Consider the following 144,179-nt stretch of genomic DNA (forward strand, 5'->3'; position numbering starts at 1 on the left):
TGGTCTTATCCCTAAAATGGTAAGCTTATTGAGCAGTGTTGTTAGACTACTCTCACCGTTTGCAGATCAAAGGACAATCTCGAACAAAAAGAAGTTCATAGTTAGCTCAGGATTAAGATCGAGTTAACCTAGGTTATACAATAAATGAAATAGTCAGTTTTAACAGTAAACGATCGTTATAAAGAAAAGTGATTATTTTCGTGGTCTAGTTTATATGTAAACTCATTGCATAGGATGCCCCCACTCTCATGTCTCAACATGAACGATTTGTGGATCACATCATTTGTAGTACCTTACAACTTCTTGTAACAACTACAGAGTAGGTCGCATCCAATAGTGTTACCAGGATGAGATACCCAATTTCATCCATATACTTATTAGACCATTTAGGCTATGTACTGTCAAATTGATCCTGTTTATATAACTACGTAAAGTTATAGCATTCAGACTATAGCCAAGGATGCGTTTATTAGATTTTCATAATAGATGCAATATCAACAAGTCATTGTTATTGATAAAATAGAATGTTTAACACGAACTGCAAGTTCTAGGACATTCCCAACAGTTGATACTAGAGACTTACATCTCACCTAAACGACCATAAGTGACACGACCTCAATCTCGAGTGTTTTGAGAACTCCTGCCTTTGAGGGTGGTCTTTTGATTAGTATGGGTGAGAGTGGCCAAATTGCCAACTCAACATACCTACCCTTTTGGGGACTTGTCTGATCTGGGAGTTGGAAACTCAATCCACAAAATGGAATTCACTTCTTTCCTAAAGTAGGGATAAGTAGAGAGATTGCTCCATTAAGTGCTAATTTTGGGGCTTGAACATAGTGACCACAGCTTCTCATTGGAAGATAGGACTCAGTCATAGTAGGACTATGACTCATGTTCATTAGAGGGATCAGTGGTACTTAAGAAGTTAAATGTAACTATAGAGGCATAATGGTTATTGGCTTAGCTGTACTTACAAGCGATCTGTGAAGGGTTGTCGCACTTCTGGTTGGTTAAGATGGACACATAATATATCTGTGGTAAGAAGAGTTCAGCTATCAGTCTTTAGTGGAGTTCCTGGCAGTTAACGGATGGTGGATCTCATGACTAAAGAGTTTAATCAGTTATTCACGTACCGTTGGAGCTTCGAGCTACAGGTCCATAAGGTCCCCTTGATAGCTCAATGGATTCAGTTGAGGATCAGTTCTTGGTGTTGATTTGAAATGTTCAAATTGACAAGAGGTATTTTGATTATATATGATATAATCGATATGATGTATGAGATACATCTAGTGAAGGATTAATGTAAATGAGATTTACATTAAGTGCCATGGAATAGAAAAAGAACTATGGTTTATATGTTTCATGAGATGAAATATTAAAACTATAGGTTATAAATATAGTATGATAAGTTGGTTATCATTTATATTTATTATAATATTAATTATTGAATAATTAAATCTTTTTCTCTAATAACCAATTGAGTGGGAGGTTATTGGTGGTTCATGGTAACCGTGAGATAAAAGAAAAATGGTTTTCCTAATTTTAGAAAAGTCTTTGAAAAGTTTTGCAAAATTAATTTTGAGTTTTTCTCTCGGAAAAACATCTCACGGAAGCTTGTCAAGTAAATATCGATTTACTAAGCGACAACTTATTTTAGTAAACGATCGTATAATGTTTGTAGGTGATAGACACAGTACTAGGCGATGAGTTAAACAATCGCTTAGCTTTTGCTAGACGATCGCTTAGCTTTTGTTAAACGATTAGGCATCGACCTATATGATAGGTCTCTGTCTTCTCCCACTTGCCCAATCATGTACACGATTGTTCATTCCTCTTTCATCTGCCTCATACCAAGTCCAAGGATTCTCACACCGAGAATACGAAGGTACCCTTCTTGGTGGTGTCATACTCAACTCGATACCATCGAGGTTCTATGGAGGCCGTTCGTGTTGTTGGAGAGTTTGTGACCAAGGCGATCGCTGAGGACGACCGCGAAGTGTTCGTGTAGTGTTGCGGTCGTGTTGTTGGATTGTTCGAGGTTGCTATGTTTGAGCGCATGAGTAAGGATCATGGAGATGAGCCGACAAACGTTCGTAGCATTCTCTTTGTTTATTTTATTTTTCATGTTGTAATTTCTATATTTATTGCATAACTATATGTTTTGTTTACGAATGTAATTTGTAATGTTCGTTCATGATTGTAATTTGGAATGGTCTATTTTTTGCCGCTCATGGAAATCTCGAGTTCGATTTCCTTCACTAGTTACTCGATTACTCGGTATGTGATGCTTGTCACTTAATCCTTGATCGTTTAGACGATCATGCTTCATCGCATAGTTGTCGTCTACTCGATCGTTTAGCCATGCGTTACACTCGGTGCGCTGCACGATCGAGTGGCCTTTATGCTTCATCGCATAGTCAAAGGCACTCGATCCATGCTACACGATCGTGGTTACTCGCTCAACGTTACTCGACGATCATAAGGAGTTGCTACACGATGGGCTGAAGAGACTTCATTGGGGCGGTTCAAGACCTGATTCGCCTTTTTGAACCGATTGACTCCATGATCTTTGTAATAGTTAGCTTTATTTTTCTGTTTTGAGGCATATTATCCTGGTCCATCAATTTTTTCTTAATGCACATGAGATGTATATTAGTTTATATGCTATAATATATGACATATAGATTCAAAATCCACCTTAGGTTATGCGTTTATTTATGCATTATCTTTATATTATAAGTGTTATAATATAGTAGATTGCATGATTAAATTACATTAAAGCATGCTCGTGCATCATATAATATAAGAGTTATATTTATGCATGCATTAAGTATATTCATGCATCATCTTTATATTATAAGTGTTATAGTATAAGGGTGTATGAGAGCATGTATGCTTGGTTCATTACTTAGTTATATAAGAGTTATATAAAGTAGTAATGAATGAACATTGCATGAAGCATGACACTTAGGCTTATTTATAAGAGTTATAAATTCCTTGTGGATGTGTTGCTTCGCATTGTGGTTGATTTTAATTGTTTAATTTTTTATAAGAGTTATGATTAATGAAATTAGAATTAAAATCAATAACCAAGAGTTTCATGCAAACTTAAGTAAAATCATGTTTTAAAATTTGATTGAGATAGACCTAAGTTCATGGTTCTAATGAGATCAGAAACCTAAGTTTAATCTTTTAAATCGGTTTAATAGGATTAAATTGATTTTAATAAAATATTAAATTTCTAATAAATCTATCTATAAGGGAGTTTTTATCTAAGGCAGATTCTGGCTAGGATGGGTATTTAAGCTGACAGAAATGGAACACTCTTACCTGAGAACCTACCTGGAAAGGTGAATTAGATAGATTTGCTACAAGCATGCAATAGTTGATTAAAGTTTGTTAAAATGTTTAATGAATGATGATCATAAGTTCTTTATCTTTCCAAAGTAAGTGTTACTTTTGGGCAAACCTAAATAGTCACTTAGTAAAAATAATTAGTCGTGTTTTTTTAAGTAATCTAAGCCCTAGGTTTTAAAATACTTAATGGGAGGAAAATATATATATGATATGTCAATTCCACTCACGTTTCTCCCTTAATATTCACGCTGTGAGATTCATGCTTGGCCTTGTGGCGCCTTGGAAGTATCCCCTTTCAAATTGTGTTTGCATGGGTCAATATCAAGGTGAATGAAGAGAGTATTTATAGTAAATGGGAGAAGGATGTGTGCCAACATGTCCTGTGGTCTCCTTCATTGGTTTGCACCATAAGATCTTCTTGCACGACCTCGAGGCGCCCTGGGAGTGTCCCCCTTTGGATGGTTTTTGCGGTTGGTCAATATCAAGGTGAACTCCAGAAATGGATAGGGTCGTTTTAGTTTTTGCTCCAATCGATTTTTTCCCTTCACATTGGCTGCTTGGGGCGGAACTCTAGGATCTAAAATGAAGGGTCACACTTACGGAAAATTGTTAAGCAAGTTAATGATTTCTTGACCAAATCAATGATGGCTAGTTGTTATAGGAACAAGAGTTATTCTAGTGTAATGATTAGTTGAGAGTGTCTCCATTCAGAGGAGGGATAAATTGACTACCCTTCGGTGGATTTTGTTCTGAACCATTGAAGCATCATTGCAAAACTAGATGTGTTATAGGGTTCATTTAGATTTTGCTAAACTTGATTGGATTTGTTTTTAAAAGAATATTTGCTAAAATCTAACATAGATCAATATGTTTGTTTTTAAGCAACATGTCAATGCTTGATTTTCCATTAGTTTCCTTTTCTAATTTGACCGATTACATACGTTGGAAATAGTCTATTAAAACATATTTCGTGGTAAACGACCTCAATTTTGTCATATTTGAGGAGTGTCCTCAAGTCTCGACTCCTGATGCACCTCGAATTGTTCATAATGCATATGAGGTGTGGATGAAGGCTAATTTGATGGCTCGACTTCACATTTTGGCTAGCATACCTGATACATTGGCCAAAAAGGTTGAGAACATGGTCATTGCATAAGAGATCATGGACTCTTTGCAAGAATTGTTTGAACATAAGTCTTACTTTTTGAGCAAAATGGGATTGATGACAAAAAAACCAATAGTATCAGTTCCCAAGACTCCAGTTTTTCTTGAATGTCAAGGGACTAAAAGAGCAAGAAATTGTTGCTGATCAGATGAAGTTTATCGATGAGAATTGTTCTCTGAAATGGAACTTGGACCTTATATAAGTTCTAATACTAATCCCACTACTCTCCAGAAAAGGAAGAAGTCTGAAGACGATAAATGTGATTTGTTTGTCTTGAAGACGTGTTTGGTAAAGAATGGTGATTCTGCCTGGATACTTGATTCAGGTGCTACTAACCATGTAAGTTTTTCCCATCAAGGATTTAGTTCCTGGAAACAGTTGGAAGCTGGAGAGTTGACTCTTAGAGTCAGTACTGGTGAGGTCGTTTCAGCTGTTGCTGTAGGCAGGCTTAAGTTATTTTTGGACAAGAAATGTTATCTGTTATTGGATAATGTTTATGTAGTTCCTCATATCAAGAGGAACTTAATTTCAGTTTCTTGTCTGATTGGACAAAGTTATTTCATCTCTTTTCTAAGAATAAAGCATTTATTTTTAAGAATGGTATGGAGATTGGTTTTGGTTCAAAGGAAAATAACTTGTATGTACTAAGGTCATTAGTCATAAAAGCCTTACTTAATATTAAGATGTTCAAAACAGCAACAACTGTAAAAAGATCAAGGGTTTCTCCTAAGGAAAACGTCCATCTTTGGCATCTAAGGTTAGGTCAAATCAATCTCAATAGGATTGAGAAATTGGTGAAATGTGGACTTCTAAATGGTTTAGAAGAAAACTTTTTGCCTGTATGTGAATCTTGCCTTGAAAGCAAAATGACCAAACGATCTCTTACTGTAAAAGTTTATAGAGCCAAGGAAACCTTGGAGCTTATACATTTAGACCTCTGTGGTCCGATAAGTGTAAGAGCACAAGGTGAGTATGAATATTTAATCTCTTTCATAGATGATTATTCAAGATATGGATATCTATATCTAATGCAACATAAGTCTGATGCTCTTGAAAAGTTCAAAGAGTATAAGACTGAAGTTGAAAACTTGTTAGGTAAAAAGATAAAAACACTGCGATTTGATTGTGGTGGAGAGTATATGGATTTAAAGTTGCAGAACTATATGATAGAACATGGAATCACGTCCCAACTCTCAGCCTCAGGTACATCTCAGCAGAATGGTGTATCATAAAGGAGAAATAGAACCCTGTTGGATATGGTTAGGTCTATGATGAGTTATTCTCATCTTCTATACTCGTTTTAGGGATATGCAATAGAGACCGTAGTTTACATTTTGAACATTGTTCCCTCAAAGATTTTTTCTGAAACACCTTTTGAGTTATGAAGAGGCCGTAAAGGTAGTTTACGTCACTTCATGATTTGGAGATGTCAAGCCCACGTGCTTATGGCTAACCCTAAAAAGTTGGAACCTCGTTCAAAAGTTTACCTATTTATAGGTTACCTCAAAGAAACGAGGGGTGAATACTTTTATGATCCATGTGAGAACAAGGTGTTTGTATTGAAAAATGCTATCTTCTTGGAAGAAGACCACATAAGGGATCATAAGCCACGAAGTAAGATGGTTTTAAATGAGATTTCTAATGAGACTACTGAGACTTCAACAAGAGTTGTTGAACAGACTAATAGATCAACAAGAGTTATTGATGTGAGTTCATCTAGTCAACCATCTCAAGAGTTGAAACTACTTCAACGTAGTGAAAGGGTTGTGAACCCAACTAATTGCTACATGGGTTTAACAGAAGCCCAAAACATCATATCTAATGATGGAGTTGAGGATTCATTGTCTTATAAGCAAGCAATGGAGGGTATTGACAGAGATGAGTAGATAAAAGCCATGAATCAGGAAATAGAGTCTATGTATTTCCATTCCATCTGGGAACTTGTGGATTAACCTGATGGGGTAAAACCTATAGGTTGTAAGTGAATCTACAAGAGGAAAAGAGGTGTAGATGGAAAGGTACAAACTTTTAAGGCTAGACTTGTGGCAAAGGGTTATACCTAGGTCGAGGGAGTGGACTATGAAGAAACTTTCTCACCTGTTGTTATGTTAAAGTCTATCTAGATTCTCCTGTCTATAGTCACATTTTATGATTATGAGATATGGCAAATGGACATCAAGACTTCCTCTTTGAATGGTAATCTTGAGAAGACCATCTACATGACTCAACCAGAAAGGTTCATTGATCCAGATCAAGAGCAAAAGTTTTGCAAGCTTAATAGGTCCATTTATGGGCTGAAATAAGCATTTAGATCTTGGAACATTAGATTTGATAATGCGATCAAATCATTTGGCTTTGATCAGAATGTTGATGAGCCTTTTGTTGACAAGAACCATCAACAGCTCAGTAGCTTTCCTCGTGTTGTGTGTGGATGATATCCCACTCATTAGGAATGATGTAGGTTTTCTGATTGACATTAAGAAGTGGCTAGCCGCTCAATTCCAAATGAAAGATTTGGGAGATGCACAGTTTGTTTTGGGAGATGCACAGTTTGTTATAGGGATTCAAATCATAAGGGATCGTAAAAATAAAAGGTTGGCCTTGTCTCAGACATCGTAGATTGACAAGATATTGATCAAGTACTCGATACAGAATTCCAAGAGGGGTTTATTACCTTTCAGGCATGGAATTGTTTTGTCTAAGGAACAGTGTCCTATGACACCTTAGGAGGTTGAGGAAATGGGATGGATTCCCTATGCATCGATTTTTGGTAGGCTTATGTATGCAATGTTATGTACTAGACCTGATATTTACTATGCAGTAGGGATTGTCTATTTCATATCAGTCTAATCCAAGACTAGATCCCTGGATAGCGGTCAAAACGATCCTCAAGTATCTTCAAAGAATGAAGGAATATATGCTCGTGTATGGAGATAAGGATTTGATCCTTACAGGATACACAGACTCTGAATTTCAGACTGATAGAGATTATCAGAAATTGACATCAGGGTCAGTATTCACTGTGAATGGAGGAGCTATAGTTTGGCAAAGTATTAAGCAGGGATGCATCGCGGACTCCACTATAGAAGCCAAATATGTAGCCACTTATGAAGCTGCTAAAGAGGCTGTTTGGCTAAGAAAGTTCCTTACTGATTTGGAAGTTGTTCCAAATATGTCTTTGTCGATCAATCTTTATTGTGGTAACAACGGGGCTGTGGCAAATTCTAAGGAACCTCGGAGTTACCGAAGAGGCAATCATATAGAATGGAAATATCATTTGATCTGGGAGATTGTGCATCGCGGTGATGTGATTGTCACGAAGATCATGTCAGAGCACAACATTGTTGATTCGTTTACAAAGGCTCTCATGGCTAAAGTGTACGAGGGTCATCTGAAGAGTCTGGGTCTACGAGATTTGTGGCACCTTGTCTAAGGAAAGTGGGAGATGTTACTAGGGTCTACAGTATGCCCTAGTTTATTGTATTTTGTACTATTTTATATTGTACATTAGTCTCCTGAGGTTTTAGGACAAGTGGAAGATTGTTGGGATTGGTGTTCTAATTCTTTTGGTAGTCTCGTAATTTGTTAACACTTTGTAAACATATTGTTATTAATAAAATAATTGTTATTTTATAAGCATTTACTCAATCCAATAAACTAAGATCCGAGGTTATTTTATGTAACTTAAGCATATATGTGGAGACATACAAGTGGATCATGCCTTAAGTAATGACGTAAATGGTCAGTAGTATAAGGATAGATGAAGGATACCTTATCTTGGTGACACTACGGATATGACCCCTTTTGTAGATGTTACAAGTGTTGTAAAATGCTACAAATGGTATGATCCAGACCATTCATATGGAGACATGTGAACAAGGATATACTGTACAAAAAGTTTGTATAAGACCGGATCACGAAATGATTCATCTCTTTATATAACGATGTTCATCATTGAGACTTACATTTCACTTAGATGACCATAGGTGACATGACCTTAATCCTGAGTGAGTTGGGAACTCCTACTTATGAGGCCGGTCCTTTGATTTGTATGGGTGAAAGTGGCCAGATTGTCAACTCAACAAGCCTACCATTTTGGGGATTCATCTTATTGGGGAGCTGGGAACTCAGCTATACAAGACGAAATTCACTCCTTTCCTGAAGCAGGGGCTAGTAGATAAATTGCTCCCTTAAGGGCTGATTCCGAGTCTTAAATATAATGGTCACACCCTCTCTTGAGAAGAGAGGACTCAGTCATAGCAGGACTATGACTTATTGTTCATTAGAGGAATCAGTGGTACTTAAGGTGTTAGATGTAACTATAGGGGTAAAACGGTAAATTTGTCCAGCTATACTTACAGAAATTTGTGAAGGGTCATCGCACTATTGATTGGTTGTATGGACAAAAAAATATATATGTAGCGCGAAGAGTGCAACTATCGATCTTTAGTGGAGTGACCAACAGTTAATGGATGGTGCATCTTGCGATTAAAGAATTTAGTCTATTTTTCACTTACTGTTGGAGCTTCAAGTTACAGGTCCATAAAGTCCCCTTGGTAGCTCAATGGGTTCAAGTTGAGAATCAAATTTTGGGTTAGTTTGAAGTGTTCAAATTAACAAGAGGAAATTTGATTATATATGATATGATTAAATTGATTCAATTATATATGATATAATTGATATGATGTATTTGATACATTATTAATTTGAGGAATTAATATAAATATGATTTATATTAGATACCATAAAATAGAAAAAGAACTATGGTTTATATGTTTCATATGATGAAATATTAAAACTATAGGGTATAAATATGATATGATAAGTTGGTTATTATATTTATTTATAATATATTAATTATATGATAATTAATTATTCTTTTTCTTTAATAACCGACTTGAATGGGAGGTTTGTATAGTTTTGATAACTGTGAGATAAAAAGAAAAATGATTTTCCAAAATCAGAGGTTGATGATTCATTGAATCGGTCTTACAAAAAAAAAAAGACTATCAAGTAAAAGAGTTTTACTAAACGATGGCATCTCACAGACTAGACGATTGAGTACCGAGTTTACTATACGATAGTTACTCGTTACTACATGATCGAGTAGCAAATCTATACAATAGGCTTATTCCTCTACACGATCGAGTATCAAGTCTATGTGATAGACTTTCTTCCTCTGTCTCATACTCGATCGTTTACCTCCTTCATTCCTCTATCCAAAGTCATACAGAGCCCACAACTTCTGGATTCTCACACTAAGAATACCAAGATAACTCTTGTGGTGGTGTTCTTGTTCCACTCGAAGGTCGAGGATCAAGTTGCACTCGATAGTGATCAAGGATTCTTCGGTTCGTGCTCTTGGTTGTTCTGATCATTGCGTTCAATTTCATGCTGTTGAACAAGTTTCTGTAACTCTTGTGGTGGTGTTCTTGTTCCGTTCGAAGGTCGAGGATCGAGTTGCACTCGATAGTGATCAAGGATTCTTTGATTCGTGCTCTTGGTTGTTCTGATCATTGCGTTCAATTTCGTGCTGTTGAACGAGTTTCTGAACGATCGAGGGATACTTGAAGAAAGAGTTCTTCAAAAGTTTGCATACTCTATCACTTGTTTAATTAAAGAAGCATGCTTGTATTTTATTGTTTATGCATAATCTGTTCTTTGACTGTAATTGTTTGTGTTCTTTCTCAATGAAATTTGGAACGATCCGCTTCCGCTTACTGGTTGTTTATTTAGTGTTCCTTCACGAGGATCTAGTGTTACTCGATTGTGTTCGAGGTTCTACCAGTTCGTGCAGTTTCCTGGTTTGTTCGTGCTATTGAATGTGTTGCTAAGTTTGATCGAGGGATACGTGAAGAAAAGGTTCTTCAAAGGTATTGTCTACTCGATCTCTTGTATTTTCCTTTTGAAGCATGCTGTAATTTACTCTTTATTCATAATTGTTCTATTAGAATATAAATGTTCATGTTCTTTCACAATGGGATTTGGAATGATCTGTTTCCACTCATTTGTTTTCTATGTTAAGAGTTCCTTCCTACACCTGTTTCCTTCCACTCGTTGATTCAGATCTGTATATCCAGCCATCATTTCAAATATAATGCATTTGCATCGACTTCCCTCTGCAGATCCACGCACAGATCTAGGTGTCTTGAGGTTCTCTGTTCAGACATCGATCTCTAATCATTCTTTGTCTTCGGTACCAAATCTACTATTATAGGTCTCTGTTCATGTACCCAAATCTCCTCCGTTCTAGTTCGCTTTAGATCTGCTTCGTGGAGTTTGCCTTTCTACTCCAATTTTGTTGGAGATTTGTTTTATGGGATACATTCATGCGCTTTGATTTCATGGTTTTTATTTTCGTTTAGATTTGATTTCGTGGGTTTTGTGGGTTACATCCGTGAAGCTCTTTTCAGATTTTGATTTAATTAAACGCAAAATGATCGACCAAATGTGTATGAGTGATAAAAATAGAAACAAATATTGTCTAAGTGCAAACATACACTGTTAATGAAATAATAAATTTTGAAATATTCCAAGAGTTAAACATGCTCGTAATTTTCTACATTAAAATTTGAAAATTTGCAAACACTAATCTATTTCACATATGAAAGCTATTTTTTAAAAAAGTAAAGTTATCAGTTATAACAATCTTAAATGGGGTTTTAGTCTTTTTGTTATATTTTTTCGTTAATTTCTATTATTTTTTTAAAATAAAAAATTATTTTAATAGATTTTAAGACTTTTTCTCTCTCTTTCCCTTTTCCTCCATCTCCTTCTCTTTTTCATTGTTCTCTTCTATCGGCTCTCTTCATATCAATGCCCTTTGCCGATAAATTAGAGGAGAATTTGATCATTCGACAAATTTTAGAGTTTGGTTTTGAAAATTGGTAAAATCGATAAATAATAAGATTTATGGCAACTCACATGACATGTGACCACGAATTTTTAAATTCCTGTTTTACCCTTGGGTTTGTAGCTTTTATTATTGATGAAACTACAAATATATGGTAAATGTAGAATCTTAAATAATGTTTGGATTCTGTATACAAGGTAATTGTTGATGTATTTCAAAACAATTTTTAATTTAGATTCTATTTAATCACTTTTTGAATTAATCTTACTTGAATTAAATATCTAGATTTTTCTATCAAATTTATATTTTAAATATCTATATATTATCAAATTTCATTTATCTAATCAAAATTTTAATTTATTCAAATGTCTGAATTGTTTTTCATTATTTTATACATATCTTAATAAATTAAACGAATATTTTTCCATATTTTTGAAGGTTTAAATTGTTTTGTAGATATTATTAGATTCAATTATATATATTTCATATTTAGTCACTATTTTAGTTGACATTGATAACACGTGACTTACCCTTAGTTGGTTCGTATGTCCGAAATATTAAATACAATGTATTTGTAATTGTAGAGTTTTATTAATAACTAAGATATAAATACAGTATAAGTGGAGAGCTTGATTAATATCCGAGATATAAATTCAATGTAATTGGAGAGCTTGATTAATTACCAAAATAATCATATTATAATCTAACTGATCCAATCTCAAAACTGGAAATGAGCGTCATTCCGTAATTTTCGCACTTTTTTGGAATTTAAATTTATTTTTAATATTCAAATTAGATTTTGATAACTACTTCACGAATCGATTTAAAATAAACTATCTCTTCCTTATTTTTCTCCCCTAATTGATTGAAATTAGCTATCTGCTTGGTTTGATTTAACCACTTTTCGAAAATATTAAGAAATAATTAATCTTTAATTTTTTATCACCATTTTGATTTTAATATATAATATATCTTTAGATTTTACATTTTTTTATTCATTTTTTATTATTTTCAATTAGGATTAATTTTTTTTATCTTGATTAGAATTTTGCTTAATATTTTATACATATTATCATCTAACAAACGGTATATTTCATTTAAATTTTATCTTTTTTGTATTTTTATAATCACCTTTTATTCATTATCATTTTATTATATTATTATATTATTAATTTTTCTTTTTGACAAACAAATAAGTATCCAATTTCGTAATTTTGTTGATTTTCCTATGCCTCTCCTACGAGTTCGACTTTTTTCATAGGTTTTGTAATTGACAAAATTATAAATACAATGTAATTGTTGAAGCTTAAATGAAAATGGAATTATGAAGACAGTGTACTTGTAAATAAACCAACCCCCATCCTGATTTTTCTCCTATGAATTATTTGAATTTGTATCTTATTATCAAATTAGATTTTATTTAACTACTTATCGAATTAATCACAATAAACATTCCTAATTTCTTTCTCTATTTTACTTTTGAATTTATCTTTTATTATCAAATTCAATTTTATCCAACTAACTTTTGATTTATTTAAATGTATATCTAAATATTTTATTTCATTATTTTATACATATTGTTATCAAATTAATTTGATCTTTTTTTTTTTTATATATTTTCGATATTTTTGATTTTTCATATATAAATACGTAAAAATGGCTTGTTGTACTTGAAAGGATATATATATATATATAAATATATATTGTCCATTTTGTTATTAATATTAATATTAATATCACCATCATCATCATCATTATCATTATTATTTATTAGAATAAGATAACAAAAAAAAAATCCTAAATCTCATCTTCTTCATTTTCTTCACTTAGTTGCCTCCCAAAAATCTTTTTTTCTCCTCCGCAATCTCATATATGCAATCATTGGTTCAACAACCTTTTCTTGAATTCCATCGTCTTGGCTAGTTTTTGATGACCACCCTCGAGGTTGTCGAACTTTTTCGTTCGCGCACATATTTCCTGCTTTTGTTTCTACTTTAAACATCATTTTCAACAAATAATATTCTGAGATTGATGGTGTTTAAAGTTTTCTTTCAAGATCCTATGAGCAAAATGGTCACATGGAATGAAGACGATGAAACTCTCTACAACTTGCTTGATGTCAAACGCAATCATATTTTCAATAGTCACATCGTCCTAAAGTTGCAATTCCTTCCAATACTCACTTGCCAACAACTCCATGGGTACAATCCACGTTGCTCTTTCTCACCTTGGAGAAAATCCATCATTGTAGACATCCATAAGTTTCTAATGACCCTTACTGCTCGGTCATCATCTTCTCTCGCATACACGCGTTCTATAGAACCATATTGAGTGATTGTTAATTTTTGCTTCTAGAATGTTTAAATATTGTGCATTTGTGGTTCTAGAATGTTTAGATAGTGTATTTGTAGTATTCGAAGCAGTGTATCTTTGCATTCTTGTTTGTACTTATTTTGTTCTTTTAGGGTAGTTTTGTCATTTACTAATTAGTATTTTCTATTATATAAATTCGTTTTACTATTTTTATAATTTTGAAATGTTTTTACCATTTTTCCAAATAAAACTTTAAAATTTACTATTTCTCTTGTCAGCCCTAAATTAGAGGAAAGAGAAAGAAATTAGAGGGCAAGCCCAACCCATCAAAGCGGTCAACATCTATGAAGCACAGACACAGATACGATTACACGATACGGATATGATGATTCATCAATTTATGGATATGTCTAAGGATGTGTCATTTTTTTATATTTTTTTAAATATATATATATTTCTAAAAAACGAGGATACTGATATGTTAAATATACATTTTCTTTTTCTTGAAAAAAAATCTAGGATATAGATAAATTTAGCATATAAGTTAATAACAATAGCACAAAATAGAATACAAACACTGAAATACAATACAAAAAAAGCAACATCTAAGATGTTGAAGTACAATAGTTGATAAAATGCAATAGAAAAGTGACTCATATTAAAAAGAAGAAGAAGATTAGAGGGAGAAGTATGAAAATAAACAAAGAACTTCTTCATTGAATTGTTGAAGATATCTAAATGATTTATATTTTGATGGACTTTGTGGGGACTCAAATGTGAAGATGAACATTAGATGATTCTAGTCTAGGGCTTAGTCCGTTATTTTTTTTTCCTTTTAGCTTTGGACTCGAGTAGTGAGTTTTTAAAATAGGTTGCCTAGTTTTAGATTAGGAAAGATTATATGAGTTGCTTGTCTTTTTTCTTTAAAGAAAGTAAGCGTAGAAATAGATACGTCAAATCGCGTGTTAGATACGTATCTGGGAAATATCTGAAAATATTAGTATCTTATACGATACTGACCACGTGGCTATATTTTGGATGGCCATAAAATAAAAATAGGGTCTGTCAAATAGCCAAAACGAAATGACGTTTTTGAAAACTGGTCAAATGTATTTTTCTTTATGAAAATGACTAAAAGATGAGTTTTGATATTATTTAAATTTTAATATTGGACATAAATACCCTTATTGCCTAATTTCTATAATTATGCTGTATTTTAAAAAAGAAAATTAATAATCTAAAACAAGATCTAATAAACTTAATCAACCAAAATTTAACCTTAATTCGTGTGTGTGCACGTGCATGTGTGTAGAAAAATTAGACTTTGATATTCACCCAAAAATTATTAATCATCAAGAATATTTAATTATAATTAATAACTCAAAATTTATGCATGAAATAAGCAAATACCTTATATTCAAAGTAACTATTAAATACCCTCTACCCATCTACTCTAAAAATTTTACTCATACTAAGCTCCACAACTACCTTTACTTATATTGACTCACTCAAATAATGCAAATAATATGTATTAAAAAAAAAAAGGTCAACTGAACCACACAAATACCCTAAACTAAAAATCTAGAAAATGAAAGTCAAAATTAGTGTAAAGCTGTGCGAAAATTGTAATATTTACATTGTATTTGTGTTGCTTATAGAAACAAATATAGTGTAACTGAGAAGTGAAAAACAAAAACATAAATTAATCAAATATCTAGAGTTATCGATTAGAGTACATAATGAAATACTTAAAGTTAAAACAAAATAAAATCCACCAAGGTGATTTTTTTTTTTTTTTTTTTTGCTATTGTATTCTGTGGTGCTTGTTAATAATCCATACTACATTTTATTTTCAATTCTTGCTAAAAATTCACACCATATGCTGTTTTCAATTTTTTGCAGTTGAAAGGAAGAAGCCTTTTTTGTTGCCATGTTGATCGAAATCTTCGAACAGTAGGGTTGTTCATCGTTAATCCTAACCCGTTAGTCGACGTATAAATTATCGTGTTGATCGAAACCCTCAAGAAGTAAGGAAAAACCAACATTGTAATCTTAATTTAATTAAATTTAAAATCAAATCCCAATAAAATCTTAGTTTAAAACTGGTGTGGGTTTTCCTAAAATCATGGGAAGTTTTCTAAAATGACATTTTTTTTTCTTTTTATTTGTTATTGTGGATTTTTCTAAAATGATGGGTTTTCTTAAAATGAGGAAAAATATCCATCATCCATATATCAGAGACATGAGTTGAATTGGAAAATAAAATATGAGGTGGGACCGTGGGGCCTACAATTTTGACTATAAATCATATAATTAAAAAATAGTCATTCTTCCAATTGTATATCTGAATTTGATCATTCTACACTTATTCAATAAAATATAATATATTATTTAATGATACGTATAATAGATGAAATTCGACAATACATTTCTTCTTCCATTCAAGATTATACGGATTTTATGAGATTTTTTTCCTTATTCATAAATGTTTTTCAAAGTTTTTGTGGTTAATGGCCATTACTTTTAATTATGATCAGTTCATTCTAGAAATTCTTACATTTAATTTAGAGAATGTATATGTATCAATAAAACTTTATTAGTTTGTAATATCCACCTGAGTTAAGAGGTTTAATTTTCCAAATAAAGGTTTATGAATTAAAATCAAATAAAATTTAATAAATCACAGACTTCAAAATATGAGTTCAATAGAATAAAAGTGAATTTGGTTGAATTATAATTCACATACACTTTCTCTCAGTCTCTTAAAAATATATATATGAAATATTTAAGATCCATTTGAGTTGATTAGAAAAAAATGTTTTTTTTAAAAAATATTTTATTTAAACTTTTGAAAAAAGAGTTTAAAATATACTTTGAAAATGTTTGAAAATTTCTTTTGAAAGATGGCCAAATATTTTACTTTTTCGGATAATAATTTTAAATGATAAAATTATTGAAAATATTTTCAAATATAGTAAAATGTTATGATAGAATTCTATCGTAGTCTATTACTAATAGATATTGACATTTTGTTATATCTGTAAGTATCTCATTTTCTTAAATTTGTAAACAACCTTAATTTTTTTTAAAATGACTTATTTTTAAAATAAAACACTTCGATAAACCAAATACACTCTTATACATTTTTGCATCATTTTTTTTTATCTCAATATATTTTAATTTTTTTAACTCAATATATTTTATTACATAGTTAAAACGTAAGAAGAGATAACAACACATGAGATGACAATTGACAAATATATATACCTCATCAACTTAGCTATACTTAAATTCACCATTACAATGTTACTTTTCCTTTTTAATTCAAGTTTTAAATTTAGAAGCTTGGTTAATATTTTAAGCCCTTCCGCAAGGGACATTATTATTCTTTGGATCAAGATTATTTCTGATTTAATTTTTTCAATATAAAAATATTTAGTATAGGTTTGAGAGTAATTTTCAAATCGTCAAAATCACTTTTGTCATTTTTTAAAAATCACTATAAAATAAGTTTTTAATCACTCAAAATTAATTTAATATTAAAATTTATTCTTTTAAATGTAATTTTCATATTTTAAAGAATTGAAAATATGTAATATGGATTTTGAAAATAATAAAAATGATTTTAACCATTTTAGAATCACTCCCAACATATTTTCATAGTATCGAGTTTAATTTCCATTCTGGAAAACTATTTCTCAATTAGATCTCAAAAAATTGAAAAAAATGAATAATACAACAAGCAATTCCCTTTCATCACACACATATAGATTTCAATATTTGGTAGCTAGTTAATATCACCCCACTACCAACAGCTCCAGCATGTAACCAAAAAAAGGTTAAAGCCGGACGATCATACCAATTTTCTTGTCCAACATTACGGTTATATTAAAAAAAAAATACATAATAATATATGCTTTTAACAAAAACCACAACTTGTAAAATGCACACACAAACATTGAACAATCCAAATATTATATCTGTGAAATGTCACACTCATCTGATACCATCCTCAAAAAATCAGTCCAAAGAAAAATGCTTGTTTATTTGAGAACCTGGAAGTTACTAAAGCTTGTTGGTAACTCTTTTTTTTTTTTTTTTTCTCACTTTTTCTTGCCGTTGATGGCAAAATTTGGAGATAAGAGACTCACCTGAGGTTCACATGCCACACCGGCGATAATTTACATTTTAGGGAAAGAGTCATTTGCAAAACAATTGAAATAATACACCACTGTGGTATTTGCTATAGACAATCTAATACTTTAATTAGTTTTCAACACAAGGCTAGTCAGAGCAAACAATACTTTTGGGAAGAAGATGAACTTAATTTTTGTATGGAATTATCAATTGAACTATTATGTTCTATATATATATATAGTAGGGTTAAACCTAAGGTTTCTTTTATCTTTTTAGGAAAAAAATTTAATTTTCTTTATCATCTAAGGAATAGAACTCTTGAGGGCTTAATCAAGCCACATGGAAGTGCTGAATGAGGCTTTAAAAAATAAGCTCCACATATCTAGGCAAGTTGCCCTGGCAGAGGCCAAACGGCCCAATTACTTCATTGTCCTTGGCATCTGTCAAAATGAAAGGGGCGAGTTGCCCGACCGAGGTGAGCCAATTGGGTAGCAGCCCAATTGTTTCGACTCTTTAATTGGCATCTCTCCTGGACTTGTTTTCTGTCTGTCACGGGTCTGTATGGAATGAGGCAACCTTATCGATTTTATCCTCAGATTTGACTTCCTCTCCTAGGCTTTCTCTCAGGTCTAAAATTACCCATAACATCTTGTTTTTCATTTTCTTTCTTTTTTCTACAAAAATAGTTATCGAAAATAATAGAAATATATTTAATAATCATTTATTTTATTCCTCATTCTCTAAAGTTTCAAATAAAAAATATTTTTTTAAGTGAAAGTTAATTTTAAAACTAAACAGAAGGTTCATATTTATTTGGTTATATATATAAATTTTTAAAATATCTATTTGAGTCCATAAACGCTTAGAAAGAAATTATTTTGATCCTTTAATTATGACTTACTTATCTACCTAAAATTTGGTTTTTTCAATATGTTCACTAGCTTATCTAATTTAAAATATTTCTCATATTAACATACTAATACACATATTAGAAATTACGTCATTAATGTTCCTTAAAATCAAAATCAAAGTAAGATTTAAAATGATTATTTTTTAAAGCTCAAAGATTAAAATAGAGGTCTATAAAATAAAGTTCAAATTAAGAACCATACAAAACTTAAAACCTAAAAAATTTACGATTACGTATTTTATAATTTACGAAAAATATAATAATGCCATTTATTTATGAGGGAAAAAACAACCTTGATTTTGATATCTTCCAAGTATCTAGTCTACCATTTAATTTTTTTTAATAAATATTACAGAGAAATAGAAAATAATTATCAAACACTTATGTTTAAATGACCTGATAATCCGATAATTCGTACTACCCAATTTGATTAGTTTTGTTGTTGATTGGATTGAATTAAATTTTTACTATTTTTGTTGAATTAGATTGGGTCACGTACTCAACTCAATCTGAATTATATATACACACACAAAAGTATATATATTTCTTTTTATTTAAAGTTTGATTAATTTGTAATTTTTTAATATTTTTTTCCAAAACTTGTTATGATATTTATCTTTGTTTACATTTTATAATAAATGTCATAGATATTTGGTATTTAATATTTGAATTTTATGAGATTTTAGTTATTAGTTATGTGGTTGTAGATAAATTTATATATTTTTAATTAAGAATAAATAAATTATAATTCGACAACTCAACGAACTTAAATTTTTGGGTTAGTCAGAAAACACTCCCAACCCATTTTATATATACTTTTACCTAAAACTTTTTTTAATGAATTAGTGGTAAGATGAGAGATCAAACTTTCAACTTTGATTAAAGAAGTTCGTGTGAATTATAGCTAGTCTCATTTCTTATCGATTAACTTTATATCAAATAAATGAAAATCAAATTTATATATATAAAAATGGAAAACAACAACGTAAAAATTACCGAACGAAACCTTTTGGGAAGGAAAAACAAACTTTCGAAGCGGTGATGTTTTATTGCCTTAAACAATATATTTTGTCACATATCATCCATTTAATTCGACCCTTTATAACATGATTAAGTGGCATCTTGGCCGGCTACCACTTAACTTTATATATGTATAGGCCGTTAAAGCATACACGATCAGATCAACTATTCAACACTTGCAACACAATTTCCCTACCAACGCAGCAGCATATATGAGCATATAATTAAAATAATTATCATACAATAATGAACTTTAATCTGAGCCTTCTCTTCTCTTTCTTCTTTTTCATGATCTCTCTGTTTTCTGGTTGGTTTCTGTATACATTTGATTCGAAATTAATAAGGTCTTTTCTTGTTAAAAAATTTAAAATTTAATTTGTCGTGTACAGGACAAGGATCGGCATCGGCGGGTAGGTATTACGGTGACCACCACCACCACCACCACAGGCGCCACCGTTTGCGGCCAACGAAACTGTTTGTTTTTGGGGATTCATATGTTGATACTGGCAACATTCTGCTTCCCTTTTCAAGTGCTCAGCAATTTCCCTATGGAATTACTTTTCCCGGAAAACCCAGTGGTCGTTTTTCCGATGGTCGTGTTCTCACTGATTTTTTAGGTAATTAATTATAAACTGATTCTTAATTTAATTTCTCTCCATCTGTAATATACTATGAAATAATTAAGTAGGAATTATGATATGTAATTTGCAGCAAAACATTTAGGGGTGAAATCTCCGATACCATTCAGTATCCAAAGTGAAGTTGGGGTGGAAAGATTGAAAGAATCGGGTATAAATTTTGCATTTGGTGGAACAGGGGTTTTCGACACGTCGGTTCCTCTCCCAAATATGACCACACAAATTGATTTCTTTCAACATCTTCGACATGTCGAATCTGTGTTCAGTAATGGAGATGCCCAACACTCTGTTGCACTTGTCTCTGTTTCTGGCAATGACTACTCTTTTTATCTTGCCACTAACGGCTCTGCCCAGGTATCAATTTCCATAATTTTTAATTCAGCAATGTTCATAATTAATTATTAATCAGTTCCTCTTCTTTCACAATGCATTAGAGATCGTGTTCGTTTATCTTGATAGAATCTCTGTTTACACTAAAAATATAACAGGGAGTGGACACCATTTTTGTTATGGATCCAATTTGGAAATACGAGATAAAAATAGGCTAATTATTATCAGCCAAATAATGTTATATTTAAATTGAATATGTATATGAGACTGTGTTGTGTTTTGTAATATTTGAACTGAATGATTGTGCTGTAATGTTGAGAGTTTATAGTTGGACAATTTAATTAGAATTGTAATATCATTAAGATATTTGGAAATTATTTAAGCCCGATTGGTTTTTATTTATGATTTTTAGAAATTAAGTTTCTAAACTTTACGTTTATCACTAAATTTTGATGTTGCATTATCTACTTCCTATCCATTTTTTTAAAAGCTAAACCAAGTTTTTGAAAACTAACAAAATAGTTTTTGATTTAGAATAGAATTTTTCTTTTAGAAAGTAAAAACCATGATAAGGAATTCAAGAGAAAAGAAATATAAATTTTTAAAAATAAAATTATTAGAAAACGATATCTTATTTAAACATATAGTTTTTGAAAATATTTGTTATATTGGTTTGAAATATTTTTTTAATTTTTTTAAGTGTATTAGGCCGGAAAAATCCAACCACAAACTTCTTAATCTTCAACACATACTTTAGTTTAATTGAATTAAGCTTACCTTGACTGAATAAAATTATTATTTTTCTAAAATGGACAACGGACAAATTGATTTGTGCAAAATTAAATGGAAAGTTTCATTGTAACAATATATTAAATAACATGAGGTTTCATTTCAAAACTGGTAACGAGAGGAGTAACTCATATATTAAGCATCGTAAGATCCTTTTCTCTTCTTCAAGGTGGGATCGTCGATATGTTTATTAAAGATGATGTCTCTTAATTCTTGGATCGATTTTTAACTTCATGAGTTTTAATACGATATTAGATAACATGGAGTTTCGTTATTTAAAAATAAATGACAATAAAAAAGATAAAACACTGTGATCTCTTATAATCTTTGATATTTACTTATTTCACAGGGATTGAAACCGTTCATAAACTCTGTAGTAAATCAAATTGTGATAGATTTGAAGCGCATTAGGAGATTAGGAGTGAAGAAAATAGTAGTGACGGGGCTAGGCCCATTGGGATGTCTTCCTATATTTACAGCTCCATTCTCATTCAAGCAATGCAATCAAACCATAAACTCCTTCGTCCGTTTTCACAACTTTCTATTGAATCAAGCTGTGGCCAAGCTCAACAAAGAAACAAAACATTCTTCGTCGTCTTCTAAAATCTTCGTTCTTGATGTGTATGACGCGTTCTTGTCCATAATTCAGAGCCGCAGCAAGAAGCCTGGAGTTGTGTTAGAGTTTAAAACGCCATTGAAGCCATGTTGTTTTGGAGTGAGCAGTGGATTTGAGTGTGGGAGTGTGGATGAACAAGGTAATAAAAAGTTTGTGTTATGTAATAATCCCAAATCAGCTTTCTTTTGGGATTCTGTTCATCCTACTCAAACTGGATGGGCTGTTGCGTTTTCCTCTTTCAAATCCTTTTTCTGATTGCATTTTGATTTACTAAATATTCGTGTGTGCCCGTGTATTCATACTTTATCGTATGACAAACACTCTAAATATTTTTAAATTTTTTTTACTGTACATGCAGTTAAAATTGGGATGAAAAAGAAAAAGAGTTTATCTTAAGATGTACTCAAGTATTATTCTGAGAATAAACTTACCATATGTGCCACCAAAACGTATTATATAATTTGAAAAAGATTCCATTCGTGTCAATTTAGTACTTCACTTTCAAATTTTCATCTAATATATTCATGATAAATTTGAAATTTTGAAAAATTAGGGTTTGTTTGGTAGAGAATCTGAAAACATAAATTTGAAAATAATTGTTCAATTGAAGTAGAGTTGTATTTTATGTTTTCAGATATGTGCTTGGTAGCAAATTTAGAATCTAGATTCGAATTTAAATAATTGTTTAAAAGTGCGATTGATATTATATTTATAAATCATAACACTTGTTGTAATTACCCACTAAATATTAGTTGACAATAAACTATTATTAATTTATTTATGGGCATGTTTTATGTTAAATTTTTTTAATAATTATTATTTTGTAATATTTTATAATTTATAATATATTACACAATATATATTTAACTTTTCAAAAAATGATTGTACCTCTAAGCGTTTTTATCTTTATCTACTATAATTCAGTACTTTAAAATTCAAAATTCATACTCTGAATATAATGCAAATATAAATATATTGTTTTCAGAATTTGTACTATTTGAATCACAGAATTCGAAAACAGTTTTCAAAAATAAAATTCAAATTCTACCAAACATATATTTGATGAATTATTTGAAAACATAAAACAGAATGTGATCCTCTAAACCAAACCCTAATTGATCTATTGTATATAAATTTAAATATTGTATCTAATAAAACTTCAGACTTTTAGTTGTATTTACTGAATCTATTAACTTTAAGAAATACCAAAATGTATGGACTAAATTTATAATTTCGGAAAATTCTTAAACTAAATAAATACAAATTACCTCTAAATTTGTAATCTTACCAATGTAATTATTTTTATTATTATAACAGTGAAGATTTTTAATTATGTGAGACATCCTGGTTTTTTTTTTCCCAGTATAATGTTACTTTCTAGAGAGGAAGAAGAGCTATCACCAAAAAAAAAAAAAAGATGTGTTGGCTTCTTGCTAGGACGTCCTAATTGATTGGGTTCGTCTTACCCAATATTTTTTTTTTCTTTCTCATGGGTACATTTTTTATGGAGAAAAGTCTGGATAATATGTAGCAGAGGCAGATAGAAGATTTCTGCCATTACCGTCAATTGGTTTTATTGACGTCCTAATTGTTGGGACTTGAGACTTGGACCCCCCTCTCCCTCATCTGTCTATTTTTCTTGTCACTTCTTTTCAATTGGTTTTATTGAAAATGTATTGTTATTTATTGATTTTCTTTTTCTTCTCTCTTTTTAAATATATATCAAGTTTGAAACTATATATATTATATATATTAATTTAATTCTATAAGTTAAGGGTCGTCCAAGATAAGCTCAAACCTAAAAAATACCACCGTATCGAAAAAAGAGCATAGAGGAATGTGTGCATCTCAATAGAAAAATGTTAGTGCCTCGAGGTTTAGGATTGACTAGTCGAGTCAATAACCATATACCAATTAAAAAATAAATGAGTCAACGTCAGATTGACACCTTGCAACCTCAATCATCAGAAACGTCCTCAACACCACCTATACCGTCACATGCAACTGTAAACTAGTATATGATAGATTTATAAATAGCTTCATTTAGCCAACCCTACTGGAGAAGGTAAGTACTCTCAAAAGAAGAGTGTCGATCTTAAATCTTTTAATGTTTAGCTAAATTATTCACTTCTTGTACTAACTTAAGCATCATAGTGCAATAGGTTCGACACCATACTAACGTGAGGATATCTCTTATGCAGGTCAGTTGGAGAAAGACTGAGATCAGACTAAAGAAAAGTGGATCGAAAGTTAATGCCATTTGACTCCCACTAGACAAAATCAAGGCGAACGATAATCATAACTTCTGTTGAACAGATTAAAATCAATCAAGAAAACATATTTCAATTTTCACACATTATTCTTGGTTTTTGTCAAGATATCCACCTGTTTTTTGGGATTGGATAAGTTTCTTCCTCGAGAAGGTAAATTTCCCGTCTTGCAGTTTGAATTAAGATATGTGTGTTGCTTTGTCGGTCCCTATATAATGGTCCGATGCTTAGTTTGTCGAATATCATCCCTACCTGGACCTTTGATCATAAAGGCATGGTTTATAAAAAATAAATCATATTGGTATAGAATTTTGGAATCTACCTCTCGATCCATCCATTTTTGTTTCATATGATAATATTTATAATTATAACAAAGAAAAGAAAAAGCCAAGCATTTTGAAGGTCCCTATAATAACTATAATTTAGATCTAGACACTAGGTTACAAGGTTATACTTCCCTCAAAAATCATATATGACCCAGATTTATGCTTTTTTATAAGTAAAGTGGGTTTAGAATAGCTCCTATGGAAGTGTTTGAGGCTCACCAATTTAGCTCTAAAGCATTCGGGACGTGTGTTAAAAAAAAGGGGTAAGAATTATTCTAACTCACCATTTACTATAATAGCACTATTAACATTTTAGTGGAAGATTTATTTTAACCCACGATTTACTATAATATCACTATTTACATTTTAGTCGCTTAAATAACCATTTTTCTCTCCGTTCTAAGTTTTCAATGACTCCACTTGTCGGTGACAAACTTCAATGACCACTTTTAATGACCAATTTCGACAATCACCTCCAACAACCAACTCTGATAATTACTCTATTGACCAATTCTCGCAAGGTTGCCTTCGACGTCTAATGCGGTGACGACCACCTTCCGATGACTACCTTCGACGTTCAACTCCATTGATCACCTCTGACGATAGTTCATAGTGTTTAATAGTCTTCTTTTATAGTAATTTGATATTAATAAAAACACTTTTAAATATAGTAAACCAAACAAACTTGTGTATGTAAACACTTTTTGAGAAAATAATGTAACCCAAATATATAAGTGTATTTATTTTAAAACATTTTTATAAAATTTGTTTAAATGAAAATGATCTTTTAGAAAATATTTTTTCTAGTCAATCCAAAAATGTCCTAAAATATATATATTTTTCATAGTTGTAATCAAAGTTTAAAACAAACAAAATTGTGTATATATAGGAAATAACCATTCATAAAATTGAACTAAGGTAGGAAATCTCTCCCCAAGAATCTTTCACAATGATTTCACTACAAGAATTTTTATTTGTTTCGATGTTTTTTTTTCCGATACATTAATTTTTGTCGACATAAACTGGTTTCTCCCGACGTAATTTTAATTCGTCGACCAAAATGAAGCAAGACCGAATTTTTTTTTACTTATTTATGACGACACAACTAGACACTTATCCCGACGCACAACGCATCGGCAAAAGTTTTAAAAAAATTTACTTTTCCTTTTCCCCCAATTTTTCTTTTTCCCCGTTTTTTCCTTCCCATTTTTCCTAATCCCCCCCCTTTCCTTTCTCACTCCACTTTTTCACCATTTTCCTCCCACTCCTTCCGTCCCCCATTCACTTTTTTCTTTGCAAGCTTGGAGGTCCGGTGGCTGCTTTTCCGACATCGGCACCGCACGTTACTCCAACTCCGACAGTTGCACGTTGTAAGTTTACCTATTGTGATAACACAATGCTTTTTTTTTATTGATTAACATTGACTTTTCTTGAAAAAAACAAGTTAAATGGTAGGTATTATAGTGTCATTGACTAAAATAAAGATCTAATTGAAACTTCTAAATGGTACATTAGGTCATTTCCAACAATTTTTTCTTATCTTTTTCAAATGTTTTTTTTTTCAAATGATTAAAATGAATGCATTAGAAAAGAAATGAAAAAAAGAACACCCTTTTTTACATTAATTAGTGAGTTTTAACTAAAGGTTATAACTGTAGTTGAATATACTCTTTTTTCTCTATCTTACTTGTATTTGTTGCATCAATTTTAAACACTATCTTGTAATTGTTGTTTTTCTACTAGTAGTTGAAAAAAATGGGGTGAAAAGATTTGAACGACATGGATGATGATTAGAATTTTGACATTCCATTATTATGTGATTTATGTTGATGGAAAAAATAGAAAGTAAATTTATAAAGTTAGAGAGAGAAACTCAATTACTTATTTAATTGAATGTAAAAGGGCGTGTTTTGGAACTTAATTTGTTTATAGATTGTGGCTAGAGGGACTCCACGAGCATTTGTGAGTTCAAAAAGCTTGTAAAAAAATATCGTATATAAAAAGCATGTCAAAAACTATTCTTGTGGACATAGAGTTACAAGATGAATTTCAATTGTTATCTAGATTTTTTGAGTAATATGTTTGTTATTCATACTTTTTGGGAACTTTTTAAGTTTCTTTAAGTGTCAAAGTATCATTTGACTACTTTTTAAGAGTTTATTAGTTTGGCTTTGAGAGTGAAAGTGTCTCTTAGATATTATTTAGGAGCTTTTAAGTTAGTTTTGAGAGTCAAAGTGACTTAGATGAACTGTTGAAATGCCTTGAATCTGTTTGTTGGTGCTTCAAACAACCAAGTAGGGGGGTCTCGCTGCCCGGTCAGCGAGCCGGGGTCCAGGGGCGGTGCGCCCTGGTGGGGGCTCGAGTTGGCTAGAAGGTTTTGGGTAGAAGCAGTAAATACATCATGTTATCTAATCAATCGTGGACCTCACACAGCTATTGATTGTAAAACACCTTACAAGGTGTGGTCTGGTAAGCTTGCAGATTATTCTTTATTAAAAGTTTTTGGTTATACTATGTACTATCATGTTAATGAGGGTAAATTAGAACCGAGAGCTAAAAAGGGTATATTTGTGGGTTTTAGGGAGGGAGTTAAGGGATATAAAGTCTGGTCACCTTCTGAGAATAGAGTCATACTTAGTAGGACTGTGATATTTGATGAAAATTCCATGGTTAACTCAACTGTAAAGCCTTTTGTGACGTCTACTGATGTGGGAGAAAGTAGTAGTGTTGATAAGCAGGTGGAGATGCAATTCACTTCAGCTGTGAATGAATTACAACATCAAGGTGGAGAAGATCAACACGTTACTATAGAAATTGATGTGCAACTAGAAATTAATGTGCCTAGAACATCAGATGTTGATTTGCTTGAGAATTCTAGATCACGAGTAGATCAACCGAGCATAGCTCATGATAGAGCTAGAGGAGTTGGTGTTAGACCTCCTGTGAGGTATGGTTTTAAAGATATGGTTACTTTTGTGTTGCAGGTTGTTGAAGAGGTGGATCCTAATGAGCCATTCACCTATAGAGAAGCTATGTCATGTGGTGAGTCTGCTAAATGGCTTGCTGCTATGGGGGATGAGATGGAATCTCTTGACAAAAATCAGACATGGGAATTAGTTAAATGACCTAAAGAGAGAAAAATTATCACTTGTAAATGGGTCCTCAAGAAAAGGAGGGAATATCACCTTCAGAGGGCATTAAATATAAAGCTCGAGTTGTTGTTAGAGGGTTCACACAAAAAGAAGGAGTTGATTATAACGAGATCTTCTCACCAGTAGTCAGACATACTTCTATCAGGGTGTTACTAGCTATAGTATCACATCGGAATTTGGAACTTGAACAACTAGATGTGAAGATAGCTTTCTGACATGGAGAGTTGGAGGAAGAGATTTATATGACCCAACCAGATGGGTTCCAGTGTCCAGGTAAAGAAAATTATGTTTGCAAGTTGAAGAAATCTTTGTATCGGTTAAAGCAGTCTCAAAGGCAGTGGTATAAACGATTTGACAGCTATATGATTGGACTTGGCTATAACAGGAGTCCGTATAATTGTTGTGTATATCACAACAAAACTGATGATGGTTCAATGATTTATCTACTTTTATATGTAGATGATATGCTCATAGCTGTAAAGTCTAAGTCTGATATTCTGAAATTGAAGAATCTTCTCAGTGCTGAGTTTGATATGAAGGATTTGGGTGCTGCTCAGAAAATTTTGGGTATGGAGATTTATAGGGACAGAGATAAGAATAAGCTCTTCTTGTCGTAGAAAGGATATATTCAGAAAATATTGTCCAGGTTTGGTATGTCATCAGCTAAGCCTATAGATACTTCTAGTATTGTAAATACTCGGTTGTCATATGTGCTTTTACCACAGTCTAAAGTTGAGAAGGAGTACATGTCTTGAGTTCCTTATGCTAGTGCAGTGGGAAGTTTGATGTATGCTATATTCTGTACTAGGCCTGATCTTGCCCATGCTGTTAGTGTTGTCAGTAGGTTCATGGGTCAACCTGAGAAGAAGCATTGGCAAGCCATTAAAAGGATTTTTTGTTACCTTAGAGGTACATCTGATGTTGGTCTTGTTTATGGAAATTGCATAGAGTGTTTGGTGATCGGTTATTCTGATTCTGACTATGCTGGAGATGTTGACAGTAGGAGGTCTATAACTGGCTATGTGTTCACTCTGGGTGGTTCCGTTGTTAGTTGGAAGGCAACCTTACAGCCTACAGTTACTTTGTCTACTAGAGTACATGGCCTTGATAGAAGCTGCTAAAGGGGGAATATGGCCGAGGGGGTTAGTTGGTGATCTTGGTTTGCATCATGACCAAGCTATTGTATATTGTGATAGTTTGAGTGCAATATGCCTAGCCAAGGATCAAGTTCATCATGAGAGAACTAAGCACAAAGATGTAAGATATCACTTCTTAAGAGGTGAGCAGAGAGTTAAAGTGATGAAAATTGGTACTACTGATAACCCTGCTGATATGTTCACTAAACCAGTTCCACAAGGCAAGTTCCAACATTGTTTGGACTTACTGAATGTTTTGAATTGTTAGTGGTCCCCTTTGTGGGACATTTTGTGGCATGAGGGAGAAGTCTGGGTTCATCTGGCGATATTGATTTATGTTGCATTTGGTATATCTGTTATCTAAGAGAGAATTCAAGTCAAGGTAGAGATTTGTTGAAATGCCTTGAATCTATTTTTTGGCACTTCGAACAACGAAGTACGGGGGCGTGCCTTAGTGGGGGTTGGGGGCAACACCCACGAATCCTATTCAGATTTCGTATTCAACATATTTATTTATTTGTAGTTATTTACGATTTTGACCCTATGGTTTAGAGTAGTGCGATATATAAACTCTCTAACCCTAGAGACGCCGTTTTTTATGTAATTTCTGAAAAAATTCTCTCTAATAATATTGTTCTCCATCTGCCCGTGGACGTAGCTAATACACTGCTAGTGAACCACGTATATCTGTGTGTCGATCTTCTCTATCTCTACGTTCCTCTTTGTATTCTTTAATTGTCAATTTCGTAACAAATTGGTATCAGAGCCTTGTTAAGATTTTTTCGAAATTCCGCATTTATTTGACAATTGAAGATGTCTGGCATGAACGTAAAGATCGACAAATTTACCGGGAGGAACAGTTTTGGTTTATGGAAGATCAAGATGCGATCCCTACTAAAGCAACAGGGGCTGTGGGCGTCGCTGACGGGTAAGTCAAAGCAGGCTGCTGTGGATGACGAAGAGTGGCAGACTCTTAAGGAGAAGGTTCATTCAACGATCATGCTATATTTGGCTGATGACTTCATCATCGTGGTCACAGATGAAGAAACTACCGCTGGTCTTTGGTTGAAGTTGTAAAATCTTTACATGACGAAATCTTTAACCAAGAAGTTGTTTATGAAGAAACGTTTGTATCATCTACGTATGTAGGAAGGTACATCTCTACGAGACCATCTTGATCAATTAAATAAAATTTTATTAGATCTACGTAATGTAGAGGTTAAGGTTGATGATGAGGATGCTGCCCTAATTCTGTTGACATCTTTGCCGCCATCATATGAGACTTCTGTTGACTCGTATATTGGTGGGAAAGAAACTCTTACCTTAGAAGATATAAAGTCTACGTTGCTTATGAGAGAAGACCGTCAGAATGCAGGAAGTTCAGTTATAGAAAATCAGGCATCTGGGTTAGCTGCTACAGGGAGCAAGGGACATAGGAATTCTGGTAGGCAGAAGTCGAACCAGAATAAAAGGTCTTCGAAGTCAAAGGGTTCTAGGTCAGATGATATTTGTAACTACTGTAAAGAAAAGGAGCATTGGAAAACTGAATGTCTTCAGATAAAAAGGAATCAGGAAAATAAGGAAAATAGTGACAAAAGGGAAGCATCCGCCTCTGTTGCACAAGTTGAGATTGATTCTGAAGAAGTTGAGATCGATTCTGAAAGAGATCTAGCATTAGTTGTGAATGAACATTCGCATTCTGATGATGTGTTGGTTCTTGATTCTAGGCATCTTATCATATGTGCCCAAATAGAGTGGTTCTCAACCGATCAGCAAATAGATGGAGGAAATGTTAGCATGGCTAATGGTGCTGTGTGCAAGATAGTTAAAATCAGCTTAGTCAAGATACAAACATATAATGGTGCCTTCTACACTTTAAAAGAGGTTAGGCATGTTCCACTAATGAAGAAGAGTTTGATATCCTTTAGTGTACTCGATAGCAAGGGTTACAGTTTTGAAGGTAAAGGTGGAGCAATGTATGTTTATAAGGGTTCTGAGGTAGTTCTGAAAGGCATAAAGCGTGGAACACTGTATTTTCTATTAGGTTCCACAATAATAGGTTATGCTATTGTTGCATCGTCGGTCGTTCACAAGGATGATATGACTAAGTTATGGCATATGAGACTTGGTCATATGAGTGAAAAAGGGATGCAAATTCTATCAAAAAGAGATCTTCTTTGTGGGCATAAGGTACAGAATTTTGAATTTTGTGAACATTGTGTATTTGGGAAGCTTCATCGCAGCAAGTTTCCAAGAGGTGATCATCGTACAAAAGGGACACTTGATTATATTCATTTAGACTGTTGGGGACCTTCCAAAATTGAATCTATTGGAGGTAGTAGGTATTTTTTTTGGTCTATAATTGATGATTACTCAAGAATGACTTGGGTTTTTATGATGAAACATAAAAGTGAAGCCTTCAAGAATTTCAAGCAGTGGAAGATATTAATTGAAAATTAAACTGGGAAGAAGATCAAAAGGCTGCGAATTGATAATGGTCTAGAATTCTGTGGATCCAAATTTAATGAGTTCTGTAAAGCTGAGGGGATTGTTTGCCATCACACTATTAGGAATACTCCACAGAAAAATGGGGTTGCAGAACGTATGAATCAGACGTTGTTGGAGAGAGCAAGATGCATGCTCTCTAATGTAGGGTTGGCTAAAAGGTTTTGGGCAGAAGCAGTAAATACATCATGTTATCTGATCAATCGTGGACCTCACACAGCTATTGATTGTAAAACACCTTACGAGGTGTGTTCTGGTAAGCTTGCAGATTATTCTTTATTAAAAAAATTTTGGTTGTACTGTCTACTATCATGTTAATGAGGGTAAATTAGAACCGAGAGCTAAAAAGGGTATATTTGTGGGTTTTGGGGATGGAGTTAAGGGATATAGAGTTTAGTCACCTTCTGAGAATAGAGTCATACTTAGTAGAACTGTGATATTTGATGAAAATTCCATGGTTAACTCAACTGTAAAGCCTTTTGTGACGTCTATTGATGTGGGAGAAAGTAGTAATGTTTATAAGTAGGTGGATATGCAATTCACTTCGACTATGAATGAATTACAACATCAAGGTGGAGAAGATCAATACATTACTATAGAAACTGATGTGCAATCAGAAATTAATATGCCTAGAACGTCAGAAGTTGATTTGCCTGAGAATTCTAAATCACGAGTAGATCAACTGAGCATAGCTCGTGATAGAGCTAGAAGAGTTGGTGTTAGACCTCCTGTGAGGTATGGTTTTCAAGGTATGGTTACTTTTGCGTTACAGGTTGCCGAAGAGATGGATCCTTATGAGCCATCCACCTATAGAGAAGTTGTGTCATGTGGTGAGTCTGCTAAATGACTATGGGGGATGAGATGGAATCTCTTGACAAAAATCAGACTTGGGAATTAGTTAAATGACCTAAGGAGAGAAAAATTGTCATTTGTAAATGGATCTTCAAGAAAAAGGAGGGAATATCACCTTCAGAGGGCATTAAATATAAAGCTCGAGTTGTTGCTAGAGGGTTCACACAAAGGGAAGGAGTTGATTATAATGAGATATTCTCACCAGTAGTCAGACAAACTTCTAACAGGGTGTTACTAGCTATAGTAGCACATCAGAATTTGGAACTTGAACAACTAGATGTGAAGACAGCTTTCTTACATGGAGAGTTGGAGGAAGAGATTTATATGACCCAACGAGATGAGTTCCAGTGTCCAGGTAAAGAAGATTATGTTTGCAAGTTGAAGAAATCTTTGTATGGGTTAAAGCAATCTTTATATGTAGATGATATGCTCATAGTTGCAAAATCCAAGTCTGATATTCTGAAATTGAAGAATCTTCTCAGTGCTGAGTTTGATATGAAGGATTTAGGTGCCGCTAAGAAAATTTTAGGTATGGAGATTTAGGGACAGAGATAAGAATAAGCTCTTTTTGTCGCATAAAGGATATATTCAGAAAATAATTTCTAGGTTTGGTATGTCATCAGCTAAGCCTATAGATACTTCTAGTGCTGTAAATGCTCGATTGTCATCTGTGCTTTTACCACAGTCTAAAGTTGAGAAGGAGTACATGTCTCGAGTTCCTTATGCTAGTGCAGTGGGAAGTTTGATGTATGCTATGTTCTGTACTAGGCCTAATCTTGCCCATGCTGTTAGTGTTGTTAGCAGGTTCATGGGTCAACCTGGGAAGGAGCATTGACAAGCCGTTAAAAGGATTTTTTGTTACCTTAGAGGTACATCTATTGTTGGTCTTGTTTATGGAAATTGCACAGGGTGTTTGGTGACCGGTTATTCTGATTCTAACTATGCTGGAGATGTTGATAGTAGGAGGTCTATGACTGCCTATGTGTTCACTCTGGGTGGTTCCGTTGTTAGTTGGAAGGAAACCTTACAGCCTACAGTTACTTTGTCTACTATTGAAGTAGAGTACATGGCCTTGACAGAAGCTGCTAAAGAGGGAATATGATCGAGGGGGTTAGTTGGTGATCTTGGTTTGCATCATAACCAAGCTATTGTATATTGTGATAGTTTGAGTGCAATATGCCTAACCAAGGATCAAGTACATCATGAGAGAACTAAGCACATAGATGTAAGATATTACTTCTTAAGAGGTGAGCAGAGAGTTAAAGTGATGAAAATTGGTACTGTTGATAACCCTGCTGATATGTTCACCAAACCGGTTCCACAAGGCAAGTTCCAACATTGTTTGGACTTGCTAAATGTTTTGAATTGTTAGTGGTCCCATTTGTGGGACACTTTGTGGCATGAGGGAGAAGTCTGGGTACGTTTGGCGATATTGATTTATGTTGCATTTGGTACATCTGTTATCTGAGTGAGAATTCAAGTCAAGGTAGAGATTTGTTGAAATGTCTTGAATCTGTTTGTTGATGCTTCGAACAACCAAGTATGGACGCTTTGATCAACTAATTTCTAAAAACATTCTCTCTAATAATATTGTTCTCCCTCTGCTCGTGGACGTAACTAACACACTGTTAGTGAACCATGTATACCTGTGTGTCGATCTTCTCTATCTCTACGTTCCTTTTTGTGTTCTTTAATTGTCGATTTCGTAACATGAACTTTTGAAGTTTTTTTGAGAGTCAAAGTGTCACTTAGACAAATTTTAGGAGCTTTTTAGTTTTAGCTGGAGAGTGGAAGTGACACTTGAAAATATTTTAGTTTGTGTTTGAGAATCAAAGTGGAACTTAGCAATTTCTAGATAATTTTAAGAGTGAAAGTGTTTTTTAAACATTCCTTAGAAGTTTTTTTTAAAAATTAGTTTTGAGAATTAAAGTGACTTTTAGAAACTTTTTAGGTTTTTTTTAGAGTCATAGTTTCACTTTGGTAGTAATAAATTTTAAATTTGTGTATAAAAAAAAGAAGAGGAATAAAAAAAGTAGAAAATGTCTAAACTTCAACCATTGTTGTGGGTCAAAATCCTTTCTACAAGTGCAAAATGAATTAATATGATGCAAATTCGTTGTTGTTTTATTCATTATCTCATTATGTCTGACTTGTAATTTTTTTTATTGAACTATAGACAACAAAAAATGGTGAAGATGTCGGCTTAGTGATATTGTTTCACTAAAGTCACTTCTCAAAGAAGGATGGGTGGGTAAGCGAAGTCACCAAAGATGTATATGTACGTTGTATTATATTATTAAATTTATGTTAAATATGTGTGTTTTAGTGGATTTAGGAACCTGTTACATTGTTATGTGACTATCCTGCAGCTATGGTAGCCAATATAGATACTTTCATTTCAACATTCTCTACGTTTTTGGTGTGTTTAATTAAGGCAAGTTTGTGGTTCTGTAGAAATCTTTTTTTTTTCTTTTGCTACTTTGTAGGTTTCAAGAGAAAAAATCTTTTAGCTTATCTAAGAAGGGGGATTCACAATGTGGGGAGGGGTTCTGAGACTTTTTAAGAATTTTCTTTTAGCTTATTTATAGCTTTCGAGAGATGAACTATATACTTTTAGGACTATTGAATTACTTATTTAGTCTCAAAAGTTATATAAGTAGATTTATGACATGTTCGTAGCATAATAAAATAGTTGTTTGTAGTGTTTACGATGGGTTTGTAGCATAGTTTAGGCTTCTAGGACATTTTGAATGATGGTTTTAGTCTTGAAAGAAATTTAGGGGGATTTAGAAGACATGGGGTTCACGACATGGGAAGGGTTCTGACACTTTTTAGGAACTTTCTTGGCTTATTTATAGCTTTCGAGAGATGAGTTATATATTTTTAGGAGTATCGAATTACTTATTTAGTCTGAAAAGTTATATAAGTGGATTTACGACATGTTCATAGCATAGTAAAATGGTTGTTTGTAGTGTTTAAGACACATTTGTAGCATAGTTTAGGATTCTAGGACATTTTGAATGACGATTTTAGACTTGAAAGAAATTTAGGTGGATTTAGGGGAGAGAGATTCACGTCGACACTTTCTATACATTTGTTGCTACTTTATAGGTTTAAATGACATTTAGGTGGAATTAGTACACGTTCATAGCTTGAGAATGGGGATGTATATGTTGTAATTGTGTTTTAGATTATTTTGAAGCCTAATTGTGCACTTTAAAGGAACTTTGTTCTTGGGTTATTTGTAAGGATTCGATAGTTGTGGAGGTTTAAAGGGCGCTTACATATTTATTTAAGTGGATTTACAACATGCTTGTAGCGTGGGGGAGGGGTTCATGTTTTAATTATAACCATTTTAATCACTTTTTAGATAGTAAAATGGTTGTTTGTGGTGTCCTTGTTTTAATTATGAACATTTACGACTTGTTTGTAGCTTGAGAGGGGGATCATTCCCCATAACCATTTTAAACATTTTGTTTAAGTTTTTGTGTGATTGTTAAGATCTTTTTATTCATTTTTCTTTGTTGATTTTAAGAAATCTTTCCTAATATTTGTTTTTCCTATTTCAGGTAGTTCATGTAGATTCTTAAAGATCATTTTTTGGAGATTGCAAGAAGATTTTGAGATGATTACTTAGTTTGATTTAGTATCTCACTTATTTGGGTTTAGGGTATTTTAGCTTAGGGAATATTAAACTTTTTTTCTGTAGGGGATTTATAAGAAACTATAAAAGTTCAAATTTAATTGCATATACAATATTTTTTATAGAATTTTATAGCTTGTGTATTGAATACTAGGCTTATTTTTTTATATATATAAGCTTACTTTTGTTATATTCTCCAATTCATTTGTTTGAATATTAATTTTTGTTTGTACATGACTAGGTATTCAGGAAATAAAAATTTGGTAATTTGTTTGTTACAAAAAAAATATAAAATTATAAACAAAAAGCACTTAAATCATGAAACTTACATAATTATGTAAATTTCACTATCAGAGCTAGGTTTCAATCCTAGGACCTGTGGGTTATGGGCCCACCACGCTTCCGCTGCGCCACTCTGATTTGTGATGAAGTTATGATATCTCTAAAAAAGGGTAGTAAGAATAAAAATATATATTAGACACATTTTTAAAAAAGCTAGATATTGGAAAATTAAAAGCATCTTATTAAAAGTACACTAAGACCTAATAAAGTCTTTTTTTTTTTTTTAGAAAATGAGTACGAGAGGTAGATGGAATCAGTAGATGCACCCAGACATCTCAACTAGGTTGACACATCTTTAGCACCCTTATCATATCTCCAAAAACCAAAATCATATTATATATAAAAAGCAGCAATATAAAAAGGATGCCAAGATGGAGAAGAACTCAAAAGTTAAGATTTAATGAAGTCTGTAAACTATATGGCAGCCCAAAACTTACCCAATTAATGTTCATATAAACTTTCCATGAAAACTCCCAATAATATTCCAAACACACCGAGTTCGATAATGCTTTCCCTTTAAACAAATATAAGAATGGTTTACACCACAAAATCTTCTTACGACATGTGGCGAGTAATTTTAACAACAAGTATAAAAATAGTCTATTGAAGAGTTTGGTATATAGTGTATGATCAAAATTTCAAGTTCAGAAGTTTAATGACTGTATGGCCAAACTTCAAAAAGAAAACCCTAATTGCTTACGATATTTTGCTTCCATAGATCCTAAGTAGTGGACATAGTCACATGATGGTGGCCATCGTTATGGATGGCTAACCACGAATGTGGCCGAAAGTACAAATGTTGTTCTGAAAGGAGCTAGAAAGCTACCCATCACTGCACTAGTCCAAGCAACATTCAATCGAAGTATTTCTTATTTCACTGCTCGTCGTGTAGAAATAGAGACTGTTCTTGAATCGGGAGAGTGTTTCACAAGGTAAATTATTCAATCTTAGTTACCCACGTTTTTATACTGATTGTAAAGGTATTCTATGTAATTGTTGTATATGTTATAGGTATGCAGTAAAGAAAATAACTCGTTGGGAACAACGTGCAACTAAACATTCTGTCAACATATTTGACCATCGAACAGGGTTGTATGACGTCACCACCTCAATCAACCCAATAACACTAAAGGGTGAAAATACACACCGAATAAAATTAAGTGAAAGAACATGCACATGCAATAAGTGGCAGAGTTTTGGACTGTTCTCACGCTATGGCTGCGTGTAAGACCATTAGGGTAGACTACTTTTACTACATTGAAGACTATTACAAAATTCTCACTTATATGGAATGTTATTCACCCTAGTTCGAGCCATCTCCGATAAAAAATGTTGGCCTGATCCTAACTTCCCCACTATTGGTGGATTTTGATGTGTCGGGACTTACAGTTGGGGCACTGGATGTCTTGCATGGTTGTATAGGCAACTATGCAAGGGTATAGTTATAGATGGAAAAGATATTGCAGGCCCACTTTTATTGCTACAAATTTGGGCATGAGATTGATTTCCTCTAATAGCACCTCGACGACTCCATAGATACGAGAACAACTTAGGTGATAGACCATTTGTAGTAAGGTAAGCATATTTACCTCATTATTGTTGTGTTCATTATGAAATACTAATAACTAAAATTCAACTTCTGTATGAAATGACAATTATTCTGTAATTAGAGCATCGACACATGTTCTAGTACAATATAGGCACATATTCGATACACATATGCCTAACCAGGTAATATTTTATTCATTCATATATCATATATTTAAAATGTTTCAATCTTCTAGTTAATTCATTTTTTGACACATATGCATGTAGATTATTTAGGAGCCATATAATCATCTTATCCAACTATTGCTACCATACTGTCTCGATGGTAATGAGATATGGACATTCAGTTGTCCACTCATATGCTTCTTCGTTGCGGAGTGGCATCACCCAAATCGTGTGATGCGTTAATTTGGGATGTTGCAATAAATTCCTCAACCTTGCAACACAAACGTTCGACTTCATTCACATGATCTAAGGGGTAGGCATGAACAAGACTGGATTGCATATTTGCCTCCCCAAATTTCAATCTGGGAAAATCGACAGAGTTTGGTTGTTAATGGACCTCCTATTAACAACAGTGTAGGTACCAAGCCTGGATATATTGAATGGTATTCTATTGTGAGCAGGCGGTACATAACTAAAGCAAGAGCATCCTATCACTTGTTGGTATGAGTTTATTGTTTACTAGGATTATTTTATTTTATTTCTTCATTGCACACCAAAATAAATTTTAAAGTCCTTAACTTGTTATTCAGTTCTTTTTGAGGCCGAGCTCCCAAATTTTCCATTATCTGCTTAAAGAGCCTTGCGTAGACTCATCTCGATATATCGAGTGCGATATTTCGATGATGATGTTCCAATGGAAGAACAAGATGATCCAGCAAGACATGAGGATATTCCTATTCGACCTAATGTTCGAAATGAATATCCAACTCGATCATTTTACATATACTTCCATGATGTCCTCTCCCTCAACATTTGAAAATTTTCCAACAACCCTCAATACACTAACATGGAAGAAGGACAAACTTCACATGTCCATCCAAATGTCCATGACCAGTATGTGACATATCGACAACGTAGTGAGGGTATACACTTTACAAAGGAAAGTCAACCATCAAGTGTAAGAGGGCATGAAGATCGTGGATACTATGTCACTCAACATGATCGATTTAGGCATAATAGAGGATCTTCTTCCAGTCATGAATAAAGAACATTGTACATATGACTAAATTTATTAATGAAATTCAATTACGAAAATGCACTTGCAGTCTACAACACATTCTAAAGAACCTTGACTATTATTTACAATAGTTGAAAGTTAATATCTATATTTTTGCATAAGTTTCTAACAACTTTAAACAAAAACAATAATTTGAAATTAAAAATTAATATTGAGTATATCAAATCAACCTTAGAAATTTCTTAATCTCAAAATAACATTATTGTTTATACTATTAAAACATTAGTAATATTACTATCAAAATAAAAAATGAGATTAGTGAGATAGTTGATTTTAGATAACAATGATATAGAATTAAACAAATGAAATATTATTAACTGTAAAAAAACATAAGTAATGAAAGAGTTGAATTTCGGGTTGTTAAAAGAATGAAAAAAAATAAAAACAAAAATATTTTATTATTTTTTTTAGGGATGCGTCTCTCAAGAGACGCATTTTTTTTAATGAATGCATCTCTTCAAGAGACATATTCAGTGCGGGAAAAATAAATAAATAAAAGATTGTCGAGTGCGCCTATGCGTCGGATGGAGACAAAAAAAATCCTCCTTTTCCCTAAATAAGTTTCAAACTCCCATTTTTTCTAATTAACTTTCAAAACCCCCTACAAATCTAAATAACCCTAAAGAAAAAAGCCAAGTATTTTGAAGGTCCCTATAATAACTATAATATTGATCTAGACACTAGGTTACAAGGTTATATCTTCCCCCCAAAAATCATATATGACCCAGATTTATGCTTTTTTAAAAGTAAAGTGGGTTTAGAATAGCTCCTATTGAAGTGTTTGAGGCTCACCAATTTAGCTTTAAAGCATTCGGGATATGTGTTAAAAAAAGGGGGTAAGAATTATTTTAACTCACCATTTACTATAATAGCACTATTTACATTTTAGTGGAAGATTTATTTTAACCCACGATTTACTCTAATAGCACTATTTACATTTGAGTCGCTTAAATAACCATTTTCTCTCTGTTCAAAGTTTTCAATGACTCCACTCGTCAATGACCAACTTCAATGACCACCTTCAATAACCAATTTCAATAATCACGTCCAACAACTAACTCTAATAATTACTCTAATAACCAATTCTCGCAAGGTTGCCTTCGACGTCTAATGTCGGTGACGACCACTTCCAGTAACTACCTTCGACGGCCAACTCCAATGATCATCTCTGACGACAGTTCATAGTGTTTAATAGTCTTCTATTATAGCAAATTGATATTAATAAAAATACTTTTAAGTATAGCAAACCAAACAAACTTATGTATGCAAACACTTTTGAGAAAATGTAACTCAAATATACAAGTATATTTATTTTAAACCATTTTTATGAACTTTGTTTAAATGAAAATGATCTTTTAGAAAATATTTTTTCTAGTCAATCCAAACATGTCCTAAAATATATATATTTTTCATATGTCACATCAATGTTTGAAACAAACAAAACTGTGTATATATATTATTTTTTTAATGATAACACATATAATTATTTTTTTAATTATGTATCTAAGTTGACAATGGTGATGACTTATACTTGACAAATATCACTCCTAGTTCTAAGATGCTTCTTAGCAAAGTTGTAGAAATTGACCTCCAAATGATAAAAATTGAATCATGAAACTTATATAATTGTAAAGTACACTACCAAAGCTTGGTTTCGATCTTAGGACCCATGGATTATGGGCCCACCAGCTTTTGCTGCGCCACTCTAATTTACAATAAAGTTACGATACCTCTAAAAAAAGTAGTAAGAATAAAAATATAATTAGCACATTTTTAAAAAAGCTAGATATTGGAAAATTAAAAGCATCTTATTAAAAGTACATTAAGACTTAATAAAGTCTTTTTTTTTTAGAAAACGGGTACGAGAGGCAAATGAAATCAGTGGATGCACCCAGACATCTCAACTAGATTGAGACATCTTTAGCATCCTTATCATACCTCCAAAAACCAAAATCATATTATATATAAAAAGGAAAAGTATAAAAAGGATGCCGAGATGGTGAAGAACTCAAAAGTTAAGACTTAATAAAGTCTTTAAACTATATGGAAGACCCAAAACTTACCTAATTAATACTCATATAAAGTTTCCATGAAAAATTCCAATAATATTCCAAACACACCGAGTTCGATAATGCTCTCCCTTTAAAGAGAAGCTTTATTATTATATTGATAGAGATAATACTACAATTCATTGACCCACTTAATTAAAACCATACATAATAACGCATAGAACATATAGAATATAGATGGATGCACTATTAGATTTAGAAATGTTGTTTCATAGTGGATATCAAGATGGAAAGGGCAGCAATCCATCCTTGTTGTGTAGGGTGCACTGCATCCCAAAAGAAGGCTGAATTAGGATCATCGCATAATACATATTTCTTGTTGCCATGTTCATCAACACTTCCACAATCATATTCAGGGTTTATCCCAATACAACATGGCTGCAATGGGGTTGCGAATGTTATGTTCTCTGCACGTATAAAACCAGAAATATTAAAATTTAGAGTTGATAGGTAACCATTCTTGTTTCTCGTTTTATGTGTCATGATTTTTTTAAAACAAAAGAGTTAATTACGTTGGTAATCTTTTCTGGTTTTTTTTTTTTTTGATTTTTATTTTTTAGAAATGTTAATAAAATTAATATTTTGTTTGATAACTATGTTTTGGTTTTGGAAATTGCGTACTTATTTGTTTCGATTTCTTTATTATGATCTTGCCATCTTTATTAAAAAAAATCAACTTTCAAAATTTATTTGTTTTTCTAATTTTTAAAACGTCGCTTGATCTTTTTATTTTTTTAAAGAAAAAGTTACTTCATTGGTAGATACATACAAAAGAGGAGCTAAAAGAAAGCTGTTGATTTTAAAGCAATAGATGAAGTAACATATTTGAATAGTAGATAGTAAAATAAAGAAACTCTGGGTGGAAACAGACTAGCAATGTTTATAATATTAATTTTAAAAAATTAACTTAATTATCAAATAATACCTAATTAAAGTTCTCGTCTCTTGTTCCTACTTTCTTCCTTTCCTCTTCTTTCCTCTTCTTTTCTTTTTTTTTTTTCTTTTTTTTTTGTTTTTCTTTTTTACAAAAGTATTATTTGATCATTCTTGACTCATAAAAATGAAATAGACAAATATTCAATAATAAATAGCTAACACAAAAGATTTGAATATTTATTTTAACGTTTTGATTCTAGGTATTACTTTTAAATTCGTAATTAAAATTTTAAGAGAAAAAAAAAGAAAAAAATGTTATTTTGTTTTACTTTACTTAAAAACAAAAAAAATGAAAAAAAAGAAAGGGGCAATTGCAACTTTAATAAAAAAAATAAATTGAAAATTGGGTGTGTGGTTTGCTTTTTTGCAAACATGGCAAAAAAAATTTTCGTTTAAAATTTTGATTGCTATCTGATATCTATATGATTGTTATGTGGCTGTTATATGATTGATATCTGATTTGTATGTGATTGTTATGTGATTACCACACCTGTAATGACAAAAAAGTTGAAGTCATGACTTTGGTTTCTTAAAATGTATTTGTCATATAATGTAATTTTTTTTTAAAAAAAAGGTAAAAAAAAAAAAAAAAAACAATAACATGATCATACTGGACGTAATTAAGGTATGAAAGAGTGAGCGAAAATAATAGAGTTTTTGTTTACCTTGAGGGACGCCTTTATTTTGGATTATAGATGAAAATGCACTATGGAGATTAAGAACAAAGAAAGGAGAATCATTTGTTTCCTTGTTCAACTTGTCCACAGCTTGTTGTAACAAAAAGTTGTGGAAATCCACCAATGCACTAATAGTTGAATTGCATTCCTTGAAGTCAGAAACGACAGTGATTTCTGGCACACATTGCAATGGCCCTAATGCTGTTATACTTATTTTCTTCACTCCAAAGCTATGAATCCTTTTCAAATTCACCCTTATTTGCTTTACAACTTTCTCAATCAGCGGAATGAAACCCTAAAACCACATCATTGATCATGAAATTAAATTTGATAAAATACTTATTACTATTATCTCAAAAGTCCATGATTCAGAGGAAGTTACTTGAATGGAGCCATTTGTAGATAGGTAATAAGAATAGTCATTGCCAGAAACAGAGACAAGGGCAAAAGAGGAGCTAATTTGGTTTGGGGTAAATGTGGAGTCAGCAATAAGGTTTTGTAGGAAGTCAATTTGAGTGGTCATTGTTGGCAAATCATAGCCAGTTTTAAATACACCAGTTCCACCATAAGCAAAGTTGACACCATATTTTGCCCCTTCTATTCCAATCTTTTCCAAATGTCTATATGGGATTGGAGATTTCAGCCCTATAAATCTTGCTGCATTGATTCAAGTCCAAATTATTATTATTGCATGATGATTTCAAATTGAAGTTAAGTCTAAACCATGATAACCATATTAAAATTTAATAATATTGAGGGATGACTATATCTACCCGCAAAATCTGTCAAAACACGACCATTGGAGAAACGTCCATCAGGTTTGCCAGGAAAGGTAATTCCATATGGATACTTGGGATAATTTGAATCCGAGGGACTGATGTTGCCCGTGTCAACATATGAATCTCCGAAGACGAAGAGCTTGCTCGGTTGAAAATGGTGGTGGAGATGATGACCAGCAAACCCTTTCTCTGAAAATATATATATATATGTCTATCTCCGATCAACACAAATTAAAAAAAAATATATTTTTTTTAACAAGAAACTAAATGATGAAAAGATCAGTCGGTGCATTCTACATATCAAACCAACAAATTAAAAAGATAATAACAATTAATTATCTGAAGCAGAAAAAAAACCCATGACATAGTCTCCACCTGAGAGAAGGGAGAGAATGAAGAAAAATGGGATGAAGAGCTTTATTGACTCCATTGTATTGTTTAGAAAGAAAGCCACAAGTTTGGTCTTATCCTTCAATTCATGCTCAAACTAGTTCAATAATGGCATTATATATAGCAAGGGGATGTTTTGGATCAAAGGTTTCCGTTGATTAATTGAACGTGTTGAAATATAAGTGCTTAAACTTTCAAAATTCTCTGTCCAGCTAATAATCTTGAATTTTATCTGATATTTGGTTGATTTTAAACTTTCAATTTTACGATCTATTATACCTTTATTTTTTAATTTAGAACACCTTACTTTTTAAATTTCACGATATATTAAACATTTATTAAAATTTGAAAACGATAGAGATTAGCATAATATGAAACATCATTTTAAAGAAGATATTGGAGAGATTTTGTTGGTTGTAGTAAGAGATGGGGAGTCAAATGAAACACACAAATATCAGAAAGCAAGTTTCACATTTTGTGAGAGAAGAGATGAGAAAGGGTTTTGTGTAACAAAACGACTGATTTGTTAGGTTGATTTTATGTGTCACGGGGATCCGTATCCATGTCCATTTCGATGCTTCCAAGACATATACACAACGCAACGCAATGGTATTGGCCGTGTTTTGTGTTTTGTTTTTGTGTTTGTGGCTACAAATTAAAACGACCGTTAACTATATCTTACCAAGCATATGGTTCGGCCAGTAAATTTTATGCCAGGTAATTTTTCGTGTCCATTGCTACCTCATTCTTTATTTTTACCCATGTTTTTAACTGTCATCTTTCAATCTCTAATTTCTTGCTGATAACAAACCTCACACTAGGATTACACATATGGATTAAATTGTAAATTTAGTTCCTATATTTGGAGAAAATTTGAATTTAGTCGATATGGTTTATAATTAGAATTTAATCCTTACAGTTTGATAAAATCCTCCTAAATAATTCCTATGGTAGAGATATGTATGAGGATTTTATGAAACTATATAAACTATTTATGACTAAATTCTAACCTTTTTTCAAACTACAACGACCAAATTTGTAATTAAACCATAAAATAATAATAACAATAATAATAATTTAGTTTACGAGGAATAAAATATAATGAATTTGGTGGATTTGGAACTAAAGTTATATAGAGGCTTTTATAGTGTTTGGAGTCCCGTAATTTTCTTGAACTTTTTCATTGTAGGTATTATTCTTTTGATATTTGGCCAAAATTCTACCCATTCCTCTAGAATCTTGTTTCCAATATACATATCATTCCCTTAGCTCCAAGTTTGTTTTCAAACTAAGGGCTGTTTGGTCCACCAAATTATTAAGGTGGTGTAAACAACCCAACTTAAATAGTAAACACTATTGAACTTGCAAAGTTATCGAGTAACTCTATTTTTTTCATTTTTTTTATATTTTTCACATTTACCAAAGAATTTAATCTTCTCCGCTATCTCTACTTTTGAAAAAGAATTCTAGTACTACCGTACTACATTCATTCATTATTTGACACGTTAAATAATTTTTTTTATTTATTATTCATTTATTTTTTGGTTCCCACGTAAATGAATGTTACTTTTTTAGCTAGCAATGAATGGAGGTAGTATGGAAATTTTTTGTACTACCATAGTACTAGAAATTTTTCCTACTTTTTATATTTATCAAGTAACTTCATCTTACTTTCTTCCTCTACATCTTACAACTATACACCTCAAATACAAAGTTATTAACTCCAACATTATTGGAAAGCCTAGGGCCGGTTTAATTAGTAGTGGTTACTATTTGCTTGGCTATTTTTTATTATTATTAGGAAAATTTTCACTGATAGAAAACATCAAACCTTTTATAGAAATAGCAAAAAATAAAATAAAATAAATTAAAATACTAATAGACACTGATAAACTTCTATAAGCATTTATCAACGATAGATTTCTATCAGTTTTTATCATCGATAGATATTGAGAGACTTCTATCAATCTCTATCAGTCTCTTTAGAAGATTAAAATTTTATTATTTTGTGTAAATCGTTTTTCTTATTTTTCTATTTTTGAAAATCTCCCTATTATTTTTATTATTTGGGCAAAAAAACCTATTTCTTTCTTTCTTTCTTTCTTGTTTTTTTTTTTTTTTTTTTTTTTTTTTTTTTTTTGTTTGAAAAAGGATACAAAATAGAGCAACAATTACAATGAATAAGAAGAAGCGAAACAATCATGAGCAACAGAAGAAGAAATAAAATTGGGCAAATCTTCAACTCAGATACAATCAAAACGATGAAGCAATGCATCCTTAGCAAGCAAATGAACAGCACAATTTCCCGAACAAGGAGTAAAGCTGGAAGACCAATGAATCTGAAGGAGCACAAAATGCTTGAGTGCACTAATCAAACAGCCCAATTTAGAAATATCTTCAAGCTCAGACGACAAAAGACGAGCAAACCGAGAGCAGAATGGCTCATTGATCAATAACCATAAACCTGCATTAATTGCTAACGAAATTCCATACTAAGTCGCTAAGCCCTAGCCATCTCAGCGCCAGAGGAAAAGCCCAGGAATTTAGATGCTGAAAGCATGACCAGACTAGTAGAATCCCGAATAATAACCCTCGCCGATGTAAGGGAGGCTTTCGTGGAAAAACCGACATCCACATTAAGCTTAAACCACGAACCAACCGAAGGCGACCAACCCCTAAGAGGCCGAGAAGGAGATTCAGGTGAAGAAGCATGAATCCGGGAGTTAGCAGAATGGAAAGATTGCAAAAAATTTTGAGGCCCAATCCCCAACTGGAATCATATCCTAGTTGCTCAAAAATAGATGTTTGTTTATGCGGTTCCAAAGACCCGAAAGACATACAGTGACTACCTCAAACCTTGTTGAGGTTGAAGCCTAAATCTCGTGGGTTTCGTAATTTGTAAATTATTTGTACACAAATTATTTATTTAACAAAATAAAGTGTTATTTTAGTTGATGTTTAGTTTGCATTAACCCAAATCTAATAAACTAAGATCCTAGGTTATTTAATGTAGCTCAAATATGTATGTGGTGACATACAAGTGGATGTTTAATTAATAACCTGAATGGTCTATAATGTATGGATAAGGCTGGGTACCTTATCCTAATGACACTACAGATACGATCCACTTTATAATCGTTACAATTGTTGTAAAATGTCCAAATGATCTAATCCTGATCATTCATGTGGAGATATGTGAGTGAGAGTATTATGTACAAAGAGTTTGTATAAGACCGAATCATGAAATAGTTAGTCTCTTTTTATAACACCATTACTTAAAGAGACTTACATTTCACTAGGACGACCATAGCTAACTTGACTTTAATCTTGAGTGATGAACTCCTATTTATGAGGGCAATCCTTTGATCTGTATGGATGAGAATGGTCAGATTCTCTGATTCAATATGCCTACCATTTTGGAAATTCGTCTAAGTGGGGAACTAGGAACGTAGCTACACAATATGGAATCCACTCCTTCCCGATCATAGGAAAAGTAGATGAATTGCTCCCTTAAGAGCTGATTGTAGGTCTTGAACGATGAGGTTGAAGGAATCAAATTCCCGTAGCGGAAGCAAATGATCGCTTGTGTCAATGAATTTGATTTTTGGAACAACTAGAATATAGAAAAGTACAGTATGGAGAGGATAAACAGTAAACTGAAAATAGGCATGTTTTCCTAACGTATAGAGAGAAAAGGGAAAGAAAGAACACTAACCCTTGTAGTTCTCTTTCTTCATGCATTCTCTCTGGTGAACACAAACTTCTCCGCCAAAAACTAATGAACACAACTCCCAGGAACAGAACAAGAACACTGTGATTCTTGGACACAACCAAAATATTGGGATTGGTGTCCTAATTCTCTTGGAATCTCGTTGTTTGTAGACTTCGTATAAACATATTGTTGTTAATAAAATAAGTGTTATTTTATAAGCATATACTCAATCGAATAAACTAAGATATGAGGTTATTTCATACAATTTAATCAAGTATGTAGAGACATACAAGTGGATTGATGCTTTCTTTTATGAAGTGGAAATATGGATGTTATGCGTTGATGGAATTGCATTGTGCACTCAAGTTTCCCTAGCAGAATCTAAGTGTAAATTCCTCTGAGTTTCCTGGTAAGTCCAGGGTCGAACACAGGAACTTGTGAAAACAGTATGCGTTGGTAATTTTTATGACAACTTTGCAATAACCAAGTAAATAAATAAGTGTTCGGTTTGTTGTTTGCGTCGATGAAAAAGAAATAAACAAATACGGCGTAGATGAGAAAAGACAGTTGCGTTGATAGATGCAATGAGTATGCGATGAATGGGTTGAGAAGATCTTTAGCTAGCGTTACTCGGGAATGCGTCAGACTATGTGATCAAGTTACAACCATGCACAACAAGTCATTTTCCAATATAAATGTGATGCTCCTAAATCTAGGACGCATGTGTTGAATACAAAATGTCCATAGAGCTCATCCCTAAGTCTCTACTCTTGTCCTATGCGATGATGCAAAATGCATGAAAGCAAGGTGACCGCATACAATCATATCCTATCTCTAGGATGCATGTGATGCGTTGATAACAAATAGTGCTCATTCCTAAGTGCCTATCTCTTGTTTACGCATGCTACTGCAATATTACGTAATTAATGCTTAATGGACGAAAAGTAACATATTTCATTAACGCAATCCAACAATGTTTAAGAACTTAACACTATGATAACGTGCATCTATGCCCGTTATCACACCCCCAAATTTAAACAATACTTTTCCTCAAGCATAAGCTAAAGATTCCTTTAACAAGTCGACCGCACAGTTCTTTTCCTAGACTTCTCAAGGATACTTCATTCAAATTCTATATACCAGAATTTTCTTAAGTCTTATTCAAGTCTCTTTTTAAAATATTTCTAAGACCTAGAGACTGCAAGTTTAATTTCCAAAAAGACTTTCCTTAATTCCGGAATATCGCATGATTTATTTCAAAAAAAGAAAATTTTTCTACTGGGGTTTTAAATGATTTTATCCTTGCACAAAAAATTTTCTTCATTGATATTTTTTTTTCTGACCTTGCATTGATCTGAGTGCCTTGCCTTCGTTTTTGCTTGCCCCCACGTGTGTCATGTGGACATCCAACTACGCGCAATGCACTCTCAGACTAAACTCATACCTATTTGGCAGTGGAGTTGCGGTCATTTATTTATGCATTGATCCTGGTAACTTACTTTCATTTTGGCTTGCTCCCACATGTGTCATGCAGACATCCAACTACAGGTAAGTGCCTTCCATAATTTAACTCTTATCAACATGGGTTTTCCATTGCATTGACAATTGAGTTGTTATTCTCAATTTTTTTTTAGAGAGAATAGCACGGTCAAAAATAAATACCTCACCCCCAAATTTAAAATGCAGCAATGTCCTCATTACCAAAAGATTAAAATAAGTCATACGATGTTAAGTCATACGATGTTCTAGAATGCGTTGTAAAAAGAGTTTGAAAGAAAGCTAGCAGACCCTTAACTTCTAGAAATATTTTATGAAGATACGATCTTAAGATTAAGTTGACTCTAGTATATATGAAAAAAATAAAAGCATATTTTTCATCATTGAAATCATATTTTGCAAAGAACAGAATGCGGTAAACTACTAAATTTATCTATGTTAAATGATTGCGGTAATTAAAGAGGATGCGGTGATAAAACTTTGAAGACTAAAATGCAATGTGATAGCACAAAATTTGAAATTAAGATAAGGAAGAGTACACCCTCAAATTTTGCGCTGTCGCCTGCATTGTATTGACGCATCCATCTTTGTGGCGACCTCTCTTCTTTTGGTTGTAGTGATAGAATAAGATAAGTACTTTGTCGCGTAACATCTTCGCAATCCAACGCCTCGATCGTTGCAAGAAAAACAAAGAGAGGGTCAAATTATTTCAAACAAAATAAAACTCGTTATCACATTTTTTTGAGATAAAGATTGTGATAGTAACATAAAGATAATCAGGATTGAAAAGATATAGTAAAAATTCCGAATAATGGAGAAATATTGAAGAATTGATGTTTTCCAAAACTTGCGTCCCTGATAGATTGCGATTATTTGATAACGCAGGGACCACTTATTTCTTGCTGGTTTGTTCACGTCCATGGTGGCTTTTCTCACTTTTCTTTGTCCTCTGGGATCTTTACTGCCTTAATCCAGGGTTTTACCCCATGAATGCTCATTATAATTTCCCCCTTGCGCACATTAATTTGAGCGCGACCGGTTGAAAGGAATGGTTGTCCCAATATGATAGGAGCATCTTTGTCCGCTTTATAATCCAAAATGAGGAAGTCTACTGGCAGGATGAATTTATCGATTGAAATTTCAGCATTTATCAACTCCTCTTCAAGTTGTATTCGAGATCTGTTCGTGAGCAGGAGAGTTTCCTTTGTGGGCATAAGTGTGTCGGCATTCAATTGTTTGAGGATTGATAGCAGCATTATGTTTATACTTGCCCCAAAATTGCATAGTGCTTGGCCACTAAAGCTCCTTCTGATAGAGCATAGGATTGTGAAGGTTCCTAGGTCGCCCATTTTAGGTGGGATCATAGCATTTTGCGCTACAACCACTATTGCGATATTTTCTTCCTCATTTTGTTCCTATTTCAGTCTTTGCAGAGTCACTGGTGGTTGAACTTCTTCTGTCTCAAGATCTAGAGGCTTAAGGGTGGATGCAACTTCCGGGTCTAATTTCTCTGGCTTCTCCAAACTATAGGTCAAGGGGTCTTCGATTATCACCGCATTCAAGTTGGTCGCAATGCGCTTGTCCCCTACTTCCGCAATCATGTTGTCACTTAGCAAGAAGACCGCTAAGCATTGTTCCTTCCCGTTACCCCCAGCATTGCGAGGGAGCTCAGTTGAGCTCGGTAGCGCACCTTGCGGTCTATTTTTCAGCTCGCCCGCAATTTGAATTTCGAGATTTCTAATGGATGTAGCTTGATTCTGAAGCACAGATTCATTTTTCTCAATATACTGCTTCAGCAAGCTCTCTAACGATGAAGATTGCGGTGGTTGTGAGTTGCTAGCTTGGCTTTGCGTTGGACTGTTGTTTTGTGGGAAAAATTTGGGTGACCTTCATTTTTGTGCCACAGATTGAAAGCTTTGTTGTTGATTTTCCACGCAAAATTTGGGTGGTTTCGCCACCCGGGGTTATATGTATTGGAATAGGGATTATTTCTCTCATGAAGCATACCGATTTTGGGTTTGTTGGGCATTCTTCCATCGAATGAGCATCATCGCAAATGAAACAACTTATGATCGTTTGAGTGATTGCACTTATCTGCCCTATCTTTGCTCTCGTATTATTAATTGTAATGCCTTGTATCAAACTCGTCATCGCAGTTATTTGATTTTGTAGGGATGCGATGGCCCCATTATTTGCATTATTTTCTTTGATTCTTAATCTCTGATCGCTTTCCCTCTAATCCTCATAATTTTTGGAAATGCGATCAAGTATACTCTTAGCCTTCTCATATGTTTTGTCGAGCAGACTACCAGCGACTGCTGCATTGGAAGCTGTCTGCGAAAAGGGATTCAATCCTTGGTAGAAAATTTCCATTTGCAGGCAATATGGTAAGCAATTATATGAACAGTCTCTTACCAGCCACTTGAACCTCGCCTAAGTATCGCTGACCGATTCGTCATCTTCTTGTTCAAAATTTGTTATTAATTTCCTTCTCCTAGCATTCTTAATTGGTGGGAAATACTTCTTCATAAATTTTTCCACCACCTGTGCCCACGAAGTTGGTTCCTACGAATCGAGAGAATATGCCCATTTTCTCGTCTGATCACACAAAGGAAAGGGAAACAGAGTTAGTCGAACATCCTCAGTTGAGATATTTGGGAACACAAAGTGTTGTAGATTTCTATGAAGCTTCGGAGGTGGGTGTGCGGGTCTTCGCCACGCCTTCCTCGAAACTGCCCAACAGCCTGGATCATCTGCAACCTTACCGGCTTCATTTCAAAACTCGATCTATCTAGTGCCGGCCTCATGATTCCTGGAGAGAAATCATAGAGGTTAGGTGACGCATAGTCCCGGATAGGTCTATTGCGGTCATTTGCCAGAAGGACAGGGTTGGCCATTATATTATTCGTGTTAGCAGCCCTTGCGTCCGGTTGCTCCGCCATTCTTGGTGTTCTTTCTTCTTGTTGTTAGCGGTCTCTTAATCTTCTTCTGAATGTCTTCTCAATCTCTGGGTCATAATTCGCAGAGATTGAGAGTTCTGCAAAGAAATAAAAAAATTACCGTTAGTAAACTAACTTGCCGAAGTCCCCAGCAACAGCGTTAAAAACTTGATGCTTGCTTTTATAAAGTGGAACTAAGGATGTTATACATTGATGGAATTGCATTGTGTGCTCAAGATTCCCCAGCGGAATCCAAGTATAAATTCCTCTGAGTTTCCTAGTAAGTCTAGGGTCGAACATAGGGACTTGTGAAAGCAGTATGCGTTGGTAATTTTTATGACAACTTTCGGTAACTAAGTAAATAAATAAGTGTTGGGTTTGTTGTTTACGTTGATGAAAAATAAATAAACAAATAAGGCGGAGTTGAGAAAAGAAAGTTGCGTTGATAGATGCAATGAATATGCGATGAACGGGTTGAGAAGATCTTTAGCTAGCGTTACTCGGGAATGCGTCAGACTATGCGATCATGTTACAACCATGCACAGCAAGTCATTTTCCAATGTAAATGCGATGCTCCTAAATCTAGGACGCATGTGTTGAATGTAAAATGTCCATAGAGCTCATCCCTAAGTCCCTACTCTTGTCTTATGCGATGATGCAAAATGCATGAAAGCAAGGTGACCGCATACAATCATATCCTATCTCTAAGATGCATGCGATGCATTGATAACAAATAGTGCTCATTCCTAAGTGCCTATCTCTTGTTTATGCATTCTAATCTAGCTCTTCCGAGTCTAGATTCAAATCTGACCTTCCCAAGTCTAGATCTTGTCCTTAGACTACCCTCTCGAGTATCTCTAATGGACGAATGAAGCATACATAAACAAGATAATCGCAAAGAATGAAGATTCCCTAGTTGTGCTAGCTAAATGCTTCTCAACCCATTCAATTGATTTAGCTACTCATGCGTGAATAACAAAGAGTGAACGTATATAGAGAAAGAAATTCCATTCTTATAAATGCGTTGAGTACAAAATGATAATGGAAGTTAAAGATAGAGAGCTTGGTAGCAATTCCTTGCTGACCGAGGCTTTTTACACTGAAATCTCTATTTTGATCTAAAGATGTTCCCGCTTCCGTAGTCGTCGGCCCTCTCTCAGTCCTTGGAGCTTCCAGCGCTCACTCAAGCTTACCGGAACGATCTACTGGCATAACTTTCTCCCTTGTGTCCGCCTTAAAATGAAAGAAAACTAAGAACAAAGACGTGCAAATTGATCAACTGGTTAATCCCTTCTCTGAAGAATGCCCGTGGTATTTATAGAGCATCCATGGTGAAAGGTGGCTTCTCTCTCCTAGTTGTATAGATGGGACAGCTTTAATTCCTGATTGATACGCCAAATAATTATCACCGATAAAGCAAAATGTACTTTATGACCATTATCGGCTATCAACTTAATTTGGATTCGACTGTCATCAGCCTTCTGTCCCATTGCTCTTAATTGGCCTTTTACCCAGATGCGCTCACCATGTTCCGCTGACCAAGTTGCGGCGATCCTTCTTGGGCGAATGTTTGCGAGCACGATCAATGTAAAGCCTTGCGGTGAAGTTGCGCTCGACCAATGAATTCTTATGGTCGCAATCTTTGGATTGCGTTAACGCATATTCTGCAAAAAAATACAAAAATCAATTGTTCTAATGCGCTTAACGCATGTGACTGCAATATTACGTAATTGATGCTTAATGGACGCAAAGTAACATATTTCATCAACGCAATCCAACATTGGTTAAAAACTTAGCACTATGATAATGTGCATTTATGCCCATAATCACACCCCCAAAATTAAACAATGCTTTTCCTAAAGCATAAGCTAAAGATTCCTTTAGTAAGACAACCGCACAGTTCTTTTCCTAGACTTTTGAAGGATACTTCATTCAAATTCTATATACCAGAATTTCCTTAAGTCTTATTTAAGTCTCTTCTTAAAATATTTCTAAGACCTAGAGACTGCAAGTTTAACTTCCAAAAGGACTTTACTAAATTCCGGAACATCGCATGATTTATTTCAAAAAAAGAAAAATTTTGTACCGGGTTGTTAAATGATTTTATCCTTGCCCAAAAAATTTTCTTCATTGATATTTTTTTCTGACCTTGCATTGATCCGAGTGCTTTGCCTTCGTTTTCGCTTTCCCCACGTGTGTCATGTGGACATCCAACTACGAGCAATGCACTCTTTCTCAAACTAAACTCATACCTATTTGGTAGTGGAGTTGCGGTCATTTATTTATGCGTTGATCTTGGTAACTTACTTTCGTTTTGGCTTGCCCCCACGTGTGTCATGCAGATATCCAACTACGGGTAAGTGCCTTCCACAATTTAACTCTTATCAACATGGGTTTTCCATTGCGTTGATAGTGGAGTTTACTCTCAGATTTTTTTTTTAGAGAGAATAGCACGGTCGAAAATAAATACCTCACCCCCAAATTTAAAATGCAGCAATGTCTTCATTACCAAAAGATTAAAATAAGTCATGCGATGTTCTAGAATGCGTTGTAAAGAGAGTTTGAAAGAAAGCTGGCAAACCCTTAACTTCTAAAAATATTTTATGAAGAGACGATCTTAAGATTAAGTTGACTCTAGTATATATGAAAAAAATAGAAGCATATTTGTAATCATTGAAATCATATTTTGTAAAGAACAGAATTCGGTAACCTACTAAATTTATCTATGTCAAATGATTGCGGTGATTAAAGAGGTCGTGGTGATAAAACTTTGAAGACTAAAATGCAATGTGATAGCGCAAAATTCGAAATTAAGATAAGGAAGAGTACACCCTCAAATTTTACATGTCGTCTGCATTGTATTGACGCATCCATCTTTGCGGCGACTTCTCTTCTTTCGGTTGCGGTGATGGAGTAAGATAAGTACTTTGTTGCGTAACATCTCCACAATCCATCGCCTCAATCGTTGCAAGAAAAACAAAGAGAGGGTCAAATTATTTTAAACAAAACAAAACTTGTTATCAAATTTTTTTGAGATAAAGATGGTGATAGTAACATAAAGATAGATCAAGATTGAAAAGATATAGTAAAAATTACGAATAATGGAGAAAAGTTGAAGAATCGATGTTTCCAGAAACTTGCTTCCCTGATAGATTGCGATCATTTGATAACTCAGGGACCATTTATTTCTTGCTGGTTTATTCACGTCCATGGTGGCTTTTCTCTCTGTTCTTTGTCCTCTGGGATTTTTTTTGCTTTAATCCGGAGTTTTTACCCGTGAATGCTCATTATAATTTCCCCCTTGCGCACATCAATTTGAGTGCCACTGGTTGAAAGGAATGGCCGTCCCAATATGATGGGTGCATCTTCGTCCGCTTTATAATCCAAAATGAGGAAGTCTGCTGGCAAGATGAATTTATCGATTGAAACTGCAGCAGTTTTCAACTCCCCTTCAGGTTGTATTCGAGATCTTTTCCTCGAGCAGGAGAGTTTCCATTGTGGGCATAAGTGTGTCGGCATTCAATTGTTTGAAGATTGATAGCGGCATTATGTTTATACTTACCCCAAGATCGCATAGTGCTTGGCCACTGAAGGTCCCTCCGATAGAGCATGGGATCGTGAAGATTCTTGGGTCGCCCATTTTAGGTGGGATCATAGCATTTTGCGTGCAGCCACTATTGCGATATTTTCTTCTTCATTTTGTTCCTCTTTCAATCTTTATAGAGTCACTGGTGGTTGAACTTCTTCTGCCTTAAGATCTAGAGGCTTAAGGTTGGACGCAACTTCTGGGTCTAATTTCTCAGGCTTCTCCAAACTATAGGTCAACGGGTCTTCAGTTATCACCACATTCAAGTTGGTCACAATGCGATTCTCCCCTACTTCCACAGTCATGTTGTCACTTAGCAATGAGACTACTAAGCATTGTTCCTTCTCGTTACCCTCAGCATTGTGAGCGAGCTCAGTTGAGCTGGGCAACGCTCCTTGCGGTCTATTTTTCAGCTCGCCCACAATTTTTCCCATTTGAATTTCGAGATTTCTAATGGATGTAGCTTGATTCTGAAGCACAAATTTGTTTTTCTCAATATATTGCTTCAGCAAGCTCTCTAAGGATGAAGATTGCGGTGGTTGTGAGTTGCAAGCTTGGCTTTGTGCTGGACCGTTGTTTTGCGGGAAAAATCTGAGTGGTCCTCCTTTTTGTGCCACAGGTTGAAAGCTTTGTTGTTGATTTTTCCACGTAAAATTTTGGGTTGTTTCGCCATCAGGGATTATATGTATTGGAATAGGGATTATCTCTCATGAAGCATACCGACTGCGGGTTTGTTGGGCATTCCTCCATTGGGTGAGCATCACCGCAAATGACACAACTTGTGGTCGTTTGAGTTATTGCGGACCTGCCCTTTCTTCACTCCCGTATTATTAATTGCGATGCCTTGTATCAAACTCATCATCGTAGTTATTTGATTTTGTAGGGATGCGATGGCCTCATTGTTTGCGTCATTTTCTTTGATTCTTAATCTTTGATCGCTTTCCCTCCAATCCTCATGATTTTTGGAAATGCGATCAAGTATACTCTTAGCCTTCTCATATGTTTTGTCGAGCAGACCACTAGTGTCTGCCGCATTGGCAGCGGTCTGCGAAGAGGGATTCAATCCTTGGTAGAAAATTTCTATTTGCAGGCAATCTGGTAAGCCATTATATGGACAGTCTCTTACAAGCCGCTTGAACCTCGCCCAAGCATCGCTGAGCGATTCGTCATCTTCTTGTTCAAAATTTGTTATTAATTTCCTTCTCTTAGCATTCTTAGTTGGTGGGAAATACTTCTTCATAAATGTTTTCACCACCTATTCCCACGAAGTTATCTTCCCCGGTTCGAGAGAATATGCCCATTTCCTTGCCTGATCACACAAAGAAAAGGGAAATATAGTTAGTCGAACTTCCTCGGTTGAGATATTTGGGAACAAAAAATGTTGCAGATTTCTATGAAGCTCTGAAGATGGGCGTGCGAATCTTCTCCACGCCTTCCTCCAAACTGCCCAACAGCCTGGATCATCTGCAACATTACTAGCTTCATTTCAAACCTCGATCCATTTAGCACCGGCCACATGATTCCTGGAGAGAAATCGTAGAGGTTAGGTGACGCATAGTCCCAGATGGGTCTATTGCGGACATTTGCCAGAAGGATTGGGTTGGCCATTATATTATTCGTGTTAGCGGCCCTTGCGTCCGGTTGCTCCGCCATTCTTGGTGTTCTTTCTTGTTGTTGTTGGCGGTCTCTTAATCTTCTTCTGAATGTCCTCTCAATCTCTGGGTCATAATTCGCCAGAAATTGAGAGTTCTGCAAAGAAATAAAAAAAAATTACCGTTAGTAAACTAACTTGCCGAAGTCCCCGACAACGGCGCAAAAAACTTGATGTTTTCTTTTATGAAGTGGAAATATGGATGTTATGCATTGATGGAATTGCGTTGTGCAATCAAGTTTCCCCATTAGAATCCAAGTGTAAATTCCTCTGAGTTTCCTGGTAAGTTTAGGGTCGAATACAGGGACTTGTGAAAGCAGTATGCATTGGTAATTTTTATGACAACTTTGCGGTAACCAAATAAATAAATAAATGTTGGGTTTGTTGTTTGCGTTGATGAAAAAGAAATAAACAAATGAGGCGGAGTTGAGAAAAGAAACTTGCGTTGATAGATGCAATGAGTATGCGATGAACGGGTTGAGAAGATCTTTTGCTAGCGTTACTCAGGAATGCGTTAGACTATGTGATCATGTTACAACCATGAACAACAAGTCATTTTCCAATCTAAATGCGATGCTCCTAAATCTAGGACGCATGTGTTGAATGCAAAATGTCCATAGAGCTCATCCCTAAGTCTCTACTCTTATCCTATGTGATGATGAAAAATGCGTGAAAGCAAGGTGACCGCATACAATCATATCCTATCACTAGGATGCATGCGATGCGTTGATAACAAATAGTGCTCATTCCTAGGAGCCTATCTCTTGTTTATGCATTCTAATCTGGCTCTTCCGAGTCTAGATTCGAATCTGACCTTCCCAAGTCTAGATCTTGTCCTTAGACTACCCTCCCGAGTATCTCTAATGGACGAATGAAGCACACATAAACAAGATAATCGCAAAGAATGAAGATTCCCTAGTTGTGCTAGCTAAATGCTTCTCAATCCATTCAACTGATTTAGCTACTCATGCATGAATAACAGAGAGTAAACAAATATAGAGAAAGAAATTCCATTCTTATAAATGCGTTGAGTACAAAATGACAATGGAAGTTAAAGGTAGAGAGCCTAGTAGAAATTCCTTACTGACCGAGGCTTTTTACACTGAAATCTCTATTCTCATCTAAAGATGTTCCCGTTTCCATAAGTGTTGGCCCTCTCTCAGTCCTTAGAGCTTCCGGCGCTCTCCCAAGCTTATCGGAATGATCTACCAACACAACTTTCTCCCTTGTGTCTGCCTTAAAATGAAAGAAAACTAAAAACAAAGATGTGCAAACTGATCAATTGGTTAACCCCTTCTCTGAAGAATGCCCTTAGTATTTATAGAGCATCCATGGTGAAAGGTGACTTATCTCTCCTGGTGTATAGATGGGACAACTTTAATTCCTGATTGATACGTCGAATAATTATCACCGATAAAGCTGAATGTACTTTGTGACCGTTATCGGCTGTCAACTTAATTTGGATTTGACTGTCATCAGCTTTTTGTCCCATCACTCTTAAATGACCTTTCACCCAGATGCGCTCACCATGTTGCACTGACCAAGTTGCGGCGATCCTTCTTAGGTGAATGTTTGCGAGCATGATCAACGCAAAGCCTTGCGGTGAAGTTGCCTTGACCAATGAATTCTTATGGTCGCAATCTTTGCATTGCGTTAACGCATATTCTGCACAAAAATACAAAAATCAATTGTTCTAATGCGCTGAACGCATGTGACTCCAATATTATGAAATTGATGCTTAATGGACGCAAAGTAACATATTTCATCAACGCAATCCAACATTGTTTAAGAACTTAGCATTATGATAACATGCATTTATGCCCGTTATCACACCCCCAAATTTAAACAATGCTTGTCCTCAAGCATAAGCTAAAGATTTCTTTAGCAAGTCAACCACACAGTTCTTTTCCTAGACTTCTCAAGGATACTTCATTTAAATTCTATATACCAGAATTTTCTTAAGTCTTATTCAAGTCTCTTCTTAAAATATTTCTAAGACCTAGGGACTGCAAGTTTAACTTCCAAAAGGACTTTACTAAATTTCGGAACATCGCATGATTTATTTCGAAAAAAGAAAAATTTTCTACCGTGGTGTCAAATGATTTTATCCTTGCACAAAAAATTTTCTTCATTGATATTTTTTTTTTGACCTTGCATTGATCCGAGTGCCTTGCCTTCGTTTTTGCTTGCCCCCACGTGTGTTATGCGAACATCCAACTACGAGCAATGCACTCTTTTAAGACTAAACTCATACCTATTTGGCTGTCGAGTTGCGGTCATTTATTTATATGTTGATCCTGATAACTTACTTTCGTTTTGGCTTGCCCACACATGTTTCATGCGGACATCCAACTACGGGTAAGTGTCTTCCACAACTTAACTCTTATCAACATGGGTTTCCCATTGCGTTGATAGTGGAGTTATTATTCTCAATTTTTTTGTTTTTTTTAGAGAGAATAGCAAGGTCGAAAATAAATATCTCACCCCCAAATTTAAAATGCAGCAATGTCCTCGTTACCGAAAGATTAAAATAAGTCATGCGATGTTCTAGAATACGTTGTAAAGAGAATTTGAAAGAAAGCTAGCAAACCCCTAACTTCTAGAAATATTTTATGAAGAGACGATCTTAAGATTAAGTTGACCCTAGTATATATGAAAAAATAGAAGCATATTTGTCATCATTGAAATCATACTTGGCAAAGAACAGAATGCGGTAAACTACTAAATTTATCTATGTCAAATGATTGCGGTGATTAAAGAGGATGCGGTGATAAAACTTTGAAGACTAAAATGCAATGTGATAGCACAAAATTTGAAATTATGATAAGGAAGAGTATACCCTCAAATTTTACATGTCGCCTGCACTGTATTGGCGCATCCATCTTTGTGGCGATCTCTCTTCTTTCGGTTGGAGTGATGGAGTAAGATAAGTACATTGTTACATAACATCTCTGCAATTCAGCGCCTCGATCGTTGCAAGAAAAACAAAGATAGGGTCAACTTATTTTAAACAAAATAAAACTCGTTATCACATTTTTTTTTTAAGATAAAGATGGTGATAGTAACATAAAGATAGATCAAGATTGAAAAGATATAGTAAAAATTCTGAATAATGGAGAAAAGTTAAAGAATCGATGTTTCCCAAAACTTGCTTCCCTGATAGATTGTGATCATTTGATAACGCAGGGACCACTTATTTCTTGCTGGTTTGTTCACGTCCATGGCAGCTTTTCTCTCTGTTCTTTGTCCTCTGGGATCTTTACTGCCTTAATCCGAAGTTTTTCTCCATGAATGCTCATTATAATTTCCCCCTTGCGCACATCAATTTGAGCGCGACCGGTTGAAAGGAATGGTTGTCCCAATATGATGGGCGCATCTTTGTCCGCTTTATAATCCAAAATGAGGAAGTCTGCCGGCAGGATGAATTTATTGATTGAAATTGCGGCATTTTCCAACTCTCCTTCAGGTTGTATTCGAGATCTATTCGAGAGTAGGAGAGATTCCTTTGTAGGCATAAGTGTGTCGGCATTCAATTGTTTGAAGACTGATAGTTGCATTATGTTTATACTTACCCCAAGATCGCATAGTGCTTGGCCACTGAAGGTTCCTCCGATAGAGCATGGGATCGTGAAGATTCTTGGGTCGCCCATTTTAGGTGGGATCATAGCATTTTGCACTGTAGCCACTATTGCGATATTTTCTTCCTCATTTTGTTCCTCTTTCAATCTTTGTAGAGTCACTGGTGGTTGAACTTCTTCTATTTCAAGATCTAGAGGCTTAAGGGTGGACGCAACTTCTGGGTCTAATTTATCGGGCTTCTCCAAACTATAGGTCAACGGGTCTTCGGTTATCACCACATTCAAGTTGGTCGCAATGCGCTTCTCCCCTACTTCCGCAGTCATGTTGTCACTTAACAAGGAGACTGCTAAGCATTGTTCCTTCCTGTTACCCCCAGTATTGCGAAGGAGCTCAGTTGAGCTCGGTAATGCTCCTTGCGGTCAATTTTTCAGCTCGCCCACAATTTGTTCCATTTGATTTTCGAGATTTCTAATGGATGTAGCTTAATTTTGAAGCACAGATTCGTTTTTCTCAATATACTACTTCAGCAAGCTCTTTAAGGACGAAAATTGTGGTGGTTGTGAGTTGCTATCTTGGCTTTGCGCTGGATCGTTGTTTTGTGGGAAAAATCAGGTGGCCCTCCTTTTTGTGCCACAGGTTGAAAGCTTTGTTGTTGATTTTTCCACACAAAATTTGGGTAGCTTCGCCACCCGGGGTTATATGTATTGGAATATGGATTATCTCTCATGAAGCATACCGATTACGGGTTTGTTAGGCATTCCTCCATTGGGTGAGCATCACCGCAAATGACACAACTTGCGGTCATTTGAGTGATTGTGCTGAACTGCCCTTTCTTCGCTCTCGTATTATTAATTGTGATGCCTTGTATCAAACTCATCATCGCAATTATTTGATTTTGTAGGGATACGATGGCCCCATTGTTTGCGTCATTTTCTTTGATTCTTAATCTCTGATCGCTTTCCCTCCAATCCTCGTGATTTTTGGAAATGCGATCAAGTATACTCTTAGCCTCCTCACATGTTTTGTCGAGCAGACCACTAGTGGCTGCTGCATTGGCAGTGGTCTACGAAGAGGGATTCAATCCTTGGTAGAAAATTTCTATTTGCAGGCAATCTGGTAAGCCATTATATGGACAGTCTCTTACAAGTCGCTTGAACCTCGCCCAAGCATCGCTGAGTGATTTGTCATCTTCTTATTCAAAATTTGTTATTAATTTCCTTCTCTTAGCGTTCTTAGTTAGTGGGAAATACTTCTTCACAAATTTTTCTACCATCTGTTGCCATGAAGGTATCTCCCCCGGTTCGAGAGAATATGCCCCTTTCACCTGATCACACAAAGAAAAAAGAAACAGAGTTAGTCGAACTTCCTCGGTTGAGATATTCGGGAACACAAAGTGTTGCAGATTTCTATGAAGCTCCGGAAGTGGGCGTGTAGGTCTTTGCCACGCCTTCCTCCAAACTACCCAGCAGGCTAGATCATCTGCAACATTACCAGCTTCATTTCAAACCTCGATCCATCTAGTGCCAGCCATATGATTCCTGGAGAGAAATCGTAGAGGTTAGGTGACGCATAGTCCCAGATGGGTCTATTGCGATCATTTGCCAGAAGGATGGGGTTGGCCATTATATTATTCGCATTAACAGCCCTTGCGTCTGGTTGCTCTGCCATTCTTGGTGTTCTTTCTTGTTGTTGTTGGCGGTCTCTTAATCTTCTTCTAAATTTCCTCTCAATCTCTGGGTCGTAATTCACCAGAGATTGAGAGTTCTACAAAGAAATCAAAAAATTACTATTAGCAAACTAACTTGCCGAAGTCCCCGACAACGGCGCAAAAAACTTGATGCTTGCTTTTATGAAGTGGAATTATGGATGTTATGCGTTGATGAAATTGCATTGTGCACTTGCGTTTCCCCAACAGAATCCAAGTGTAAATTCCTCTGAGTTTCCTGGTAAGTCTAGGGCGAACACAGGGATTTGTGAAAACAGTATGCATTGGTAATTTTTATGACAACTTTATGGTAACCAAGTAAATAAATAAGTGTTGAGTTTGTTGTTTGCGTTGATGAAAAAGAAATAAACAAATGAGGTGGAGTTGAGAAAAGACAGTTGCGTTGATAGATGCAATGAGTATGCAATGAACGGTTTGAGAAGATCTTTAGCTAGCGTTACTCGAGAATGCGTCAGACTATGTGATCATGTTACAACCATGCACAGCAAGTCATTTTCCAATGTACATACAATGCTCCTAAATCTAGGACGTATGTGTTGAATGCAAAATATCCATAGAGCTCATCCCTAAGTCTCTACTCTTATCCTATGCGATTATGCAAAATGCATGAAAGCAAGGTCACCACATACAATCATATCCTATCTTTAGATGCATGCGATGCGTTGATAACAAATAGTGCTCATTTCTAACCGCCTATCTATTTTTTATGCATTCTAATCTGGCTCTTTCGAGTTTAGATTCTAACTTGACCTTCTTAAGTCTAGATCCTGTCCTTAGACTACCCTCTCGAGTATCTCTAATGGATGAATGAAGCATATATAAACAAGATAATCGCAAAGAATGAAGATTCCCTAGTTGTGCTAGCTAAATGCTTCTCAACCCATTCAACTAATTTAGCTACTCATGCGTGAATAACAGAGGGTGAATAGATATAGAGAAAGAATTTCATTCTTATAAATGTGTTGAGTACAAAATGACAATGGAAGTTAAAGGTAGAGAGCCTGGTAGCAATTCCTTGCTGACCGAGGTTTTTTACACTGAAATCTCTATTCTGATCTAAATATGTTCCCGCTTTCGCAGTCGTCGGCCCTCTCTCAGTCCTTGGAGCTTCCAGCGTTCTCTCAAGCTTACCGAAACGATCTACCGGCACAACTTTCTCCCTCGCATCCGCCTTAAAATGAAAGAAAACTAAGAATAAAGACGTGTGAATTGATCAACTGGTTAACCCCTTCTTTGAAGAATGCTCTTGGTATTTATAGAGCATCCATGGTTAAAGGTGGCTTCTTTCTCCTGGTTGTACAGATGGGACAACTTTAATTCCTGATTGATGTGCCGAATAATTATCACCGATAAAGCTGAATGTACTTTATGACCGTTATCAGCTATCAACTTAATTTGGATTCAACTGTTATCAGTGTTCTGTCCCATCACTCTTAATTTGCCTTTCACCCAGATGCGCCCACCATGTTGTGCTGACCAAGTTGCGGCGATCCTTCCTGGGCAAATGTTTGTGAGCATGATCAACACAAAGCCTTGTGGTGAAGTTGCGCTCGACCAGTGAATTCTTATGTTCGCAATCTTTGCATTGCATTAACGCATATTCTGCATAAAAATACAAAAATCAATTGTTCTTATGCGCTGAATGCATGCGACTGCAATATTATGAAATTGATGCTTAATGGACGCAAAGTAACATATTTCACCAACGCAATCCAACATTATTTAAGAACTTAGCACTATGATAATGTGCATTTCTGCCCGTTATCATGGATCTTATTTAAAAAATAACCTAAATGGTCTGTAGTAGATGGATAAGGCTGGGTACCTTATCCTGGTGACACTACGGATACGATCCGCTTTGTAGGTGTTACAAGTGTTGTAAAGTGCTACATATGATCCGATCCTGATCATTCATGTGGTGACATGTGAGTGAGGGTATCCTATACAAACAGTTTGTATAAGATTAGACCATGAAATGATTGATCTCTTTATATAACACTGTTAATAATAGACTTACATTTCATTAGGATGACTATAGGTGACATGACCTGAATCTTGAGTGAGTTATGAACTCCTACTCATAAAGGCGGTCGGTTGATTTATATGGGTGTGAGTGGCCAGATTGCCAACTCAACAAACCTACCACTTTGGGGATTCGTCTGACTGGGGAGCTGGAAACACAGCTACACGAGACAGAATTCGATCCTTCCCCGATGTAGGGGCAAATAGATAAATTGCTCCTTTAAAGGCTGATTCGAGGACTTGAACATAGTGGCCACACCCTCTCCTGGTCTGAGAGGGACTTGATCATAGTTAGACTATGACTTATTGTTCATTAGAGAGATCAGTGGTACTTAAGAAGTTAGATGTAACTACAGGGGCAAAATGGTATTTTTGGCCCAACTGTACTTACGAGCAATTTGTGAAAGGTCATCGCACTATTGATTGGTTATATCCAATGAACACATAAATTTATCTGTAGTGCAAAAAGTGCAGTTGTTGGTCTTTAGTGGAATGACCAACAGTTAACGGATGTTGGATAATTTAATTAAAGAGTTCAATTAATTATCCGAGTAGCGTTAGAGCTTCAATCTACAGGCCTATAAGGTTCTCTCTGTAGCTCAAAAGGGATTTAATTAAGAATTATTGGATTAATTTGAAGTGTTTAAATTAATCAAGGGAATTAATTATATATGAGATATAATTAATATAATGTATTTGATACATTATATCATAAGGTAATATAAGGTAATATGGGAGGAATTTAAATATGATTCAAATACTAATTATATGAATGAGATTCATGCAATTAAATTTAATATAAATATGTTTTATATTAAATACCATACATAAGTTGAGAGGAATTGAATATTTAAATAAGATTCAAATATTAAGTATATGAATGAGATTCATATAAGTGAATTTAATATAAATGTGATTTATATTAAATGTCATATATTGTTGAGAGAAAATACATCTATAGGATATACTGTATTTGATACAATATGTAGCTATAAAATATGTGTTATATGGGATATAACATATAGTTTATATACATATAATAAGGTTGTTATTATATGTATACTTATTATTGATTTTATTTTATTACATTAATATTAATTAATTAAAGGGAGAGAGTTACAACTTCCTTTCCCACTAATTTCTATGTCCATTGGATATAACCAATCAACAGTAAGTTGATCATTCATAAATTGCTCATAACTACAGTTGGGTCAAAATTACCGTTGTACCCCTATAGTTATATCTAACTCCTTAAGTACCACTGATCTCTCTAATGAACAATTAATCATAGTCCAACTATAACTAGACATCTCTCTTGCCAGTGAGAGGGTGATGTGTCTCATTATTTAAGACCTGAAATCAACCTTTAAGGGAGCAATTTCTGTACTTACCCTATAACCGGGAATGAGTGAGTTCATTCTTGTATAGCAGTGTTCCCAACTCCTCACTCAGACGAGTCCTTGAAATGGTAGGCATATTGAGTCGGTGAAACTGGCCAGACTTGTCCATACAGATCAAAATACTTCCCTCAAAGACATAAGTTCACAACTCACTCAGATTAAGGTCAAGTCACCTCTGGTCATCCTAGTGAAATATAAATCTCTTCAAGTAACGACGTTATAAAGTGAGACCAAACATTTCATGGTTCGGTCTTATACAAACTCTTTGTATAAGACACCTTCAACACATGTGTCCACATGAATGATCAAGATCAGATCATTTGTAACACTTTACAACTATTGTAACAATTATAAAGGTACCCAACCTTATCCATCTACTACAAACCTTTCAGATTATTACTCAAACATGATCCACTTGTATGTTGGCATATACATATTTGAGCTACATTAAATAACTTGGGATCTTAGTTTATTGATTTTGGGCTAATGTAACTAAATATCAAATAAAATAAAAATATATTTTATTAAAGAAAAATTTGTTTGAACAAATAATTTACAAACTACGAGACTATGAGATTTAGGGCATTAACCCCAACAATCTCCCAATTTTCCTAAAGCTAGTGAGGTGTACAAATACAAAGAATAAACAAAGTACAGTACACAAAACAACAAACTAGGGCATACATTACGTGCCCAATAACATCTCCACTTGCCTTAGACTAGATGATGCATGTCTTGTAGACCCAAACTCTCCAAGTGACCCTCAAACACTTTAACCATGAGAACCTTTGTAAATGGATCAACAACATTATGTTTTGAAGCGATCTTCGTGACAATCACATCCTCTCGATGCATAATCCATCAGATGAGATGATATTTGCGCTCAATGTGTTTCCTTCACTTGTGGCTCGGGCTCCCTGGAATTTGTCACAACACCATTATTATCACAATAAAGGGTGATGGATTTTGACATGTCAAGAAAAACTTCCAAATATGTAAAAAAAACATCCTGACCTATATAACCTTCTTGGTAGCTTCATAAGTCACTAAATACTATGCCTCCATGGTATAGTCTGCAATATAGCCTTACTTTGTGCTTCTCTAGACTACTGCTCCAACACTAAGAGTGAACACTGATCCTGATGTGAATTTCTTATAATCCCTCTTAGTCTGAAAATCAGAGTCAATATATCCTGTAAGGATCAAAACCTTAGTTCCATACACAAACATGTAGTTGTAGGAATGTATCAGCAACAGTGGAAGGAATAAGGATCAATAAGCACTCTAATTCATTAATTTTGGCAGTAACTAAAGCAAGCTCAAGCTAGAACAAGAGGGTTTCAAGTCATACCTTTGTAGAACTTCTTCAACTCTTGATCCTCAGCTGCAAACTTTTCCAAATCTTGTTGTAGACCACCTCAAGGTCTTCCCCACTATTCTCTTGGACCTTTAGATTGAGTTATGGAGTTGTGGGACTCAAAATAAGCTTAAATGAGGATAATGTGGAGAATAGCACACTGTCACCATCACTTGAAGAAAAACTTCTTCAACATGATCTTTTCAGCAAAACTCTATATTTGCATGCCCCAATTTCACTCAATCTTCTCAATATATTGCAAAACCTTCATGCAAAGAAGATGGCTGCATGAGATGTAGCTCATGCTTGGAGTTATTTAAGCCAAAGAGAGTGGGTCTCATGTGAGCAAGTTGAAGGCTTAATCGAAAAAAACTATTTTTCCATTTTCGTGCTAATTAAATTTCAAATTTGGATTTAAAAATCAATTTGATTTTAAAAATCAAAACATTATTAATTTTACAAAATTAATTTCATAAATTAATTTTTCTGATAAAATTAATAAATAATTATTTAAACAATTTAAATAATTCTAATTAATTTAATATCAAATATTAAATTAATTTTTACAGAAATCCACCTTCATATATTTAAATCATATTTAAGTATTAATTCTCCTATTTCGTTTAATTCCTAAAATTAAACGTGTAATTATATCTCATATAATTACCAATTCCCTTATTTCTAATTTGAACGTTTCAAATTAACTTATCACATTACTCTAAAGCTAATCCATTTACGAGCTAGTAAGGGGACCTCGTGGACCTACAGATCATGGGATCCAAAGGTCCGAGATTAATCGGCTAAACTCATTACATCGAATTAACCTCCATTCGTTAAATAATGGGTTACTCCACTAAAGCCCATAGTTGAACTTCGTTCACTGTAGATATATTATGTCCACATGATTTAACCATAATTAGTAAGTCGAACTTTCACAGGTTGTTTGTAATAACGGCTGGATCAAATGTCTGTTTTACCCCCGAGATTACATCTTGTTCCTTAAATTCCTACTGATTCTCTAATGAACATCTGGTTTGTGATCCAGTCACTAAACCAAAACTTTCCCAGCCCAGTGAGAGGGTGAGGCTCCTTATTCAAGACCTGGATTCAGTACTTGAGAGAACAACCTTTCTCCTATCCGTAAATCAGGTAGGCATGAATTCCGTCTTGCACCCGATGTCCTCAACTATCTATTCGGTCTTATCCCTAAAATGGGAGGCTTATTGATCCGGCACTGTTGAGTCAACCTTCACATATGCAAATCTAAGGATAATCTTGAATAAACAGGAGTTCATAGTTAGCTCAGGATTAAGATCGAGTTACCTAGGTCATCTAAGTGAAATAGTCAGTCTTATACAGTAAATAACATTATAAAGTAAGAGTGACTTATTTCTTGGTCCGATCTTATGCAAACTCATTGCATAAAATACCCCCACTCCTCATGTCATAACATGTAAGAATTAGGATCACTTCGTTTGTAGCACTTTACAACTCTTTGTAACAACTACAGAGTAGGCCACATCCTATAGTGTTACCAGAATAAGGCACCCAACCTTATTCATATACTATAAATCATTTTGACTATTTACTCGAACCTGATCCACTTTTATATCTCTACATAAGGTTCAAGTACTCATGTAATAGTCATGGGTCTTAGTTTATTGGATTTAGACTTTTATGTATTCAATTTATAAAATCAATAATAAGTTTATTGACTATAGAAAATGTTTATCTTTTCACAAACTACGAGTTTTAGGACATAAAACCCAACGGTACTCCCACTTGGACTAAAACTCTAGTGGATCAATATATACAAATATATACAATGTTGAGTTTACACGGAGAGAAGAAAACGTACAAATACAATAAAATAGGGCATTTCAATACCCATAAATTCTCCCACTTGCCCTAGTAATGAATATCTCGTAGACCTAGTCCCACTAAGTGACCCTCGAACACTTTAGCCAGAAGGCTTTGTAAATGAATCAGCTAAGTTGTCTTGTAAAGCTATCTACGTGACAATTAGGTCTCCTCTGTGTACAATCTCCCTAATGAAATGGTACTTTCGCTCAATATGCTTTCCTATTTTATGGTTTCGAGGTTCCTTTAAATTTGCAACTGCTTCACTGTTGTCACAATAAAGAGTGACAGGCAGGTGCATATTAGGACTACTTCTAGATTAGTCAAGAACTTTCTGAGCCATACTGCTTCTTTTGTTGCTTCATTTGCAGCTACATACTCAGCTTCCATTGTGGAGTCAGCAATAAAACTCTGCTTGATGCTTCTTCACACAACTGCTTCTCCAGTCAGAGTGAATATTGACCCCAAAGTTGATTTCCTAGAATCAATATCGGTTTGGAAGTCAAAATCAGTGTATCCAGTAAGGATAAAATCCTTAGCATATACACAAGCATATAATCTTTCATTCTCTGAAGATACTTGAGAATATTCTTAACAGCAGTCCAATGATCACATCCAGGATTGGACTGAAATCTATTGACTATTCCTATGGCATAGCATATATCGGGACGAGTACACAACATTGCATACATTAAACTCCCTACTACTAATACATATGGAATTCGATTCATGTGCTCAACCTCTTGAGGTGTCTTAGGACTTTGTTCCTTAGACAGGTGAATTCCATATCTGAAAGGTAACAATCCTTTCTTGGAATTTCGCATTTTATACCTAGACAACATCTTGTCTATATAAGATGCTTGAGATAATGCTAATGTTCTGTTCTTACGATTCCGAATTATTTGAATCCCAAGATCATATTGTACTTCTCCTAAATCTTTCATTTGAAATTGCGAAGCCAGCCATCTCTTAACGTCAGCTAGAACTTCTACTTCATTCCCTATGAGTAGAATATCATCAACATACAACACCAGAAAAACGACAGTTTTGTTAACAATTTTCTTGTATACATAGGATTCGTCAACATTTTGTTCAAAGCCATATGATTTGATTGCAGTGTCAAATCTCATATTCCAGGATCTAGATGTTTGTTTCAACCCATAAGTGGATCGATTAAGTTTGCAAACCTTTTACTCATAATTCTGTTGAATAAACCCTTATGGTTAAGAATATAGATACTTTTTTCAAAATAGTCATTCAGAAAGCTGTCTTGACATCCATTTGCCATATTTCATAATCATAAAATGCAGCTATGGATAAGAGTATCCTAATTGACTTTATCATGGCAATCGGAGAGAAAGTTTCTTCATATTTTACCCCCTCTCTTTGGGTAAACCCTTTTGCCACAAGTCTTGCTTTGTAGGTCTATACCTTACCAGCTTGGTCTCGTTTTCTCTTGTAGATCCATTTGCAACCAATGGGTTTTACCCCTTCAGGTTGATCTACAAAATCCCAGACAGAATTGAAATACAAAGATTCCATTTCAAGGTCCGTGGCTTTAATCCATTGGTCATTATCCACATCATTCATTGCTTGTCTAAAAGACAATATATCCTCTAAGTCATCATCTGGTATGATGACTTGAGTTTCAGTCAAACCCATGTACCGGTCAGGCTATTGCATAACCCCCCCTACAACGAGGCATTCTCAACTCTTAAGAAGGATATGAAGTACCAATTTCATCAACAACTCTTGTTGATGGACTTACTCTATCAACAACTCTTGTTGATACATTTGTCGTTTCTCTGGACATTTCCTCTATTACTAGCTTACTGCGAGATTGATGATTCTTCATATGGTCTTCCTCTAGGAAAGTGCATTTGTCGATACAAATACCTTTCCTTCTTGAGGATTATAAAAGAAACCACCTTTTGTTTCTTTTGGGTAGTCTACAAATAGGCATACTTTTGAACGACATTCCAACATTTTAGAATTTTGCACCAACACATGTGCTAGGCAACCCCAAATTCTGAAGTGATTTAAATTTCCTTTACATCCTTTCCAGTGTTCTTAAGGCGTTTTAGAAACACTTTTCAAGGGAACCATGTTCAAAATATACACAACAGTTCCAACTGCATGTCCATAAAAAGAATTTGGCAACTGAGCATAACTCATCATGGAACGAACTATGTCCAACAAGGTTTTATTTCTCCTTTCTTCCACACCGTTTTGTTGAGGCGTGCCATGAGCTGTGAGTCGAGACTGGATTTCGTGTTTTATCAAATAGTTCTTGAATTCTAAGTCCATATAGTCACCACCTTGATTTGATCAAAGTGTTTTAATCTTTTTACCTAATAGGTTTTCAACCTCAGTCTTATACTCTTTGAACTTTTCAAATGTATTAGGTAAATATGCCCATACCTAGAATAATCATCTATAAAGATGATGAAATATTCATACCCTCCTCTAGCTCTAACATTTAGAGGACTATAAAGGTCTAAGTGTATCAGTTCTAAGGGTTCTTTGGCTCCAAGACCTTTTCCAGAAAAAAATCTTTGTGTCATTTTACCCTAAAGATAGGATTCACAAGGTGGTAATGAATTATCTTCTAACTTATTTAGATGATTGTTCTTAACCAGTTTCTTAATCCTGTTGAGATTTATGTGACCTAGTCTTAAGTGCCAAAGATAGGCATTTGGAGAAAGTTTCCTTTTCTTATGAGTCTCAGCAGTTTTAAACATCTCTATGTTCAATACGGCTTTAACTTCAGTTGATTTTAACATATACAAGTTATTTTCTAATTTTGCAAAACAAATTTGTTTACTTCTAGTATAGATGAACACTTCATTATTTTCGAAATAAACTCTATAACTTTGTTCTAGCAAACAAGAGATAGATATTATATTATTTTTCATAGAAGGAATGTAATACTTATTTTTCAAATAAATGTACTTATCTCCTATAAATAACTTCATATCTCCCACCACTTTAGCTAAAACAACCTCCCTGGTCTCTACCTTAAAGATTGTTTCCCCCTCTATCAACTGTCTCTAGGAACTTGTTTCCTATGAGAAAGTATAAACATGATTAGTGGCACCTGAATCAATTATCCAGGTTTTATCGTTTTCCACTAAACACGCTTCGATAACAAGTAAATCATATTTATCTTGTTGTCTGAATTTTGTATTCTCATCTATTTTATTGAAAATTTTAGATGAGTTGGGAGGTACAGGACAATCTTCTGTTAAAACTCTTTTGGATTTATCAATTGCTAGTAATTTGTTTGTTGATTTGATTTTACCATTATCTAATTTGAAAGTGAGTATTCTAGAAGAATTTGACATGCTGATAAAATTTTAAAAAATTCTAATTAGCAAATTGTAACTAAATCCAAAATCAAGTTTTAGCAAAAATAGTAATAATGTACCCATAACTATTATTTATTTGCAATAATACTATAGTGAATCAAAATATGTGCTACCGAGGGCAGTCAGATACTCCTTCACTAAACCAAACAATTTTTGACCAAACACTATCTCTAGAATAAATCTTATTCCTCTAGTGGTTTAGTTACCATTTCCGGTAAGAAATTACTAACATTTAATAATTATGTAAGTGTAACCCTCCATTTTCAGACGTCAGAGGTCGGCCCCAACTATGCTACCAAAATGGAGAGTTAAGGTTGGGAATGGACCTAGGAAATCCTATCCATTTCTGGAGTTTAAGTTGTTCCGAATCCTATGTTACAACCCTCCGAGGGGATAGCCATCGCAAAAAAACTAGCAAAAGGCCGCTAAAGCAAACCAGCAGGCATAACATAGGAATATCACGATCCAAACTAGTAGAAGAGACCGTAGGATATGTTAACACATATCCTTCATCCACTTACTATAAATAACGTCCTCCGTTCACATTGTTATTGACTCATACAAACACTTTTCGAACGGAGGTCACTTTCAGAGTGACACGAAGCGTCATATGAATCTCACGGTGTGAACTATATGGAGACGTGGTAGTTGGAATCTATATATCATATAATAAACTTATGTTTGAACCACTTCCCCTTATTCACCGAAATCTAGATTTATGCTAAAAAAATACTTTCTGAATGGAGGTCACTTCCAGGGTGACATGAAATACTGGTTAAATCTGGATTGTGAACTTTTAGGGACGTGAGAGCTAAAAATAACGTATCATATATGTTATTAATCTCCCACTGAAGTGTTATAATAACTTTATCATATAGAAGTTATCAAAATTCCCACTGAAGTGTTCTATTATTTGGGAAAATTTATACTTAGGTTCATTTTGGCTAAACAAACTACCTTAAGTCTATGTTATTTATCCAAGTATAACGCTTATAATTGGACTTTAACCTACGATGTCTAGGCGATAAATCGTTTTATTACCTCACACTGCTCACATATGCTTATAAAACCGGTTAATAATGCTCAAAATTCGGCCATAATCCCCAGGTAGGAGGTGTTCCATAGAACGTCAACTTAACTACCCCCAGCCTTAGATAGGATTATATATCAGTTGAGTTTGTAACCCAAGTTTTACAAGTTTTAACTATTAAAACAAGTGGTTAACCTACGTGAGCATGCAACTGTTCTTTGTTATGGATTTTAAACGTCTAACCCAAATTTATAACAGCTTACAAAATTTTAGACATGCTAAACATCCACTACATACAACAAAGGCATTCAATACTTAATATAACAATTATATTAAATAAAAGAAACCCTAACATGTATACTATACATTTTATAACATACTTTCAATGCATGTAACATGCTTCCTACGGTGGGATTTTAAATCTACATGGCATACTGTATGCACATACAATATTTATTTAGTTATAACATACATCAAATGCATAAATAATTAAACACATACTGATATGGTTTTAGTTTTGGCATAAACAAACAAACAAAAGCCTAATTATTACAAAAGAGCTTCAAAACTGCTTCTGAGCCACTAGAACCGATCCAAACCAAACTCAAACAACTTAAATTGGACTAGAAAGGTCTGAATCAGACAAGCAAAGTCTGAATCGGACCAACCAAAAAAATTTTGAGGCCGAATCGATAGGACCTCGAGAAAACCGATCGAACCGGCTACTCTTGGTCCATGCTTGAAATCTCGCGGAGGCTCATGGTGTAGCATTGACGACTATCGTCTAGCGTGATCGTCTTGTGTTTGTCTGATCGTGTAGCGCCATCATATAGTGTCTGACCAAGCTACACGGTCGTGTAATATCTTCCATCTATCATATAGTGCCATCGTTTAGCGCTGGTCAAAATTACATGATCGCTTAGAGCCATCGCACAACGCCTCTTCTTGATCATTTAACGTGCACACAAAGCTACACGAACGTGTAGTGCTATCGTATAGCACCTCTTCACATCGTTTAGCTATCGCGCAAAGCTACACGATCGTGTAGTGCCATCGTATAGCACTTCAATGCATCGTTTAGCTCCCATGCAAAGCTACACGATCGTGTAGCGCTATCGCATATCGCCTCTACACATCGTTTAGCTTCCGTAGGTACACGATCGTCTAGCACACAAAACGTCAATGCCCAACGCCCATAGCTACATGATCATCTAGCTCTTCTTCACATCGTTCAACGCCCGTAGCTAGATAATCCTCTAGCAATTAAACCTCAACGATGATATTTGAGCGAGGCTGAAAAATTGGAATTTGCAACTCGACCTTCTTCACTTGTTTCTTCAATTACATCTTAATTTCAACTCTAATGACTCCAAATAAATTATAGACTCTTGAGAACACATAAAAGCTCATCAAACAAGAGCCAATTACAAATTTAACAAGAAATCAAAGAGAAAACAAAAGTCAAAACTAAGAAAACTATATCAGTGCACCAGTTTCATATAACTCATGAAAAACACCCACAACACCAAAATTAAACTGAATTGATTGCTTAAATAAGGCTCTGATACCAATCGTAGGAATGTATCGGCAACAACGAAAGGAAGAAGGATTTATGAGCATTCTAATTCATTAATTTTGGCAGTAACTAAAGCATGCTCAAGCTAGAATAAGAGGGTTTCAAGCCATATCTTTGTAGAACTTCTTCAACTCTTGATCCTCAGCTGCAAACTTCTCCAAATCTTGCTATAGACCACCTTAAGATCTTCCTCGCTATTCTCTTGGAGCTTTAGATTGAGTTGTGAGACTCAAAATAAGCTTGAATGAAGAGAATATGGAGAAAAGCTCACTGTCACCACCACTTGAAGAACAACTTCTTCAACATGATCATTTCAGCAAAACTCTATATTTGCATGCTCCAATTTCATTCCAATCTTCTCAATATATTGTAGGACCGTCATACAAAGAAGATGGCTGCATGAGATGTAGCTCATGCTTGGAGTTATTGAAGCCAAAGAGAGTGGGTTTCATGTGAGCAAGTTGAAGGCTTAATGGAAAAAATTATTTTTCCATTTTTGTGTTGATTAAATTTCAAATTTGGATTTAAAAATCAATTTGATTTCAAAAATCAAAATATTATTAATTTTACAAAATTAATTTTTCTAATAAAATTAAGAAAAAATTTATTTAAAAATTTTAAATAATTCTAATTAATTTAATATCAAATATTAAATTAATTTTTACACAAATCCACCTTCATATATTTAAATCATATTTAAGTATTAATTCAAATATTCCATTTAATTCCTAAAATTAAATGTGTAATTATATCTCATATAATTACCAATTCCCTTAATTCTAATTTGAACGTTTCAAATTAACTTATCACATTACTCTAAAGCTAATCCATTTACGAGCTAATAAGGGGACTTTGTGTACCTACAGATCATGGGATCTAAAGATCCGAGATTAATTGCTTGAACTCATTACACTAAATTAACCCCCATTTGTTAACTAATAAGTCACTCCACTAAAGCCCATAGTTGAACTCCCCTTCACTGTAGATATATTATGTCCACATGATTTAAACATAATAAGTCGACCCTAGTTGTTCGTAATAACAGCTGGGTCAAATGTCTGTTTTACCCTCGAGATTACGTCTTGTTCCTTAAGTTTTTACTGATCCTCTAATTAACAATTGGTTTGTGATCCAGTCACTAAACCAAAACTCTCTTAGCCTAGTGAGAGGGTGGGGCCCCTTATTCAAGACCTGGATTCAGTACTTGAGAGAACAACCTTTCTCCTATCTCTAAATCGGGTAGGCGTGAATTCCGTCTTACACCCTATGTCCCCAACTATCTATTCGGTCTTACCCCTGAAATGGGAGGCTTATTGAGCTGGCGCTGTTGAGCCAACCCTCACCTATTCAAATCAAAGGATAATTTCGAAGAAATAGGAGTTCAAAGTTAGCTCAGGATTAAGATCGAGTTACCTAGGTCATCTAAGTGAAATAGTCAGTCTTATACAATAAACAACGTTATAAAGTAAGAGTGACTTATTTCTTGGTTCATTTCCTCAACTTCTTGAGGTACCTTAGGATACTGTTCCTTAGACAATACAATTTCATGCTTAAAAGGTAATAAACCCCACATGAATTTTGCATTGAATATTTGACAAGCATTTTGTCAATATAAGATACCTAAGATAAGGCTAGCGTTTTGTTCTTACAATCCTTTATGATCTGGATCCCTAAAAAAACCACGCATCTCCCAAATCTTTCATTTGGAATTGGGCAACTAACCACTCTTTAACATTTGTCAATAGACCCATGTCATTTCTAATTAGTAGGATATCGTCCACATACAACACTAAGAAAGCTATTGAATTGTTGATGATTTTCTTGTAGACAGAAGGTGAAGGATCTCATACTGAGAGTTCTATGAGTGGGCTTAAATCGCCCCGATTTCACATTGACCGAAACATAAACGATATACATTCCATACAAACAGTTATGCATATTAACTTATAAACCGCATGCTCAGAATACAATAAAACACAAGGAAAGGGTTCATACCAGATGAAGACACTCTTCGAATGACTGAACCTAAAGTAGCAGAAAACCTCCCACCGATCTACCAGCACCCGGCGAGTCTGTCGACTGCAACAGCACGATCCAGATGTACTCGAACAATGCCGCGAGGATGACACCACCACAAGAGAATCTCAGGTATCCTTGGCGTCAAAAACCCAAAGAGTGGGCTCTGGTGAGTTTGGTAGAGGACGGAGGAGAAGACGTTGTGTAGACGATAAGCAAGTGGGAGATGAACTCTGCTATCATATAGCGGAAATGCTTATCGTATAGTAGAGCTACACAATCGTTTAGGAAAAAATGAATGATCGTTTAGGAAAAATTGAACGATCGTTTAGAAAAGATGTATACGATTGTTTAGAGAACACGTGAAGTAGACGATCATTTAGACGAACAAACTTTTATCGTATAGGCTCTTGCGATCACTCTTTCACGGGTTCTTTTTGGGTGTGAGCGATATGAATGCACAATTGAATAATAAAATGAAAACGATTTTCATAGCTTTCACTCGCCGGTTACCATAACCTTCGCAGCCTCACTTCCCACGTCTGAACGTGGATTAATCGATTAATTATCAAATAATTAATCAATTAATTTAATTAATAAATATAATAATATTATATTTATATCCTATAGTTTGATATCATATATTTACTATAGTATTTTCTCTTCTACTTGATATAAATCATATTTATATCTAATTTTCTCCAAAATAATGTATCACATACATTTAGCCAATTATATCATATATAATTAACCAATCCGATTATATCATGTATAATTGAACTTCCTCTAGTCAATTTGAACATTTCAAACTAACCCAAACACTGGTTCTCGACTTTATCCAAGCTACCCAGGTGACCTAATGAACCTGGGGCTCGAAGCTCCAACGGTACGTGAATAGCTGACTAAACCTTTTAGCCACGAGATTCATCATCCGTTAACTGTCAGTGATACCACTAAAGACCAATAGCTGAACTCTTCTTACCACAGATATATTTTTGTGTCCATCGAATATAACTAATCATGAGTACGATGACCCTTCAGCGATGCGCGTAAGTACAGCTGCCAATTTACCGTTTTGCCCCTGTAGTTACATCTCACTCCTTAAGTACCACTGATTCCTCTAATGAACAATACAACACAGTCCAACTATGTGTGAATGCCTCTCGGGCCAAGAGAAGGTGTGTGGGGCCACATCGTTCAAGCCCCGAAATCAGCCCTTAATTGAGCCATCTATCTACTTACCCCTGCCTCGGAGAAAGAGTGAATTCCATCTTGTGTAGCTGAGCTCTTAGCTCCCAAATTAGACGAATCCCCAAAATGGTAGGTTTGAATCAACGACTTGGCCACTCGCACCCATACAAATCAATAGACAGCCCACAATGGCAGGAGTTCCCAACTCACTCAGGATTTAGGTCATGTTACCTATGGTCATCCTACTAAAGTGAAGTCTCTATCATGAACGGTGATATATAACGAGACATTAACACTTCGTGGTCAGGTCTTATACAAACTCTTTGTATAGGATGCCCCCACTTGCATGTCCCCAACACGAATGATCAGGAGCAGACCATCTGTGGCAAGTCACAACACTTGTGACTATTCCATAAAGTGGGCCATGTCCGTAGCATTACTAGGATAAGGTTTCCCTTCTATATCCATATACTACAGACCATTTTGGTTATCACTCAAGACATGATCCACTTGTATGTCACCACATTCATGCTTGAGTCACATATAAATAACCAGGAATTTAATGTTTATTGGTTTGTGGTATAGCAAATAAAACAAATAATCGAGCAAAACAACAAGATGTGAAGTAAATATCATATATTAACAATCACTAGTGTTCGTATATACTGTTTACAAACTACAGGTCACAAGACTTTAGGGCATCAACCCTAACAATCTCCCACTTGTCCAAAAGTGAAGTGGAGTGTACAAAAAACTTAGTACAAAACAATAAACTAGGGCATAAAAGCCCAGTACAAGAAAATCTCCCACTTGCCCTAGTTTAGCCACGGGTGATCTTCTAGACCCATGCTCCATAAGTGACCCTCAAACACTGTAGTCGTGAGAGCCTTCGTAAATGGGTCAGCAACATTGTGCTCCGAAGTGATCTACGTGACGATCACATCCCCTCGATGCACTATCTCGCGGATCAGATGATACTTCCGCTCTATGTGTTTACCGCGTCGGTGACTCCTTGGCTCCTTGGAGTTCGCCACTGCCCCACTATTATCATAATAGAGGGTAATGGGTCTAGACATATCTGGAACAACTTCCAGGTCTATCAAGAACTTCTTGAGTCAGACGACTTCCTTAGCAGCTTCGCGAGCCGCTCCGTACTTTGCCTTCATAGTGGAGTCGGCGATGCACCCCTGCTTAGTGCTTCGCCACACTACAGCTCATCCGTTAAGAGAAAAGACTAACCCTGATGTAGACTTGCGAGAGTCCTTATCAGTCTGAAAGTTAGAATCCGTATATCCTATAAGGATTAAATCCCTCGAACCATACACGAGCATGTAGTCCTTCGTTCTCTGAAAATACTTGAGGATGTTCTTCACTGTGGTCTAATGACTCTGGCCTGGGTTAGACTGATACCTACTGACTATGCCCACAACATAGCAGATGTCTAGATGAGTACAAAGTATTACGTACATCAAACTACCAACGACAGTCGCATATAGGACCCATTTCATCTCCTCAACCTCTTGAGGCGTCTTAAGACACATTTCCTTAAACAAAGTGACTCCATGCCTGAATGGTAGTAGGCCCCTCTTGGAGTCCTGCATCGAGTACTTGAGCAACATCTTGTCAATGTACAATGCCTGAGACAGTGCTAGCATTTTGTTCTTACGATCCCAAAAGATCTGGATACCTAAAACAAACTGAGCCTCTCCCAAATCTTTCATTTGGAATTAGGTCGCTAGCTAGTTTTTAACTATAGTCAGTAGACCTACATCATTCCCAATGAGTAGAATATCGTCTACATACAACACTAAGAAGACTACTGAAGCATTGATGATCTTCTTGTAGACCCAAGGTTCATCAACGTTTTGGTCAAAGCCATATGACTTGATCGCAGCATCAAATCGTATGTTCCAAGATCGAGACGCCTGTTTCAGTCCATAAATGGACCGATTCAGTTTGCAAACCTTTTGCTCTTGACCTTGGGCTTTGAATCCCTCGAGTTGCACCATATAAATGGTCTCCTCAAGATTGCCATTCAAAAAGGCTGTCTTGACGTCCATTTGCCAGATCTCATAATTATAATAAGCTGCAATGGGCAGGAGGATGCGGATCGACTTTAACATGGCAACAGGCGAGAAAGTCTCCTCATAGTCGACTCCCTCTACCAAGGTATAACCCTTTTCCACAAGTCAAGCCTTGAATGTCTGTACCTTCCCATCAGCACCCTGTTTGCGCTTGTAGATCCATTTACAACCTATAGGGCGAACCCCATCAGGCTGATCTACAAGATCCCATACAGAGTTGATATACATCGACTACATCTCAAGATCCATGGCCTTGACCCATTCATCCCGGTCAACATCCTCCATTGCCCTCTTATAAGACAACGGATCCTCAACGTCGCCATCTGCTACCATAACAAGGATTTTCGTGAAACCTAGATAGCGAATGGGTGGGTTCGCAACCCTCCCACTACGTTGAGGTACCCTTAACTCTTGAGGTGGAACCAACCTACTGGATGAACTCTCATCAACAACTTTTGTTGATGTAGTAGGCTCTTCAACAACTCTTGTTGAAGTTTCAGTAGTTTCATTGGAAAGCTCACGCAACTTTGCTCTGTGGACTGTGCTCCCTTATATGATCCTCCTCCAGGAAAGTAGCATTTGTTGAAACAAACACCCTATTTTCCATTGGATCATAAAAATAACCCCCTTGTGTATCTTTGGGGTAGCTTACAAAGAGGCATAATCTCGACCGTGGTTCCAACTTCTTGGGATTAGCCTCAAGCACATGTGCAGGGCAACCCCAAATGCGAAAATGACGTAAACTAGCTTTACGCCCGTTCCACAACTCTAGAGATGTTCTTGAAACACTCTTGAAGGGAACACAGTTGAGTATGTACACGATAGTCTCCACTGCGAAACCCCAAAACGAGTCTGGTAAGGAAGCGTAACTCATCATCGATCAAACCATGTCTAACAAGGTCTTATTTCTCCTCTCCGCTACACCATTATGCTGAGGTGTACCCGACGCTGAGAGTTGGGAAACAATTCCATGTTCTATCAAATAGTCCTAGAATGTGGAGTCCAAAAACCCTCCACCCCGATCTGATCGAAGCGTTTTAATCCATCTATCCAATGCGTTTTCAACTTCAGCCTTGAACTCTTTGAACTTTTCAAAGGATTCAGACTTCCGTTGCAAAAGATAAACATACCCGTACCTGGAGTAATCATCAGTAAAACTGATAAAATACTCATAGCCACCTCGGGCTAGCACATTCATAGGACCACAAAGGTCAGAATGTACTAACTCAAGAGGCTCCTTGGCTCTAAAACCTTTTCTAGTAAAAGGTCATTTAGTCATCTTACCCTCAAGGCAAGATTCACATACAGGTAAAGAATTTTCTTCTAACTCACTTAGAAGTCCATTCTTCACCAATCTCTCAATCCTATTGAGATTGATTTGCCCTAAACATAGATGCCAAAGTTGGGCATTTTCTTTTGGAGAAATTCGTTGACGTTTTGATTGAGTTACGATAGTTCTGAACATTTCAGTATTATGGAGGGAATTAATGGCTAATGATCTTAGCACATATAAATTCGATTCCAGATTTGCTGTGCAAATAAAGACACCATCTTTATGAATAAACGCTTTACTCAAATCAAAAGAAACAATGTATTTACATTGCAATAAGCACTTTACAGAAATGAGGTTCCTTTTTAATTCAGGAAGAATATATACATCATTTAAAATTAGAAACCTATTATGTAAAGTTAACAGGAGTCCTTCCACTACCACAGCTGAGACGATGTGCCCGGTGCCTACTCGCATCGTCGTCTCACCAGCCTCCAGTTGTCGCCAAGATCTAATCCCCTGAAAAGAAGAACAAACATGGTTAGTGGCGTCCGAATCAATTATCCAGGCAGAATCATCATTCTCCACTAAACAAGTTATGAGCACAAGTAAATCACATTTACCTTTATCCGCCTTGGCCTTAGCCTTGGCTGTTTTCTTCTCCTTAAGATATCAAGGACAGTTCCTCTTCCAATGTCCATCTTGGTTGCAATGAAAACGCTTTCCCTTAGCAACTGGTGGACGCCTCCTCAGGGCGACAGGCGGTGGGTTAGCAAGTGCCTTCTCTTTTCCCTTACCACCCCTCTTCTTCTTCCCCTTTCCAGAGTTAGAAGTAGAAGGTGCAGACTTCGTTCCTGAGGTCGAACCTCTATGGAACGTCCGTGAAGATGAAGCAACATTTGCCTCATCCTTCTGCCTCTCCTTACTATTCAGTAAAGATTGGTATGTCTGCAACTCGTTGAGGAGAGTTGTAAGGTTATATTTCACTTTGTTAAGAATCACATTGCTAACAAAGTGCAGGAAGCTCTTCGAAAAAGAATGCAGGATTACGCTAACCTGGCTGCCCTCATCGATAATAGACTCATTCAACTCTACCACATTAAAGTGGACCATCGTGTTTAGCACATGTTCACGAACAGAGGTGCCTTCTTGCATTTCGGAGTTGAATATGTATTTAAGAGCCTCATGTATAAGTTGTTCATACGATTGTCCAAACATCCCCCACAGGGACTCCATGATCTCACAGGCTGAGACCATAATCTCATGCCTCTTGGCTAAGACGTCAAAAAGACTTGCCAAGATATAGGCTCGGACCTTCTCATTTTCCCTTGTCCATCGCTCGTATGCCTCCCGAACATTTCGAGCGACATTTGGAGCTGGAATAGAAGGACAAGACTCCGTGAGAGCGAACATGAGATCCTCGATGATTTGGATCATCATGATCATATGTTTCCATGTTGAAAAGTTATCGCCAGTTAATTTTTTGGCGCTTAACAACGATAAGGTGGCTGTAGCCATTTGAAAAGTTAAACCAATTAGTTTTGCAAAACAGTTTCAAGTACCCTAAGTTATAGACTTCTATTTTGCAATGATGCCCCAGTGAGTCAGGACAAATGCCGCTAGTGGGGTGATCAGTTGCCCCTTCACTGGGATGAGACATTCTCAACCATTAGGCAGAACCAACTCTTGGAATTGAACCTAACAGCCACCATTTTTTCGGTCTAGAATCGTTAACCTTTAACTCTTCCGTGGAAGTGTAACCCTTCGTTTTCGGTGCCAGAGTCCCGTCCAATGCGCTTACCGTAGGGAAAAGATAGATTAGGACAAGAGACTAAGTTACCTTATCCTCTTACAAGAGATCAAATAAAGAAATGCACAAAACTGCCATCCTTCAGGGGGACACTCCCAGGGTGCCTCGAAGCAATGCACAGTAACTTTATTCAACCTAACGAGGGAGACCGAGGGATATGCTGTCGCACTTCCCGCTCTCATTTACTATGAACATTCTCTCCATCCACCTTGATATTGACCTACCCAAACACCATCCATTGGGGAGACACGCCAAAGGTGCTGCGAGTCCGAGGATAGATCTCACGGTGTGGACTTTAGGAGAAAAGTGAAAGGTTTATGTGAAGCATCTTATGCCCCAAGTACCTCCCACTGAATGTTCTACCTAGGGATTCATTAACCTAGACAATCCGACTACTGATTTTAGTCTAAGTGGTCTTTTTAAAGCCTTCTCATAAACAATGATTGTTTATGAAATATAAACAATCAAGTAGTCACATTTAAACACTTTAATAGACTGTCCTTAACTTGCATGCATGCATCAAATCTATCTAATTCACCTTTCCAGGTAACTTCCCAGGTAGGGGTATTACGTTTTTGTCAACTTAAATACCCCAGCTTAGACAAAACCCGCCTTAGACAAAAGGTCCCTTATAAATAGATTTGCTACACTTTAACCTTTTATTAGCCAATTTAATCCTATTTAACTGATTAAAAGATTAAAGCCTTAGGATTGCTAATCATATTAAAACCGTGATCTTAGGTCTATGTGATCCAAGTTTTAAACATTTTAAAACATGAATTAAACCGAAGTTAGGATGCATTTCTTTCTTATTTCTTTTAGTTCTAGTTTTTCTTTAACTCTTAAAAAGAAACAACTAAAAAACATTGCACATAACGAGGCGTTTATAACAATTATAAAGTAACCTATGTGTCATGCTTCATGCAATGTCCGGTCATTACTATATAACTTTTATATAACACATAATAACCAAGCAAACATGCTATCATTTAACCTTATACTATAACAATTATAATATAAAGATGATGCATGTCAATGCTTTTTATGCATACATAAATATCTCTTATATTATATGATGTATGAGCATGCTCTTACATAATTAAAATCATGCTTCTCTAAATTATAACAATTACAATAAAGAGATGATGCATGATCAATGCATAACCTTAGGTGGGATTTACTATATGTGCATACCATATGACATATAGAACATACATCACATGTATTAAACAAATAGATTAATGGATCGGGATGAGCCTTTAAATAAAAAAAAAAAGGAATGAAAATCCCTATCTATTACATTTTTCATCGAGCAAACCGGTTCACAGGCGAACTGGGTCTTGAACCGCTAAGAGGTCTTCATCGTGTAACAAACTCCAGTAGGTAGACGATTGTTCAGCGCGCACTAGACGATAGGAACTTTAGCAAATGATCGTGTAGACAACGACGAGGCTGCGAAACCTGATCGTCTAAACGATCGTGTAGCACGACGATAGGTAAACGATTTACCTTGAGTTACTAAGCGATCGTTTAGTCAGTTACTAAGCAATGAAGCTTGCTGACCTAAATAATCGTCTAGCACGCTTTAAATGATACGCTAACGTCTGATCGTCTAACCGATGCGTGCAACTTGGAAAATGATTTACCTTGCGATGCTAAGCGATCGTTTAGTCAGTTACTAAGCGATCTAAGCGATTGTTTAGTTAGTTACTAAGCGATGAAGCTTACTGACCTAAAAGATCATCTAGTGTGCTTTAAACGATACACGAGCATCTGATCGTCTAACCAATGCGTGCAACTTGGTAAACGATTTACCTTGCAATGCTAAGCGATTTTTTAGTCAGTTATTAAGCGATGAAGCTTGCTGACCTAAATGATCGTCTAGCTCGCGTGCGCATTAAATGATACACAGCGATCGCGTGCCCGATTGTCAACCCGATACGACCAACTCTTGATTACATACCCCATCCTTCAACCGATGCGTTCAACCACGATCGCATAGTCCTTCATCTTCATGATGCGATGGACAACGATCGCATAGAACCTTTTCTACACGATGCGATCAACCCTAGATCATCTCCTTCCTCGAAGAGCCGCAAGCTTTGTCCAGAACTTCGACGAACGACTCAAGACTTCAAACACTTTGAATACAGAATCGATTACCATTATTTATGCCCAAAAACGTAGAGGCCTTTACAAACAACTGCATACGTAAAAGGAATTAAACAGACCGAGGCAATTCATCCCCAAAACATCCATTAATCCGGCACATCCACAACAGTACTAACACTTAAATCAGTGTAGAAATGCACCCTCCATGAATGTATACGTTATTTCATTGCAACAAAAGAAATCGGAGTATCAGAAACCTGGTTCTGATACCAATTGAAGGATCTCATACTGAGAGTTCCATGAGCGGGTTTAGATCGCTCTGAATTCATAGTGACCGAAACATAAACGATATACATTCCATAAAAATAGTTATGCATATTAAACTCATAATCGGCATGCTCAGAATACAATAAAACACAAGGAAAGGGTTCATACTAGATGAAGACACTCTTCGACCGACTGAACCCAAAGCAATGGAAAACCTCCCACGGATCTACCAGCACCCGGCGAGTCTATAGACTACAACAGCACGATCTAGACGTACTCAAAAAATGTCGCGAGGATGACACCACCACAAGAGAAACACGAGTATCCTTGGCATAAAAAACCCAAAGATTGGGCTCTAGTGAGTTTGGTAGAGGACAGAGGAGAAGACGTCGTGTAGACGATAAGCAAGTGGGAGATGAACTCTGCTATCGTATAGCGGAAATGCTTATCGTATAGTAGAGGTACACGATCGTTTAGGCAAAACTGAACGATCGTTTAGAGAACACGTGAAGTAGGCGATCGTTTAGACGAACGAGCTTTTATCGTATAGGCTCTCGCGATCGCTCTTTCACGGGTTCTTTTTAGGCGCGGGCGATATGAATGCACGACTGAATTAAATGAAAACGATTTTCATAGCTTTAACCCACCGAGTACCATAACCTTTGCAGCCCCACTTCCCACGTCCGAACGTGAATTAATCGGTTAATTATCAAATAATTAATCAATTAATTTAATTAATAAATATAATCATATTATATTTATATCCTATAGTTTGATATCATATATTTACTATAGTATTTTCTCCTCCACTTGATATAAATCATATTTATATTTAATTTCCTCGAAAATAATGTATCTCATACATTTAGCCAATTATATCATATATAATTAACTAGTCCAATTATATCATATATAATTAAACTTCCTCTAGTCAATTTGAACATTTCAAATTAACCCAAAAACTGGTTCTCGACTTTATCCAAGTTACCCAGGTGACCTAATGGACCTGTGGCTCGAAGCTCCAACGGTACGTGAATAGCTGACTAAAATCTTTAACCACAAGATTCACCATCCGTTAACTATTAGTGATTCCACTTAAGACCAATAGCTGAACTCTTCTTACCACAGATATATTTTTGTATCCATCGGATATAACCAATCATGAGTACGATGACCCTTCACAGATGCTCGTAAGTACAGCTAGGCCAATTTACCATTTTTCTCCTGTAGTTACATCTCACTCCTTAAGTATCACTGATTTCTCTAATGAACAATACAACATAGTCCAACTATGTGTGAACATCTCTCGAGCCAAGAGAAGGTGTGTGGTGCCACATCGTTCAAGCCCTAGAATCAGCCCTTAAGGGAGCTATTTATCTACTTACCCCTGCCTCGGTGAAGCAGTGAATTCCATCTTGTGTAGCTGAGTTCCCAACTCCTAAATCAGACGAATCCCCAAAATGGTAGGTTTAAATCGGCGACTTGGCCACTCACACCCATACAAATCAAAGGACCGCCCTCAATGGCAGAAGTTCCTAACTCACTCAGGATTGAGGTCATGTTACCTATGGTCATCTTATTGAAGTAAAGTCTCTGTCATGAACGGTATTATATAATGAGACATTAACACTTCGTGGTCAGGTCTTATACAAATTTTTTGTATAGGACACCCCCGCTCGTATATCCCCAACACGAATAATCAGTATCAAACTATCTATGGCAAGTCACAACACTTGTGACCATTCCACAAAGCGGGTTGCGTCTGTAGCATTACCAAGATAAGGTTTCCCTCCTATAACTACATACTACGTACCATTTTGGTTATCACTCGATACGTGATCCACTTGTATGTTACCATATACATGCTTGAGTCACATACAAATAACTAGGGATTTTATGTTTATTGGTTTATGGTAAAGCAAATAAAACAAATAACCGAGCAAAACAACAAAATGTGAAGTAAATATCATATATTAACAATCATTGGTGTTCGTATATACTGTTTACAAACTACAGGACACGAGACTTTAGGGCATCAACCCCAACACAAGGCTCATCGACATTCTGGCAAAAGCCATAAGATTTGAAGGATCTTATATTCCAAGATCGAGATGTTTATTTCAATCCATAAATGGATCGATTGATCTTGCAAAACATTTGCTCTTGACCTTGTTTAATATATCTCTATGTTATTGCATATAGATGGTCTCCTCAAGATTACCATTAAAAAAGACAATCTTGACATCCATTTGCCATATTTCATTGTCATAATATGTGGCAATGGACAGGAGAATATGGCTAGACTTCAACATGGCAATATGTGAGAAAGTTTCCTCATAGTTCACTCATTTAACCTGAGTATAACCATTTGCCACCAGTCAAGCTTTAAAGTTCTGTACCTTCCAATCTACAACCCTTTTTCTCTTGTAGATCCATTTACAACCTATAAGTTCCGAGATCCATAGTTTTAACTCATTCATCTTTGCTCACATCATCCATTGCTTATGTATAGGACAATGGATCCTCAACTTCACCATCTGATATGAAGGATAAAGTTTCTAATAAACCCATATAATGAGCAGGTGGGTTTGCAAACCTCCCACTACGTCGATGCTCCCTTAATTATTAAGGTAGATGTGCTTGACTAGATGAACCGACACAAAACACTCTTAATGATATACTAGCCTCTTCAACAACTCTTGTGAAAGTTTTAGTAGTTTCATTGGAATGTTCACTTAACATAATTTCATTGTGGGGCTTATACTCCTTGATGTGGTTGTCTTCTAAAAAAGTTGCATTTGTTGACAAAGATAATTTATTTTCTTTAGGATCATAGAAGTAATCATCCCTCATTTCCTTGGGGTAACCTACAAATAGGCATAATTTTGAACAAAGTTCCAATTTCATATGTAAATTGATAAATTTGTTATTGAATATATGAATTTCTTATTTCGTTTTAGAAATGAATCTAAAAAATCCATGACTATTACATGAGTACTTGAACTTTATGTGGAGACATAAGAGTGGATCAGGTTCGAGTAAATAGTCAAAATGATCTATAGTATACGAATAAGGTTGGGTACTTTATTCTAGTAACACTATCAGATGCGGCCCACTCCGTAGTTGTTACAAGGAGTTGTAAAGTGTTACAAACAAAGTGATCCTGATTTGTTCATGTGGTGACATGAGGAGTGGGGCGTCCTGTGTAATGAGTTTGCATGAGATCGAACCAAGAAATAAGTCATTCTTACTTTATAATGTTGTTTACTATTTAAGATTGACTATTTCATAGTGATGACCTAGGTAACTTAACCTTAATCCTGAGCTAACTATAAACTCTTGTTTATTCAGGATTATCCTTATATTTGCATAGGTAAGAGTTGGCTCAATAGCATTGGCTCATTGAGCCTCCCATTTCAAGGGTAAGACCGGGTAGATAGCTGTGGACATAGGGTGCAAGACGGAATTCACTCCTACCTACTTTTAGGGATAGTAGAGAAGTTGTTCCCTTAAGTGATGACTCCGAGTCTTGAACAAGAGGTCCCACCCTCTCATTGGCCCAAGAAGAACTTTGTTTGATGAGTGGATCACAAACTAATTGTTCATTAGAGAATCAGTGGGACTTAAGGAACAAGAGGATATCTCGGGGGTAAAACAACCTTTTGACCCAGTCGTTATTAAGAACAACCCGTGAAGGGTTAACTTACTAATTATGGTTATATCGAGTGGACAAAATATATCTAGAGTGGGGGGGGTCCAACTACTAGGCTATAGTGAAGTGACCCGGTAATTAACGAATGAGGATTAATTCGGTTGAAAGAGTTTAGCCAATTAATCTAGGATCATTGGAGCCCATGATCTATAAGTTCATTAGGTCCCCTTACTAACACACAAATGAATTAGCCTTAGAATAGCGTGATAAGTTGATTTGAAACATTCAGATTCGAATTAAGGGAATTAGTAATTATATGTGATATAATTACACGTTTAATTTTGGAATTGAACGTAATTGAAGAATCGATTAATATATAAATATGATTTAAATATTAATTTCATTAATAAGGATTCATGGTATTGGATTTGGTGACAATTTAATTTAATATTTTATATTTTAAATTGTTTAATTAATTATTAATTATTAATTTTATTACAAAAATTGATTATTGATTTAATTTTTGTAAAATTAATAAAATTTCAATTTTAATTAAAGAATTAAAATTGGAAAAAGTTTTGATTTTGAAAATCAATTTTCAAAATCAAAAGGGAAATTGAAAATTGAGAAAAATCCCAATGTGGGATTTTCCCACTTTCAAGCAAGAAGTTTAGTCATCTTCTTGCACATAATTCCACCACCAAATTCAAGAAGTAGCTGGAATCACTTCAAGTTATCAGTTTGCATGATAGTCATGTAAAAAAAAATACTCTTGATTGAGTGGAAAAGTACATGCAATTGGTGAATTGTTAAGTTTTGAACGTTGAAGAAGTTGTTCTTTAAGAATCTGAACAACCAGAAAACCTCTCTTCAAATTTCCTTAAGTTCAAGATTGTTCTGAGTCTCACAACTCAATCTAAGGCTCCTAGAGAATAGTAGGAAAACTCTAATGGTGGTCCACAGCAAGAATTGTTAAAGATTGCAGCTGAATATAGAGTTTGGAGAGGATCTTCAAAGGTATGTAATGAAACCCTCTTGATACCACATGAACATGCTTAATTTGATGTCAAAATAGAGGAATTAGAATGCCTAATGATCCTATTTTCTTCTTCTGCATGTTTCTGTAAACCAACAATTGGTATCAGACATCATTTAAGCATTCAATTCGAGTTAATTTTGGCTTGGTGGGTGTTTTTCATAAGTTGTATGAAAATGGTGAACTAATATAGTTTTTCTGAGTTTTGGCATTGAATTCTCTTGAATTATGTTGTAAATCTTGTAATTGGCTCCTGATTGATGGGCCTTAATATGTGATTAAGTGTCTTTAATTCAATTAGAGTCATTAGAGTTGAAATTAGGTTGTAATTGAAGAAAGAAGTGAAGAAGGTCATGTGACAGAAACTATTTTTTCAGCCACTGCACTGTTCTGCATACTCGATGCACGATGCCATACTCGATGCTCGATGGCATACTTGATGCTCATGCTCGGTGGCATACTTGATGCTCGTGCTCATTGGTTTACTTGATTACTCGATTACTAGATGCTCGATGGTACTTGATGGCAGGTACTCCAAGTTTTTTTTTTCCTGATTCAGCCCATTTTTTTAGCATTGGAGGTTTGGTTCGAGAGGTTCGGGTCCGATTCAGAGTGGTTCGAGCAGTCCAGAAGTTGATAACTTGCAGAAATACAAGTTATTTATGCCATCATATCTAGATATTGCAGCCAAAAGTTAGTAATTATGCACCAATTGTATGAAAATTAACTTAGTATGACAATAATTATAAATGTTTGCAATCACACCCACTAACGCCAAAAAGATGGAGGACAAGCCAAACTTTACTCTGTTTTGCAGGAGACCAAGTCACCGCTTGCACTCAAGGATCATGAGAAACTAATCAACGCATCTCTATCACATTGCGCCCGTTGATCAACCTTGAAGAGACAATTATCGAAGTAACGGTGCATTGCGGTAGTCGGTCTAGAGTTATGTTACGACCGCATGCGAACCTATGATCGAAAGATGCAACCAAGCAACGGGAAAGCGGAGGATTGAGACACGTGTTCAACTAACGGTTGTGCAGAATTGATGGTCTGATTGCATAACAGAAGGAATAATATCCCTCCATCTGCGGAATTACCATAACCATCAAGTGGGGACCATATGGCCGGAGTCAAAGGATCTGCTCCTATAAATACCGCAGCGAATTTAGAGAAAAATATGCTATTTGATACTGAACTAAGTGCTGTAAGATTTTAGAGAGAAAAAGGTTGAGCTGAATGCTGAAAAGAAGAAATTCGAGAAGAGAAAGAGATAAGGTCGAGAGGTAAATCTCAGATCCGATAAGTTGTATACCCGATCGAAGCTCTGTGCAAAGACCCCTGCTACTAGTGGAGCAAGCCTGAAAAGGAAGCTCTTCCTGCCATCAAAACCATCCTATCCGACAAGCAAATCTCCATTGAATCTGTGCCAAGACATTGGCACCTGATTGTATTTGTTCTATCTCTCTTTCACTGTATTCGATATTTTCTTTATACCTACATTCACACATCATGTATCAAACACTTAGTAGAAATATTAAATGTTTCGATAGATTTCATTTACCATTCTCTATCTATTTCCATTCACCCATTAGTCATTTTCTCCATGATGTTTTCTTAATCTCTTGATGAGCAATATGAATCACCAAGAACTTAATATGTATTAAAGTTATCAAATACATTTAGCTAAAGCATGCTAGACGGCATCTTCATCTGTGAGAGCAGAAGTGAAGATGTCATTCTGATCTATCGAGAGAAGGCCAAAAGAGTGTGTTAACTAAAGCAAGTAGTACTTCCAGACATGGAAACAACCTTGCATTCATTATATTAGACTCTGTTTCACCACAGACATGCGGGAAACGCGATCGATAACTGAAAGGTGTATGCTAAGAGAATAGCGGAACAGTATTTGTACCTTCAATTCGATTAAGAACTTGCATTGTTTGTACTTTCTCTTTATAATCTGTTCACAAGACTTGTCGTCGCATTCCACGTCTTTGCACAACCTTCACAGCCAGCCTTAATCTTAGTATCTTGCACATAAACCCTGTATCTTGTAACATCTAGTTTAGGTTTATTGTATTTTCATGTTTTATTGCATCTTACTGCTTTCCTTTATTTTACTGTAATTTACATACTGTACACACTTTTATAAAGAATTGAAAAATTCGGTCGCATATACCATGAACATACCGCAATAACCGACACCATTTCCCTGTCTTTGACCTCAGATCATACCGAGAAACTTGCGGTGGAATTACCCTTGGTTCCATCATAAGGAAACTTGTGACGATGCAGGGCATACTACTTGAGCATCTCTAATTAACGCATAAATAGTAGTAGTATCACATCATCATGAGCATTGAATATCATACATACAAATCATGTTACAATTTTATGGCGCCGTTGCCGGGGAATTGGTAACGGGGAATTGGTAACGGGGACATGGACTTATAGCTTAGATAGTTTAAGTCATGTCAAGTTTATGGTGCCGTTGTCGAGGATTGGTTAACGGTTTATTATTTGAGTGTGTTTGTGGTATTTGCAGGACAGATCTCTTTGTATAGGCTGTTCAACGCGAAAAGCAGTCTGACGGCTTATGAGTACGGGAGCGATCTAGAAATTCTAAGCTAACCCAGAGATCAGATGTATTTTTCGCATAGGAGCACATCAGGACAAGATTAAGCACCGAAACTTCAAGATCTATAGTTGCAGAGAATACAAAGTGCAACACTTCCCCATAATTGGTGTGATTCTCGAAAAAAAGTAGATCAACTTTCTTCCCGTATACACTATGGGATGAGGCAAGGAGGTGAACAATGTCTCTGAGGACATTGTATGGGCAAGCAGGATGAAACCACTTGTGGGGGAAGCGATTGCAATAATTCTGAGAACTTCTTTCAATCAGCATCCCTATCTATGTTTATGTGCTTTCTTTACAATTTTCTTTTACTGCGTTCTAAATCTCGTTATTTACTGTTTTTTTAGGAGTAGCATTTAATGCTTTCTGTAATTCACTTTAATTTAATTTTTCATGTTATGTTTAGATTCCTTTAATTTGTATATATTAGTAGTGCTGCTCTTTTATTTCTGTGAATGATTGGGTGAAACATGAGACACTGCAAAGTCTTTTCGACTTGCGTTTTTTATGATGGAAAAAAAATAAAAATTAGTATGTACTGCGCTGATATGTGCATTGTGAGTAACAAGCGACAGCTTACGGCCATTACACCCAAATACATTGCGTTGAGGGGTGTGTTGCACGCGTATGTGTCCTTTGTCCGTTCTTAGCTAAATGCACTATGTTGAGGTATCCTCCAGAAATGTGTTAGTTAAGGGGTGTGTTGCGGGGGTGCATGCGTTGTTGCTCGTCCTCAACAAAAATGTATTTATGTTATTAGAAGCGGTGTGTCAAATTTTAGCATGCACCCATCTGAATCAAATTTTTAACGAAATTCTTTGATTGTTTGTATAGGCAGAAATTTTTGTATTGCATTAATTTTTAATTCTTTGTATACTTTGTAAATATTCAATACAATTGAGTATATATTCATTCCTTTTTTCCTGTGCCTTTTTCTTTATCATCCTTTGTCAATATTTGTGATGTTCTGATCTTTTATTGTTGCGTTATTCATTGTGTTGCTATGATGTATTATATGCTTATACTTAGAAACATTTCTCATACTTAGTAAATTCTGACTAACACTTAGTTGATTCTTAGTTTGGCAGTATTTTATCTTTTATCTTTCAAAGTTTTGCTTAAACCTTCTTTTTGAAATTTTCTTTTAAGTGTTTGTCTAATCTCTCCAAACAACGCAATGAGGACCTTGCTCATCTTTAAATTTGGGGGTGGGGAAGGTCTGAGTAGATGAACTCAGAAGTATGCAGTATTTCAAAAAATGTGTTTTCTTTCATTTGAAAAAAAAAAAAAAAATTTATGCAAAACTCCAATGTCAGCGCAAAGCAAAATTTCAAAACTGTTCCCAACCTGATAAGAGTTTAGTTGTGAAAGGAGCCTGCTCATAGTTGGATGTTCGTATGACACCTGTAGAAGCAAACCAAAACGAAGGTGGATTTCCAAGAACAACGTAGTATAAGGCAAGGGACAACTCCTCTGATTATCATGAGTTAAAGTTAAAACTGGCACACTACCGTAGTTGGATGTTCGCATGACACCCGTGGGGACAAGCCAAAACGAAGAGTGTAACCATGACCAACTGTCTCTAAGTGAATAAATGACGCAAAGTTTTGCTCACAACATATAGTTACATCAAGTTGTTTTGATAAAGAAGGGATAAGCATCCTACTTTGAAAACCAGAAAAGTGTCTTTATGCAGGATTTTGTTACATAGAAGAATAAAGTAGGGCTTGCTAAGAATTAGCAAGGGTAGAAGGAAAGTGCGATGTCAGGGAATGTGCCTAAGTGTAACATTCGGAGCAACCAATCGTCACAGAAATATAGGATAGGAATGGAGCATGATTGCCTTAGTAGAAGATATGCTTGAGGACAAGCATATATCTAAATTTGGGGGTGTGATAACTTGCAGAAATACAAGTTATTTATGCCATCTTATCTAGATATTGCAGCCAAAAGTTAGTAATTATGCACCAATTGTATGAAAATTAACTTAGTATGACAATAATTATAAATGTTTGCAATCACACCCACTAACGCCAAAAAGATGGAGGACAAGCCAAACTTTACTCTGTTTTGCAGGAGACCAAGTCACCGCTTGCACTCAAGGATCATGAGAAACTAATCAACGCATCTCTATCACATTGCGCCCGTCGATCAACCTTGAAGAGACAATTACCGAAGTAACGGTGCATTGCGGTAGTCGGTCCAGAGCTATGTTACGACCGCATGCGGTAATAAAAATAAACACCGCATGCGAACCTATGATCGAAAGATGCAACCGAGCAACGCGAAAGCGGAGGATTGAGACACGTGTACAACTAACAGTTGTGCAGAATTGATGGTCTGATTGCATAATAGAAGGAATAATATCCCTCCATCTGTGGAATTACCATAACCATCAAGTAGGGACCACATGGCCAGAGTCAAATGCTCTTATAAATGCCCCAGCGAGTTCAGAGAAAAATATGCTATTTGGTACTGAGCTAAGTGCTGTAAGATTTTAGAGAGGAAAAGGTTGAGCTGAGTGCTGAAAAGAAGAAATCCAGGAAGAGAAAGAGATAAGGCCGAGAGGTAAATCTCAGATCCGATAAGTTGTATACCCGATCGAAGCTCTATGTAGAGACCCCTGCTACTGGTGGAGCAAGCCTGAAAGAGAAGCTCTTCCTGGCATCAAAACCATCCTATCCGGCAAGAAAATCTCCATTGAATCTATGCCAAGACATTGGCACCTGGTTATATCTGTTCTATCTCTCTTTCACTATATTCCATGTTTTCTTTATATCTACATTCGCACATCATGTATCAAATACTTAGTAGAAATATTAAATGTTTCGATAGATTTCATTTACCATTCTCTGTCTATTTCCATTCACCCATTAGTCACTTTCTCCATGATGTTTTCTTAATCTCTTGATGAGCAATATGAATCACTAAGAACTTAATATGTATTAAAGTTATCAAATACATTTAGCTAAAGCATGCTAGACGACATCTTCACCCGTGAGAGCAGAAGTGAAAATGTCATTCTGATCTATCGAGAGAAGGTCAGAAGAGTGCGTTAACTAAAGAAAGTAGTACTTCCAGACATGGAAACAACCTTGCATTCATTACATTAGACTCTGTTTCACCACAGACATGTGGGAAACACGGCCGATCATTGAAAGTTGTACGCCAAGAGAAGAGTGGAACAATATTTGTACCTTCAATTCGATTAAGAACTTCCGTTGTTTGTAATACTTATCTTTCTCTTTCTAATTTGTTCACAAGACTTGTCGTCGCATTCCATGTCTTTGCACAACCTTCACAACCAGCCTTAATCCTAGTATCTTGCACATAAACCCTGTATCTTGTAACATCTAGTTTAGGTTTATTGTATTTTCATGTTTTATGCATCTTATTGCTTTCCTTTATTTTACTGTAATTTACATATTGTACACACTTTTATAAAGAATTAAAAAATCTGGTCGCATATACCATGAACATACCACAATAACCGGCACCACTTCCTCGTGTTCGACCTCGGATCATATCGAGAAACTTGTGATGGAATTACACTTGGTTCCATCGTAAGGAAACTTGTGACAACGCAGGGCATACAACTTGAGTATATCTAATTAATGCATAAATAGTAGTAGTATCGCATCATCATGAGCATTGAATATCATACATACAAATCACGTTACAATTGGAGGTTTGGTTCGAGAAGTTCGGGTCTGATTTAGGGTGGTTCATGCAGTCCAGAAGTGTTTTGGAGCCACCTTTGGTTATTATTGTAATAATTAGATCTTTGTTTGCTTGAGAATGCCAAAACTAAATCATATCAATTTGTGTTTAATTATTTATGCATGTGATTTATGTTATAATTAAATAAATCTTGTATGTGCATATAGTATGCCATGTAGATTTAAAATTCCACCATAGGAAGCATGTTACATGCATTGGAAACATGTTATAAGGTGATAGAATATATAGTATGCATGTTTAGGGTTTCAGATGTTTTAATATAAGTGTTATATTAAATCATGAGATATCTGATGTATGTTATGGATGTATACCATGCCAAAAGCTTTATAAGTTGTTATAAAATTGGACTAGACATTAAAATCCATAACAAAGATAAGCTGCATGCTCATGTAGGCTAACTACTCGTTTTAATAGTTAAAATAGGCCGTTATCTTATAAAACTGCTTACAAACTCAACCGGTATATAATCTTGTCTAAGGCTGGGGTGTTTAAGTTAACGGTCTACATAACACCTTCTACCTGGGGATTATGGTCGAATAATTGAACGTTGTTAACTAGTTTTATGAGTAATACATGAGCGGTGTGAGGTTTTAACACTGGTTTATCACCTAAACATCGTAGGTTAAATCCAAATATAAACGTTATATTTGGATAAACACCTAGACTTAGGTTGTTTAATGAGCAAGAACATTCATAAGTAAAGATTGAAGGAACTCTAAATAGAGAACTAGTGAGCGGAAGCTAATCGTTTCAAATTTCATTGAGAAAGAACACAAACAATTACAGTCTAAAAGAAGAGATTATGCACAACGAGTAAATTACAACATGCTTCTTTAAATAAACAAGGGATAGATTATGTAAACCTTTGAAGAACTCTTTCTTTAAGTATCCCCCAATCGTTCAGCAACTCATTCGACAACACGAATTCGAACAAAACGATCAGAACAACCAAGAGCACGAACTGAAGAATCCTCGATCACTATTGAGTGCAACTCGATCCTCGACCATTGAACGGAACAAGAACACCACCACAAGAGTTACCTTCGTATTCTCGGTGTGAGAATTCAGGAGTTGTGGGCTCTGTATGACTTTGGATAGAGGAATGAAGGAGGTAAACGATCGAGTATGAGAGATAAGAAGGAAGTCTATCGTATAGATTTGATACTCGATCGTGTAGAAGAAGAAGCCTATCGTATAGACTTTCTACTCAATCGTGTAGCACGAGTAGCTATCGTATAGTAAACTCGATACATGATCATGTATGTCTATGCTATCGTTTAGTAAAACACTTTTACTCGTCTTTCTATCAGACCAATCCGAATGAAAAATTACACTATGATTTGGAAAACTATTTTCCTTTTATCTCACAGTTACCACAAATTGCCAATAACTTCCCACTGAAGTCGGTTATTGTGAAAAAGAATAATTAATTATCATATAATTAATATATTATAAATAAATATAATAACCAACTTATCATATTATATTTATAACCTATAGTTTTAATATTTCATCATATGAAACATATAAGCCATAGTTCTTTTTATATTTTATGGTATTTAATATAAGTCATATTTACATTAATTCCTCCAATTAATAATGTATCAAATACATTATATCAATTATATCACATATATTGAGTCAATTTAATTATATCATATATAATCAAATTTTCTCTTATTAATTTGAACACTTCAAAGAAACCCAAAATCTGATTCTTAACTTGAACCCATTGAGCTACCAAGGGAACCTTATGGACCTGTAGCTTAAAGCTCCAACAGTACGTGAATAACTGACTAAACTCTTTAATCACGAGATCTACCATCCGTTAACTATCGAACACTCCATTAAAGACCGACAGTTTCACTCTTCGTACTACAAATATATTTTTCTGTGTCTATACAACCAATCAAAAGTGTGACGACCCTTTACAAATTGCTCGTAAGTATAGCTGGGCCAATTTACCATTTTGTCCTTGCAGTTACATCTAACTCCTGTACCACTGATTCCTCTAATGAACAATAAGTCATAGTCCTACTATGACTGAGTCCTCTCTTCCAAAGAGAGGGTGTGGCCATTATGTTCAAGACCCAAAATCAGCCCTTAAGAGAGCAATTTATCTACTTCTGCTTCAGGGAAGGAGTGAATTCCATCTGGTGTAGCTGAGTTTCTAGCTCCCTAATCAGACGAATCCCTAAAATGGTAGACTTGATGAGTTGGCAATTTGGCCACTCACCCATACAAATCAAAGGACCACCCTCATGAACAGGAGTTCCCAACTCACTCAGGATTATGGCCATGTCACCTATGGTCATTCTAGTGAAATGTAAGTCTCAATTATTAACGTTGTTATATAAAGAGACTAATCATTTCGTGGTCCAGTCTTATAAAAACCCTTTGTATAGGATACCTCCGCTCGCATGTCTTCACATGAATGGTCAGGATCATACAATTTGTAGCACTTTACAATACTTGTAACATCTATAAAGCGGGTCGTATCCGTAGTGTCACTAGGATAAGGTATCCATCCTTTTCCATCTACTATAGACCATTAAGGTTATTACTAAGGCATGATCCACTTGTATATCTCCACATATATGCTTAAGTTACATAAAATAACCTCGGATCTTAGTTTATTGGATTGAGTAAAAGCTTATAAAATAACACTTATTTGATTAATAACAACATGTTTACAGAATGTTTACAAACTACGAGACTACCACAAGATTTAGGACACCAGTTCCAACAATCTCCCACTTATCCTAAAGCCTCGAGAGACTAATGTACAATACAAAACAATACAAAATACAATAAACTAGGGCATAATCTATGCCTCAGTAATATCTCCCACTTTCCCTAGACAAGGTGCCGCATATCCCGTAGACCCAGACTCTCAAGATGACCCTCGAATACTTAAGCCATGAGAGCCTTTGTAAACGGATCAGCAACATTGTGCTCCGATGCGATCTTCATGATAATCACATCACCGCGATGCACAATCTCTTGGATTAAATGATACTTCCGTTCTATATGCTTGCCTCTTCGGTAACTCCGAGGTTCCTTAGAATTCGCCACAGCCCCTTGTTATCACAATAGAGTGTGATTGGCAAAGACATATTTGGAAAAACTTCCAAATCAGTAAGGATCTTCCTAAGCCAAACAGCCTCTTTAGCAACTACGTATTTGGCTTCCATAGTGGAGTTTATGATGCATCCTTGCTTGACGCTTCGCCAAACTATAGCCCCTCCATTCAGAGTGAACACTCACCCTGATGTCAGTTTCTGAGAATCTCTATCAGTATGAAAGTCAGAGTCTGTGTATCCTGTAAGAATCAAATCCTTATCTCCATACATAAGCATATAGTCCCTCGCTCTCTAAAGATACTTGAGGATCGTTTTGATCGTCGTCCAGTGAACTAATCATTGATTAGACTGATATCGACTGACAATCCTTACTGCATAGCAAATGTCAGGTCTAGTACGTAATATCGCATACATAAGGCTACCAACAATCGATGAATAGGGAACCCATCTCATTTCCTCAACGTTTTGAGGTGTCTTAGGATATTGTTCCTTAAACAAAACAATTCCATACCTAAAAGGTAATAAAACTCTCTTGGAATTCTGCATCGCGTACTTGATTAACATCTTGTCAATGTACGATGTTTGAGACAAGGCAAACCTTTTGTTCTTACGATTCCTTATGATCTGGATTCCTAGAACAAATTGTGCCTCTCCCAAATCTTTCCTTTGGAATTGGGTAGCTAGCCATTTCTTAATGTCAGTCAGAAAACCTATATCATTCCCAATGAGTAGGATATCATCCACATATATCACAAGGAAATCTACTGAGTGTTATGATTTTCTTGTAAACACAAGGCTCATAAACATTCTGATCAAAACCATAAGATTTGATCGGACCATCAAATATAATGTTCCAAGATCTAAACGCTTGTTTTAGTCCATAGCTTGCAAATCTTTTGCTCTTCATTTGGATCAATGAATCCTTCTAGTTGAGCCATGTAGATGGTTTCCTCAAGATTACCATTCAAAAAGGAAGTTTTGACGTCCATTTTACATATATAATAATCATAAAATGTGGCTATAGACAGGAGAATTTGGATAGACTTCAACATGACAACAGGTGAGCAAGTTTCTTTATAGTCCACTCCCTCAACCTGGGTATAGCCCTTTGCCACAAGTCTAGCCTTAAAGGTCTATACCTTTCCATCTACACCTCTTTTTCTCTTGTAGATCCACTTACAACCTATAGGTCTTACCCCATCAGGTTGATCCAAAAGCTCCCAGACATAATTGAAGTACGTAGACTCCATTTCCTGATTCATGGATTTAATCCACTCATCTCTGTCAACATCTTCCATTGCTTGCTTATAAGACAATGGATCCTCAACTACATCAATAGATATGATGTTTTGGGCTTCAATTAAACCCATGTAGTGTTTAGATGGGTTCACAACCCTCCCACTACATCGAGGTAGTCTCAACTCTTGAGATGGTTGACTAGATGAATCGACATCAACAACCCTTGTTGATCTATCAGCCTGTTGAACAACTCTTGTTGAACACTAAGTAGTCTCATTAAAAATCTCATTTAAAACAAGCTTACTTCATGGCTTATGATCCCTTATGTGGTCTTCTTCTAAAAAGATAGTATTTGTTGATACAAACACCTTATTCTCACTTGGATCATAGAAGGATCCACCCCTCATTTCATTGGGGTAGCCTACAAATAGGAAAACTTTTGAATGAGGTTCCAACTTTTTAGGTTTAGCCACAAGCACGTGGGCTGGAAATCCCCAAATCCTAAAGTGGTGTAAACTACCTTTACGACCTCTCCATAACTCAAAAGGCGTTTCAGAAATACTCTTTGAAGGAACATTGTTCAAAATTTAAACTGCAGCCTCTACTGCATATCCCCAAAATGAGTCTGGATGATGAGCATAACTCATCATAAACCAAACCATGTCCAACTAGGTTCTGTTTCTCCTTTTTGATACATCATTCCGCTAAGGTGTACCTGGGGCTGAGAATTGGGACGTAATTCCATGTTCTATCATATAGTTCTGAAATTCTAAGTCCATATACTATCCACCACGATCAAATCGTAGTGTTTTTATCTTTTTACCTAACAAGTTTGGCATAGCATAAAGCAAGGCTGCATTACTGACTCTACCATGGAAGCAGAGTATGCAACTACTTGTGAAGCTGCAAAGGAAGTTGTATGACTCTGGAATTTTTTTACAGACCTAGAAGTTGTTCCTGGAATGTCAAAGCCCATCATCCTTCATTGTGATATTAGTGATGTTGTGGCAAATTCCAAGGAGCCTAGGAGCCATAAAAGAGGAAAGCATATTGAGCGCAAATATAATCTCATCTAAAAGATTATGCATTGAAGAGATGTGATCATCATGAAGATGCTTTGGAGCATAAACTTGCTGATCTATTTTTCATGGCTAAACTTTTAGGGTCACCTAGAGAGTATGGGTCTACGAGACATGCATCATCTTACTAGGGCAAGTGGGAGATGTTACTAGACAAAGTGTAAGCCCCAGTTAATTGTATTGTGTACTTTACTTTGTTTTACGCTTTGTGTTGTATACTCCACTAGCTTTTGGACAAGTGAGAGATTGTTGGGATTGATACCCTAAATCTCATGTGTTTCTTAGTTTGTAAATTTTGTATATGAATTATTTATTTAAAAAATAAGATGTTATTTTATTCAACATTTAGTTTTCATTAAATCAATCCAATAAACTAAGATCCAAGGTTATTTTATATAACTTAAATATCTATGTGGTTGATATACAGGTGGATCATGTTTAAGTAATAACCTAAATGGTATGTAGTATATGTATAAGGTTAGGTATCTTATCTTGTGAGACTACGGATACGACCCACTTTGTAATTGTTAGAATAGTTGTAAAGTGTTACAAACGATGTGATCTTAATCATGTTATTATAGACATCTGGGTGGTGGAATCCTATACAAAAATTTGGTATAAGACCAAACCGCGAAATGATTAGTCTCTCTTTATAAAGCGTTACTTGGAGAGATTAACATTTCATTAGGATGACCATAGGTGACTTGACCTTAGTCCTGAGTAAGTTGTGAAATCATGTGTGGATGAGAATGGCGAGATTCGTTGACTCAAAGCCTACCATTTTAGAGATTTGTCCAAGTAGGAAGCTGAAAACACAGCTACACAAGATGAAATTCACTACTTCTCGTTTTTAGGGTAGGTAGACGAATTGCTCCCTTAAAGACTGATTCCAAGTCTTGAACAATGAGGCATCTCACCCTTTGACTGGCCAGAGAGGAGTCTAATTTAGTTGGATTATAACTAATTGTTCATTAAAGGGATTGGTGGTGCTTAAGGAGTTAGATATAACTATAGGGATAAAATGGTAATTTGACCCAACTGTAGTTACGATCAATTTGTGAAGGGTCAGGTCAACCCATTGTTGATTGGTTATATTCATGGACATAAAAATATATCTATAGTGTGAATAGTGCATTTATCGATCTTTAGTGGAGTCACCGATAGTTAATGAATGTTGATTTAATTTTTAATTAATTAATCTCATATTATTGGAGCTTCTAATCTGTAGGTCCATAAGGTCCTCAAGGATAAAACAAGGAATAATTGTTTTTGAAGTAATTTGAATTGTTCAAATTACTTAAGGGAATTAAACATGTAATTAGATTAATGTGAGTAATATTAAGTATAATGTATATTGATACATTATAGTATATAGTCAATTATAAATATGATTTATAACTAAAACTTTATAAAATGTGAAAGGTAAATATTTGAATAAGATTCAAATATTATTTATATGAATGACATTCATATAAATACTATAAGTTGAAATTTAATGTGAATAAGATTCATATTAAAACTATATATTAAAAGAGAAATTTGCATTTTAATGTAATTAAAATGTAGATTTTATCAATTCAGTTAGTTAATTAACTAATATGTATGTTATATTATATGATAATACAATATTATTTTATAATCCCCATTACAGGGGAGTTATTCATTCATATAGGTGAGAGTTAAGGTAACTCCATCCCTATCCCTCTTCCTCTTATTTTGTATTTCAAAATATAGAAGGAAGAGTTCAACTGGAACGTGATTTTTTTTTTTATCAAGAAATCTCTCTCAAACTTTTTCTCTTAAAGCTCTCTACAATTTACCTTTCCCTTTCCAAAACCTCTAAAGAAGTCCCACAACTTCATTCCTTATTAGAGAATAACAAGATCAACGCGTGGTGGTGTTCTGTGGTTTTAGCTTTTGGTGTTCGTGTTTTGGAAGTGTTCCTGTGTTCATGCAGAGAAGAGATCGTGAGTTCGAGGAGAGGAAAAACCTGAAAGAAGTGTTCTACAAGGGTAAGTTCTTCTTTTCCTCTTCCTCTCTATCGAAATTGCATGTTTATATTTTTTAAATTGTTTATCTTGTCGTTCATATATGTATATTATCTGTATTTTTGTTGTTTTCAAAATTGGATGTCACTTACAAACGTTCACACGATTCTACGAGGAATCAATTCCTTCACTTCCAGTATAATTCCTCCTCGAAAAGAAGAGATTCTAGGGAATCTTCAGCATGTAATAATTTAGTGTTAGACTTAAAATTACCCAAATTAGCCAGCGCTAACTGCACCTTGAGAGGCCAAATGAGTCCTCCATTTATAATTTCCTATTTTTGACCAACCCTTTTTGGATAAAGACTAAATACAATTTTGGGTTTTTGAGGTTAGGCCAACTGGAGATATAGAGGATGTACTGTTAGGATTGATGTCCTTCTCTCGGTGGTCTCGTAGTTTGTAAACATTTTGTACACACATTGTTATTAATAAAATAAATGTTATTTTATATGCATTTACACAAATCCAATAAACTAAGATTCGTTGTTATTTCATATAACTTAAGCATGCATATGAGACATACAAGTGGATCATGCCTTAAGTAATAACCTAAATGGTCTGTAGTATAAGGATAAAGGAAGGATACCTTATCCTGGTGACAGTACAGATACGACACACTTTGTAGATGTTATAAGTGTTGTAAAGTGCTACAAATGGTCTGATTCTAACCATTCACATGGAAACATGCGAGCGATGGTATCTTATACGAAGAGTTTGTATAAGACCGGATCACGAGATGATTAGTCTCTTTGTATAACGTCGTTGATAATTGAGACTTACATTTCACTAAAATGACCATAGGTGACATGACCTTAATCATGGAAACATGCGAGCGATGGTATCTTATACGAAGAGTTTGTATAAGATTGGATCACGAGATGATTAGTCTCTTTGTATAATGTCGTTGATAATTGAGACTTACATTTCACTAAAATGACCATAGGTGACATGACCTTAATCCTGAGTGAGTTGGGAACTCCTGCCTATGAGGGCGGTCCTTTGATTAGTATGGGTGAGAGTGGCCAGATTGCCAACTCAACAAGCTTACCTTTTTGGGGATTCGTCTAATAGGGAGCTGGGAACTCAACTACACAAGACAAAATTCACTCCTTCCTCGAAACATGGATAAGTAAATAAATTTCTCCCTTAAGGGCTGATTCCGGGTCTTGAACATAGTGGCTACACCCTCTTCTTGGAAGAGAGGACTCAGTCATAGTAGGACTATGACTTATTGTTCATTGAGGGATCAGTGGTACCTAAGGAGTTAGATGTAACTATAGGGGCAAAATGGTAAATTGGCTAAGCCGTACTTACGAGCGATTTGTGAAGGGTCATCACACTGTTCATTGGTTATATGGACACATAAATATATTTGTAGTACGAAGAGTGCAACTGTCAGTCTTTAGTGGAGTGTCGGCAGTTAACAGATGGTGGATCTCATGACTAAAGATTTTAGTCAATTTTTCACGTACCATTGGAGCTTCAAGCTACAAGTCCATAAGTATCCCTTGGTGGCTCAATGGATTCAAGTTGAGAATCAGTTATTGGATTAATTTGAAGTGTTCAAATTAACAAAAGGGAATTTGATTATATATGATGTAATTAAATTGGTTCAATTATATGTGATATAATTGATTTGATGTATAAGATACATTTGGAGGAATTGATATAAATATGATTTATATTAAATAAAGGAGAAAAGAACTATGGTTTAAATATTACATATGATGTGATATTAAAACTATAGGTTATAAAAATAATATGATAAGTTGGTTATGATATTTATTTACAATAAAAACAATTATGAGATAATTGTTTAGTTGGTTATTTTCTCCATTAACCGTAGAAGTGGGAGGTTAATTTTAGTTTTGAATAACTGAAGGATAAAATGGGAAGAGTTTTCATTTGATGGACGATCACTTCTTTAATAGCATCACTAATCGTTTACTCATGAGAGACTACACAATAGCCCTCTAGCAAGAGACTAAATGATCGTGTAAACGATCTAGCGAGAGACTAAACGATCGTGTAAACGATTAAGCAAGATTTGCTATATGATCGTGTAAACGATTGAGCAAGATACTAAGAGATTAAGTGAGATTTGCTAAACGATCTGTAAATGATTGAGTAAGAGACTAAATGATCGACTAGACAATTTCTCACGGGAGCGAGATTTACTACACGATCAAGTACTCTAAGACTATGTGATAGATAGAACCTCTCTCCTGTTGGGTTTTATGTCCTAAAACTCGTGGTTTGTAAACAATAAAACTTATTCTGAAAATTCAATAAGTTATTATTGAATATATGTTTTGCTTATTAAAAATCCAATAAACCTAAAAGATTCATGACTATTACATGAGTACTTGAACTTTATGTGGAGACATAAAAGTGGATCAGGTTCGAGTAAATAGTTAAAATGATCTATAGTATATGAATAAGGTTGGGTGCCTTATTCTGATAACACTATTGGATGCAGCCTACTCTGTAGTTGTTACAAAGAGTAGTAAAGTGCTATAAATGAAATGATCCTAATTCGTACATGTTATGACATGAGAAGTGTGGGCATCCTATGCAAGTGGGTTTGTACAAGATCGAACCAAGAAATCAATCAATCTTACTTTATAACGATGTTTACTGTTTAAGACTAAATATTTCCAAGCGATGACTGAGGTAACTTGACCTTAATCCTGAGCTAACTACGAACTCTTGTTTATTCAGGATTATTCTTAGATTTGCATCGGTGAGGGTTGGCTCAACAACACCAACTCAATAAGCCTCCATTTCAGGGGTAAGACTGGGTAGATAACTGTGGACATAGGGTGCAAGAAGAAATTCACTCCTACCTGCTTTTAGGGATAATAAAGAGGTTTTTCCCTTAAGTGCTGACTTCGGGTCTTGAACAAGGGGCCCCACCTTCTCATTGGCCTGAGAGGGACTTGGTTTGTTGATTGGATCATAGATCAATTGTTCATTAGAGGATCAGTGGGACTTAAGGAACAAGAGGTAATCTTGGGGGTAAAACAAATATTTGACCACCGAACAACCTATGAAGAGTTAACTTACTAAACATGGTTATATCGAGTGGACATAATATATCACAGTGAGGAGAGTTCAACTATAGACTTTAGTGGAGTGACTCATTAGTTAACAAATGAGGGTTAATTCGGTGTAATGAGTTTAGTCAATTAATCTCGGATCGTTGGAGCCTATGATCTGTAGGTCTGCGAGGTCCCCCTACTAGCTCGTAAATGGATTAGCTTTAGAGTAGCGTGATAAGTTAATTTAAAACGTTCAAATTAGAATTAAAAGAATCAGTAATTATATGAGATATAATTACACGTTTAGTTTTAAGAATTAAACAAAATAGGAGAATTAGTATTTAAATATGATTTAAATATATCAAGGTAGATTTGTCTAAAATTAATTTAATATTTGATATTAAATTAATTAGAATTAATTAAATTGTTTAAATAATAATTTATTAATTTTATTAGAAAAATTAATTTATGAAATTAATTTTGCAAAATTAATAATATTTCCAATTTTTGAAATCAGTTTGATTTTTGAAATCATTTGAAAAAATTGAAAAACACAAAATGGAATCATGGTATTTTCCCAATAACACTTTCAACTAGCTCACACGAAACCCACCTAAGTTTGGCTTCAATAACTCCAAGCATGAGCTGCATCTCGTGCAGTCAACTTCTTTGCATGAACGTCTTGCAATATATTGAGATGATTAGAATGAAATTGAGGCATGCATCTATAGAATTTTTGCTAAAAATTCGGGTTGAAGAAGTTGTTCTTCAAGTGGGTTATATGAGTGAGTTCTTCTCCATGTTCTCTTCATTCAAGCTTATTTTGAGTCTCACAACTCAATCTAGAGTTCTAAAAGAATAGTGAGGAAGATCATGAGGTGGTCCACAGCAAGATTTGGAGAAGTTTACAACTGAGAATCAAGATTTCAAGAAGTTTTACAAAGGTATGGCTTGAAACCCTCTTGTTATTGTATGAGCATGCTTTAGTTACTGCCAAAATTAATGAATTAGAGTGCTTATTGATCCTTGTTGCTTCCGCTGCTTGCTGATATATTCCAACATCTTCCACTTACTTGATCGTGTAGTTTGATCGTCTTCTTCCTCCTCCCCTCTACCAAATTCACACAGAGCCCACACTTCTTGGATTCTCACTCCAAGAATACCAAGGTTGCCGAGTGGTATTGTCTAAGTGTTGTTGTTCGAGGATCAGATTGTTCGTGATTGCAAGTGACAGCAAGAGGTTTGCTAGGCGATTACTCACGAGAGCGAGAGATTTCCAGAAGTAGAGTTCTTCATGGGTATGTCTATCATTTCCTGTTGAATTTAGTTAAAGTAGCATGCTGTAATTTGTTTTATAATGCATAACTATTCTTGTATGTTTATGAATGCATTTATTCTTGCACAATGGGCTTAGAAAGATCTTGCTTCCGCTCATGGAGATCTATGTTTAGATTTTCTTCAATTGATATTAGAGCCAGGTTCTAATATTTCAAATTCATTGTTGTATTGTATTGCATTTACATTCTTGGTAGGTGTTAAGCATGTCTACATTATGTTTAAATATTAAATGTATTTGTGGATGTGGATTAATGGAGTTTCTGAGATGATTGCCTTTGGTTAATAATTTCTTTTACATTTCAAAGTTTTGTAAGGGCCCATGTGTTTTTGGGCATATTAACTTGTTATCGAGTCTGTAATTCAAAGAGTTTGAGTCTGTTTGAGCCACTAGTGATGAAGCTTTAAGGAATGGAGATACATTTTACTTCGAGGAAGAAGAAGACTAAGAGTTGGTCAGATCGTGTAAACGATGGGGGTAAATTGTAACGACTCGACCCCCTAGGACTTAAGTTAGGCCGTTACTAAATACATACATGCATGGAGCTCAAAACGACACTCGGTTTTGGCGAAATAAATGCTAATTAAATAAGGTGAGTTCAAAAGTCTTTCATTAAATTCAAATACTAAAACAATAGTAGGGTATCCATAAATCATAAAGTACAATAAATAAGTCTGAAAACAATTTTTAAAAGTAAGTTTTAAGCATTAAAACTAAAAGTTAAGAGGAACATGAAAAGAACTTTAAATCTCATGAGCGAAAGCGTAAAAACTAGTCCCAATGGCTCGATCACGAATTCCGCTTGTCCATCGTCGGTGCATCTCTACTCTTACCTGAAACAACAACATGAGAAAAAATGAGTATAAAATACTCAGTAAGTAACCCCACTACTGGGGTCAGGCTGGGCATCTATGTCCTCTAGATACCCACCCCTGGTGAAACATATAAACTGCTCTAGTTCTCATGGGACACATATGCACATGAAACAAGAAGAAGGTTGAGTCCTATCCTACTGTAGTTAAGTATGCCCACTACCTCTGGTGAATCCCGAAGGAGACACAAACTGGTGAATCCTAAAAGAAACACAAACTGGTCAATCTCGAAGGAGACACAAACTGGTGAATCCCGAAGGAGACACAAACTGGTGAATCTGGAAGGAAACACAAAATCGAATGGGCGTCTAACTAATCAGTAAGGACATTTGCACAGTCTCAACATCATAATCATCATTGTACAAATCTATGACATAATATAAACCTCAACATCATGACTCTACAACATACATATATACCTCAACATCAGGGTTCTACAACATACATGTATACTTGAACATCATCAGATCAAATACAACCATGGAAGCACATACCATCTCATATTAGCATTCAAGTGTCTATGTGCATAAATAAATTACTTTAATCATATTATACTATCAATCTTTCATGTTGTCATTCTACCATAACCTTCATTTAATATGCTAGCATACATCTAATGCCTGGCCCGTGGTAGTTCTAGTAGTAAGATTACTTACCTTGATATTAGGTCGAACCAAAAAGCAATTGAATCTTTGTGAAATTCTTGAATCCTTAATCAAGCCTAAACATAAACCAAGCTTTAAAATTAATAGTTAAGGTCAAATTCCAAACACCCAAATATTACAAAATTTTCCAAATAACCTTACCTAAGGTGTGGTCTAATTCGAATTCACCTTCCAAACCTCCAATTTTAAGTCCAAATAATTAGCAAACCAAACTCTTCTTCATCTTGAATGAAATTCTTGAATCAACCCCCTAATCATAATTTGAAATTAGGCTTACATGATTAAAGCTTGAATCCAATACATACTTCACTACCAATGTCTCAAATAAATTATCCATATCTAGCTTCATCAAAAATCACTTCCAAATGACTTTACCAAAATTTCTCAACAACCATAATTAATCCACAAGAGGGTAATCAAAGCATAAAACTTACCAAAACTCGCTAAAACAAACTCCATCTTCACTGAACAACACCTCAATACCTTTACAAACTTAAATCCAAAGTTGAAACACAATGGGTATCAAGCAATTGATGCCAAAAGTAAATGAGTATTCAAGAATCAACCGAAAACAAACTCAAATGGCAGAAATCTTACCCAAATCGATAGATCCAGTGATGTCAAAAGCGAACAACGCTTGAGCAGTGGTGGACAGAGGTCATGAAGAAGAAACTAACGCGGCGGCTAGATCTTGGCTGGAGGAAGAAGAAATTGGGGGGGGGGGGGGGGTGTCAGCGGATGCGTGAGGAAGAAAGGGAAATGTGGTTTTGACTTTTTATAAAATAATAATAATAAAAAAAAAACAAAAAATGAAATAAATATAATTACATTTAATTCCTTTCCGTTTTATACCATTAAATTCCTTTCCGTTTCAAAAGGAAATTAATTCTTGCCATTAATTTCCAATTTGAATAATTTCACGCCAACAATTAAATTCCCGCACTTACACTTGAAGTCCAAAATTTTAAAAATGTCCTCCAACTAATAACAATTACTGAAATTCCAAATAATAAAGTCACTGAAATTACATTATTACTAAAAAAATGTTCGGGGTGTTACATTCTTCCCTCCTCAAAGAACTTTCGTCCTCGAAAGTTCATTCTTGAAAAAAAAAAACTCTGGGGGTGTTACATAAATGATCGTTGAGTATGGGATGCTCGTTGTATGGTACACGCGCACACTAAACGATTGTGTAGGCCAGAATACTTCATTGCATAGTCACTAGCTACACAATCGCTCGATAAGTGTTACTTAGCCCTTGCTCTTCGATCGTCTAGACAATCATGCTTCATAGCAAAGTAGTTGTCTACACGATCATTTAGGCTTACGTTTAAACTTGGTACGCTACACGATCTAGTGGCCTTCATGCTTCATTGCATAGTCAAAGGCACTCGATCATCATTGTTACACATCATGGTTACTCGAAAAACTTTGCTAATGATCACAAAGTTAGAACCATATTCGAAAGTTTGCCTCTTTGTAGTCTACCCCAAGGAAACGAGGGATAGATACTTCTATGATCCAAGTGAGAATAAGGTGTTACACGATTGTTACACGATCGTGGTTACTCGAAAAATTCTATCTTCTTGGGAGAAGACCACATCAGGGATCATAAACTGCGAAGCAAGCTTGTCTTACATGAGATTTCTAGTGAGACTACTAAGAGTTCAATAAGAGTTATTGAACAGACTGATAGATCAACAAGAGTTGTTGATATTAGTTTATCTAGTCAACCATCTCAAGAGTTGAAACTGCCTCGACATAGTGGGAGGGTTGCAAACCCATCGGATTGCTATATGGGTTTGACTGAAGCCCAAAACATCCTATCTGATGATGGAGTTGAGGATCCCTTATCTTATAAGCAAGCAATGGAGGATGTTGACAAAGATGAGTAGATTAAAGCCATGAATCAAGAAATGGAGTCTACATACTTCAATTCCATCTTGAAACTTGTGGATCAGCCTGACGGGGTAAAACCTATAGGGTAAGTGGATCTAGAAGAGAAAACAAGGTGTAGATGGAAATGTGTAGATCTTTAAGGCTAGACTCATGGTAAAGGGTTCCCAAGTCGAGGGAGTGGACTATGAGGAAAATTTCTCACCTATTTTCATGTTGAAGTCTATCAGGATTCTCCTTTCCATAGCCATATTTTATGATTATGAGATATGGCAAATGAACGTCAAGACTGTTTTTCTGAATGGTAATCTTGAGGAGACCATCTACATGGCTCAACCAGAAGGATTCATTGTCCTAGATCAATAGCAAAAAGTTTTCAAGCTTAATAGATCCACTTATGGGCTGAAACAAGCATCTAGATCGTGGAACATTAGATTGTATAGTGCGATCAAACCATTTGGTTTTGATCAAAATGTTGATGAGCCTTGTGTTTACAAGAAAATCATCAACAACTCAATAGCTTTCCTGATGCTGTATGTGGATGATATCCTACTCATTGGGAATGATGTAGGTTTTTTTACTGACATTAAGAAATGGCTAGCCGCTCAATTCCAAGTGAAATATTTGGGAGAGTCGCAATATGTTCTAGGGATCCAAATAATTCAAGATCGTAAGAATAAGAGGTTGGCCTTGTCTTAGGCATCGTACATTGACAAGATGTTGATCAGGTACTCGATGCAGAATTCCAAGAGGGGTTTATTACCCTTCAGGCATGGAATTATTTTGTCTAAGGAACAGTGTCTTAAGACACCTCAAGAAGTTGAGGAAATGAGAAGGATTCTATATGCATCGGCTGTTGGAAGCCTCATGTACACAATGTTATGTACTAGACCTAACATTTACTATGCAGTAGAGATTTTTAGTCGATATCAGTCCAATCCAGGATTGGATCACTAGATAGCGGTCAAAACGATACTCATGTATCTTCGGAGAATGAGGGACTATATGCTCGTGTATGGATAAGAATTTGATCCTTACAGGATACATAGACTCTGACTTTCAAAGATTCTTGAAAATCGACATCAGGGTCAGTTTTCACTCTGAATAGAGGGGTTGTAGTTTGGCAAAGCATCAGGCAAGGATGCATCGCGGACTCTACTATAGAAGTCGAATACGTAGTCGTTTGTGAAGCTGCTAAAGAGGCTATTTGGCTTAGAAAATTCTTTACGGATTTGGAAGTTGTTCCAAATATGACTTTGTCAATCACTCTCTATTGTGATAACAGCAGGGCTGTTCCAAATTCTAAGGAACCTCGAAGCCATAGAAGAGGCAAGCATATTGAATGGAAGTATCATTTGATTAGGGAGATTGTGCATCGCGATGATGTGATAGTCACGAAGATCGCATCGAAGTACAATGTTGTTGATCCGTTTACAAAGGCTCTCACAACTAAAGTGTTCGAGGGTCATCTAGAGAGTCTGGGTCTGCAGGACATGAGGCACCTTGTCTAGGGCAAGTGGGATATGATACTGAAGTATAGAGTATGCCCTAGTTTATTGTAGAGTTTGGGCGACGCATAGTCTCGGATAGGTCTATTGCAGTCGTTCGCCAATAGGATGGGATTCGCCATGACATTATTTTCATTTGGTGCTCCATTTCCTGGTCGTTCCACCATGTTATCTTTCTCTTTTTGTTGTTGTTGGCGGCTGTCTCTCAATCTTCGTCGAAACGTTCTTTTAAATTCCGGGTCATAATTCACCAGAGACTGAAAGCTACAAAGAAAATCGAAAAATTACCATTAGCACAATGTATTGCCGAAGTCCCCGACAATGGCGCCAAAAACTTGATGCGTGTTATTATGCGATGAAATAATGGAGTAGAATGCGATGGTGGAATATGCGTTATGCAAACTAGTTTTCTCAGCAAGACCCAAGTATAAATCCTACTGAGTTGCTTGGTAAGCCCAGTGTCGATCACAGTGACTAAGGAAGACAATATGCGATGGTAATTTTAGATCACTTTGGGGTAACAATTAAATCAATGGTTTGGTTGGTTTGCTGTTTACGGTATAAAAAAGTATGCGGCAGATTTGAAAAAAGAGTAATTATACGACAGATACACTGAGTATGCAGAGGAGTGGGTTGTTTAGCTAGCGTCTCCCGAGAATGCATTTAAGCTATCCGATCATGCTACATTCATATGACTGCAATTCATTTTCCAATGCAAATGTGATGACTTCTAATTTTAGGACGCATGCGATGAATGCGATAATGTCTATAGAGCTTATCCCTAAGTCTCTACTTCTTACCTATGCGATGATGCAAGATGCACACAAGGACAAGGTGACTACATACAATCATAACCTATCTCTAGGGTGCATGCGATGCGTTAATAGCAAACAGAGCTTATTCCTAAGCTTTTATCTTTTGATTATGCGTTTCTGATCTGACTTTCCCGAGCCTAGATTCTAATCTGACTTTTCCAAGCCTAGATTCTATCCTTGGATTACCCTCTCGAGTATCTCTAATGGACTAATGACGCATACATAATACAAGATAACCACATAGAATGAAGATCTCAAGTTATGCTAGCTAAGTACTTCTCAACCCATTCAACAGATTTAGCTACTCATGCGTAATGTAAAGAGAGTGGATAGATATAAAGATGCAACTTCCATTTTTATAAATAAGTTCAGAGTACAAAATGACAATGAAAATAAGGGTAGAGAGCCCAGTAGCAATTCCTTGCTTCCCAAGGCTTTTACACTGTGTTATCTCTATTCTACCCAAAAGATGTTCTTGCTTCCGCAAGAATTGGCCCTCTCTCTGGTTTCGACGCTCCCGGCACTCTTCTGAACTCACCGGGACGATCTCTTGGTGTAATCTCCCTTCACTTGCTTCCGCCTTCTAAGTAAAAGAAAAACTATGAACAAGGCTACTTCTATCTATAGGGAAAATTCTGTAACTGAGTGAACTCTTTCACTGAAGGTGGCCTTCGATATTTATAGACTTCAGGGTGAGAAGCTTCTTCTCTCTTATGATTGCACTGATGGAATGTCATTAATTCTCTGTCTGATGCGCCGAATATTTGTCAACGAAATGTTGAGTGTACTTGCTACAGTGGTCGTTAACGGCTTGTCAACTTAATTCACAATCGACCGTCATCAACTTTCTGTCCCATCGTGATTTATTAAGCTTTCACCTAGATGCACCCACCTTGATACGTCGACTTTATGCGGCCACCTTTCTTGAGTAGATTTTCCACGAGCGTAAATGATCGCATAGCCTTGTGACCGCGATCTCATAATGCGTTCGGATGTTAATTTCTTCAGATCGCATTTTTCCTTGCGTCAACGCATTTTCCTGCATAAAATACATAAGTTAGTTGTTTTAATGGGATGGACGCATGCGATCACAATGTTGTGAACTTAGTGCTTTTGGACATAATATTGTATATTTTTATCATCGTAATCCTGCATTGTTTTATGACTTTACACTGTAATAATGTGCATTTCTACCCATTATCACACCCCAAAATTTAAACAATACTTGTCCTCAAGCATAAGCTAAAGATTTCCTTTAGAAAATCAACCGCCTTCTCTTTCCTAGATTTCTCAAGGATGCTCTATTCAAATCCTATACACCAAAATCTCCTTCATCTTTATCTAGGTCTTCTTAAAATATTTCTAAAATTCAGGGACCGCAAGTTTAACCTTCAAAAAGATTTTACTAGATTCCAGGGCATCGCATGATTTATTTCATAAAAAAAACTTTTTCACTAGGTATTTTCAAATGATTTTTTTTATCCTTGCGTATTTTAGACACATTATTTTTTTTCTATGACCTTGCGCTGATCCAAGTACCTAGCCTTTGTTTCAGCTTCCCCCCACATGTGTAATACGAACATCCAACTACAAGCAAGGTTCTCTTTCTCAATCTAAACTCATGCTCATTTGGCAGCAGAGTTGCAATCATTTATTTATGCGTTGATCACGATTCCTACCTTTGTTTTGGCTTGCCCCCATGTATGTCATGCGAACATCCAACTACAAGTAGGATCCGATCGCAACATTATGATTTTTTTTTAACCTAAAAATAGCAAGGTTGAAAATGAATACCGCGTCCCCAAATTTAAAATGCAACAATGTCCTCATTCCTAAAAGATTGAAAGAAGTCATGGGATGCCCTTAGGAAGTTTCGTAAAATGTCAGTTTGAAAGAAACCTAGCAGACCACTAACTTCTACAAATATTTCATGAGATGACTGTCCTAAAATTAAGTTAACTCTAGCATAATGAAAAATTAGAGGCATGCGTTTCATCATTGAAATCGTAATTGGCAAAGAGAAATAATATGGTGACTTACTAAATTAATCAATGTTAAATGATTGCGCCGACCAAAGAGGATGTGATGCTAAAATGATCAAAGTTAAAATGTGATGCGATAGTGAAAAATTTGGCATAAATAAAGTCAAGGAAAGATACAACCCCCAAATTTTCATTGTCGCCCACATTATTTGTGAACACATTCTTCTTTGCGGCAAACTGCTCTCTTATGATTGCGGTGATGGAATAAAGTAATTTCATCGTTCGTGTAGTGCCTCCGCAATCGTTCACCTCGATCGTTGTAAAGAAAACATTGAGATGGTCAAATAAAATAAAAAAACAAAGTTAACAAAATCGATTACTACGATCATTCAATAAGATCACATTCTTCCCCTTTTATTTTTATAAAGATAAAAATACGATAACAATTAAAAGCAAGAGGATTAGTGAGAGTTCATTAATCATTGGTAAGAAAAGAATATTCCAAAAGACTTGCACCCTTGATGATTTTTTGTCGCATGCCAATGCAAGGGCCACTCGATTTTTCTTCATTCCAGATTTCTCAGGTCTACATAGGTTTTTTCCCGATGAAAATCACCCCCGCAATGTCTTGACTCTTTGCCTATTAACCTTGAATGTGCAGGTCCCTTCCTCATTAATCAGTTCAACAACACCATGCGGGAATTTTTTTTTATTATAAAGGGTCCGGACCAGCGTGACTTTAATTTGTCAAGAAAGAGCCGTAGCCACGAATTGAAAAGTAAAACTTTTTGTCCAACGTGGAGATTCATTCCGCGTAGTTGTTTTTCATGACAAATTTTGGCATTTTCATAAGCTTTCATTCTCCACTCATCAAGCTCGACCAATTGGAGTTTCCTAGCTTCCCCTACTGCCTTTAAGTCGAAGTTAAGCTTTTTCACCACCCACAACGCTTTGTGCTCCAACTCAAGTGGTAAATGACATGCTTTACCAAACACCAACGCATACAAAGACATGCCTATAGGTGTCTTATAGGCGGTTCTATATGCCCATAGCGCATCGTCCAGCTTTGTTGCCCAATCTTTTCGTGAAGGCTTTACCACCTTCTCTAATATCAGTTTGATTTCCTGGTTTGACACTTCAGCCTGACCATTCATCTGTGGATGGTATGTGGTGGCCACTTTATGGAGGATATTATATTTGAGCAGCAAGTTGTTGACTATGTGTTTGACAAAGTGGGAGCCTTCATCACTTATTGTGGCACGTGGAGTGCCAAAACGAATGAAAATATTTTTCTTCAGGAATTTGGAGACTACCGCCGCATCGCTTGCGGCACATGCTACCACTTTTACCCACTTGGAAACGTAGTCGACGACTAACATAATATATCTGTGACCATTCAATGGTGTAAATGGTCCCATGAAGTCAATACCCTAGACATCGAACAATTCCAGTTCTAAAATGATGTTCATGGGCATCACATGTTTCCATGAAATATTACCAGTGTAATTGCACCGGTCACACTTCATCGTGTAGTCTCTTGCATCCTTGAATAGTGTTGGCCTATAGTACCCACTTTGTAGTACTTTTGCTGTTGTGCGCTGGCCTCCAAAGTGGCTTCCATATGGCAAGTCATGACATTGTCATAATATGCATTTGTGAGCAGCATCCGGGACACACAGGCTCAGAATGTGGTCTGGCCCTCTTTTATAAAACTTTGGCTCATCCCAATAATATGATCTGAATTCATGTCTGAGCTGCCTCTTTTGGTGGTTGGTATCATCTTGTCTGGGAACGATGCGCTCACTTCTGACTAGTTACGGTCAACTTCAGGATTTTCTAATCTAGATAAATGGTCTGCAACCTGGTTTTCCATCCCCTTGCGATCAATTATTTCCATATCAAATTCCTGGAGGAGGAGAACCCATCTAATCAATATCGGCTTCGCATCTTTCTTTGTCATCAAATATTTTATCGCTCAGTGGTCAGTAGGAATGAGTACTTTAGTTCCCAGCAAATAAGCTCTAAATTTCTCCAACGCAAATATCACCGCAAGCAGTTCTTTTTCTGTGGTGGTGTAGTTTGTTTGAGTAGGATTCAAGGTTTTGCTCGCATATGCGATGGGATGTAGTATTGTATTTCTCTTCTATGTTAGCACTGCTCTCATCGCATAACTGCTTGCGTCGTACATTAATTCAAAGGGTTGTGTTCAGTATGGTGCAATCAAAACAGGTGCGGTCGTTAATGCATTCTTCAAAATCATGAATGCGTTGAGCCATTGGTCATCGAAGTCAAACTTTTTATCTGCCTCCATCAACGCACTCAGTGGTCGTGCAATCTTTGAAAAGTCTTTGACAAAATGTTTGTGAAAGCCAGCATGTCCCAAGAAGCTTTTGACAGCCTTTACATTTGTTGGAGGTGTGAGCTTTTCAATCGCATCAATTTTTGCCTTGTCCACCTCCAACCCATCCTTGGAGACCTTGTGCCTAAGCACAATGCCTTCCTTCACCATAAAATGGCATTTCTCCCAATTAAGAACGAGGTTCGTCTCTTTGCATCTTTTCAATATCTTCTCCAAGTTGTGAAGACAGACTTCGTATGTTTGCCCATACACAGAGAATTTGTCCATGAATATTTCTATAGAGTCTTTGAGATATTTAGAAAAGATGGCCATCATACACCTTTGGAAAGTGCTTGGCGCATTGCAGAGGCCGAACGGCATGCGTCGAAACGAAAATGTTCCATATCGGCAGGTGAATGTGGTTTTTTCTTGATCTTCAGGAGAAATTATGATCTGGTTATAGCCGGCATACCCATCCAAGAAGCAGTAGAAGTCATTTCCAGCTAGGCGATCTAGCATTTGGTCGATAAAGGGTAAAGGGAAATGGTCCTTCTTTGTTGCCACATTCAATTTGCGGTAGTCCATGCAAATCCGCCATCCCGTGATGGTTCTTTGCAGTATCAGTTCGTTATTTACATTAGGGACTACCGTCATCCCTCATTTCTTTGGTACGCATTGCACAGGGCTGACCCACGTGCTGTCAGCTATTGGATAGATGATGTCCGTGTGTAACCACTTGATTATCTCCTTCTTTACGACTTTCTTCATCGCAGGATTAAGTCTGCGCTGATGTTCGATCAGTTCTTTGTGATCCTGTTCGAGACGAATCTTATGCATGTAGTATGCGGGGCTGTTTCCTCTATTGTTTGCGAGCGTCCAGCCAATTGCTTTTATATACTTTCTCAAAATGCCCAGCAACGCATTTTCTTGGTTTTCATTAAGTGCAAAGGAAATGATTACAGGTAGCTTTTCATTCTGCCCAAAATCACATACTTCGGGTGGTTATGAAGGGTCTTCAGCTCTATTGTTGGTGGTTGTTCCAAGGATGGTTTTGTTGTTTTTCTTTCTTCATTCACTGACGGCTTATCTTCTTGGGATGCGATCATCTCATCTTCTTTGGTTGTTTTTTCTATGATCGCATTGCATGCTACAAAGGATGCAATCGCATCCTCATCTCCATTTTCATCTTCAGGCTTCTCTTCATCATTCAAATTTGGTTCATCGTCGGATTCATTGAGGTCTTCTTCATCAGGATATTTCATGGCTCGAATAATGTCAAACCTGAGCTTCTATCCATTCACGCTCAGCATGATCTCTCCTTTTACACATCAATCTGGGAGTGACCGGTGGATAAAAATGGTCGCCCTAGGATGATGGGCACATCTTTGTCTGGATCGTAGTCCAGGATCATGAGGTCTACTGGTAGTATAAATTTGTCAATTGTAACTAGAACATCCTTCACCTTCCCCTCTAGATGCACAAGAAATCTATTTGCTAATTGGAGAGTCATCGTTGTGGGCGCAAGTTGCCATACATTCAATTGCTTGAAAATTGACAGGGGCATCAAGTTAATGCTGGCCCTACATCGCATAACATCTGACCGATGTATAATCCTCCAACAGAGCAAGGCATACTGAAACTCCCAGGGTCACGCATTTTTGGTGGGATTATAGATTTTGAACTTTACGTCAAAGCCACCGTTGCGAACTTACCAGTGCCTCTCTTCTTTGTTACCATATCCTTTAGAAACTTCGCATATGCGGGCATCTTCTCAATTGCTTCAGTGAACGAAATATTAATATGCATCTGTTTTAACATATTCATGAAGCGTTGATACTGTACCTCATTGTTTTTCTTCTTTTTGAGTCTCTAGGGGAGTAGTGGCAGCTGTATTTTTACGGTCCCCTGTTCTTTTGGCTCCAAGGTGGACGCAATCTTTGGTTCCATCACTTCCTTTTCTTTGATTTCTCCTTGAGTCAACGCAACCTTTGGTTCCAGTGCAATTAGAGTAGTCCGGCTAGGCTCCTTCTTCTCCCCTCCCACAGTTTTTCCACTCCGTAATGTCACAACTTGACATTGCTCTTTTCCTGTACCCTCTGGGTTCCGTGGGAGTTACATTGAACTCGGCAGGGCCCCTTGCGGTCTATTCTATCTGGCCTATCTGAAATTCCAGGTTACGAATGGACGTCGCTTGATTTTGAACCACTGTTTTCTTCTTTTTAATATATTGCTTCAACAAACTTTCCAAAGAGGAAGATTGCGGCGCCTACGAACTGCTGTCTTGACTTTGTGTTTGATTGTTGGTTTGCGGGAAAAATCCCGTGGCCCTTCTTTTTGCGCCATTGATTGAAAATTTTGTTGTTGATTTTTCCACGTGAAGTTGGAGTGGTTTCTCCACGCAAGGTTGTTCGTGTTAGAAAATGGATTATTCTTCATAAAATAGAATGACTGTTGGTTTTACAGGCATTCCTCCATTGCGTGTCCTTGTTGATGAAGAACACTAGGATTGATGCTAAAAAGATATCCTATGCTATGCTCGAAATGATGCGATACTACTTCTAAATATGCGTTAATTATGGATGTTCTTGTAGTATGCCATGCGTTGTCACAAGTTTCCTTACGTTGGAACCAAGTGTAATTTTACCGCAAGTTTGTTGGTGTGATCTGAGGTCAAACACAGGAACTGTTTGAGGTTATTGTGGTATGTTTGTGATATATGCGACCAAGTTTTTCAATCTTTAAAGAGTGTTTTGTACAAGTATATAAAATTCCGGTAAAGTAAAGGAAGGCAGCAAATGCGATAATAAAATAAGTACAGTAAACCTAAGCTAGATGATACAAGATACAGGCTTCATGATACAAGATGTTGAGGTCCAGGCTGGCTGTGAAGGTTATGCGAAGAACAGAGAATGCGGCGACAAGTCTTATATACACACAGAAAGAGAAAGATAACTAATATAAACAACGCAAGTTTCTTAATTGCGTTGAAGCTATAAGTACAGTTCTGCTTTTCTCTTGGTGTATACCTTTCAGTAATCAGCCGCGCTCCCACATGTATGTGGTGAAACAGAGACGAATGTAATGAACGCAAGGCTGCTTCCACGTTTGGAAGTACTACTCGCTTTAGTTAACGCATTCTTCTAACCTTCTCTCGATACATCAGAATGGCATCTTCACTTCTGCTCTCACAGGTGAAGATGTCATCTACCATGCCTTAGCTAAACGTATTTATCTCTTTAACACAAGTTAAGTACTCGTTTAATTCATATTAACTACCAGGGGTTTAGGAAGACATCATGAAGAAAGTGATTAATGGAGGAACGGAAGTAGATAGAAAATGGGATATGAAAGCAACTGAAACATTTAATATATCTATTAAGTGTTTGATACATGGTGTGAATGAAAAGATAAAGAAGGTGAAATACAATGATGAAAAGAGATAGAACAGATACAAACAAGCACCAACGTCTTGGCACCGATTCGAGTGGAGATCTGCTTGTCGGATTGGATGGATAAGATGGATGGATGAGCTTCCCTCTCAGGCTTGCTCAATCGGTAGCAAGCTTCTCAACGCAGAGCTTCTCGACTGGTATTTGGCAGAATAGAACTGAGACTCATCTCTCGACCTAGTCTCGTCTTCTTCTCGGATTTCTTCAGTTAAGCACTTAGCTCAGCCTTTCCTATTAACACTTTAGCAACAATTAGCCCCGTATCCAGTAGCATATTTTTTCTCTGAAATCTATGGGGTATTTATAGGTGAAGCTCTTTAACTCCGGCTTTGTGGTTCTCACTTGTTGTTATGAAAATTCCGAAGATGGAGGGATATTATTCCTTCTGTTATGCAATCAGACCGTCAATTCTGCACAACCGTTAGTTGTACACGTGTCTCAATCCTCCGCATTTGCATTGCTCAGCTGCATCTTTCAATCATGAGTTCGCATGCGGTGTTGTTTTTATTACTGCATGCGGTTGAAAGTCAGCTCTGGATCGACTGTTGCATTGCACCATCATTGCGTTAATCGTCTCTTCATTGTTGAGTGACAGGCGCATTGTGATAGAGATGCGTTGATTAGTTCTTCTTGAGCCTTGAGCGCAAGCGGTGACTCGGTTTCCTGCAAAACAGAGTAAAATATCCTTTTCTTCCATCTTAAAGATGTTAATGGGTGTAATTGCGATGTTAGTGGGCGCATATTTATTCTCTTTTAGCCGCAATATCTAGATAAGGCAGTATAAATAACTTGTATTTTTACAAGTTATCATACCCCCAAATTTAGAAATATGCTTGTCCTCAAGCATATCTTCTACTTAGGCAATAAAGCTTAATTCCTATCCCATATTCTTGCATCAATTGGTTGCTCCGAATGTTACACTTAGGCATATTACTTGACATCGCAACTTCTTCCTTTCCTTGCTAATTCTTAACAAGCCCTACTTTATTCTTCTATATAACAAAAATTATGCTAAAAAATGCTTTTCTAATTTTTCACAATAGAATGTTTATCTCTTCTTTGTCAAAACAACTCGATATATCTATATATGGTGAGCAAAACTTTGCATCATTTATTAGAGACTGTTGGTCATGGTTACACTCTTCGTTTTGGCTTGTCCCCACGGGTGTCATGCGAACATCCAACTACGGTTATATGGCAATTTCAATTTTAACTCATGAATTTCAGAGGAGTAGTCTCTTGCATTTATTTTTCTTTTCCATATTTTTTATGTTTTTTTCGTCATTCTTGGAAACCCACCTTCGTTTTGGCCTGCTTCTACGGGTGTCATACGAATATCCAACTACGAGCAGGCTCCTTTCACAACTAAACTCTTACCAAGTTGGGAATATTTTTAGGATTTCCCTTGCACTGACATTGGAGCTTTGTATGGATTTTTTTTTTTGGGATATGAAAATGAACACATTTTCTTAAATACTGCATATTCTGATCTTATCTGCTCAAACCTTCCCCATCCCCAAATTTAAAGATGAGCAAGTTCCTCATTATGTTGTTTGAATAGACTAGACAAACACTTAGAAGAAAAGTTCCAAAAAGAAGGTTTGAGCAGAAATTTGAAAGATAAAAGGTAAAGTACTGTTAAACTAAGAATTAGCTAAGTGTTAATCAAAATTTACAAAGTATGGGAAATGTTTCTAAGTATAAACATATATTACATAATAGCAACGCAATGAAGAACAGAAAAGTAAAAGATTGAGAATATCACAATTATTGACAAAGGATGATAAAGAAAAAGGCAGGGGCAAAAATGGAGTGAATATGCACTCCTTGTATTGAATATTAACAAAGTATACAATAAATTAAAATTAGCACAATAAAAAAAAATTGTGTCTGTACAAGAATCAAAGAATTGATATGTCATTGATTAAATTTGATTCAGACATGTGCATGAAAAAAAAAATTAACACCGTGCTTATATTAACGCAAGTACATTTTTGCTGAAATGCATACACCCCTCAACACACCCCTTAACGCAATGCATTTATGGGGGATACCTCAACATAGTGCATTTAGCTAAGGATGGGCAAAGAACATATACGTGCGCAACACACCCCTCAACGCAATGCATTTGGGTGTAATGGACGTAAGGTGCCTCTTGTTAACACACTATGCACCCATCATCGCGTTACATACCAGTTTTTTTTCCTGTTTAATTAATCAGAAACGCAAGTCTAAAAAAAACTTTGTCATATTTCCTGTTTCATCCAATCATTCATAAAAATTAAAGAACAACGCTACTAATGTATACACTAAAAGGATTAATCATGACATGAAAAATTGAATTAACGAGAATTACAAAAAGTAGTAAAGGCTAATTCTAAAAAGCAGTAAATACAAGATTTAGAATGCAGTAAACGAAAACTGTAAAGAACGCAAGTAAACATAGATAGGAATGCTGATTAAAAAAATATAATTATTAGGATTACCATAATCGCTTCCCCAGCAAGCAGTTTAATCCTGCTTGCCCAAGTCAATGGTGTCCATGTGTTGCTCGAAGTTGCCTCCGTAGTAAGGCTTAATCCGTTGACCATTGACTTTAAACGCGTTGTTCCCGTCTAAAGTTGTTAGTTCCACTGCTTCGTGAGGAAAGATAGTCTTGATTTTGAATGGTCCAGACCAGCGAGACTTCAACTTTCCTAGGAACAATCGCAAACGAGCGTTAAATAAAAATACCTGTTGACCTTTGGTAAATGTCTGATCGTTTATGCGGTCGTCATGCCACTTCTTGGTTTTCTCCTTATAAATCTTGGCATTTTCATAAGCGTCCCTTTGCCATTCAACCAGCTAATTTAATTGCAGCTTTCAGACGTTACCCGCACTTGCTAAATCAAAATTCAGCTTTTTACATGCCCACATCGCCTTATGTTCCAACTCGAGCGGTAGATGACAAGCTTTTTCAAAGACCATGGCATATGGAGACATGCCAATTGGTGTTTTGTAGGCAGTCTTGTAAGCCCACAGTGCTTCATCAAGCTTGGGTGACCAATCCTTGCTGAAAGTATTAACTACCTTTTCCAAGGTGGTTTTGATCTCTCTGTTAGAAATCTCCGCCTGTCCATTAGTCTGTGGGTGATAAGCGGTTGCAACTCGATGGCCGACGTTGAATTTAGTCAATAGGTTGGCAATTATGCGATTGATAAAGTGAGAGCTCTCATTGCTGATTAAGGCCTGTGGCATCCCATAACGAGCAAAAATATTCTTTTTCAAAAACTTCGCCACTATGGCCGCATCATTCTTGGCACATGCAATAGCCTCAACCCATTTTGATACATAATTAATCGTAACCAGGATATAGTGATGACCTTTTTATGGTGGAAACGGGCCCATGAAGTCAATCCCCCAAACATCAAATAATTCCACTTCTATGATTGATGTCAATGGCATTTCATTTCTTTTTGACATACTTCCCGTTCTCTGACATCTGTCGCATTGCACAACATGGGCATGGGCATCCTTGAACAATGTTGGCCAGAAGTAGCCACATTGTAGGACCTTTGGTGCATTGCAAAGTCCAAATGGCATGCGTCAGAATGCAAACGTACCAAATGGGCACGTAAAGGTTGTCTTGTCTTGGTCCTCCGGCGTAATTTCTATTTGGTTATACCCTGAATAGCCATCAAGAAATTAGAAAAATTCATTGCCCGCAAGTCTGTCTAACATCTGATCAATAAATGGAAGTGAGAAGTGGTCCTTTTTAGTGGCCAAATTTAGCTTGTGATAATCCATACGAATTCTCCACCCCGTAGTCGTCCTTGTGGGAATCAATTCATTCTTGTCATTAGTGATGACTGTCATCCCTCCTTTCTTCGGAACACATTGCATTGGGCTCACCCAGCTGCTATCAGATATTGGGTAGATGATACTTGCGTCCAGCCATTTTACTATTTCCTTCTTCACGATCTTCCTCATGGCAAGGTTCAAGCAACGTTGCCTTTCTACTAACCTAATCTCTCCTTCTTCTAAACGAATCTTGTGCATACAATATGAAGGATTGATTCCTCGAATGCCTGCCAAGGTCCATCCTAAGTCCTTTGCATTACTCTTTAGGAACTGTATGAGTGCATCTACTTTTTCCTTACTTAGCAATGCGGAAATGATAACCGGCAATGTGTTGTTACTTCCTAAGTAAGCATACTTAAGGTGCACGGGCAACGACTTTATCTCTAACATGGGTGGTTCTTCCAAAGATGGTTTAATGCATTGTGATGTCCTTTCAGATAACTTGATCGGCTCAAAATTAGATTCTACCTGAATTGCAGCGCAACTCTCCTTTAATATTGCACTGATTTCAAAGTTTTCTTCTTCCACCTCCTTCAGGGGTTCCTGCCAATGTTTTTCCTGCAGTTCCTCGATATATTGGCAGTTCTCTATATCACCTGGGTACTTCAACGCATTGAGCACGTTGAATTTTACTTCCTGATCGTCAACCCTGATGGTCAGTTCTCCTTTCTACACATCGATCAGCGCTCGCCCTGTGGCAAGAAATGGACGACCCAAGATGATAGGGATTTCTCTATCGGCTTCGTAATCCAATATGACAAAGCTTATCAGGAAGATAAACTTGTCCACTTGCACGAGAACATCTTCTATCTTGCCCTCAGGAAGCTTTATTGATCTATCGGCCAACTGCAATGTGATCGCGGTTGGTCTAGCTTCGCTGATATCTAGCTTCTTAAAAATAGACAAGGGCATCAGATTTATGCTTGCCCCTAAATCATACAGCGCGTTCCCAGCCATCTTTCCTCCTATCGTGCAGAGCAATGTAAAGGTCTCAGGGTCCTTTATTTTAACGGGGAGGTTGTTTTGAAACAGAGCGCTGCACTCATATGTTAACGCAACTATTTCATTTTCCCCAATCTTTCTCTTATTGGCGAGAATATCCTTGAGAAACTTTACATAACTCGGCATCTGCTTTAATGCTTCTATCAGGGGAATATTAATGTGTAGCTGTCGGAGAATGTCTAGAAACCTCTGAAATTGCTTGCTATCATCTTTCTTTTTCAGCCTGGATGGGAAAGGTGGAGGATCCCGCCGTATTTCTTGTTCACTTGGCTATTTGGTGAGGTCCTGTGCTCGTTGTGTGTCATTAGCTGGAGGTTGCGTTGATTGAGAATTCATGTAAGATCCTAACACTAAATCTAAAGTGGGAGGTTAAATAGAGAAGAAAAATCCAAGTAAGGATATTGGAGCAAAGAGTCGAAAACATTAATAGTAAATTATCCAAAAAGGTGACCAAAAGACCAAACGCATATGGAAGGCTTAAATATATTGAACACAAGAGTGCATGGAGGATGGAAGCAAGAAGACTTGAAAATGGCCAAGGACTTGCATACAACAAATGCAAGGGCATGCGGACACAAGCAGGGCATGTGTTGGAGGCATGCGTCGAATAAGCTAGGCCGCAAGCCATGCGTTGAGGCCAAGCGCACAGGCCATGCATCAAGACCAAGCGCACAGGCCATGCGCCTAGGCCAAGCACACAGCCCATGCGTCGAGCAAGTATGCTGAGCGCCCTGCCTATGCATCAAGCGGGCAAGCCGGACGTCCATCCTATGCGTCAAGCACTGTCGAGTTTGCCGAGCAGCCATGCGTCGATGCCTTATTCCAAGCGCATGCCTAAGCGGCGAGGCACGCCCATGCGACCAAGCGCGCAAGTGCCTAAGCAGCACACACATGCGTCGATGGTCAGCATCATGCGTCCTTGTGTAGTAGGCGGAGCAAGCATACCGAGCAAGCCATGCGTCAAGGGTGAGTGGCCACACTATGCGTTGGTGATGGCCGACTCATGCGATGGCTAAGTGGAATTTCAATGGAGGTAAGTTGATGCGTTAAGGACAAAGAGTAAGGCTAATTGATGGAAAGGAATTCCAAGGAGAAATGCCAATAGTTATACGATCATAAGTCTTAACAATTTAAATAGAGGAATATGTTTAAGTATTTAAGTGATTTAAGTGGCAAAAGGAGGATCACACAAAGTTCTAGCAGGAGGTGGACAAAGGAGATTACATGCAATGAAGGTCTTATCACCCTAAGCAGAAGGTGGGTGAAGGAGATTTCATGCAAAAAAGGAAATTTTGGCTGGCAAGTTGATGTGAGAACAACTCAAAGCTAGGTTGGGTAGGCTAAGTGTTGGCAGCTCCAAAGTGAGACAAATGGGAGTTGAGTTTTCACAAGGGGGTGAGTTTGGAATGGCTATAAATAGAGGGGTTGGGCGAAAGGGATTTATTCATACCATTACCAAAATCTTGTGTTGAGAGCATATTTAGAGTATTACGTTCGAGTTATTAGCCTGCCAAGTTAAGTGGAGTTCAAAAGAAACAAAGGTTGCGTTGGTGAAGCATTGAGCCAGCTAGACGCACAGCCAGCCAACGCATCCGGCATCTTGTGCGCATGCCTTGCAGCACTGCGTCTGCCCATCAGCGTGCCTCGCTCGATGCATCCCGCGCAGCAGCCCCACCATGCGACGCATCACGCTCAGCGCAAAAGGCCACCATGCAACGTGCGCCCAATGCGTCAGCCCCCTGTGCGGCACAACACGCCCACCCTGCCTACTGTCAAATGCCCAGCTGCCTACCACAGTCCAAATAACCTCTAAAGAGGCTAATTTTAGGATTTTGGCTAAATTGGAGTAGGGTAAGCTGGTATTTTCATTATATAATGGTATTTTGGCTATTTTGACATTATTTATTGATATAACAAGTATTAATTGAGGAATTTCCATTGATATGGAGGAATTCTAAGGAAGGTATTCTCAAGGTGATTTTATTGGAAAAACTTGCTTGCGGTGAGTGGTTACATAGTTTTATGCATTGATATGAGGATAAATGTATATGTAAGTGCAAAATGCATGCTTATGATGTGATGTTGTTTGCCATGATATTGTTTGTGAAATTTCTATGGAAACTGAGATTATACCCGAATTACATAAGTTAGCATGCTTAAAAGGGGTACTTGGTGGGAAAATATAGTCGGCCTCGGTCGGCAGGAAATAATAGTAAGTGACAATCGACGGGAAATATAGTTTAATTACCTAAGCATGACTAGCGGGAAAAGAAATGTCGATGTGCACATTGGCGGGAAAAGTGGGTTATAGGAAAGTTTCCATAAAAAGATGTTATGATTGATAGTATGTACATGATATGAACATGCCAAGTATTGCATGGAACTGGAGGATGACGATTGTATGAAATTACACATCATCATGCATAGAGTATATTGAAATTGTGATTATGTGATTGACTTCCCAAAAATATGTTTTGCAATGTTTTCATTAGTTTAAAAGCACCACTCACTGGGCTTAGTAGCTCACACTCTTCCAAATGTTTTATATCCTCCCCCCCCCCCCCCCCCCCCCCCCAGGTAGCAAAGTGGAGCGTTCAGGAAGGAGTCTACGAACCACCAAAACACCAGGACTTGGTAAATTCTCAGGGCACGGCTCGGATCATGTGATAAAAGAATATAGGAAATTGAACTATATGTATGAAAGTTAGATAGGTTATTGTACACATGTTAAAGTCTTTAATAGATAAGAGGGGAGATGTTAAATTTAAATGTTATCTTGGAATACTACTGGTGTATCCTCATGCTCCCTTCCAAGTCTTGGGGGCTAAGGCTAGGGAGGGGGTGTGACAATTTATGTCTTGAGGAGCTTCATCTTTTGAAGATGAGCTTACTTCTGAACTGGTACTTTTTCCAATATTAGTCAACTGGTCATCATCAACAGTCAAATCTACTGGTGTTGTTGCCGCATCTGGTGCTTTTGGCATAATAGGGGCTGTTGTTTTACCACTCCTCAAAATCACTACATGACATTGTTCTTTACCCCTGAGCCTCGTTACTCCTGAGTTTCTGTGCCGCGTACCAGGCGTTGTCTTCTTTAATTCCCTCGCAAGATGATCTATCTATTCTTCTAAAACTTTTAGGGAGTCGGCTTGCGATTTTCTCATTGCTTCACTCTTTTCAATATAATGTTTTAACGATGTCTTCAGAGACGAGGTGCTGCAAGAGGTGTCATATAAGAAAAGTTGGTCACAAGGTGGCATACCTTGAGAATTACTTGGGTTGCAGTCCGGATTAGTGAAGACCGGAGGGTTGTCTCGATCCCTTTGATAACTAAATTGATAAAAACTATGGCTCTCCTGATTGAGATTCACATCCAAACAAATAATTTGATGGTCCCACAAACCAAGGTTGTGAATGTTGCTAAATGGTTCATTGTAGACATCACATACGGGTTGTTGATTCCATGGGCAGGGTTCTGTTGGATGTCTTTTTTCCCATTGAGTGCAATCCATTGCGGCTATGTAAGTCACCGCATTAACTTGCGCTGATCCTTGAGAAAGTGTTTTCTGCTGATTAGCCATAATCTGGAGGAGTGAGGTCATTATGGTCATTTGATCGACCAATGCGCTCATTGTTTCTGTTGACACATTAGCACTTTCTACTATCTCTTGTTCCCGACCTCTTACCTCAAGCCCGATATCAACCCACTCATCAGAATGTCGCGAGATGCGATCCAATATGTTCTTTGCTTTCGTATATTATTTATTAAATAATCCTCCTTCTGCAGACGCATCGACAACTGCTTGCGTTGATTGGTCAAGCCATTGTAAAATGTTTCCATCAAAATACTATCGAGAATCCCGATGTGTGGACATCTCTTCACTAACTGCAGGAATCGTACCCAGGCAATGCTTAAGCTTTCGTAGCTCTTTTGTTCGAAATTCAAAACGTCCCTCCTTCTCTTTGCGTTGACTGACGAAGAAAGAATCTGTTCATGAACCTGTCAACCAACTGCTCCCATTCATTAATTTCATCCATTTCTAATGCTTGAGCTCACCTCTTGGCTTCATCCCGCAATGTTTACGGGAATAGACATAGCTTAAGCCCTTCTTGAGTCAGCCCAGGCATGGAGAATACGCTGCACATGTCTACAAAATCTGTCAGATGCGCATGTGGGTCTTCTCCTTGTAATCCTCCAAATTGTCCCACATTCTGAATCATTTGCAGCATAATAGGTTTCATCTCAAAGCTTTCATTCCCTTCAAACAGAGGTCTCGAAATTCCTGGGTGCTGCATAATCCCTTATAGGGATATTATGGTTAGCAGCAAGAAAAACTGGATCTTGCACTGGTAAATTTCCCATTTGGTTTCCTACCAGTGCCATATCTTCATTAACCATACTTCTTCACCAATTACTTTGGCCCTGATGAACTCTTGCCCGAATAGTACACTTGATCTCTGGGTCAGCTTAGAGTCACTAGATCACTTCAGCACACACAAGCCGTCAGTTGCTCTCCGCGTTGAACAACCAGTACAAAGAGATCTGTCCTGCAAAATACCATAAACATGCTCAAACAATAAACCGTTAGCCAGTTCCCCAGCAACAGTGCCATAAACTTGTTGATGAAGAACGCTAGGATTGATGCTAAAAATATATGCTATGCTATGCTCGAAATGATGCGATACTATTTCTAGATATGCGTTAATTATGGATGCTCTTGTAGTATGCCATGCGTTGTCACAGGTTTCCTTACGTTGGAACCAAGTGTAATTCCATCGCAAGTTTTTCGGTGTGATCCGAGGTCGAACACAGGGACTGTTTGAGGTTATTGTGGTATGTTTTTGATATATACGACTAGGTTTTTCAATCTTTAAAGAGTGTTTTGTACAAGTATATAAAATTGCGGTAAAGTAAAGGAAAGCAGCAGAAAAATGCAATAATAAAATAAGTACAGTAAACCTAAGCTAGATGATACAAGCTACAGGCTTCATGATACAAGATGCTGAGGTCCAGGCTGGCTGTGAAGGTTATGCGAATAACAGAGAATGCAACGGCAAGTCTTATGTGCACACAGAAAGAGAAAGATAACTAATATAAACAACGCAAGTTTCTTAATTGCGTTGAAGCAATAAGTACGGTTTCGCTTTTCTCTTGGTGTACACCTTTCAGTGACCGGCTGCGCTCCCACATGTCTGTGGTGAAACAGAGATGAACATAATGAATGCAACGTTGCTTCCATGTCTGGAAGTACTACTCGTTTTAGTTAACGCATTCTTCTAACCTTCTCTCGATAGATCAGAATGGCATCTTCACTTCTGCTCTCACAGGTGAAGATGCCGTCTAGCATGCCTTAGCTAAACGAATTTATCTCTTTAACACAAGTTAAGTACTCGATTAATTCATATTAACTACCAGGGGATTAGGAAGACATCATGGAGAAAGTGATTAACGGAGGAACGAAAGTAGACAGAAAATGGGATATGAAAGCAATCGAAACATTTAATATATCTATTAAGCGTTTGATATATGGTTTGAATGAAGAGATAAAGAAGGTGAAATACAATGATGAAAAGAGAAGAATAGATACAAATAAGCGCCAATGTCTTAGCACCGATTCGGGTGGAAATCTACTTGCCAGATTGGATGGATCAGATGAATGGATGAGCTTCCCTCTCTGACTTGCTCAACCGGTAGCAAGGTTCTCAACACAGAGCTTCTCATTGGGTATTTGGCAGAATAGAATTGAGACTCACCTTTTGGCCTTGTCTCGTCTTCTTCCCGGATTTCTTCAGTTAAGCACTCAACTCAGCCTTTCCTCTCAACACTTTAGCAGCAATTAGCCTCGTATCCAGTAGCATATTTTTCTCTGAAATCTATGGGGTATTTATAGGTGAGGCTCTTTGACTCCGGCCTTGTGGTCCCCACTTGTTGTTATGGAAATTCCAAAGATGGAGGGATATTATTCCTTCTGTTATGCAATCAGACCGTCAATTCTACATAATCGTTAGTTGTACACATGTCTCAATCCTCTGCGTTTGCGTTGCTCAGCTGTATCTTTCGATCGTGAGTTTGCATGCGGTGTTGTTTTTATTATCGCATATGGTTGAAAGTCAGCTCTGGATCGACTGTCGCATTGCGCCGTCATTGCGTTAATCATCTCTTCATTGTTGAGTGATAGGTACATTGTAACAGAGATGCGTTGATCAATTCTTCTTGAGCCTTGAGCGCAAGCGGTGACTCGGTTTCCTGCAATTGGCACATATTTATTCTCTTTTGGCTACAATATCTAGATAAGGAAGCATAAATAACTTGTATTTCTACAAGTTATCAGCCCTTCACCGAAAGTAGCACAACTTACGGTCGTTTGGTAGATTGCGTTCACTTACCTACTATGCATTGTTGGGCTTTGATTGCGATTCCCTATATCAAGTTCATCATCACAGTCATTTGACTCTGAAGGGATGAAATGGCCCCGTTATTCGCGTCACTGTCCTTGATTCTCAATCTTTGATTGCTTTCTCTCCAGTCTTCATGGTTTTTAGAAATGCGATCAAGGATATTCTTGGCCTCATCATAAGTTTTATCCAGCAGACCTCCAGCTACTACCGCGTTGGCAACTGTCTGCAAAGCAGGGTTTAATCCGTGGTAGAAAATCTCCATTTGTAAGCAGTTTGGTAAGCCGTTATGCGGGCAATCTCTTACCAACCTCTTAAACCTCGCCTAAGCGTTGCTGAGATTCGTCAATATCCTGCTCAAAATTGGTGATCGATTTCTTTTTTCTGGCATTCTCTGTTGGAAGGAATTAGTTCTTCATAAACTTCTCTACTACTTGGTTTCATGAGGTAATCTCCCTTGGATCGAGAGAATAAGCCCATTTTTGTGCCTGATGACACAACAAAAATGGAAACCAAGTTAGTCGAACCTTCTCAGTGGAGATGTTAGGGAACACAAAAGTGTTGCAGATCTCGATGAAACTTCGGAGGTGGGCATGCGGCTCCTCGCCATGCGTACCACCAAACTGTCCGGCAGTTTGGATCATCTACAGCATCACCGGTTTCATTTCGAATCTCGATCTGTCAAGAGTAGGCCTTATGATTCCTGGGGAGAAATCGTAGAGGATGGGCGACGCATAGTTTCGAATGGACCTATTGAGGTCGTTCGCCAATAGGATGGGATTCACCATGACATTATTTTCATTTGGTGCTCCATTTCCTATTTTTTAAGCCATGTTATCTTTCTATTGTTGTTATTGTTGGCGGCTGTCTCTCAATCTTCGTTAGAACGTTCTTTCAATCTCTAGGTCATAATTCGCTAGAGATTGAAAGCTGCAAAGAAAATCGAAAATTACCATTAGCACAATGTATTGCCGAAGTCCCCAACAACAGCGCCAAAAACTCGATGCGTATGGTTATGCGATGAAATAATGGAGTAGAATGGTGGAATATGCATTGTGCAAACAAGTTTTCTCAGCAAGACCCATGTATAAATCCTACTGAGTTGCCTGGTAAGCCCAAGGTCAAACATAGGGACTAAGGAAGAAAATATGCGATGGTAATTTTAGATCACTTTCGGTAACAATTACATCAATGGTTTGGTTGGTTTGTTGTTTACAGTATAAAAAGTATGCGGCGGATTTGAGAAAAGAGTAATTATGCAACAGATACATTAAGTATGCGAAGGAACGGGTTGAGAAGGTCTTTCACTAGCATTTCCCGAGAATGCGTTCAAGCTATGCGATCATGCTACACTCATGCAACTGCAATTCATTTTCTAATGAAAATGCAATGACACCTAATTTTAGGACACATGCGATGATTGTGATAATGTCTATAGAGCTGGTTCCTAAGTCTCTACTTCTTGCCTATGTGGTGATGCAAGATGCACACAAGAACAAGGTGACGGCATACAATCATAACCCATCTCTAGGGTGCATGCGATGCGTTAATAGCAAACAGAGCTTATTCCTAAGCTTCTATCTCTTGATTATGCGTTTCTAATCTGACTCTCCCGAGCCTAGATTCTAATCTGACTTTTCCAAACCTAGATTCTATCCTTGGACTACCCTCCCGAGTATCTCTAATGGACGAATGACGCATACATAATACAAGATAATCGCATAGAATGAAGATCTCAGGTTATGCTATCTAAGTACTTCTCAACCCATTCAACAGATTTACTACTCATGCATAATGTAAAGAGAGTGAACAGATATAAAAATGTAACTTCTATAAAAGTTCAGAGTACAAAATGACAATGTAAATAAGGGTAGAGAGCCTGGTAGCAATTCCTTGCTTCCCAAGGCTTTTACACTGTGTTATCTTTATTCTATCTAGAAGATGTTCTTGCTTCTGTAAGAGTTGGCCCTCTCTCTTATTTCGACACTACTAGCACTATTTCGAGCTCACCGGGATGATCTCTCGATGTATTCTCCCTTCACAAGTTTCCTCCTTCTGATGTGTTATTTTATTGAATGGAAATATAGAAGATATGCATTGATGGATTGCGTTGTGCACTTAAGTTTCCCCAGCGGAATTCAAGTGTAAATTCCCCTGAGTTTCCTGATAAGTCTAGGGTTGAACACAGGGACTTGTGAAAATAGTTGCGTTGGTAATGTTTATGAAAACTTTGTGGTAACCAAGTAAATAAATAAATGTTGGGTGTGTTGTTGCATTGATGAAAAAGAAGTAAATAAAGGCGGCAGATTTGAGAAAGATAGTTGCGTTGATAGATGCAATGAGTATGTGATGAACGGGTTGAGAAGATCTTTAGCTAGCATTACTCGGGAATGCGTCAGACCATGCGATCATGTTGCAACCATGCATAGCAAGTCATTTCCCAATGTAAATGCGATGCTCCTAAGTCTAGGACGCATGTGTTGGATGCAAAATGTCCATAAAGCTTATCCCTAAGTCTCTACTCTTGTCCTATGCATTAATGCAAGATGCGTGAAAGCAAGGTGACCGCATACGATATCTTATCACTAAGATGCATGCGATACGTTAATAACAAATAGTGCTCAATCCTAAGCGCCTATCTCTCGTTTATGCATTCTAATTTGGTTCTTCCAAACCTAGATTCTAACCTGACCTTCCCAAGCCTAGATTCTATCCTTAGACTACCCTCCCGAGTATTTCTAATAGACGAATGAAGTATTCATAAACAAGACAATCACAAGAATGAAGATTCCCTCGTTATGCTAGCTAATTGCTTCTCAACCCATTCTACTAATTTAGCTACTCATGCATGAACAACAAAGAGTGAACAGATATAGAGAAAGAAATTCCATTCTTATAAATAAATTGATTACAAAATGACAGTGGAAAGTAAAGGTAGAGAGCTTGGTAGCAATTCCTTGCTGACCGAGGCTTTTTACACTGAATCTCTAATCTGAATTAAAGACGTTTCCACTTTCGCACAATCACCGCAACATGGTCGACGCATCCAGACGAAAGGACAATCAAGATCGATGGGATAGAAAGCTGACGGTAGTCGGATACAAATTATGTTGACAACCGATAATGGTCATAAAGTACATCCAACTTTATCGGTGACAATTATCCAGGACATCAGTCAGGAATTAAAGCTGTCCCATTTATACAACCAAGAGAGAGAATCCACCTTTCACCTTTGATGCCCTATAAATACCAAGTGCATTCTTCAGAAAAGGGGTTAAGCAGTCGATTATTTCATCATTTTACAAGTTCGCGTCTTTATCCATAGTCTTCTTTTATTATAAGGCGGACGCGAGGAAGAAGGTGTGCCGATAGATCGTTCCAGAAAGCTTGGGAAAGCACCGAAAGCTCCAAGACAGAAAGAGGGCCGACGCTCGTGGAAGCGGAAATATTTGTAGATCAGAATAGAGATTCAGTGTAAAAAGCCTCGGTTAGCAAGGAATTGCTACCAGGCTCTCTACCTTTAATTTCCATTATCATTTTGTACTCAATTCAGTTACAAGAATGGAACGTCTTCCTCTATATCTGTTCACTCTCTGTAATTCACGCATGAGTAGCTAAACAGTTGAATGGGTTGAGAAGCGTTTAGCTAGGACAACTAGGGAATCTTCATTCTTTGTGATTATCTTGTTTATGTATGCTTCATTCGTCTATTAGAGATACTCAGGAGAGTAGTCTAAGGACAGGATCTAGACTTGGGAAGGTTAGGTCAGAATCTATGTTTGGAAGAACCAGATAAGAACACATAAACGAGATAGGTGCTTAGGAATGAGCACTATTTGTTATTAACGCATCGCATGCATCTTAGCAATAAGATATGATTGTATGCGGCCACCTTGCTTTAGTGCATTTTGCATCAATGCATAAGACAAGATTAGAGACTTAGGGATAAGCTCTATGGACATTTTGCATTCAACACATGCGTCCTAGACTTAGGAGCATCGAATTTACATTAGGAAATAACTTGCTGTGCATGGTTGTAACATGATCGCAATGTTTGATGCATTCTCAAGTAACGCTAGCTAAAGATCTTCTCAACCCATTCATCGTATACTTATTGCATCTATCAACGTTCTCAAATTCACCGCCTTTATTTACTCTTTTTTTTATCAACACAAAAATATACCCACACTTTATTTATTTACTTGGTTACCACAAAGTTTTCATAAACATTATCAATGTAACTATTTTCACAAGTCCCTGTGTTCGACCCTGGACTTACCAGGAAACTCAGAGGAATTTACACTTGAATTCTGCTGGGGAAATGTGAGTGCACAATACAATCCATCAATGCACATCATCCATATTTCCATATATAAAATTCAGGCATTAAGTTTTTGGTGAGGAATAAGGTGTGCCGATAGATCGTTCCGGCAAGCTTGGGAAAGCACCGGAAGCTCCAAGACGGAGAAAGGGCCGACGCCCGCGGAAGGGGGAATATTTGTAGATCAGAATAGAGATTTAGTGTAAAAAGCCTCGGTCAGCAAGGAATTGCTACCAGACTCTCTACCTTTAATTTCCATTATCATTTTGTACTCAATTCAGTTATAAGAATGGAACGTCTTCCGCTATATCTGTTCACTCTCTGTAATTCACGCATGAGTAGCTAAACAGTTGAATGAGTTGAGAAGCATTTAGCTAGCACAATTAGGGAATCTTCATTCTTTGTGATTATCTTGTTTATGTATGCTTCAATCGTCTATTAGAGATACTCCGGAAGGTAGTCTAAGGACAGCATCTAGACTTGGGAATGTCAGGTTAGAATCTAGGTTTGGAAGAACCAGATTAGAACACATAAACGAGAGATAGGCGCTTAGAAATGAGCACTATTTGTTATTAATGCATCGCATGCATCTTAACAATAAGATACGATCGTATGCGGTCACCTTGCTTTCATGCATTTTGCATCAACGCATAGGACAATAGTAGAGACTTAGGGATAAACTCTATGCACATTTTTCATTCAACACATGCGTCCTAGACTTAGGAGCATCGCATTTACATTAGGAAATGACTTGCTGTGCATGGTTGTAACATGATCGCAATGTTTGACGCATTCCCATATAATGCTAGCTAAAGATCTTCTCAACTCGTTCATCGCATACTCATTGCATCTATCAACGCAACTCTCTTTCTCAAATCCGCCGCTTTTATTGACTCTTTTTTTATCAACACAACAACACACCCACACTTTATTTATTTACTTGGTTACCACAAAGTTTTCATAAACATTATCACGCAACTATTTTCACAAGTCCCTGTGTTCGACCCTGGACTTACCAGGAAAACCAGAGGAATTTTCACTTGAATTCCACTGGGGAAACTTGAGTGACAATGCAATCCATCAACGCACATCATCCATATTTCCATTCATAAAATTCAAGCATTAAGTTTTTGGCGTCGTTGCCGGGCACTTCGGCAAAATATTTGTTAACGGTAAGTTTTGTGATTTCTTTGTAGAACTCTCAATCTCTTGCGAACTACGACCTGAAGATTGAGAGAGAATTTCGAAGGAGACTAAGAGACCGCCAACAGCAACCACAATCCGATAAAGAAAGAGATGGCGGAGCAACCTAGGAACGAAGCACCAAACAACAATGTCATGGCAAATCTGATTCTGTTGGCAAACGATCGCAATAGGCCCATTAGGGACTATGCATCACCAAAACTCTATGATTTCTCTCTGGGAATCATGAGGCCTGCCTTAGACGGAAGTAGATTTGAAATGAAACCGGTGATGCTGCAGATGATCTAGGCTGCAGGTCAATTCAGAGGAAGGCATGGTGGGGATCCGCACGCCCATCTTCGAAGTTTTATTGAAATCTATAATACTTTTTTGTTCCCGAACATCTCTGCTGAAGAAGTTCGACTAACGTTGTTCCCATTTTCTCTCTGTGATAAGGCTAGGAAATGGGTTTATTCGCTCGAACCAAGAGAGATCACTTCTTGGGAGTAGGTGGTGGAGAAGTTTATGAAGAAGTATTTCCCACCTACCGAAAACACAAGACGAAGAAAGCTTATTACTAATTTTGAACAAGATATGGACGAATTGCTCAGCGATGCTTGGGCGAGGTTTAAAAGGTTGGTTCGAGATTGTCCACATAATGGGCTACCAGATTGCCTTCAAATGGAAATTTTCTATCACAGTTTGAATCCTGTTTCGCAGACCACTGCCAATGCGGCAGCAGCTAGTGGTCTGCTTGAAAAGACTATGATGAGACTAAGAATATCCTGGACCGCATCTCCAAGAATCAAGAAGATTGGAGGGAGAGTGACCAAAGGTTAAGACTCAAGGATTCTGATGCAAATAATGGTGTTATTGTCTCATTGCAAAACCAAATGACCGCCATGATGAATTTGATTCAAGGAATGACGATCAGTAGCCTAACACTGCAAGATGAGTAGATTAACACAATAAGTCAAAACACCGCAAGGTGTGCGACTTGCGGTGATGGGCATGCAATGGAAGATTGCCCGCAAAATCCACAATCTGTATATTTTGTAAAGAACAACCCCTTTTCAAACACCTACAACCACCGATGGAAAAACCACCCCAATTTTGCTTGGAATAATCAACAACAAAATTTTCAATCTAGGGTGCAAAAAGAACGGCCACCAGGATTCTTTCAACGCAGTAATGGTCAATAGAGCAACCAAGCAAGTAGCTCACAACAACCACCGCAATCTTCTTCTTTAGAAAGCCTATTAAAGCAATACATAGAGAAAAACAAGACAGTGCTTTAAAGTCAGGCAACATCCATTCGCAACCTTGAATTGCAAATGGGCTAGATTAAGAATGAGCTCAAAAGTAGACCGCAAAGGGGATTGCCAAGTTCAACCAAGCTTCCACGCAACCAAGAGGGATCAGGTAAGGAGCAATGTCAGGTTATGACATTGTGCAGTGGAAAGACAGTGGAGGGAGGAAGAAAGGACCCGAGTAGAACAACTTTCATCGCAGCTGAGCCTAAGATTGCGGTAACGCAAGAAGAAGAAAAGGAAAATTAATCGGTAGAACCTGAGGTTGCGTCAACCTTAAAGTCAAATGAAACGGGAACCGTGAAAATTCACTTAACACCCTTCCCTCAGAGGCTAAGGAAGAAGAAAAACGAAGAGGTACAGTACCAACGCTTCTTATCTATGTTAAAGCAATTACATGTTAACATTCCTTTCAGTGAAGCGATTGAGGAAATGTCTACCTATGCCAAGTTTCTGAAGGACATGGTAACTAAGAAGAGAGGTGTTGGAAAATTTTCCACGGTGGCACTAATGCAAAGTTCCAAATCTATTATCCCACCGAAGATGAGCGATCCTGGGAGCTTCACTATTCCCTACTCCATAGAAGGACTCTATATTGGGCAAGCCTTGTATGACTTCAGGGCAACATAAATTTGATGCCGCTGTCAATTTTTAGACAATTAAATGTGGGGCAACTTATTCCTACATCTATGACTCTCCAACTGGCCGACAGATCTCTGGTTCATCCATAGGGTAAGGTGAAGGACGTGCTGATCACGATTGATAATTTTATTTTCCTAGCTGACTTCATCATCCTGGATTATGAGGCCGATAAAGATATGCCTATCATTTTGGGGCGACTGTTTCTATCAACACATCGTGCTCAAATTGATGTGCACAAGGGAGAAATCACTTTGAGCATAAACAGACAAAAGCTCAAATTTAACATAATTTGTGCCATGAAATTTCCTGATGAGGAAGACTTGCCAGATTCTGAAGATGACTTAAATTTGATTGAAGAAGAAAAGTCTGATGAAGAGTGTGAATAAGAGGATGCCAACGCATCTGTAGCTGCCTGCTATGCAATCGTAGCAAAAAAAAAAAAAAACAAAGAAAAGGGATTGATCGCAACACAAGAAGAAGAGCTAAAAGAAGAAAGAAAAGTAACGCAACCTTCTCTCGTGGAACCACCAACACTTGAATTGAAAACCCTACCAACACATTTGAAGTACGCATTCCTGGGGCAGAATGAGAAGCTGCCAATAATAATTTCCTCCACACTTAATGCAGATCAAAAGAATGCGTTGATGAGCATTCTCAAGAAGCATGTGTGAGCAATCGGCTGGACGCTCACTGATATCAAAGGAATTAGCCCCGCGTACTGCATGCACCACATTCATCTTGAGGAAGACTACAAAGAAACTATTGAAAATCAATGCAAACTTGACCCTACGATGATGGAGGCTATCAAAAAGGAGATTATCAAGTGGTTGGATATGGGCATTATCTATCCCATTGCAGATAGCACGTGGATCAACCTCGTGCAATGTATGCCGAAGAAGATAGGAATGACGGTAGACCCAAATGAGAACAATAACTTAATACCGCAAAGGACTATCACTGGATGGCGCATCTGCATGGACTACCGCAAACTGAATGTGGCCACAAAGAAAGATCAATTCCCATTACCATTCATCGATCAAATGTGGACAGACTAGCTGGGAACGATTTTTATTGCTTCTTGGATGGATATGTCAGGTATAATCAGATCATGATAGCTCATGAAGACCAAGACAAGACCACATTCACTTGCCCATATGGGACATTCGCTTTTTGCCGCATGCCGTTTGGCCTCTGCAATGCGCCAAGCACGTTCCAAAGGTGCATGATGGCAATCTTTTCAGATTATCTTGAGGACTCAGTAGAAATATTTATGGATGATTTCTCTGTTTATAGGAACACTTATGAAGTCTGCCTTGACAATTTGGAGAAAATTCTGAAAAGATGTGAAGAGACGAACCTAGTACTCAATTGGGAAATATGTCATTTCATGGTGAAGAAGGGAATAGTGTTGGGACACAAAGTCTTTCGAGACGGGTTGGAGGTGAACAAAGCAAAGATTGACACAATTGAAAATCTTCTACCTCCAACCAACGTGAAGGTTGTGCGAAGCTTCTTGAGGCACGCTGGATTTTACAAACGATTCGTCAAGGACTTTTCTAAAATAGCACGACCACTGAGTGCATTGTTAGAGGCAGAAAGAAAGTTTGAATTTGACAACAATTGCCTCAACGCATTCCGAGTTTTAAAAGATGTGCTGATTACCGCGCCTGTCTTGATTGCGCTGGATTGGACACTGCCATTCGAGATCATTTGTGACGTAAGCAGGTATGCGATGGGAGCTGCATTAGCGTAAAAGAAGAAAACTATTTTGCACCCCATCGCATATGCGAGTAAAACTCTGAACCCTGCTCAACTTAATTATACACCACTGGAAAAGAGCTCATGGCTGTGATTTTTGCGTTGGAAAAATTTCAGGCATATCTATTAGGAACCAAGGTAGTCATTCACACTGATCACTCGGCAATCAAATATTTGATGACAAAGAAGGACACAAAGCCGAGGCTGATCAGATGGGTTCTCTTCTCTCAAGAATTTGATATCGAGATAATTGATTGAAAGGGGACAGAGAATCAAGTTGCAGATAACTTGTCCAAATTAGAAAATCCTGAGGTTGACCATAATGAATCTGAAGTGACTGTCGTGTTCCCGGACGAGCAGCTATTTCGCATAGAAGAACTGCCCTGGTATGCAGACATCATTAATTATTTGGTTTTTGAACAATTTTCTAAAGATTACACCTACCATCAATAGAAGAAACTCAAGAATGAATGCAGACACTATTATTGGGATGAGCTGAATCTGTACAAAAGAGGTGTAGACCAAATCATTCGATTATATGTCCCAAATGCTGCTCAACAACACATATTATCGCAGTGTCACGATTCGCCATATGGAGGGCACTTTGGAGGATAACGTACTACAGCCAAAGTTTTACAAAGTGGATTCTTCTGGCCTTTATTATTTAAGGATGTTGCTGACTACACAATGAAATATGACCGATGTCAACGCACCGACAACATTTCATGAAAGAACGCAATGCCAATGATAACTATCTTAGAGCTAGAACTATTTGACGTATGGGGGATTGATTTCATGGGACCATTCCCTCCTTCAAACGGTAAGCAATATATTCCATTAGCCATTAACTATGTCTCCAAGTGGGTAGAGGCAATTGCATACGCCTTAAGTGATGCGGTAGTAGTCTCCCAGTTCCTGAAGAAAAATATTTTTACGCGTTTTGGCACTCCCCGTGCCATCATAAATGATGAAGGGTCACACTTTGTCAACCAAATATAAAGGAGTTGCTGCGCAAGTACAATATCCTCCACAAGGTGGCCATCGCATACCATATGCAAACGAATGCCCAACCTGAAGTATCCAGTCGGGAAATTAAATTGATACTTGAGAAGGTAGTCAAACCTTCGCGGAAGGATCGGCATATTGGACCACATTTAAAACACCTATAGGCATGTCCCCTTATGCGTTGGTATTTGGCAAGGCGTGTCACTTGCCTTTGGAGCTGGAATATAAAGCATTGTGGGCAATCAAGA

General features: G+C 36.4%; 3 protein-coding genes and 1 pseudogene across 3 annotated transcripts; 3 read left to right on the plus strand and 1 right to left on the minus strand.

Moving 5' to 3' along the window:
* The first annotated feature begins 19,892 nt into the window (after window positions 1–19,892).
* Window positions 19,893–22,403, plus strand: LOC120074515 (GDSL esterase/lipase At5g03610-like). The gene is made up of 4 exons (XM_039027666.2): window positions 19,893–20,062; window positions 20,145–20,372; window positions 20,467–20,747; window positions 21,862–22,403. The coding sequence occupies exons 1-4, from the start codon at window positions 20,002–20,004 to the stop codon at window positions 22,381–22,383; spliced, it is 1,092 nt and encodes a 363-aa protein (XP_038883594.2). The 5' UTR covers window positions 19,893–20,001; the 3' UTR covers window positions 22,384–22,403.
* A 4,834-nt stretch (window positions 22,404–27,237) lies between these two features.
* LOC150037206 (uncharacterized) lies at window positions 27,238–27,849 on the plus strand. The gene has a single exon (XM_090311917.1). It carries the CDS (start codon window positions 27,238–27,240, stop codon window positions 27,847–27,849), a length of 612 nt encoding a protein of 203 aa, XP_090168043.1.
* Window positions 27,850–28,661: 812 nt separating this feature from the next.
* On the plus strand, window positions 28,662–28,997 carry LOC150037207 (secreted RxLR effector protein 161 pseudogene; annotated as a pseudogene).
* Window positions 28,998–41,269: 12,272 nt separating this feature from the next.
* On the minus strand, window positions 41,270–44,140 carry LOC120074118 (GDSL esterase/lipase At5g03610-like). Its single transcript, XM_039027136.2, has 5 exons — window positions 43,982–44,140; window positions 43,601–43,795; window positions 43,210–43,484; window positions 42,816–43,122; window positions 41,270–41,621 (listed from the first exon to the last, which is right to left on the minus strand). Exons 1-5 carry the CDS (start codon window positions 44,034–44,036, stop codon window positions 41,410–41,412), a joined length of 1,044 nt encoding a protein of 347 aa, XP_038883064.2. The 5' UTR covers window positions 44,037–44,140; the 3' UTR covers window positions 41,270–41,409.
* Between the last annotated feature and the right edge of the window lie 100,039 nt (window positions 44,141–144,179).

Source organism: Benincasa hispida, chromosome 3, assembly GCF_027475165.1.
Source record: "Benincasa hispida cultivar pf3 chromosome 3, pf3_genome.v1.1, whole genome shotgun sequence".
Lineage (NCBI taxonomy): Eukaryota > Viridiplantae > Streptophyta > Magnoliopsida > Cucurbitales > Cucurbitaceae > Benincasa > Benincasa hispida.

What these genes read in the sequence shown, in the direction of transcription:
- LOC120074515 (XM_039027666.2), top strand. Translation starts at nt 20,002, where the DNA reads ATGAACTTTAATCTGAGCCTTCTCTTCTCTTTCTTCTTTTTCATGATC. An exon ending in CATGATCTCTCTGTTTTCTG is followed by an intron (nt 20,063 to 20,144) that starts GTTGGTTTCTGT and finishes TGTCGTGTACAG; the next exon opens with GACAAGGATCGGCATCGGCG. An exon ending in TGTTCTCACTGATTTTTTAG is followed by an intron (nt 20,373 to 20,466) that starts GTAATTAATTAT and finishes TGTAATTTGCAG; the next exon opens with CAAAACATTTAGGGGTGAAA.
- LOC150037206 (XM_090311917.1), top strand. Translation starts at nt 27,238, where the DNA reads ATGTACTATCATGTTAATGAGGGTAAATTAGAACCGAGAGCTAAAAAG.
- LOC120074118 (XM_039027136.2), bottom strand. Translation starts at nt 44,036, where the DNA reads ATGGAGTCAATAAAGCTCTTCATCCCATTTTTCTTCATTCTCTCCCTT. An exon ending in TGTTTTGACAGATTTTGCGG is followed by an intron (nt 43,485 to 43,600) that starts GTAGATATAGTC and finishes GAATCAATGCAG; the next exon opens with CAAGATTTATAGGGCTGAAA. An exon ending in CTACAAATGGCTCCATTCAA is followed by an intron (nt 43,123 to 43,209) that starts GTAACTTCCTCT and finishes ATGTGGTTTTAG; the next exon opens with GGTTTCATTCCGCTGATTGA.